The sequence below is a fragment of the Octopus sinensis genome, linkage group LG3 (genome assembly GCF_006345805.1).
Source record: "Octopus sinensis linkage group LG3, ASM634580v1, whole genome shotgun sequence".
Lineage (NCBI taxonomy): Eukaryota > Metazoa > Mollusca > Cephalopoda > Octopoda > Octopodidae > Octopus > Octopus sinensis.
Window position 1 is genome coordinate 4847252 of NC_042999.1, and position 144179 is coordinate 4991430.

General features: G+C 38.9%; 4 protein-coding genes and 1 long non-coding RNA gene across 7 annotated transcripts in view; 3 read left to right on the forward strand and 2 right to left on the reverse strand.

Moving 5' to 3' along the window:
• The window catches only part of LOC115209279 (sodium-dependent glucose transporter 1A), a 57494-nt gene extending 50449 nt beyond the window's left edge, over window positions 1-7045 (reverse strand). The window contains exon 1 of the mRNA XM_029777593.2: window positions 6946-7045. The gene's annotated coding sequence lies outside the window, so the exon portion shown is untranslated. The remainder of the gene's footprint in view (window positions 1-6945) is intronic.
• Window positions 7046-24629: 17584 nt separating this feature from the next.
• On the forward strand, window positions 24630-43192 carry LOC118762389. The gene is made up of 3 exons (XR_004998131.1): window positions 24630-24647; window positions 24905-24908; window positions 43104-43192. It is a non-coding gene; the product is annotated as an uncharacterized LOC118762389 (long non-coding RNA).
• A 17275-nt stretch (window positions 43193-60467) lies between these two features.
• On the reverse strand, window positions 60468-79356 carry LOC115209280 (glucocorticoid modulatory element-binding protein 1-like). Of its 2 annotated transcripts, XM_036500830.1 has the most exons (7): window positions 78603-79356; window positions 71805-72016; window positions 68842-69206; window positions 66069-66140; window positions 62822-62944; window positions 61584-61706; window positions 60468-61091 (listed from the first exon to the last, which is right to left on the reverse strand). In XM_036500830.1, the coding sequence occupies exons 2-7, from the start codon at window positions 72014-72016 to the stop codon at window positions 60733-60735; spliced, it is 1254 nt and encodes a 417-aa protein (XP_036356723.1). In that variant the 5' UTR covers window positions 78603-79356; the 3' UTR covers window positions 60468-60732. The 2 variants fall into 2 exon arrangements, with proteins under 2 accessions (XP_036356723.1, XP_029633455.1); XM_029777595.2 differs by lacking the exon at window positions 66069-66140.
• Window positions 79357-83380: 4024 nt separating this feature from the next.
• LOC115209925 (glucocorticoid modulatory element-binding protein 1) lies at window positions 83381-102868 on the forward strand. 2 transcript variants are annotated; one of them, XM_029778529.2, is made up of 7 exons: window positions 83381-84266; window positions 89544-89755; window positions 91290-91654; window positions 94352-94423; window positions 97543-97665; window positions 100350-100472; window positions 102494-102868. In XM_029778529.2, exons 2-7 carry the CDS (start codon window positions 89544-89546, stop codon window positions 102841-102843), a joined length of 1245 nt encoding a protein of 414 aa, XP_029634389.1. In that variant the 5' UTR covers window positions 83381-84266; the 3' UTR covers window positions 102844-102868. The 2 variants fall into 2 exon arrangements, with proteins under 2 accessions (XP_029634389.1, XP_029634390.1); XM_029778530.2 differs by lacking the exon at window positions 94352-94423 and having other exon boundaries at window positions 83385-84266.
• Window positions 102869-115913: 13045 nt separating this feature from the next.
• LOC115209159 (nucleoporin NUP35-like) lies at window positions 115914-142766 on the forward strand. Its single transcript, XM_029777385.2, has 12 exons — window positions 115914-116055; window positions 120966-121087; window positions 121886-122001; window positions 125540-125642; window positions 126764-126845; window positions 128326-128446; window positions 130607-130660; window positions 132921-132990; window positions 135498-135626; window positions 137801-138009; window positions 140435-141818; window positions 142425-142766. Exons 2-10 carry the CDS (start codon window positions 120992-120994, stop codon window positions 137921-137923), a joined length of 894 nt encoding a protein of 297 aa, XP_029633245.1. The 5' UTR covers window positions 115914-116055; window positions 120966-120991; the 3' UTR covers window positions 137924-138009; window positions 140435-141818; window positions 142425-142766.
• The last annotated feature ends 1413 nt before the right edge of the window (window positions 142767-144179 follow it).

Consider the following 144179-nt stretch of genomic DNA (forward strand, 5'->3'; position numbering starts at 1 on the left):
ATATTGTTAAACACACCTCTGCAAATGCCATGTACATAAGCAATTCTCTTCAAATACAACGAACAACCTGCAATGAAACTGTTTTTAGGATATCCCCAAATGGGGCCCATGGCAGGCAATGGGTTAATTAATTCCGCAGGCTCTCTTTTGTTCCTACTTTGAATAGCCCATCATTATTTCCAGAAGAAAACTTTGTCAAGCATCTAGTAACCACTCAAATACGGATGTCCCTGGCAAATAATTGTACGAATTACCAGTTTAACACACACCATTATTTTATGAGGAGAATTGTTTTATTTGAATGCAGGTTTTGTTTGTGATGTTAATTGTCTTTTTTCGTATCTCTAATTAATTTAATTCAGCAACTTGAATTCAGCAGCTAATTAGATTAGCCAAGCAAGATTTATTAATAACGAAAAAAAAGTGTGAGGGTGGGGATACTAAGATTCTGCACTTTAGTAGTCGACCCAAAAAACAGTTAGTGATTGTTAAGAATCAAATTATAAAATGATTTTATAAGCCGTAAACATCATTGCTACGATACGTACTTGTCTACAATAACAAGCACGTCTAACAACCGCTTCATCCATGAAACCGGGAAAGCCTTGTGTAAATGGCCCAAAGGACTTTATTGTTACAAATGATACACAAAAGACTGAGTCTAATAGAAGTAGGGAAAAAATTTTGAATCAAACAAATTTGAGTATTACAGTTATATTTTATATGGTTAATATAAAGCGTTACGCCTATCAGAAAATCAAAAACAAAATGTGTGTAATAGGTGTAAAACAACTTCCTATGAACGAATATGAAAAAAAAATGCCCGCACGCGAAAGGGGGGTGGGGGAGAGGCCTCGGAAAATTCACATCGGGAAGTTCCGAAAGCGTCTGAGGGGCTGACCCGGGCACCAAAACAAAAAAAATAGTGTAATATGTGTAAAACAACTTGCTCTAAACGAATATGACAAAAAAAATGCGCGCTCGCGAAAGGGGGGTGGGGGAGAGGCTTCGGAAATTTCCCATCTTCAGTCCACGGCCTTTAAACTAAGAAAAAATAGTGTAATTGGTGTAAAACTACTTGTTCTAAACGAGTATCAAGAACACACACTCACACATGAATCATAAACTCCGTATTTTTGTACATATTTCGCAAAAAAAAAAAAAATATATATATATATACACAAACACACACACACACATATATATATATATATATATATAATATACATACACACACACATATATATATTTCTTTACTACCCACAAGGGGCTAAACACAGATTAAGTCGATTACGTCGACCCCAGTGCGTAACTGGTACTTAATTTATCGACCCCGAAAGGATAAAAGGCAAAGTCGACCTCGGCGGAATTTGAACCCAGAACATAACGGCAGACGAAATACGGCTACGCATTTCACCCGGTGTGCTAACGTTTCTGCCAGCTCGCCGCCTTATATGATTAATATATATATATATATATATATATACATACATACATACATACATACATACATACATGACACACACACACACACACACATACATATATTATAGTCATGTTTTATATATATATAACGGGAAGTTTTACGAAAATAAACAAAAGACGAAGGTAGGTGGAGTACAAACAAACAATTGTATTAGTATGGCGCTCAGGAATAGAAATAAAACAAGTCTTTTACGTTTCGAGCATACGCTCTTCAACAGAAAGATACACAGAAAAGAAACAAGGAGAGAAAAAAATGCGTGCAGAAGCTAGCGATTCAACATGGCGATCTGATTCCGGCCAGAAGTCAGAGATCAGACGTTAGACGCTAGAGGGATGGGTGCGTGTGTGTATGAGAGAATATGTATGTGTGTATGAAAGGTCTGGACGTGTGTATGTATGTTGTGATGTGTAATGTCGTATGGTGTTGTGTGGTGTAGTGTGGTGTAGTGTGGTGTGGTGTGATGTTGTGGGGAGGTGGGGAAAGCCCATGTGGGGTGTGGATTCGGCTGGGGGTTGGGTAGAGTGGGGGCTGTGGGGAGAGTAGAAGGGAGAGAGAAGAGGGGAGGAGGAGGGAAGGGGAGTGAGGGAGCAGAGAGAAAGAGGGAAGAGGAGGGAAAGAGAGTAGGGGTGAAAAGACGAAGGACTGAAGAGAAATAGGAGTCGGGGGGAGGTTAGATGAGAGTTGAGACCAAATGGCGTAAAAGAGCGAAGAGAGAAGATTAATCATATATATATATACACACACACATATAAATATATAAACCAAAGTTTGAGGTATACTAAGGTTAAGGTTACAATTAGGGTTTTGGGGTTGAGTTTAGGTTTACAGTTGAGATTTAGGTTAGATTTAGGGTTAGTGTTGGCGTTTGGGGTCAGTCCAACCAGTGGATGGCTGGGGTTAATCAATTATAAACATCTTTAGTGAAGATTTTATCTAAAATTCTTTTGGAATAAGTGAATAACAAAATCAAATTCACCGTGAAAAATTATATGAAGCTATCAACTTTGTATAAAAAAAATTAATACAATTTTTGTAGCAAAAAATTTATAAACGAAAGTTCAGAATTATAGGTACAGAGTGGTTAAAGTTTTCAAGTTGACAACAGCCTTGTTTCTTACTCTGGGAACAGACACCAATGAGTTTGTGCCTTACGATTGGCTAAAATTACCCAAAATTTGCAAACTTTAAAAGCTATTAACTTTTCTTTTTTTTTTTATTTATGGCAAAGATGAATTTCATTTCCTTAATTAGCATACAAAACTACATTAATACATCAAATTTAAAATCAATTGGAACAAAATTAAAGGAATTGAAAATTGAAAGCCAAATAGAAAAGCTGTCTTTTGTTATTATGAATAGTTGTATGTCTGTATGTACGCATGGATGGATGGAGACAATCAATATTAAAGGATCGTTCAATACTTTTCAGTAGAGTATCAGATTTATTTTATTTTCGGAACGACATAGTTGACAGTGACTTGGAAATTTCGGATTAGTCGCCTTTATCAGACCATACACTCACTCGCACGTACACATGACTAATATTATCTTCACTGCATAATTATTTCAAATTAACTTTTTAAATACTCAGTGCATTAAGAAATGGCAACACTTAACGACTATTATTTTACATATGGCTAGAATCTCTCTCTCTCTCTCTCTCTCTATCTATCTATCTATCTATCTGTTACTCCCTCTCTCTCTCTCTATCTATCAATCACTCCCTCCCTCTCTCTCTCTTTCTATCTATCTCTCCCTCTTTCTCGCTTTTTCTCTCAGTAACTCTATTCTACAAAACATTTTCACACCAACTCTTATATATCCTACAATTATTTTGCTAATTTAATTTTCTTTGGTTATTTACGTACACCAACATGAATCACTGCTTGGTTTTAAATGAGATCAAATTAACATATTTTGACAGTCCCGAGCTGCACAGTTTTCGTCAAGCAAATTCACTCACAAAGCATTTGTCGACCCAGGGCTATATAGTAACAGACACTTGCCCAAGGTGTCGCGCAGTGGGACTGAACCCGAAACCACAAGATTACAAAGTGAGATTGTTAACAACACGGGCACACCTGCGCATATTGCCAAACAAAAGTTACGGTTAGAAAAGGCTGTTTATTTATGTGACTTTATATTCATGTATGTTATTTTACATATATATATATATATATATATTAAAATGTATTCGTGTAACTGACGTTCTTTGTCTGCTAGGAAAAACATTGGTTGATGTGTATGTCTTTTCGCTGCTTTGTACAAGGGGCAAAGATCTTCAGCACAATTGTGATAATCTATAGCGTAAAAGAAAAAGAAGGTAATTCAAATTATTTTTTAAAGCTGAAAGGACTGGGAAAACCACGCTCGCTCGAGGTGACCATTCTATTGGTTAAATATAAAAAGGCCGTGGCCTCAATTACGTCAGAGCATCTAACAATAAGTTCCTTGATTGGCAAAAATAACAAGGTATTAAGATGAGCCAACTTTTCTTCCAAAGGTTGTCCTGGTCTGTTGTGTATAAAAGTATAACTGTCTGATTATAAATGGTGTCAAGGATTAACATTGTACGTATTAAAAGAAAGATTTAAGCAAAGGAGTGGAGACCTACCCACCACTGTTTTCACACCGAATTGTGCTGTGAAACAAAACACCGTTTAATGCGTCAGTAAAGATTTTTTTTCTTTTTTCTTTTATTCTACAACTAGCAGTATCGCCCGGCGTTGCTCGGGTTTGTAAGGAAATAACTATATAAGCATTTTTAGAGATTTATAGCCCAAAAAATAGCAAAAAAATGCATTAAAAATGGGAAAAAAATGATGGTAATTTTTTTCTTTAATCGTTGACTCATCGTAGACATTTTTAGAGAGTTACTTCCCTTATATAATAGCGAAAAATGCATTAAAATGGAAAAAAATGATGGTAAATTATTTTTAAAATCGTAGACTCATCGTAGACGCGTGCTAATACCCAGAAGGGCTCGATACGAATCACGACTATAAGATACCCGGTTTTGGTTAAACTGCACCGCAAAATGTGGGAGTAATTAGGAATCTAAATCGTAGGAGACAGACACACAACCTCACTTTTATATATAAAGATTACATACCTTTTTGTCAAACTGTGTACACCCTACTTCCCTCTCTTCCTCTTTCTCTCTCAGATTGGTCAAGTGATACAGACACCTCTAACGAGATTGGGAAATCGATTAGAGCTCTTTTTCTTTCTTTCTTTTTTTTTCATATCTTTTACTTGTTTCAGTCATTTGACTGTGGCCATGCTGGAGCACCGCCTTTAGTCGAACAAATCGCCCCAGGACTTATTCTTTGTAAGCCTAGTACTTATTCTATCGGTTCTATTGCTGAACTGCTAAGTTTCGGGGACGTAAGCATGCCAGCATCGGTTGTCAAGCGATGTTGGGGTTGGGGGTGGGGGGAATACAAATACATACACACACACATATATATAAATGTATATATATATATATATATATATGATAGGCTTTTTTCAATTTCCGTCTACCAAATCCACTCACAAGGCGAGGGTGCCACGCAGTGGGACTGAACCTGGAACCATGTGGTTGGTAAGCAAAACTTGACTTTAAAAGGATTTAGATAATCCTATCAGGTGGTGCTATTAAGTTAGACATGGCCTGGACCAATCTTTGGTCGAAACATATCTAAGTTTATATAATATATATATATATATATAAGTTTAACAATTAAGGATAATCTCTTAATAAGGGATCTTAACAAGAAATTATCAGGTAGTTAGCGTGAAAACCTCATAAAAGAAAAGAATTCGAAAATAATTTTTTTCTTTTGAACAAATTAATTATATCTATATTGTATAGAGGGCATTATTACACATAAATGCCTCACACTAAGAGGGACAAAGTCATTACTACCAAAATTATACTAATCATACCTAAATGCAGTTTTTCAAAGCAAGACATTTAAAAATGAATTTAGTTCTGTATCACCGTGATTTCACATTCAACTTACGTCTTATGATCATCAGCAGAACTGATTCTGAACACATCATAAATAGGTGGTAGTTTATTTATGATGTGTTCAGAATCAGTTCTGCTGAAGATCATAAGACGTAAGTTGAATGTGAAATCACGGTGATACAGAACTAAATTCATTTTTTAAATGTCTTGCTTTGAAAAACTGCATTTAGGTATGATTAGTATAATTTTGGTAGTAATGACTTTGTCCCTCTTAGTGTGAGGCATTTATGTGTAATAATGCCCTCTATACAATATATATATATATATATATATATATATATATATACAAATTGAGATAGGGGTTGTAAATGCAACCCTCCATGGGATAACATATATCCAATATACTGCTAGTGAAGTACCCAACAAAGTTAATACATAAATGTTAAGGATTGCGATGCAACCAATTCATTTACTGTATTATATGGGCAAAGGTAAAATGATTTACCACAAATTACTAATACAAGATAAGAAAATGGAGAAATACATCTAAATCAAATATCAATTACCAGATAATACTCAATCACATATTTTATTAAACCACCACATAAGAGACTGTAGGGTTAAACATAAAAAAGCAGAACAAATCAGTGTACATAATCAGTGTATATATATATATATATATATATTATATATATATATATAGTTATATATTTGTGTGTTTGTGTTTGTCTCCCACCATCGCTTGACAACCGACGTTGGTGTGTTTACATCTCCGTCGCTTAGCAGTTCAGCAAAACACACCGATAGAGTAAGTACCAGGCTTACAAAGAATAAGGCGATTTCTCGGACTGAAAGGCGGTGCTTCAACATGGCCACAGTCAAATGACTGAAACAAATGAAAGAATTAAAAAATAATAAAAGAATATAGCATATATTTCACGAGGTGGTGCCATTAAGTTAGACATGCCTGGGCCTATTACTAGCCGAAACCTATCAAAGTTATATGTAGGCGCAGGAGTGGCTGTGTGGTAAGTAGCTTGCTAACCAACCAATGGTTCCGGGTTCAGTCCCACTGCGTGGCATCTTGGGCAAGTGTCTTCTGCTATAGGCCCGGACCGACCAATGCCTTGTGAGTGGATTTGGTAGACGGAAACTGAAAGAAGCCTGTCGTATATATGTGTGTGTGTATATGTTTGTGTGTCTGTGTTTGTCCCCCCAGCATTGCTTGACAACCGATGCTGGTGTGTTTACGTCCCCGTCACTTAGCGGTTCGGCAAAAGAGACCAATAGAATAAGTACTGGGCTGACAAAAGAATAAGTCCTGGAGTTACTCGATTAAAGGCGGTGCTCCAGCATGGCCGCAGTCATATGACTGAAACAAGTAAAAGAGTAAAAGAGTATATGTGCAGAGAGAGAGAGAGAGAGAGAGAGAGAGAAATGCCTGAATGCAGTTCCACTTTACATAATTTGATAACTCAGTATTAAATTAAATGAAGATTCTTACCTTTACAAATTAGGATTTGTTCTAATTAACAGGTAGCCAAAATTAAAAAGCAACGAAGCTCTCGTACGTCAAACAGGTGCAACCAGGTATTTTGCTGCCTAATCTAGTAAACCCTGGAATGAAACAACACTAATCCTCCTTCCTCTCCTTCTTTTCCTCCACATCTCCTCATCTCTCCCTCTCCCTCTCTCTCTCTCTCTTTCTTCCTCTCCTTCTTTTCCTCCACATCTCCTCATCTCTCCCTCTCTCTCTCTCTTTCTTCCTCTCCTTCTTTTCCTCCACATCTCCTCATCTCTCCCTCTCCCCCCCCCTCTCTCTCTCTTTCTTCCTCTCCTTCTTTTCCTCCACATCTCCTCATCTCTCCCTCTCCCTCTCTCTCTCTCTTCCTCTCTCTCTCTTTCTTCCTCTCCTTCTTTTCCTCCACATCTCCTCATCTCTCCCTCTCCTCTCTCTCTCTCTCTTTCTTCCTCTCCTTCTTTTCCTCCACATCTCCTCATCTCTCCCTCTCTCTCTCTCTCTTTCTTCCTCTCCTTCTTTTCCTCCACATCTCCCCATCTCTCCCTCTCCCCCCCCTCTCTCTCTTTCTTCCTCTCCTTCTTTTCCTCCTCCACATCTCCTCATCTCTCCTCTCTCTCTCTCCTCTCCCTCTCTCTCTCTTCTTTCTTCCTCTCTTCTTTTCCTCCACATCTCCTCATCTCTCCCTCTCCCTCTCTCTCTTTCTTCCTCTCCTTCTTTTCCTCCACATCTCCTCATCTCTCCCTCTCCCCTCTCTCTCTCTCTTTCTTCCTCTCCTTCTTTTCCTCCACATCTCCTCATCTCTCTCCTCTCTCTCTCTCTCTCTCTGTCTTCCTCTCCTTCTTTTCCTCCACATCTCTCCCTCTCTCTCTTTCTTCCTCTCCTTCTTTTTCTCCACATCTCTCCCTCTCCCTATCTCTCTCTCTTTCTTCCTCTCCTTCTTTTCCTCCACATCTCCTCATCTCTCCCTCTCCCTCTCTCTCTCCCCCCTCTCTCTCTCTTCCTCTCCTTCTTTTCCTCCACCAGTTGACTCCTCATCTCTCCCCCCTCTCTCTCTCCCTGTCTTATCTCTCTTTCTCTGGCGCTGGTAACTTTCTTTTCTCGTTTTTTAGTTCTTCAAAGCAAACAATAAAAAGAAGAAAAAGAAAGTTGCTCACACGAAATGTTATGTTAGTCCTTTAAAAACATCTTGTAGCCACTTATTAATCTGGTCATCGACAAAGCAAATAAAACTCTTTTTTTCTTCTTTCGTTTGCCCACCCCCATCAAATTACTATTTTTTTCTTACTTTGATGTTTATTTTGCAATCAATATTCACTTCAAAATGTATGAAAAACGAATAACGAGTCACATCTGGGAATTAAAGGTTTCTGAAAATGCTTCAAATGTAAAGTGGAATTATAATAAGTGTGTGAATACATACACACACACACACATGCATGCATACATACATATATGCATACATACATACATACATGCATACATACATATATTGCGCTGATTCACACCTGTTTAGTTACACAAAATTTCAACCTGCCAGTTTATGAGTTCCTTCATCTTACACACACACACACACACTCACACAGATACATATCCTTCATACTCACACATGTGTGTGTGTGTATTGTATGCATGTATCTATGTATGTATGTACCTATTCACTCGTGTATAAGTTGCACCTCTAATTTAGTATTAAATCTTGGTGGTCATGTCGCTGCCATCAATGATGAAGATGATGGTGATGTGGTCAAAATACAATAGTTTTGCTGCTTATCTGCTATGAACTAAAGTTTTACAAATAATAATGTCACAGTTTATGAAAATGAGACTGATGTTTATACTGTTTCTAACGAGCCTATTCACTTGCTAAATAGCATTTGCAATCATTAAAATGAAAATAGACTTTAATGAAGGAAGATTAATATCAAATGATGCGTCAAGCAGTACAGATAAAACAGATTTGTTCAATGTATTTTTGCCTCTCTACATGAGAATAGATACCTGGAATGGTTGTGAGGTTAAGTAAATCGCTTTGTAACCACATGGTATTGGGTTCAGTCCCTCTGCTCAGTACCTTGTGCAAACATTTTCTACGATATAGCCTTCGGCCAACCAAAGCCTTGCGAGTGAATGTGGTAGATGAAAATTGTAGATGCCCATTCTGTGTGTGTGTGTATTTAAAAGTGTTTACGAGTGACCCCTCAGTTTATGGCCACAGGGTATCTTTTTTCTCATAAATAACAGTGACAAATTCATATGACACCGCAAATAATTGTTGTTGACAAAGATTCGGAGAGATTGTATTCACCTCAATAGACGTCATTGATTGGTTGAAATTGCCGAAATGCAAGAAATTAAACAACAAATACCTTACAAACTACAGAATTTTATCAAGAAAGCCAAGAGAAAAAGATGTTTTATAAACACATTCTACCAGTATACGAAGTTTAAAAGTGTTTAGTTACAAAGAAATTATTTGAAAAATCTGCCGGTCAAACCGAAAAGATCCAAGGATTGTCCTCTACATGCCAACATACCATAGTATCGTTAAATGACAACGACAACATTACCAATATATTTTATTTATCTTTCGTTTATTTCCTTTTAATATATACATACATAGACAGATAAAGAGCTAGATTTCAATTAACAAAATGTGCTTTCGTCAATTCACAAAACAAACAGGCAAGGAAACTTGAAATAAAACTTGTAATAAAATTAATCCTAACATACGTCGTGGGGTGCCTCCGATGCTGGAATTCACTTAATCAACGAAGGCATATTTCATTGGCTGCGCGAACATTTAACTGCAATATTTATTGCCGAACATAAAGGCATTTGGTGTCGACTACTACAGTGAACGATATTAATAATTGCTGACTAGAAGAGAGAGATATATTGCTTAAAAATTTTTGAAAGCTATCTGTGTCACAACATACGATTGATTCAAAAATATGCGATGTCATCTCTGCAAATCTCAGTGGTGACAGAGGTCGTTGACCATCAGTGCCCTAATCTACAAGCCAAACGATTTTTATAGGCAATCTGAAGCAAAATTCTTGAACGTTCGAGAAAACCGTATCACGCTTATTTGTCGGTTTGCAGACTATTAACATGAAACTATAGTGGTTCGCTTGTGATGTTTGACTGCATATTTAGTGGCTAGGTTTTGAATTACTGCTACACACAGAAACAAAGACTCTAATTTTCAAGTAGGATTTTGGTCGATTCACTGCTTAACTTATTTTATTGTCCTCTGGATAGATGAAAGTCAAAGTAATCCGTGACAGGATTTGAACTCAGAAGTAAGCTACAAAATCATACAATGAAATGGAATAAAAGTAATTTGTCTGTCTCTCTCTGTCTGTGAGTCTATCTATCTATCTATCTATCTATCTATCTATCTATCTATCTATCTATCTATCTATCTATCTATCTATCTATCTATCTATCTATCTATCTATCTATCTATCTATCTATCTATCTATCTATCAATCAATCTATCTGTCATTGTTGTCATCATTACCATCATCCTTTAAAGTCTGTTAGCCATGGCAGCATGGGTTTGGTAGTCTTTCAGAGGACTGCGTTGAGATCCATTGTCTGTTTTTGCATGGTTTCTACAGCTTGATGCCCTTCCTAACACCAAGCACTCCACAGAATTATTCTAAGCTTTTTTTTGTGGCACCGACATTAGTGAGGTTGCCATATAACAAGCAAGACAAAGACAAGACACACACACTCAACTGAGTGGGAGTGTATTTTGAGAGAGGGAGGGTGGCTTTATGCTTAGTGTTGAACGGCTAAAATATGAGAGAGCAACAGGCTCAAGTGTCTTCCTGTAGAGGAGATAAAGATGGTGGTGGTGAGGAGACAGAGCCAACCCCCAACATAAGTACAAAGAGAGAATACAGACAGAGGTTCAGGGGGAAAGGAGAGGATGAGTAAGTTCTTATGAGTCTGAGTGGAGGGTGAGAGATGGTTAGAGATAGGGTGGAGGTGTGGTTGGTGTTAAACACTAATATGGAGGTAGGAGATACACTGTACAAAGTTGTCGTCCAACGGATACAATTGTCCAGTATTGTCCAGATTGGCTTCATCTATTAAAGTTTCTTGTCTTCATTTATACATGTAATCACTTTTTTTTAAATAGCCATTATCATGTGTGCGTGCGTGCCTGTCTGTATCTGTGTGCGTCTGTGCTTATGTCCACGCTAGTGTAAGAACCATTGTTGCTTATGTTATTTTATTTTATGCTCTGTAACTTTGTGGTTCAGCAAATAGCTTTCGATAAAATAAATACCTATTTCTTTACTACCCACAAGGGGCTAAACACAGAGAGGACAGACAAACGGATTAAGTCGATTATATCGACCCCAGGGCGTAACTGGTACTTATTTAATCAACCCCAAAAGGATGAAAGGCAAAGTCGACCTCAGTGGAATTTGAACTCAGAACGTAGCGGCAGAGGAAATACCTATTTCTTTACTACCCACAAGGGGCTAAACACAGAGAGGACAAACAAGGACAGACTTAATTTATCAGCCCCGAAAGGATGAAAGGCAAAGTCGACCTCGGCGGAATTTGAACTCAGAACATAACAGCAGATGAAATACGGCTACGCATTTCGCCCGGCGTGCTAACGTTTCTGCCAGCTCGCCGCCGTAAAATAAATATAAATACCAGCCTGAATTAAATGCTCTTGCAATTATCTTCTCACAACGCAGAATATTAATCATGGCACAGTGACCTGGTTTCCTTCCATATCAGTTATTATTTCGTTTTACACAAGTGTTTGGTTAAGTGGTAGAGTATTTTGTGGTCAGGACACTACTTTAACCTTGTGGTGTTCTCACTCACTAGGCGCAGGAGTGGCTGTGTAAACTGTGTGGTAAGTAGCTTACTTCCCAACCATATGGTTCTGGGTTCAGTCCCACTGCGTGGGACCTTGGGCAAGTGTCTTCTACTATAGCCTCGGGCTGACCAAAGCCTTGTGAGTGGATTTGTAGACGGAAACTGAAAGAAGCCCGTCATATATATGTATATATATATATATATGTGTGTCTATATATATATATATATATATATATATATCATCATCATCATCGTTTAGCGTCCACTTTCCATGCTAGCATGGGTTGGACGGTTCAACTGGGGTCTGGGAAGCCAGAAGGCTGCACCAGGCCCAGTTTGATCTGGCAATGTTTCTACGGCTGGATGCCCTTCCTAACGCCAATCACTCCATGAGTGTAGTGGGTGCTTTTTACGTACCACCGGCACAGGTACCAGACGAGTTTAGCAAACAGCCATGATCGGATGGTGCTTTTTATGTGCCACCGGCACAGGGGCCAGGCGAGGCTGGCAACGGCCACAAACAGATGGTGCTTTTTACGTGCCACCGGCACGAGGCCAGTCGGGGCGGCGCTGGCAACGGCCATGAACAGATGGTGCTTTTTACGTGCCACTGGCACGCGGCCAGTCGGGGTGGCGCTGGCAACGGCCACGTTCGGATGGTTCTCTTACGTGCCACCGGCACTGGTAACTCAGCTGCAATTCCCATTGAGCGATTTTGATTCTGATTCTCACTTGCCTCAACAGGTCTTCACAAGTAGAGTTTTGTGTCCCAAGAAGGGAAGGTATGCATAAGTGGGCTGGCTACATCCCATGTAGAAGGCCACGGGTTATGGTCTCACTTGTCCTGCCGGGTCTTCTCACGCACAGCATACTTCCAGAGGTCTCGGTCTCTCTCTCTCTCTCTCTCTCTATATATATATATATATATATATACATATGTGTGTGTGTATATGTTTTTGTGTGTCTGTGTTTTTCCCCCCAACATCGCTTGACAACCGATGCTGGTGTGTTTACGTCCCTGTAACTTAGCAGTTCGGTGAAAGAGATCGACAGAATAAGTACTAGGCTTACAAAGAATAAGTCCTGGGGTCGATTTGCTTGACTAAAAAAAGACTGTGCTCCAGCATGGCCACAGTCAAATAACTGAAACAAGCAAAAGAGTAAATGTCTGTTAAAGTAAGTTCCCTGGACATCACTGTCTTTGACTCCCAGGATTAGTAGGGCCGATAACCCGATCTCCATCATGTATAAGTGACTGATATCATAGCATACTGCCTGAATGGGATACTAGTTAATCTCAGGGTTCATTTACAGCTAAATGGACAAAAGCAAAGTAAAATGAAGTGTTTTGCTCAAGAACTCAATGTACCGCCCACCTCGGGAATCGGTGCCTTGATTTTGCGATCATGCGAGGAACACCCCCAACCATTAAACCACGCGCAGTCACAAGTATGTGATGCAGGTTTATTAATTCATAACACTCTAACATTTTTTTTTTTCTTTTGTCTTCGATCAGTAACAGTTATTTCTTATTTGTTTTGATCTGGAAATTAAAAGAAATGACTGCTATTCCCCCTCAAACTGCTTTTGTGACCTTGTCATCAATGTCTTGAAATCAACCTAATTTTCTTTACATTTCAGACAGATTCAGCGTTGAGTTGCTGAAACAGAAATATGATTATAGTAAACTAGCAGTATCGCCCGGCGTTGCTCGGGTTTGTAAGGGAAATAACTATATAAGCATTTTTAGAGATGTAAAGTATAATAGCCATCTCAATATGGCTAACCCCAAAGAGGGGCGGTTACTGTAGCTTTTTACGTTCTGAGATTTAATAATACATTTTTAGAGAGTTACTTCCCTTATATATGCCAAAAATGCATTAAAAATGGGAAAAAATGAAGGGCTCGATATGAATCACGACTATAAGATACCCGCTTTTGGTTAAACTGCCCCGCAAAATGTGGGAGTAGTTAGGAATCTAAATCGTAGGAGACAGACACCACACAACCTCACTTTTATATATATAGATATTCTGCACAATACCACAAATTTGTTTGTCAGTTGCTTGACTTTAACCACTTGAGCATGTCCCTTCGCAGCTAACTATATGTGCATCTCTGATGATGAGCAGGAGTAGTGGGGGAGCATCAGAGCCATGTGTTGAGAGGGATTCTTTGGGGCTTGAATAAATATCGTAAAAGCAAAGCTTGAAGGAAATATTAGCTATTTTTCGTACTTTTTAAGAGTAAGCAAACAGTAAATAACAATTGCTACCCAAAGACAAAAATTGTGTTACATAGTGTAAATCAATTTTGAAGTAAATATTTACGGAGATGTACTTGCGAAGCAAGTGACTTGATCTGAGATCGTGTGCTGGAACGAAAACAATTGCAGCGTGGATGGTGTTTATAAGCCATTTAAGAAACCCACAAAAACCGTTAGATTCACTTCAACATTTAAATTTAATTTGTCAAAATATTTTCGTCACTTTGAGACCGCGACCTATTCTCTGACAAAACTTTGTGCTGGTCAGTGAACAGGTCGCGGTCTCAAAGCGACGAAAATATTTTGACAAATTATATTTAAATGTTGAAGTGAATCTAACGATTTTTGAAGTAAATATTATTTTAAAGTAAAGACTATTTGCCAACATAATGTGGTTGTCCTGGATGGGACGCTTGTTACTGTTTTTTAGCCCCAGTAAACATCATTTCCAGCTGTTTATATGACACAATATCTGTGTCCTTATATTTTCGAACAGGGAGCTCAGCACTCCCATTCAGCATAAAGCAACAATCGTCCCACTGTTACTGAATATTTCTCTTTGAGAGATTTAGAAATAATGTTTATGTTTGAATATTTTCTTTTCTATAAATTTCAGTTCCAAGGACAGATTTTTGATAAAACCAGTTTTCAAACATAGCAGCAAGCTAATAACTGGGATGGTATTTTTTAGTCAATCCCCCTCATTGCACGTGAATTAAGCCATTAATTTACAACAGCTTCATGAAGCAATCACCTGATACATACTCTTACTCTTTTACTCTTTTACTTGTTTCAGTCATTTGACTGCGGCCATGCTGGAGCACCGCCTTTAGTCGAGCAAATCGACCCCGGGACTTATTCTTTGTAAGCCCAGTACTTATTCTATCGGTCTCTTTTGCCGAACCGCTAGGTGACTGGGACGTAAACACACCAGCATCGGTTGTCAAGCAATGCTAGGGGGACAAACACAGACACACAAACATATACACACACACTTATATATGTATACATATATACGACAGGCTTCTTTCAGTTTCCATCTACCAAATCCACTCACAAGGCATTGGTCGGCCCGGGGCTATAGCAGAAGACACTTGCCCAAGATGTCACGCAGTGGGACTGAACCTGGAACCATGTGGTTGGTTAGCAAGCTACTTACCACACAGCCACTCCTGCACCTATTTTCAGAAGGGTACATCATCATCATCATCATCATTTAACGTCTGTTTTCCATGCTAGCATGCGTTTGACAGTTTGACCAGGGTCTGGGAAGCCAGGTGGCTGCACCAAGCTCTAGTCTGATCTGGCAGTGTTTCTACAGCTGGATGCCCTTCCTAATGCCAACCACTCCGTGAGTGTAGTGGGTGCTTTTTACGTGCCACCGGCACAGGTACTAAGGGAGGCTGGCAACGACCACAATTGGTTGGTGCTTTTTACGTGCCACCGGCACAGGTACCAGGGGAGGCTGGCAACGACCACGATTGGTTGGTGCTTTTTAACGTGCCACCGGCATGGAAGCCAGTCACGGCGGCGCTGGCATTGACCACGTTCAGATGGTGCATTTTCCGTACCACCGGCCCAGGTATCACAACTACAATTTCCATTTGATTTTTTGATGTTGATGTACTTGACTCAATAGGTCTCCTCACTGGGGACCACTTTTCCTTTTCTTGATATAAAAGTTATAAATTCTGTTTTTGCATCTTTTAAAATGGATCGATTTCATCAACATTAAACAGTTTTTGTTTTTTAAGAATAGGAACTTCCTTCAATTGTTTTAGCTAATCGTAGCCCAAATTCTTCATCAGCTTACTTGCACTCAATCCACTTTCATACTGCAATCTGAGATTATGAATAAACCTTCAGTTTATAACTTTTTCAAGCTATCCTTTACTACCTGGATTGAGTTCTTTGCAAGGAGGTAAAACATTAAGTGTGAGTCCATTGATGGACTTCTGGGAGTATTGTTTCCACCATTGCTCATAATATTAGGGTCCAATAAAACAATGTCATGGATCTTTCAGTACCTTCAAAACTTCTTTCCGAAGCTGCCTGAGGCAAAGGTCAAAGGTGTTTGTTTGGACATCAAATAAATCCCTGAATTCCTCCAGATGCTATGTAGGGAGGAAAGAGCAGCTTCAAACAGTTTTGTTACTGCGATTGGGTGCTTTCTGGTCAGTCACAAGACAGGAAACCAAATGGAGCTGGTTGGGACCGTGGTGAAGAACTACAGCCAAAAGGGATGCAGGAAATCCTAGAAAATCCAGTCCATGATGTTTACTTTGATGAATTCAAGAACACGGGAGCATACTCAGAGGAGCAAGGCGTGCACTTCCACCGAGATACATTACACTTTGAATGTGAAGAGGCACAACAAAAACCTGATGAGGAACTCTTTTGGTTATTGGTGGAATGGTATGTTTCATTACAATCACAAATATCAAAAAATGACATTCTTCTCAACTTTTGGATAATCTAAGTACAAATACATATTAAATTTCTTTCCATGCCGGTGGCACGTAAAAAGCACCATCCGAATCGTGGCCGATGCCAGTGCCGCCTCAACTGGCTTCTGTGCCAGTGGCACGTAAAATGCACCAATCCGACCGTGGCCGTTGCCAGCCTCGCCTGGCACCTGTGCAGGTGGCACGTAAAAAGTACCCACTTCACTCATGGAGTGGTTGGCGTTAGGAAGGGCATCCAGCTGTAGAAACATTGCCAGATAAGACTGGAGCCTGGTGCAGCCTTCTGGCTTCCCAGATCCCTGGTCGAACCGTCCAACCCATGCTAGCATGGAGAACGGACGTTAAACGATGATGATGATGATGATGATGATGTTGTTTTTTCTGACCTTAGATGCATGAAAATGTGCTAATTCACTCATTTTCCCATAGAAAGGAAGTAAATTTCAAAATATCACACATGTACATGCATGCACACACACAGACATGCGCATGCACACACACACATACACTCAAACATCATTGTTTTGTTACGGCAGTAATTTTATTCAGCTGAATACACGTCATTGATTGGTTGAAATTACCGAAATACGACAACTTTAACAAGAAATAACTTTGAAAATATAAATTTTTCTCAACAACACTAAGAATAAAAGATGTTTTATATGACACATTCTACCAGTGTCTGAAGTTTGAAAGTGTTTAGTTACAAAAAATTAATTTCTCGATCTGCCAATCAAAATTTCGCCGTGAACATTTTTGCTGTAGGAAAATTCACCATTAGAAATTTTAAGTGACTTCATCACGTTTTTTTCATAAAGTGTGACGTTGAATAAAGACATTCCAATTTAGTACTTTTTTAAACTCTCTTATCATTCTTTTTATTTATTTAATTAATTTATTTATTTATCTAAAAATGCTGATATAGTATGTTTTATCTAATGGCGAAATGGCGAAGTTTCCAAACATCTCTGCTTAGTGTACCTCAAATTAAATACGTACACTGTTTTTTTTACCAGACTTATTGCACATTTAGTTTTTACCACGAAATATATGTAGATTGTCTTTTAAAGTGAAGAGATTTCCTAAAAAACGGAAAGAGAAAAAAATTTAAATGAAGAAAATAAACTTTTTCGAAATGACAACGGAAGTGAATTATTTGCTTGAATAAATTGTATCTCGTCTAACACAAAGATTTCTCTATTTTGTACGCTGTCATTTCAAGCAAAGTTTTTTTCTCTTTTTGGTTTGTAGTTTTCGTTTTTTTTTTCACTGTAAACATCAAAAAAGATTTATTTATTTATCTATTTATTTATTTATATTACAATAATAGTCTTCTTGGTCGTCTGTTGTGAATTCCATTACATCTAGGATGCATCATAGGAATATCAAATCGACACCAGTTCTTGACTGTTATTTTCGGTATCTAATTTAGGCATAAGCTAATGAAACTACAGCTCAGGTTCTCACCATTCATAAAGGTCTCAAGATAATTCTTTCTAGTTTCTTGTACAAGGCCAGCAATTGTTGAAGGATGTGGGGAAGTCTGTTACATCGACGCAAGAGCTCCACTGTACTTATTTTGTCGATCCTGAAAGAATGAAAAGTAAATTCTACCTTGGTGCTCGGCGGCATTTGAACTAAGTACATAAAACCGGAAGAAATCTGTCTTGCTAACAATTCTGCCAGTTCACTGCCTTAGGCCTCAAGATAAATAAAAAGTATATATTGTCAATTTTAAGGAGACTTTCTAGTGTAATTTGTTTTTAATTAGGGGTCTTCAAGCTTTAATTAACTTGAGGTACCACACCAAGTCTAAATCCAGCACTGGGTACTTTATTTCATCAACTCTGCAAAGACGAAAGGTGGGATTTGAACTCAGAACATGAAGGGCTTCAGTCAAATACCACGTGCATTTTGTCAGATGCTCTACAATTCCATCAATCTACCGTTAAGATATGTTCTTATTGTAACTACTACCATCGATGCTGAAAGTACTGCTGTTTTTGTATCAAGTATGAGACATAAAACTTTCAGTGTCGGGAAGATAACTTTTCTGTGGATATATTAAGCCAATGTCACATCCCACCCCCCCATGATTTCGTATCTATATTAGAGATATGTATCTGGTGGACGCATCTGAAATGATTGGAGACAAACACTTTCCTCTCTGGTCAATCTCTCATCAACTTCTTCAAGTATCACTTGAAAGGGAAAGTGGGAATAGAGAGGCAAGTTTTGTCTAGCGAATATTTAAAAAAAAGATGGGTGAATGTAGCAAGGATGGCACGTATGAATGACGAAGCCACCTTGAGCATAATCCTATGAACCCGGAAAAATTTTAAACAGGGTTATTTACTTGCAAACAAATGTGTTAACATCTGACATTATTGACCGAGGTTAGTGTGGTCTTTTCCGTAGGCTTTTCTTTCTACAGATAAACCTTATCTGCTTCCCCCTTTACACTTTACATCATGATATTTCTGTGATACACGATCCCTATTGATTGTTTTTTTTTTCCCTCCCTTTTACGATCTCTTTTGATTAAAAACCTACCCCACTTTTTTTTGTCTCCCCAAAAAGAAAAGTTCTACTTTGTAATCTGTTCCGTCTCTGTGCAGCCCTGTGTGGCTAATAAAGAAACATATATTAGAGATGTGTATCCATTCAGATGAGCAGACAACCAGATTACATTTTCCAAATGTATCACTTGAGAAAGCATAACCCTGCAATTAGGACTGAGGCTAGTTAGCTGTTATTTTATGCCAGTTGTACTCCATGGGACAGAAACTTGTACGATGTACTGAGCAAATGAAAAGAAGATAGATGCCTTTGAGATGTGGATCTTTTGTAGAATAAACTGGAAAGACATGGTAACAAACACTGCAGTACTAGAAAAGCTGAAAGTTCGAAGGCACCAATTGTCATCATCATCACCATCGTTTAACGTCCGCTTTCCATGCTAGCATGGGTTGGATGATTTTGACTGAGGACTGGCGAACCAGATGGCTGCACCAGGCTCCAATCTTGATTCGGCACAGTCTCTACAGCTGGATGTCCTTCCTAACGCCAGCCACTCCAAGAGTGTAGTGGGTGCTTTTTACGTGCCACTGGCACAGGGGCCAGTCAACAACTAACTAATCTCTCTCTATATAAAGCTGAAGTTGTCTGTGTATGGCAGGTTTGGTAGCCTTCAACTAACACTATCTCCTCCGAGACCCTGTGGCTCAAGTTGACCAAAATTGAGAGTATAATAGAAGGCTTGCTCTTCATTCCCTAGAAGATAAAATTCAAATCAGACCATGTTAACACCAAAAATCATTTACATCAAAAAGGTGCTTTTTTTCTATGAAAATCCCTATTTTTTACGATTTTTTGACTGCTGTGTCGCCATTTTTCGGTGTATTTCAACCAAAAAAATGTTCACTTAAAGAGAATAACAAGCTACATAATGCAACATTTTACTTTTCAAAAATTCCAATTCTAAAGGGTCGAAACAAACCCGAGCAACGCCGGGTGATACTGCTAGTATATATATAAATCTCTACTTTTTTTTATTGGCCTGTAAAAATAACTGTTTCTGCAAATACTAAAATATTCACTTCTTCCATAAAAATATTTCTAGCTTCTCTCAGATTACCGTTTACCTCTTACTTGTTCCAGTCATTAGACTGTGGCCATGCTGGGGCACTGCCTTGAAGAATTTTAGTCGAATGAGTCAACTGCAGTGTTTATTTTTTATGCCTGATACTTATTCTGTCGGTTCCTTTGTTGAACCACTAAGTTACAGGGACGTAAACCCACCAACAACGGTTGTCAAGTGGTGGTGGGACACAAAGAAACACAAGCATATATATATATATATTTATATACTCTTTACTCTTTACTCTTTTACTTGTTTCAGTCATTTGACTGTGGCCATGCTGGAGCACCACCTTTTAATCGACAACTCGACCCCGGGACTTACTCTTTTGTAAGCCCAGTACTTATTCTATCGATCTCTTTTGCCGAACCGCTAAGTAACGGGGACATAAACACACCAGCATCGGTTGTCAAGCAATGCTAGGGGACAAACACAGACACACAAACACACACACGCATATATATATATACATATATACGATGGGCTTCTTTCAGTTTCCGTCTACCAAATCCACTCACAAGGCTTTGGTCGGCCCGGGGCTATAGCAGAAGACACTTGCCCAAGATGCCACACAGTGGGACTGAACCCAGAACCATGTGGTTGGTAAGCAAGCTACTTACCACACAGCCACTCCTGCGCCTATATATATATATATATATAACCTTGACCTGAGGCTATAGTAGAAGACATTTGGCCATGGTGCCACCCAGTGGGACTGAACCCAGAATCATGTGGTTGGAAAGCAAACTTCTTACCACACAGCCATGCTTGAGCACGTACATTTTTTTCTGACATCAACTTGTCAACATTACTTGGTTTCTTCCCCAGGAACAGTAGTGTTCCTTGTAAAACCATTACAATAAAACACATAAACAGCTAAAACCGAAGATTATCATTCTCGTTCATCTAACGTTAATCCTTATTGTCACAGTTGCTAATATTTTCGTGAAAGAACCAATAATAATAATAATAATAATAATTAATAAAATGCCACATGTTTGTCTTCTATTACTTAAATGCCCTGTATTTTTATTTATTCTTAACATAGGCGCAGGAGTGGCTGTGTGGTAAGTAGCTTGCTAACCAACCACATGGTTCCGGGTTCAGTCCCACTGCGTGGCATCTTGGGCAAGTGTCTTCTGCTATAGCCCCGGGCTGACCAATGCCTTGTGAGTGGATTTGGTAGACAGAAACTGAAAGAAGCCTGTCGTATATATGTATATATATGTATGTATGTGTGTGTGTGTCTGTGTTTGTCCCCCTAGCATTGCTTGACAACCAATACTGGTGTGTTTACGTCCCTGACACTTAGCTGTTCGGCAAAAGAGACCGATAGAATAAGTACTGGGCTTACAAAGAATAAGTCCCGGGGTCGATTTGCTCGACTAAAAGGCGGTGCTCCAGCATGGCCGCAGTCAAATGACTGAAACAAGTAAAAGAGTAAAAGAGTAATGAAGCCACTGTTCTCTCAGTTTCTATTGTTTCAAATCAATATTTTTCACAGGTGAAAATCATGTAAATAATCCAAAGGCAAAGTCATCAGTTTTATTTTCATTCGGTTTCTTCAAATCAAACAATGAAGCTAGACGTTGTTCAGAAATATTTTTTTAATTACTTTTCACCTGTGCATCAGGTGTTCATACCACATCGATAAAATAGTGTCATATTGTATTTTAAAACATATGAGGACTTCGATAACGTCTTTATGGGAGACATAGCTGTCAGGCAACTATCATGTTCAGTCAACTTCAGAAATATGTTATTTGTGAAGCATTGTGCAAATGGGAAATTAGCTCAAGTGGTAGAGTGCTTGCTTAGCATGCAAGAAATACGAGGATTGAGGACTGGATTCTCCATGTCTTTCGAACATTGGATTTACCTGTAATTTACCTGTAATTAAAGTCACTTTGAGACAAAAGTTATGCAATAGAATTGATTAAGAACCCTTTCTTTAATTATGTTCCAAATATCACATTAATATGTTGATAAATAAAAAAGTTACAGTTATTTAATGAAACAAGCCTAGATTCATGATTATTTTAGAATTTAATTGAAACTCATGAGGGGTGTATTTTGGTCAGAAATATAGTAACAAAAGGGTTAAGGCAGTAAGCTGGCAGAATTGGTAGCACAATGAGCAAAATGCTTAGCGGCATTTTGCCTGTCTTTATATTCTGAGTTCAAATTCCGCCGAGGTCCACTTTGCCTTTTATTGTTTCCAGGTCAATAAAATAAATACCAGTCCCCGTCACTTAGCGGTTCGGCAAAAGAGACCGATAGAATAAGTACTGGGCTTACAAAGATTAAGTCCCGGGGTCGATTTGCTCGACTAAAGGCGGTGCTCCAGCATGGCTGCAGTCAAATGACTGAAACAAGTAAAAGAGTAAAAGAGTAAAGAGTATATCGAGAGCAGCGCTGGATTAACTGTTAAACAAAATAAGCACGTGCTTAGGGCACCAAAGGAAGAGGAGTACCACGGAATTGGTAAATGGTTGACAGCACAAAAGAAATCAATTTAAACTTGCTAAAATAGTTTTCGAAGTGGTTTATGCGATCGGAAATATAACTTCGAAGTGTTCAGGGTGTCATAGTGAGGATCGGGTCAAAGACTTAGCAATTAAAAAATGTAGGAAAAAGCTTTTTGAATATGAATAAAGTAGAAGTGCACAAAAACAAGAGCACTCAGAGAGCGCAAACCTCCGCCAAGGCAACACCAATGTCCTCTCGACGATTAGCTGGAGATGATTTTTAAAACGAGAATATATGAAATAAACTCAACTGCTCTCACAAATGAGAATAGAGATCGATGTATTGAATCATGTATATATGTAAGTACACTGTAAAATGTTAATGTGTATGTATAATCTTTATATATAAAAGAGAGGTTGTGTGCTGTCTGTATCCTACGATTTAGATTCCCAACTACTCCCACATTTTGTGGTGCAGTGTAACCAAAAGCGGGTATCTTTTAGTCGTGATTCATATCGAGCCCTTCTGAGTATTAGCACGCGTCTACGAAGAGTCTACGATTAAAAAAAAAATTTACCATCATTTTTTCCCATTTTTAATACATTTTTTTGCTTTTATATAAGGGAAGTAACTCTCTAAAAATGCTTATATAGTTATTTCCCTTACAAACCCAAGCAACGCCGGGCAATACTGCTAGTATATAATATAAGAGACATAATCAGAGAAAGACTTGAAAGTCAACATAAGATCGTAATACTTCATGTAAAGTAAATATAACAAATAATCCAGAATTCTTGTCTGGTACAGGATTGATCCCAAAATATAATCAGTTCGTGCCAGTTACAAGGCCAAACATCTCTGAAAGTTTCGTCCGAATCCATCCAGCGATTCTTGAAATATTTTGTCCCCGGACAAACAAACAAACAAACACAACTGAAAACAATACCCCCCCTTCGCGAAGATGGAAGTAATAAACATCATTTTCCATCTTACTGTTAGTTTTATTTCATTTTAAAAAATAAAAGTTTATTTTATGATTTATAATTGTTTATAATTTGAATTACATATATAGAGGAGCACCAAAATCTTTTAAGTGCTTAGGGCCTCTAAGGGCCCCGATTCGGCCCTGATCTCATGGACAACTATGTTTAGAGTGTTGTTCAAAGGGAAACTTATCGACATCTCCACAATGCCATAGCTTCATTGAAGGCTGCAGTTGCCCAGGCCCCTAATCTGTCAGGTGATGATGCTTAACCGCTATGAAATCCTCTCGAACTGTGAGTGTGGTTTGAGAAGGTCTCCCAGTTTAATTGTGGAACTCTATGACGTGTTTTCCATTCTGTAACAGCTTGACCTTCAATAATACATTTATGTAAACGGGTTATTTGGATTATTTTTCAATGGCATTAACCTTGTTTAACCCTTTAGCATTTAAACTGGCCATATCCGGCCCAAAGTAGTCTGCCTGTTTTATGTTCAAACTGGCCAGATCTGGTCTCTTACACCAACCCTACAATATCATCTTAAAAATTAACAGCTACCTCATCAAAATCTCATAGCTACAAGATAATGCCTGATTAGTTCAAAACAATGAGGATGTAAAAGCATTAATTTTGGCAGAATAATGTGAACACTAAAGGGTTAAATTTTGCAATAGTCAAATTATTAGGAGTGGCACAAATTCAAAATTATTTCTGAGAGCTCTGTTATTGTATTGGTCATCATCGCCACCACCACCACCACCACCATCATCATCATCATCGCATGAATCAATGGTTTTGCATATTGACTGATTCTCCATGAAATATGTTGATAATTTCTTCATTTATAGACTCAGCAACATTATTGGTTGTTGTTTGTTCCTTCTCGAGCCATGTCTGGCTCATAAGGGCCTGTTTCCAGGTTTCCTTGGCGTATAGGTTCCCCACCTGGACGGGACGCCAGTCCATCGCAGATACGCTGTTAGATGTCGGAGGAGAGAGAGAGTGAGAGAGTTGTGGCGAAAGAGTCAGCAGAAGTTCGCCATTACCTTCTGCCGGAGAAGCGTGAAGCTTAAGTGTTTTGCTCATAAACACACACACTGCCCAGTCTGAGAGTCGAACCCGCAATCCCTCAACCACAACTCCGCTACTCTAACCTCTAGGCCATGTGCCTCTACAACCTCATTGGTAGAGGTTAGTATTCCTCGGTATACTAGTGCAGAACCCAACGACATAAGTGATGGTCTGTACCAGCAAATATTAATCCTAGGAGAGTTTGTAGAAGAGTTCAGCTAATTGTTCTGATCTCTCCTAATATTTCTTCCAAATTTTGGTACAAGGCCAGCAATTTCAGGGTATGAAGTGAGTCAATTACATGGACCCCATTGTTCAACTGGTACTTGTTTTATCACTCCCGAAAGAGTAAAAGGTAAAATTGACCTTGTCAGTATTTGAACTCAGAATGAAAAGACAGACGAAATGCCACTAAGCATTTTGCCCGGCATGCCAACGGTTCTGCCAGCTCGTCTCCTAAATATAATACAAGCAAAACACCCCCCGTCCAATGGACGGTGCTGAGTTGTGAAACATTTAAACCAAATTTTCTCAAAACAACTTGTCTGACCGCCCCATAGGCCTCCCCTTTGACTGATTTAACCTAAATTTGAGACACCAGCAAAAGAAGAAATAAAGATAAACTTTTTTTCTATTCCAAAGAAAAACGATTTTATTCACACAAATATGCAACCGAAGAGTTTAAAGTACCAGTAATGATAAGGCTGTTGACTGGGAGAACACAAACATAGTTTAAACAGTAAGCTTATCAGGAAAGAAACTTGTCTTTAAGCAGTACAAAAACAACAAAAGATGGAAGGTGCAGTTAGGTACAGGTTGACGGCAGAAAAGCAGGACAAAATCGATGCATGCAAATGTGTTAGCTGGAGGTAAATCTAGATGGAAAAGCATAATGATTTTTTGCGCAAACTGCACGTGCATTTTTCTCACGTACGTTTAGTATCGATTGCAACAGCTGATGTACTTGCGCGTATAAATGCACTTTCCCACGGCTTTATTGATTGCATTCTCACCTGGAATCGATTTTTGTAATTTTTTCAAGACTTATACACGCCCTGTTACCATCGGTATCTACATATCGAATTTGAGCACAATCAGATGGAGGATGCCCGAGTTCCTAGAAAACACACACAGACAGATAGAACGGATTTTATATAATAGATTACTTGGTCTGTGGCGTTTGCAGGAACCGATGGGCTGCGAAAAAATTTATCATTTCACGTCCTTTCTGATACAACACCCTTTTGAAGCTCAGTTTTGCTAACAGTGTTCAGTTGTTCTCTTCCTTCATTGAGCTGAAACAGGACATTGAGCTCTGATCACAGTCCTCACCATTCTGTATTCATGTGTCCATGGTAGTTTCTGTTTTATCATGCTAGTCCAAAATAAAGAATGGTTCCTGTACAGCTTGTCTAGTAAATACCACAGCAAGAACTGGTTGATCCAGACATGATTCCGCATGCTTAATAAGTGTTTGATTGTTTTTATGTGGCTGCTAGTGCCGTCAACGAAGAAGACAACTGGACGATCTTTCGGTACAAGTACCATAACTGCCAAATCTGTTTGTTTACATTTGAAGAAGATCGTCACTTTCCGTAAAGTTTTTTTTTTAAATGTATGTGGGGTTAGGGTAAATTTTGGGTTAGGGGTGTGGGAAAAAGGTTTCTTTTTTTCTTCAGAAATGTAAATAAACTCACGTGGGTTTATAATTGGCAGTTATGGTACTTGTACCGAAAGATCGCCGACAACTCAACAGTTTCTAACGAACAGGGTAACCCTGTATTTTATCAGCATCGCTTTTCACAATAATCTTATTAACTAAGTCTTAAATATGATTTTATTCTACTAAGCAGATCAAGAACGTTATTATTCTATATCGAATGAAGGCACATGGCTTAGTGGTTAGGGTATCCAGCTCACGAGTGTAAGGTCGTGTGTTCAATACCTAGCAGCGCGTTGTATTCTTAGGCAAGACGTTTTATTTCACATTGCTCCTGTCCACCACCACCATCCACACATCGTCTGTGTTTGTGTGTCCACCACCACCATCCACACACACACCACCACTTGACAACCGGTGTTAATGTGTTTACGTTCCCGTAACTTAACGGTTTGGCCAAAGTGACTGATAGAAAAAGTACTAGGCTTTAAAAACATGAATATTGGGGCCGATTTATTCGGCTAATAACTTCTTCAAAGCAGTACTCCAGCATTGCCATAGTCTAATCACTGACACAAATAAAACAAGAAAATTTACTTGAGGTAGGAGTAGGGGTCGATAACTCATTGACGGTTCCATGAAGGGGTCTGGCGCAACGTTGTGAGTTCAAATTCCGCTGAGGTCGACTTTGCCTTTCATCCTTTCGGGGTCGATAAATTAAGTACCAGTTACGCTCTGGGGTTGATGTAATCGATTTAATACCTATGTCTGTCCTTGTTTGTCCCCTCTATGTTTAGCACCTTGTGGGTAATAAAGAAATAGGTTCCATGAAGGGGTCAATAATATAAGGAGTTTACTGATCCTTGCTCTAAACGTTTGCACACCTTGCAAGAAATAACAGCCAAAGCTTCCCCAATTCACACTGTACTGTCTGAAAGAATAAATGGAACGAAAAGACATTTGAGAAAGCAGTACTAAATACAAAAATACGCTATCCCTCTAAAAGTTAGACTGGATGGTCACTTCTAGAATACCTTTAGACATTCGCCTAATCTTCTCGATAAGAGATTACCTGTGGCTAAACAAAAAGAACAGCTTAGATCTTTCAACGAACCAAAATAAATCTTCTTTATATATAAAAGAGAGGTTGTGTGCTGTCTGTCTCCTACGATTTAGATTCCTAACTACTCCCACATTTTGCGGTGCAGTTCAACCAAAACCGGGTATCTTATAGTCGTGATTCATATCGAGCCCTTCTGGGTATTAGCGCGCTTCTACAATGAGTCAACGATTTAAAAAAAAATTTACCATCATTTTTTTCCATTTTAATGCATTTTTTCGCTATTATATAAGGGAAGTAACTCTCTAAAAATGTCTACGATGAGTCAATGATTTAAAAAAAAATTTACCATAATTTTTTTTCCATTTTAATGCATTTTTTCGCTATTATATAAGGGAAGTAACTCTCTAAAAATGTCTACGATGAGTCAACGATTTAAAAAAAATTTACCATCATTTTTTTTTCCATTTTTAATGCATTTTTTTGCTTATTTTTTGGCTATAAATCTCTAAAAATGCTTATATAGTTATTTCCCTTACAAATCCGAACAACGCCGGGCGATACTGCTAGTCTGTTTTATAAAACTGGAAAGAAAATTCCGACTGTCTCTCTCTACATGGAGATCTTCATACAATATTAAAGAGAAATACACGTTTATTTATTCGTTTTATTTATTTTAGTTTTAATCAACTCTGGTGAATAGATGGAATCTTGTCGTGGATGCAATAAGGAGAATACACAAAACCCGGTCATATCTGGTTTCTTTTCAGCTTTTCTTCTATTTAATGAAATCGATGAGAGAAGAAATAATAAACTTTTGCTTCGGCGAATAAAAGCAAAGACACGTCTCATCGTTTGCGTTGTTGTTCTCATTGATCTTAATGGAAGCAGCTTTAACACCAGAATTTACGTCACTGCAGAACCTCTCGCCCCCTGATATTGTTTATTGTGGTTGTTTTTTGGCCCTAGTTGAATAGAGCTATAACCAAAGACATTCCAGTAATGACTATCACCTAAGTCTCTATTCATCACGACTTCTCTTCCTGTTATGTGTTATTTTCTAAAACGGATCTTTTCGGTTTGAACGGCAGTTTTTAACATAATTTCTAGGTAACTAAAAAATTTTAAACTTCGTATACTGGTAGAATGTGTTTATAAAACATCTTTTTCTCTTGGCTTTATTGAGAAAATTCTATCGTTTGTAAGATATTTTTTTTTCTTCAATTTCTGCAATTTCAACCAATCAATGACGTGTATTGAGGTAAATACCATTCTGTGCCGTATGAATATGTCCCTCGTTTAAGAAACAGATTGGGTTTATTTACATTTGTGAAGAAAAAAAGATACCCTTCCCCCCAATCCTAACCCTAACCCTAAAACAGATTGAAATGCAATAGATCGATACTAGGGTCATAATTATGGGTGACAATTTCATATGATACCGCTAGAAAAAAACTGCCGTTCAAACCGAAAAGATCCTCTAAAACGATAGGATTTGGTTAGGACGGGAAATTGGCTGCTGCTGCTGTCGTTTAACCCCAGGTCGGACCTGATCAGGTGAACCTGTAGGAAATACGACTGTACGTAAGGAGTTGGTGACAAATGTCTCCTTTTGAACGCTGCACGGCCGCCCCTAACAAAATATAAAAGCCAAATACATGATATAAAGCACAGTTGCCAAAAGGAATAAATGAAGACGATAACCGTTCTACTGTTTGTGAGAGCTTTATTTACAAATGTGTATAAAGAGAGTGTGTGTGAGTGCTAGCAAAGTGTAGTGTCTGAATGCGTGTGCATAGGTGTTGGTGTGTTTACATCCCTGTAACTTAGCGGTTCAGCAAAACATTGATAAATTAAGTACTGGGGTCGATTCATTCGGCTAAAATTCTTCAAGGTGGTGCCCCAGCATGGCCGCAGTCTAATGCTTGAAACAAGTAAAAGATAAAAGATACATCCGAACAAAGCTAGATGCTTACACACACAAACAGAGGAAGAGAAAAACATATGAACGTCTGCTGTCAAATTAGTCAACATCGAAACAGCGATACCAAAATGTCTTATTTCTTTATTGCCCACAAGGGGCTAAACACAGAGGGGACAAACAAGGACAGACATAGGTATTAAGTCGATTACATCGACCTCAGTGTGTGACTGGTATTTATTTAATCGACCCTGAAAGGATGAAAGGCAAAGTTGACCTAAGCGGAATTTGAACTCAGAATGTAAAGACAGACGAAATACCTGGCATCGGCCACGTTCGGATGGTGCTTTTTATGTGCCACCGGCACAGGAGCCAGTTGAGGCAGCGCTGGCATCAGCCATGTTCGGATGGTGCTTTTTATGTGCCACCGACACAGAAGCCAGTCGAGGCAGCGCTGGCATCGGCCGAGACAATGACAGACAAAAGTCTCCTGCTTTGAGTTGGCAAATGTCTCCGAAAAGGAACTCCACAACCCCCACCAGGAACTTGCAGTGCAACTTTGAGATATCCTCTTCCCTTTCTACTAGGTTTCTTGAGTATTCTATCTGATAGAATACTTAAAATCCCTTTATCACATGTCCGTTCTTGGCCAATGCCTGGGCAAAAAGAGGACCCTCAAATTGCCTGCCTTCTTACTTGATATTTCGTTTTGGGATTTGGTTGACAAGATTCTTTATATGAGTTCGTGTGTTGAAGCATATTCTGTTGTGTCTGGGGAGAGTCATTTTCTTTTTGTGCCTTATAATGTAACACACTCACCGGTAAAAATTTCCACTTTTTTCTTATTTTTATTTCCCTAAAATTTTCTTTGCGTCTTCCAACCTTTTCAATAGTTTTGACTGTGATAGAAAAGGTTGCAAGATGCAACGAAAATTTTAGGGAAATAAAAATAAGAAAAAAGTGGAAATTTTACTGGTGAGTGTGTTACAATATAAGGCACAAAAAGAAAATGACTCTCGCCAGACACAACAGAATATTACTTGATATTATTTCCTCTCTCACTTCCAGCATATCACCCACTATGCCACATGTTATAATTAGTGGTTCTATAATATAAAATTGTTTTATTAGTGAGAAATTCCTTTGTTTTTTGACTCGTAAAGGATGCTCCCCGACTTGACTCCATTCCATGGAATGAATGTAAGCTGGTGCAGCCAAAATGGAAAACAGCTGGCAAAGATAATTAGCGATTGATGAAACAGGAATAAGAAAATATCGATTTTTGTTCCCACAAAAGAAGTCCTTTGAAGTCGATGTTCAAAAGACAGTTCAGAATTTTATGAAGCCGCTTTATGTGTTTAATCTGCAAAGTTAGATCTGGTTAATATACAAGAATCTCAGGATTTTTTTTTTTTTTCTTAAATGAAAGTAAATTCACTTCAAATCCCAGGATTTCATAAAGAGAACTGCTGAAATCCTTTAATCTTAACAGAATTCCCTCGTTATGGCGCCTACTTGTGGAGTACTTCTAGTGATGTCATATGTACTTCAGAAAGAGCAGCTGAGGTACACTATTCTAGCATACTATACACAACGTAAATGTAATTGTTTTCATTTTATTTAAAATATAAGTATTTTTATTCTTATCTTTATATATAAAAGTGAGGTTGTGCGCTGTCTGTCTCCTACGATTTAGATTCCTAACTACTCCCACATTTTGCGGTGCAGTTTAACCAAAACCAGGTATCTTATAGTCGTGATTCATATTGAGCCCTTCTGGGTATTAGCGCGCGTCTACGATGAGTCTACGATTTAAAAAAAAATTACCATAATTTTTCCGTATTTTTAATGCATTTTCGCTCGGTTTATATAAGAGAAGTAACTCTCTAAAAATTTATTATTAAATCCCAGAACGTAAAAGGCTACAGTAACCCCCCCCCACCTTTGTGGTTAGCCATATTGAGATGGCTATTATACTTTACATCTCTAAAAATGCTTATATAGTTATTTCCCTTACAAACCCGAGCAACGCCGGGCGATACTGCTAGTCTATATATATAAAACTGTAGTTGTGTGAGTGTCTGTCTCCTACGATTTAGATTCCTAACTACTCCCACATTTTGCGGTGCTGTTTAACCAAATTCGGTTATCTTATAGTCGTGATTAATATCGAGCCCGTCTGGCTATTAGCGCGCGTCTACGATGAGTCTACAATTTTAAAAATAATTTAACATAATTTTTTATTCCATTTTAATGCATAATTTTTCGTGTGTCGATGGCGGCGGAGTTGGCGTCCACGCTCAAACACCTGCACCTGTGTTTACTTCTCCCCCTTCTTCCCTCCCTCGTGAAGCTGTGGGGAAGGGAGTGTAAGGAAATCAACGTCGTAATGCGTTGTCAAGGAGACCAGCGTTCTTTTAGAACAACGACTTCATGGCTTGAAGACACCAAAACAGAAATGGCTAAGAAAGCCCGAATTGGCATCTATAAAGGAAGTAACTCTCTAAAAATGCTTATATAGTTATTTCCCTTACAAACCCGAGCAACGCCGGGCGATACTGCTAGTTCGAGATACGAGTGTGTGTGCGTGCAAACTTGTTGCATTTTTGTTTTACTTTCCCTCTTCTACAACAATAAAGATAGACAACCATTCGATCTAGGAATGTGTTTTGTGAGCATATTCCATAAAAATTTCCCTTGTTTGTTTATGTATTTATACACTGAATGACATATCAGGGAAATTATTTGAAAAACATGAATTACCTACATGACATGGTAATTGTTCTTATAATTTGTTCCAGAACTGCACGAAACACTCAGTCCTTGGTTTCTGTTGCTTCTGATAAATAGTATATGTGTGTGTGTGTATATATATATACATATATATATATATATATATATATATATATATATATATATATATATATATATATATATATATACCTCGCTTAGAGATTTATTATTGTTATATATATATATATATTATATATACATATATATATATGTGGAGGCGCAATGGCCCAGCGGTCATAGGATCGCGGTTTCGATTCCCAGACCGGGCGTTGTGAGTGTTTATTGAGCAAAAACACCTAAAAGCTCCACGAGGCTCCGGCAGGGGGTGGTGATCCCTGCTGCACTCTTTCACCACAACTTTCTCTCACTCTTTCTTCCTGTTTCTGTTGTACCTGTATTTCAAGGGAACGGCCTTGTCACTCTCTGTGTCACGCAGAATATCCCCGAGAACTACGTTGAGAGTACACGTGTCTGTGGAGTGCTCAGCCACTTACACGTTAATTTCACGAGCAGGCTGTTCCGTTGATTCGGATCAACCGGAACCCTCGTCGTCGTAACCGACGGAGTGCTTCCAATATATATATATATATATATATTATATATATATATATATATATATATATATATATATATATATAATATATATATATATGCATATATAGATGTATATATATATAATATATATATATATATAGGTGTATATATAAGTACAAAGTGAGATAGGTGTTATGAGTGTAACTCACTATGGGATATCAGTTATCCAATATACTGCCAGTGAAGTGCCCAAAAGGCTAATACATAAATGCTTACGATTGCAATGCAATTAATTCGTTTATTGTATTAGATGGGCGAAGGTAAAATGTTTTACCTCAAATTCATAATACAAAATAAGAAAATGGAGGAATAGATTCCTTTCAATCATCAACTTACAGATAATACCAATTCATATATTATATGAATTGGTATTATCTGTAAGTTGATGATTGAAAGGAATCTATTCCTCCAATATGAATTGGTATTATCTGTAAGTTGATGATTGAAAGGAATCTATTCCTCCATTTTCTTATTTTGTATAGGTGTATATATATATATAATATATATATATATATATATATATATACGCGTATAAATATAAACGCGTATAAATAAATATACACACTTGTGTCTAAATGTATTCGTGTATATTCACACACACACGTGTGTATATATATATATATATATACACACACACACACGTGTGTGTGTGTGTGAATATACACGAATACATTTAGACACAAGTGTGTATATTTATTTATACGCGTTTATGCTCATAATTGTGTATATACATTCATAATTTATATTTCACATATATATATATAGTTAGCCAATAAGCTGTCATGGCGCGTGCATTTAAATATACTTAATTGCCCTTCCAAATCGTAGGCGCGGGCATGGCTGTGTGGTTAGGGAGCTTGCTTCCTAGCTATGTGGTTTCGGGTTCAGTCCCACTGCGTGGCACTTTGGGTAGGTGCCTTTCACTATAGCCCCGAGCTCACCGGAGCTTTGTGATTGAATTCGGTAGGTGGAAGTTACTGCCGTGTGTGTATATGTGCGTGTAGGTGCTTGTGCCTCTCCGAAAGAGAGAGAGGGAAAAACTACCTCGCTTGGTAACAGGTGGGGGTTGGCGTCAGGAAGGGCATCCGGCCGTAGAAAGCTTGCCACACGCTTAGCGCTGCGTATATGTGCATACATTTTTTTTATTACACGTTTCTGTTATATATATTTTATATATATAGGATAATCCAGAGGTATGCAGTACGATCGTTTCATGCGATTCCATTTAATTGGACATCAATTTAAAACGTAGAGCAATCTTCAGCTGCACAAAGATATAGAATTTAATTAAATTAGAAGGACACATTAGTATAATTTTACCCACAATCACCAAGAGGTTGAGAAGATAGACAAAGAACATGTTTTACCAACATCATAGTTGCAACTATTGCTTATTTTGATTTTTATCGCCCTATTTTGAGATTTTATGGATACTAAATTCTGGTTCTTCAACTTAAGTACCATATTCATCTGAATCTAAATTTTTACTGAACTCATCATCCATACCTAGTATATCTATATATATAAAACTGTAGTTGTGTGAGTGTCTGTCCCCTTCGATTTAGATTCCTAACTACTCCCACATTTTGCGGTGCAGTTTAACCAAATTCGGTTATCTTATAGTCGTGGTTCATATCGAGCCCGTCTGGCTATTAGCGCGCGTCTACGATGAGTCTACGATTTTAAAAATAATTTAACATCATTTTTTATTCCATTTTAATGCATAATTTTTCGTGTGTCGATGGCGGCGGAGTTGGCGTCCACGCTCAAACACCTGCACCTGTGTTTGCTTCTCCCCCTTCTTCCCTCCCTCGTGAAGCTATGGGGAAGGGAGTGTAAGGAAATCAACGTCGTAATGCGTTGTCAAGGAGACCAGCGTTCTTTTAGAACAACGACTTCATGGCTTGAAGACACCAAAACAGAAATGGCTAAGAAAGCCCGAATTGGCATCTATAAGGGAAGTAACTCTCTAAAAATGCTTATATAGTTATTTCCCTTACAAACTCGAGCAACGCCGGGCGATACTGCTAGTTATATATAAAAGAGAAGTTGTGTGTCTGTCTCCTAAGATTTAGATTCCTAACTACTTCCACATTTTGCGGTGCAGTTTAACCATAACCAAAACCGGGTATCTTATAGTCGTGATTCATATCGAGCCCTTCTGGGTATTAGCGCGCATCTACGATGAGTCTACGATTTAAAAGATAATTTACCATCCATTTTCCCCATTTTTAATGCATTTTTGGCATATATAAGGGAAGTAACTCTCTACAATTATATTATTAAATCTCAGAACGTAAAAAGCTACAGTAACACCCCTCCCCTTTGTGGTTAGCCATATTGATTTGGCTATTATACTTTACATCTCTAAAAATGTTTATATAGTTATTTCCCTTACAAACCCGAGCAACGCCGGGCGATACTGCTAGTATATAATATATGTATGTTTTAAACATTGATTATTACACAGATTGCTTACATGAAATTATGGTATGGCATTGTTGTCCCTTCCACTCAATTCACATTCGTTTTTTAAAACCCTTAAATTGCATGTTTACTCTGAAATATTCGTTGGTACTACTTGAGAACAAGTGGTCACGGTGCGCGCACTCGCGTAGTCGTGCATCCGCGCTAGCTAGTCATGACTAGTCGATCCTTACTTTGTGTTTTCGTGAGATCTTTACGGTTTGACCGGCAGTTTTTTCTAGCGGTGTCATATGAAATTGTCACCCATAATTATGACCCTAGTATCGATCTATTGCATTTCTATGTTTTAGGGTTAGTGTTAAGGGTGGAGGGAAGGGTATCTTTTTTTCTTCACAAATGTAAATAAACCCAGTCTGTTTCTTAAACGAGGGACATATTCATACGGCACAATGTTTTTTTACCTCAATGGACGTCATTGATTGGTTGAAATTGCAGAAAAAAAAACAACAAATATCTTACAAACGATAGAATTTTCTCAATAAAGCCAAGAGAAAAAGATGTTTTATAAACACATTCTACCAGTATACGAAGTTTAAAATTTTTTAGTTACCTAGAAATTATGTTAAAAACTGCTGGTCAAACCGAAAAGATCCTTTTCGTGTGTTATTTACTTTGTGTTTTATTTACTTCGTTTAACAAAAATTATTTACTTTGTGTAAAAAAATTATTTATTTTGTGTTTTATTTACTTTGCTAGGTAGTCGTTGTAGGATCGACTAGTCACGACTAGCTAGCGCGGATGCGCGACTATGCGAGTGCGCGCACCGGGATCGCTGTTCTCAAGTAGTACCATATTCGTTTACATTCTACTTATATTGGGTTAGTGCATAATTATTGCGGCTTTTTTTTTAACAAAATTCATGCAAAAAATAACAATAACAATATTTAACCAAAACATCTTTAAATGACGGTCTGACCGTCTGCCAAGCAAATGGGAAGCAATAATTGAAGTAGATAGTGAATATGCTCCAGAACAATCATTTAAAGATGTTTTTGTTACATGTTATTGTTTTTGTTGAATAAAATTTGTTGAAAAAAAGCTGCAATAATTATGCACCAACCCAATCGTTTGTATGAGCCGGCTATCTGTTGGACATTCTGGGAAGAACGTGTTTTTATTTCACATTGCTGTGTGGCTAAGAAGCTCAGTTTGCAACCATGTGACATCTTGGCCAAATGTCTTCTACTACAGTCCCCAGTCCGACCAATGCCGTGTGTGTGTGTGTCTGTCTGTGTGCGTGCATGTGTTCTACGCTGTTTGACAATAGGTTTTGGGGTACTGCTAGCGAACAGTGGTCCCGGTGAGCGAATTCGCGTAGTCGCGCATTCGCGCTAGCTAGTCGTGACTAGTCGATCCTACAACGACTCTCCTAGCAAGGTAAATAAAACACAAAATTATAGCATATTTTTCTACTTTCACTTCTGACAGCTAATACCATGACAGTGCCAAATAATTTTTTTACACAAAGTAAATAATTTTTGTTAAACAAAGCAAATAACACACAAAAACACAAAGTAAGGATCGACTAGTCATGACTAGCTGGCGCGACTGCGCGTGTGCGTGCACCGGGACCACTGTTCGCCAGTAGTACCAGGTTTTGGCTTGTTTACGTCTCCGTAACTTGGCAGTTCGACAAAAATAAGTACTGGCGTTGATTTGTTTGACTAAAACCCTTTCAAGATGGTGCCCAAGCATAGCTGCAGTCCAATGACGACGAACGATGAACGTGTAACCAACAGAATGTTGATCAGTCTTTTTATTAAAATTGCCATTTGTTAAATGGTGACGCTTTAATAATAATAATTTGAGCCTCGTATTTGATCGCACCATGGTGGTTTATGATCCCTGAAATGTTCACGGAAAGAAGACTACTGGTCTTTCTGTTTTGGTTGAGAATAGCTGCAATGACCACACCAAATAAAAGTATATCTCTCTCAACTTCCAAGTAGTATGGCTCTTTCCCCCCTGGTTCTTTCCCCCTGGTTCTTCAGTATCCTGCCACTTGAAGGTGGCGAGCTGGCAGAAACGTTAGCACGCCGAGCGAAGTGCTTCGCTGTATTTTGTCTGTCTTTATGTTCTGAGTTCAAATCTGCCGAGGTCGACTTTGCCTTTCATCCTTTCGGGGTCGATTAAATAAGTACCAGTTACGCACTGGGGTCGATGTAATCGACTTAATCCATTTGTCTGTCCTTGTTTGTCCTCTCTGTGTTTAGCCTCTTGTGGGCAGTAAAGAAATAAGTATTTTGTCTGTCTTTACGTCCTGAGTTCAAATTCCGCCAAGGTCGACTTTGCCTTTCATCCTTTTGGGGTTGATAAATTAAGTACCAGTTGCATACTGGATCAATCTAATCGGGTTCCCATCCACCCCCAACCCGAAAAAAATTTCAGGTCTTGTGCCTAGAGTAGAAAAGAATATCCTGCCACTTGAATTTAAGAAATGCCGTTTCTATCTCTTTTGTTATAATCGGGGGATGAAACTTGCTTGAATGATCATACGCTAGCAGATTCTGAGGAAATTCCATGGTTATTTTGGAAATTGTGAGATGGAATTGTATTGTTTTTCTGAAGAATTTGATCATGTGGGCTGGTATAGTGCTTTCCATGCACACACTCTCTCTCTCTCTCTCTCTCTCTCTCTCTTCTCTCTCTCTCTCTCTCTCTCTCTCTCTCTCTTTCTGCCTCTCCTTTCAACTAAATAACATCCCCACTGCACTAAACATGGTCTCTTCTTCCCTCTCTCTCCCTTCAATTAATAAATCATATAACATTAACAGTCCCTTTTTATCAGGTCTCCCTACTAACCACTCTTCTCGTTCTCTCTCTTCGCTTCTTTCTCTCCAACTAATCACGTGACACTATTACACATTCGCCTCAGTGTTTGAACATTGAGATTCACTGAGAATGATAGGGGAAAATGCCAAGACTCCTACAAAACGATTTAATATTCCAAAAATCATATAAATCATGCATTGTCAGAATAATCATATATTCATTGAGAATAGCCAAGAATTCCACAAATTGATTTAATATTCCAGAAACATATAAACCATGCGATTGTTGGAACCATCCGGGATCTTGACACAGCTTTTTGTTTTCAACTAAACAACCAAGGTTGTTCAACCTTTGAGTTAAAAAGAGAAATTTACTCTCGTTGCCACAGACATTCATACTTTTAGCAGCTGTAAGGAATTAAAAAAAATTAACATTGTGATCTTCCTGTGTTAACCCTTTAGTGTTTAAACCGGCCATATCTGGCCCAGATATTCTAAATGTTTTATATTCAAACTGGCAATATCTAGCCCCTCACACCTAACCTACATTGAGATTCTAAAAATAAACAATCACGTCGCAGGAGTGGCTGTGTGGTAAGTAGCTTGCTAACCAGCCACATGGTTCCGGGTTCAGTCCCACTGCGTGGCATCTTGGGCAAGTGTCTTCTGCTATAGCCCCGGCCGACCAAAGCCTTGTGAGTGGATTTGGTAGAAGGAAACTGAAAGAAGCCTGTCGTATATATGTTTATATATATATATATATGTATGTGTGTGTGTTTGTGTTTATTCCCCTAGCATTGCTTGACAACCGATGCTGGTGTGTTTACGTCCCCGTCACTTAGCGGTTCGGCAAAAAGAGACCGATAGAATAAGTACTGGGCTTACAAAAAGAACAAGTCCCGGGGTCGAGTTGCTCGACTAAAGGCGGTGCTCCAGCATGGCCGCAGTCAAATGACTGAAACAAGTAAAAAGAGAAAAAGAGAGTACGTCATTGAAACCTCAAAGCTATGAGATAATGCATGATTAATTCAAAACAATTTGAGTGAAAAAGTATGACATTTAACAGAGTAATCTGAACACTAAAGGGTTAAACCACAGATGAGGTTTTCCAATAAGCTAAGGCTCCAACTAGTTTTTCGTCCTCGATAACCGAACCCATAATGAGCTGAAAGCAAAACAGTTTTTTGTCACTTTAAAAAGTAACTTGAGTGAACCAGCCACAGCTTCTTATTGCACCTTCGAATGCTTTATATTGTTTGCCCTCGTTCTTAATTGGAACTAGGTGCTAACCACTATAGAAAACATTGGCACTGAATTCTTGCCACTAAGCAATCTTGTTCCTCAGTGTCATCGTCATCATCATCATCGTTTAACGTCTGCTTTCCATGCTGGCATGGGTTGGACGATTTTGACTGAGGGTTGGCGAACCAGATGGCTGCACCAAGCTCCAATCTTGATCTGGCAGAGTTTCTACAGCTGGATGCCTTTCCTAACGCCAACCACTCCGAGAGTGCAGTGCTGCTTTAAATAAAGTATATACATATATATATATATATATATATATATATTAGAAGAAATGAGGTACTCAGAAGATCGGATGGTTTATATTTACAGATATTTATTTATATATTACGTTTTATATATATATATATCATATCACTTAGATCATTAGCGCTTTCTCCCATTCTAGTGGGGTTTTCAAATCAAACTATATATCATCCGAAAACATAAATCCGAAAAAAGAAGTTATAGAACAGTGTATATGTTGGCTAAAGGCCTCTCTAGAATGTAAAGAAGAAAATGAGCTCGTTACTCAATGTCAACAAACGGGATTGTCTCCCTTTGGCTATCGATTGCCGATGTCAACAAAAGGGGTTGTGTCCCTTTGACTATCGATTGCCGGTGGTCCTTACTCATGGGAGTGTCCTGTCAATTCGCCGTCATTTAATTTGTCCCCAGTCAATTCGTGGAGATCACAGGAAAAATGGAAGAACGGATATCTGAATTTAAAAAAACGTTTATTTTAAGGTTTGTTGTATTACATACTAGCAGTATCGCCCGGCGTTGCTCGGGTTTGATTCTATCTATTCACCAGAGTTGATTAAAACTAAAATAAATAAAACGAATAAATAAATGTGTATTTCTCTTTAATATTGTATGAAGATCTCCATGTAGAGAGAGAGGGTCGGTATTTTCTTTCCAGTTTTATAAAATAGACTAGCAGTATCGCCCGGCGTTGCTCGGGTTTGTAAGGGAAATAACTATATAAGCATTTTTAGGGAGTTATAGCCCAAAAAGTAGCAAAAAATGCCTTAAAAATGGGAAAAAAATTATGGTAATTTTTTTTTTAAATCGTTGACTCATCGTAGACATTTTTAGAGAGTTACTTCCCTTATATAATAGCGAAAAAATGCATTAAAATGGAAAAAAATGATGGTAAATTTTTTTTTAAATCGTAGACTCATCGTAGACGCGCGCTAATACCCAGAAGGGCTCGATATGAATCACGACTATAAGATACCCGGTTTTGGTTAAACTGCACCGCAAAATGTGGGAGTAGATAGGAATCTAAATCGTAGGAGACAGACACACAACTTCTCTTTTATATATAAAGATTTACTTTTTCTTAAAATTTAAGATTGTGTGCAATTGCTTTTAGAAATATAATTTTTTGGCTTGGATCATATTTTTCCATAACATTTTTTATACGCAGGTTCATATCTCTGTATTTTTTTCTATTTATTTGGTTCTTCTCCTTGCATAAACTTCTGCAATTTGGTTCTGGCAAACCTTTCCTCCCATTCAATCACATCAGTAAGTCTCCAAATATGTGGATGACTTATATTCACTGTGTTTTCCAGCACGCTGTTGTAGGCTTCTAAACTATTTGTAGTACGAGCAATCCCCGTCATACATCGATCCCAGACATTCCATACAGGCAATGGAAATGGAGGTTCATGGCATCGCCTCCTCTGTCCTCGGGTGGTCCTATATAATTATTTTCAAAATAGGATACAATTGACTGTGGAATATCATCATCACCTACAAATTGTTCATATCCGTCAACAACATCATCAATCGGCAGGAAGGCAAGGGCTACAAAACACTGCACTTTTAGACTAAAACTGTCATCTTTGAGATATCTGCATCTTAGTCCTTCTTGCACACATTTTGTCCGAAATGAAACAAGCAGCATGCCAAATTCGATCCAGGAAACCATTCCAGAAATCCGTTATGGGCTGCTTTTTCGAAATCTATAATTATATTATCAGGTCCCTCATTCTGCATTAATTTATTTATTTGGGCAAAAAGTCTATAATATGTGTCTTCACTTTGGTAAATATGAAGAATCTTTCCCATCGACAAATTAAAAAAAACACATTTTTCTAGGGTAAAACGGATGTGTTGTTTACGAAAAATGTATTAAAAATAGGGCATGGTAACCGTTTCAGAGATATTCGCATTTTAGGAAGGTTCTGAGTACAATTTGTGAAGGAAATTGTTTGGAGACCTGGGATGAGGTGTAAATACCTCAAGCAGTATATGGGGAGGTATTCTGTTCATTAAATCTATTCCAAATCATGCTGAACGTCTCCATCGCTTTCTTACGGAGAGCAGCAAACTGCATCTGGGACCCTCTTAAAAATGTGGATATATTTGAAACGGTAAGCTTGCTCTATTTTTTGTTCCTTTTTTTCATAATATACAAGTTTATTTTACCGTAGAACGTTAGACTAAGGTAAAGCATGTGCACATTGGTTAGGGTTAGTTTAAGCTTTGATTTTGGGTTAGCGTTAAGTGGTATGCATGCATTTTACCTATTTCTTTACTACCCACAAGGGGCTAAACATAGAGGGGACAAACAAGGACAGACATAGGTATTAAGTTGATACATCGACCCCAGTGCGTAAGTGGTACTTAATTTATCGACCACGAAAGGATGAAAGGCAAAGTCGACCTCGGCGGAATTTGAACTCAGAACGTAATGGCAGACGAAATACCGCTCAGCATTTCGCCTGACATGCCAACGTTTCTGCCAGCTCGCCGCCTTATGCATGCATTTTACCTTCGTCCGTAACCTTCATAAAAATGCGCATATCTCTGAAACAATTAGTTTGCCCTAATTTTTATTGCGTTTTTCATAATCTACATGTCCATTTTACTCTAGAAAACTGGGTTTTTTTTTTATATTTGTCATTGGGAAAGATTCTTCATATTTACCCGAAGTGTTTCATCACTTGTAAATATTAGCATTCTAAACTAAATCTTCCATCCCTGTTGTCAATCTGTAAAAACGTTTTATCCTTGTCAAGATAGGAGTCTTCACTTGGAATGGAAACCCCAACAGATGTAAGTGGGGTGGCAGGATAGTTGGAATCAACTTGCCTCCAATGTCTAATATTCCTATTAAGCTGTGCAAACGGAGGTATTTGCAACAATGTACAGTCATTTAAATTCTGAACTTCACCAGCTATAATTGAACGAGGGGCATCGCAAGATGAAATAGACTTTACTTTATTATTTGAAACTATTATCCTTGCATTTACCTCTGCAGCAGTTGAAGCGTGATTATGGATCCCAATCTTCTTAAGCTCTTTATAATTTTCATCTGTATGAAGTCTTGCCTTGCACACACGATTTTCACACCTCCAGTATATCTACAATCCATCTGCATTCTGCTTATTTCTTGTGTGTATATAATTTTTTTTGATCGACCAGTTGTTTTTCCTTTCTCTGAAGTTATGATCTTGCAGGTTGTCATGTTGATGGGAAGACGTTTTGAATAAATTTAATTCCTTTTTTTCTTTCTTCTTTACTACCCACAAGTTGCTAAACATAGAAGGGACAAACAAGGACAGACAAAGGGATAAAGTTGATTACATCGACTCCAGTACGAAACTGGTACTTAATTTATCGACCCCGAAAGGATGAAAGGCAAAGTCAACCTGGGCGGAATTTGAACTCAGAACATAACGGCAGACAAAGTACCGCTAAGCATTTTGCCCGGCGTGCTAATGTTTCTGCCAGCTCGCTGCCTTATAAATTTAATTCCATTTGCTTGGAAATCTTCGTTCATAAACTGTTCAGCACAGATACTTGAGAGGGGAGGGTGGGGAAGGTTAAAGAAAGGAAAAAAAAATATCTAAAACTGTCCAACGACAATTTTAATTCTAAAGTGATGGTTCTAAACTTTTCCTTGAAAATCACATTTCAAACATTTTGGGATGAATTGAGCAGCAACACTATTTATTTATATATTTATTATACCTTTTACATAACCCAAATTTATACATTACATCACACTAACTTTTAAAAGCATCCTTAGTTTTTAACAAGGGTATTATTTGTAATCATAGGGACTTATCTAGCAGTCACAAAAAGCGTTATATATTACAATTAACAACACTGGATATTACTACCAGGTATAACTCCTTTGACTAACATCGCTGGTCAACTAGTCATTTTCCCCACTTTTTGCTTCATTCATCTAATTGAAGAAACATACACATGTGTGGAGCCCAAAAGAATCACATGTAAGCCTAAAGACTTCAACTTTTTCCTTTTTCTTTTCATTTCCCCTTTTCTCCTATCTATATTCCTCTGATAAACTCTAAATCATTCTGACGATGTTTGTTAAATGGAATGAAATAAATGCAAATTTACTTCGAAAGAACAAACTGAAACAGCTGTAAATGTTCTTGAACTACAATTAAACTATGACCTTTTAATACCAGTGATCAACTTCTAATTGTTAAATGTTGATCCATTTCTTTTCTTATCTGAATATATATATATATATATATGTATATATATATATATATATATATATATATATATATATGTATGTATGTATGCGATGGGCTTCTTCAGTTTCTGTCTATCAAATCCACTCACAAGGCTTTGATCGGCCTGAGGCTATAGGAGGTGCCAACCTGGAACCATGTGGTTGGGAAGCAAGCTACTTACCACACAGCCACCCCTGCACCTATATATCATCATCATCATCATTTAATGTCTGTTTTTCATGCTGGCATGGGTTGGATGGCTTGACAGGAGCTGGCCTGGCAGAAGATTGTACCAGGTTTCAGTGTCTGTTTTGTCATGGTTCTTATGACTGGATGCCTTCCTGAAACCAGCTGCTCCACAGTGTGGGTTGAGGGCTTTCTATGTGCCAGGCAAGGTCAGTTTTGGCATGGGTTTTACAGCTAGATGCCCTTCCACACACCAACCACTTTACAGTTGACAGGGTCACCGAGTAACTTGCAAAAGAAAGAACCTTTGAGAGGGGAGGGGCCATTGGAGGAGGTGACCTTGTGCTAGAGGATGAAAGGTGTGACAGAGAGACAGAAATAGGTAACCAGATACATAGTTGCCTAGTCAGAGAATGAGGAATGTGGAATGAAACAGGTGTGTTGGTGTAGAGAAGGTACATGGATAACCAGTCAAAGGAGAGAACAAGACAGAGAAAGAGAGGAAGATGGAGAGAGAGAGAGGAAGAGGGAGAGAGAGAGAGGAAGAGGGAGAGAGAGAGAGAGAGTTGGGAAAAGGGTGTAGAGGAGAAGGGGGAAAGAAAGAAAGCAGGAAGAGGGAGTGGGAAAGAGGGGGAAAAGAGAGTGAGTGAGAGAAAGGAGGATGCTGGATGAGAAAAGGAGTGAGGACAAGAGAGGTGGGAGAAAGGGAAAGGAGAAAAGGAGAGGGAGAGAAAGGTACAAAGAGAGGGAGTTAGAGTCAGAGAAAGAGAGAGAGAGATTGTGTGAAAGGAAGAGAGCAAGAGAAAAAGGTGGGGGAAGTGAAAGGAAAGAGGAAAAGAAAGAGTGAGAGAGAAAGAGTAAGAGAGAGAGAGAGAGCAGTGTGAGTAGGCTGAAGTAATAAAGGAATTTATTGTGGAATTCTAATCCAAATCGTCTGACATATTTTTTTCCCCTTTTTTCCTTCCCAAAAGTGACCACCATTTTAATTTCCGATGTAATGTTTGCTAAGATCTCAAGATCTCATAATCTTCAGCCTTTTCTACTCAATGACGTCAAATGCAATCAATAGATTTACTTTTCACCTGCCAACTTCACTCATTTTTTTGTTTTGTTTTATTTTCCTAACCTTCTCTTTCCCCCATTTTCTTTTCTTTTTCTCATTCTCTCGTTTCTTCATATTTGTTCTTTCTTGTTCTCAGATCTGAAGACGTGATTCTTTCGTTTTTAGTTTATGTTTCTCTATTGACACAAATTCTTGAACAAACAGTCAAAAGAATTGATAAGTATATAAAAACATATAACTCGTGCAGGATCAGTTAAATAAATAAAACAATGATAAATAAAGTAAAATGATGATAATTACTGGTATTGTTTATTTTTAAAACAATTGTTATAGGTTCTAAGGAAATAAATTGTGATATACAAGGCATTCTCAAGAATTTTCCATTTTTTTGTGTCTCTCGTTGTTTACATATTTCATGTTGTTTGCACAGTTGGTGACATCCTGTACCCGTATATGCATATATATATATATATATATATATATATATATATATATATATATATATACACACACACACACATCATCACCATCATATATATTTATTATTGTGTGTGTGTGTATATATATCTGAGCATTAGGTTTGTCAGTTTCTATCCAGTCTCCTCAGCTGATGTTTGTGCCGGATGTGACTTTGCAGTCCAAGTCGGCGGCAAAAGAGTCATGGGCAGAATTCACACAGGATGGTCAGTGTGGGTCGAGGATGTTGAAGACGCTCCATTCTTCTCCTGTGCTTTACCTCCTCATTCTGTTGTCTGTTCTGCTCGAAGTAGCTGGCTCCATTGCAGATAGAAGTCCTCCAGGCTGTCCTATCCATGGCAATCTGTTCCCATGAGGATGGCTGGATGTTAGTTTGAGCAAGGGTCTGTTTGAGCTGATCTTTAAAATGGAATTTTAGACCTCCTCTGGGTCGTGTTCCAATTGCAAGTTCTCCATAGATATGTATACATGTATTTCTGTATACATATCTTGGAGCCTGGTGCAGACATTTGGTTCGCCAGTCCTCAGTCAAATCGTCCAACCCATGCTAGAATGGAAGGCGGACGTTAAATGAAGATGATGATGATAGTGGTGATGATGATGATAATGATGATGATGGTGATGATGATGATGATGGTGGTGATGATGATGATGATGATGATGATGGTGATGATGGTGGTGATGGTGGTGATGATGATGATGTGTGTCTCCACATCATTCCATCTATACATATCTCACTATTCACCAATCATGTTGACTAATTACTCTCCTTCACTGACTTAGTAATTAATTAATCCAAACAATGCCAGAAACTTAAAGGTTGTTTCCATATTGATTGTCATGGTTCAAATATCCTGTAGGATGTGATTCGTTTTCAATCATATTGCTGAGTTTTAATTATGTCCTCATCTTCTACGATTCTCTCAGCCGCTTGTCGTCTGACAGACTCGGCCATTTCTTCACCATATATAAATAATCATGAAATAAACTTCTAGACATTCCTCCCATTTCATCTTATTGTCAAATTGCAATCAACAGCTAATGCTGATTATTGCTGCTATCCTTCTTTCGCTTTCCACTTGCTTTAAACAGAAGATTACCAGAATCTTATATATTTATCTATTTTCATTCTCTTCACTATTTGGCTATCAATAAACAACCTCAAGCTTCGAAATCAATCTAATTTTTTCTATAAGACATATTGATCACTTGTAGGCAAGGTCAATGTAGCAGCAATACCCCCAGATGAAATAGAGCACTGGGTCCTGTAGTATTATATATTTATTTGTTGTTTTTTTTTTTGTCGAACAAATCAACCCTAGGACTTATTCTTTCTAAGCCTAGTATTTATTGCTAAGTTATGAGGACGTAAACACACCAACATCAGTTGATGGTGGAGGTACAAAACCACACACAAAAATATATATATATGACAGGCTTCTCTCAGTTTCCATCTGCCGAATCCTCTCACAAAGCTTTGGTCAGCCTGAAACTATAATAGAAGACACTTGCCCAAGGTGCCACACAGTGGGATTGAACCTGGAACCATGTGGCTGGGAAGCAAGCTTCTTACCACACAGCCACTCCTTTTTTTGTTAATACTTATCTGCAATAAACTGCTTAACTTCCTCAATACACCAAATATCTAAGTTTTTTTTCCATGCAATTCCTAATAATAGGATTTTTTAAACATTGAATGGCTAAGAGAGTCCAGTAGAGTAAAAGTGGAACCAAAGGGGATCATAGGTAAAAAATAATGTTTAAGAACCACTGATATAGATTATGGTTATACTGGAATTTGATCTGCAAGAAAAGAATTGTGCTGAGTGCAATGGATAATTCACATATCTTGACTTTGTTTCGTCATACATTTTGATGAGGTGTGTGAATTATTGTTATATTTATTTTTCCACATCAAATTCTGGCATAATTGCACCATATAAAAATGTATTTGTTGAAAAGCTCATTTTTCAGAAAGTTATGAGGAAACAAAGATGGTGTGGGGGTACATTTCTGTAGTTATATCACATAACCAAATGGTTAAGAATTTGGCTTTGCAACCTCATGGTTCTGTGTCCAATACCTCTGTGACATGCTGGACAAATGTCGTTGATTAAGGCGGCGAGCTGGCAGAAACGTTAGCATGCCGGGCGAAATGTCCAGCGGTATTTCGTCTGCCGTTACGTTCTGAGTTCAAATTCTGCTGAGGTCAACTTTGCCTTTCATCCTTTCGGGGTCAGTAAATTAAGTACCAGTTACGCACTGGGGTCGATGTAATCGACTTTATCCCCTTGTCTGTCCTTGTTTGTCCCTTCTATGTTTAGCAACTTGTGGGTAGTAAAGAAGAAAGAAAAAAAGGAATTAAATTTATTCAAAATGTCTTCATCATCAACATGACTACCTGCAAGATCATAACTTCAGAGAAAGTCACCCCTTGAGGGTAATAAAGAAATAAATGTCATTGTTTAGGCCTAGGGTTAACCCATACTTTCTGAGTGAAACTGGGTTGATGGGAGCCATATATAAGCTCATCAGCTAGATTGTACCTGTGATTTAAGTGGCACACCTTGTCACACAGTGTATTATGTTGATAACATTAATTGTACTTGTGTCTATCAAGGCCACTCTCCTGATGATGTGCTGATACATAGCTGCTGTTGCTGGGTTGTATTCATGTAATTATTTATATAATCATCATCATCATCATCATCATCGTTTAGCGTTCGTTTTCCATGCTAGCATGGGTTAAATATTCTATGTAATGAAATCAAAAATCAAAATCAAATTCGATGACTGGCATCCGTGCTAGCGGGGTGCAAAGAGCACCATACGAGTGTGATCATTGACAGAGTGGCTAACTGGCTTCCGTGCCAGTGGCACTTAAAAGACACCATTCCAGCGTGATCGTTACCAGCACCACCTTACTGGCACTCGAGCCCCATGCTAGTTGGGTATTAAGAGCACCATCCGAGTGTGATCATTGCCAGAGCGGCTATCTGGCCTCTGTGCCGGTGGCACGTAAAAGACACCATTCGAGTGTAATCATTATCAGCATCGCCTTACTGGCACCTGTGCCAGTGGCATGTGTAAAAGGTTCAAGCGAGGTCGTTGTCAGTGCCGCCTGACTGGCCCCATACCAGTGGCATGTAAAAGTACCCACTATGCTCTCGGAGTGGTTAGCGTTAGGAAGGGCATCCAGCTGTAGAAACTCTGCCAGATCAAGATTGAATCCTGGTGCAGCCATCTGGTTCGCCAGCCCTCAGTCAAAATCATCCAACCCATGCTAGCATGGAAAGCAGACATTAAATGATGATGATGATGTTGGTATGATATGGAAAACTCAGTAATTAACAGTTGTTACCATTGCACAGAAACAATTGTTGTGATTTGTGATTAAAGCCATCTTATTTTATAAATTTTTATACACACACACACTGTTTTGCTTGTGTATACATTGTACTTGTTTCCATGAAAATTCAATGTCAAAAGAAGTAGCATGTAATTATGTACTCATATAAAAATCCCCAATGCTATAGATATGGCATGTTGTTTTTGTTCTTTAACAAAATATCCTGATAATACACTTGAGTGATTCGTTTTATAATCAATAATCAGCATTTAATGATAATTTCTGAGTCTCGTAATTCACTGTCAATAAATAAACTCGTTGACTCTCTCATTGATCAGACAGGAAAGCAATTAAATATAATTAGCATGTATAATTACAATGGCGTGTGGAAGTAGAGCAGAACAACACAGCTCGTTGATTGCATACTCTTTTACTCTTTTACTTGTTTCAGTCATTTGACTGCGGCCATGCTGGAGCACCGCCTTTAGTCGAGCAAATCGATCCTGGGACTTATTCTTTGTAAGCCCAGTACTTATTCTATCGGTCTATTTTGCCGAACCGCTAAGTGACGGGGACGTAAACACACCAGCATCAGTTGTCAAGCAATGCTAGGGGGACAAACACAGACACACAAACGTACACACACACACATATACATATATACGACAGGCTTCTTTCAGTTTCCGTCTACCAAATCCACTCACAAGGCATTGGTCCGCCCGGGGCTATAGCAGAAGACGCTTGCCCAAGATGCCACGCAGTGGGACTGAACCCAGAACCATGTGGTTGGTTAGCAAGCTACTTACCACACAGCCACTCCTATTGATAAAATAATTAATTTGCTTTCTTTAAAAAACTGCCAAACATTTATTTTGTACCAGAAAATATATTTTGATTCTATTTAAAATGCAGAGCAGATGGTGTATACATTGCCGTAAAAGCTCGTATGTATTTCATAATTTATTACTTGTCATTGTCGTCATCATCATCATGTCCACTTTTCTATCATTCTCATGTGGGTCGGACAGGTTTGTTGAGGCAAGTTTTCTGTGACTGGATGCCCCTCCTGTCATTAACCCTCGTCTGTTTCCAAGCAAGGTGATATTTTTCTCTGGTCAGAAATATTTTTCCTGGAAGACTAAAAATGAGCGACATCACTTGTAGGATGGTTACATTCACTTACAAAAGGCGGCAAACTGGCAGAAACGTTAGCGCGCTGGGTGAAATGCTTAGCGGTATTTCATCTGTCGTTACGTTCTGAGTTCAAATTCCGCCCAGGTCGACTTTGCCTTTCATCCTTTCGGGGTCGGTAAATAAAGTACCAGTTACGCACTGGGGTCGATGTAATCGACTTAATCCCTTTGTCTGTCCTTGTTTGTCCCCTCTATGTTTAGCCCCTTGTGGGCAGTAAAGAAATATATATTCACTTACAAACATCACATGACATCAAGGCAAGGAACCACACACACGCATATACAACATATATATATCTTACAGAGTGTATTTCTATTTCTTTACTACCCACAAGGGGCTAAACAAAGAGGAGACAAACAAGGACGGACAGACAGACGGATTAAGTCGATTATATCAACCCCAGTGTGTAACTGGTACTTAATTTATCGACCCAGAAAGGATGAAAGGCAAAGTCGACCTCGGCGGAATTTGAAGTCAGAACGTAGTGGCAGACGAAATACTGCTAAACATTTCGCCCAGCGTGCTAACGTTTCTGCCAGCTCACTGCCTTTTACAGAGTGTATTGGATGCTTTCTTCTTTTTTTTAAGGCACCAGCACCAGTGAAGTAGCCTTGTATTTTACAAGACCAAGGTCGTCTTTGTTTGATTAGTGGTGCAGTAGAGAAAGGAAAGCATGTTTATGCTGTGAGACAATATTTATAAAAATATTATTGACTTCAAGGTTTTGTTTCTACCATTTATCTGTTATGTACTTCAAATGATTTCTGGAAAGTACCATGTCTTGTATTTGTAAAGAACCAGAGAAATAGAATTGTCTGATGTCTCTGTTGTTGCCATGGACATCAACAGCCTCATAAGTGAAGTAGAATAAATAGACACGACTGGGAATTGAAAATGTGGCTCCCCAAGAAGTATCATTATAAGACAACAATGGCTTCGTGGAACAAAAATTATAAAATAGCACTTAATGTAATGATAACTAAACATTGTTATGGAATATCAATATAACGACTTTGCCTGTTTTCTCACCAGTCACACTTAAAGGTTGAGGTGCCAGGCTGTAATCTCATGAACACAAAAATGGAAAACACACACACACAAAATCATACTCACTTTTTAACTCTTTTACTTGCTTCAGTCATTTGACTGTGGCCATGCTGGAGCATCGCCTTTTGTCAAGCAAATCGACCCCAGGACTTATTCTTTGTAAGCCTAGTACTTATTCTATCGGACTCTTTTACTGAACCGCTAGGTTATGGGGACGTAAACACACCAGCATCGGTTGTCAAGCGATGTTTAGGGGACAAACACAGACACAAAAACATATACACACACACATACATATATATATACACATATATACGACGGGCTTCTTTCAGTTTCCGTCTACCAAATCCACTCACAAGGCTTTGGTCGGCCCGAGGCTATAGTAGAAGACACTTGCCCAAGGTGCCACACAGTGGGACTGAACCTGGAACCATGTGGTTAGTAAGCAGGCTACTTACCACACAACCGTCCCCATCATTTAACTTTGTCTTTCATGCTGGCATGGATTGGACAATTTGACAGGAGCTGGCAAGCCGGTGGGGCTGCACCAGGCTCTAGTCGTCTTTTGGCATGGTTTCTATGGCTGAATGCCCTTCCTAATGCCAACCACTTTCCAGAATGTACTCAGTATGTTTATGTAGCAGCAACATGAGTGCATTTTATGTGCATTTGTCATGTGGTGCTGGCACATAACATGGCTGTTTTATAAGGCATCTGCATAGGTGCTTTTTACATGGTGCGGGCCCAGGTGCTTTTTACATGGTGCGGGCCCAGGTGCTTTTTACATGGTGCGGGCCCAGGTGCTTTTTACATGGTGCGGGCCCAGGTGCTTTTTACATGGTACGGGCCCAGGTGCTTTTTACATGGTGCAGGCCCAGGTGCTTTTTACATGGTGCGGGCCCAGGTGCTTTTTACATGGTGCGGGCCCAGGTGCTTTTTACATGGTGTGGGCCCAGGTGCTTTTTACATGGTGCGGGCCCAGGTGCTTTTTACATGGTGCAGGCCCAGGTGCTTTTTACATGGTGTGGGCCCAGGTGCTTTTTACATGGTGCGGGCCCAGGTGCTTTTTACATGGTGTGGGCCCAGGTGCTTTTTACATGGTGCGGGCCCAGGTGCTTTTTACATGGTGTGGGCCCAGGTGCTTTTTACATGGTGCGGGCCCAGGTGCTTTTTACATGGTGCAGGCCCAGGTGCTTTTTACATGGTGCGGGCCCAGGTGCTTTTTACATCGTGCCTGCCCAGGTGCTTTTTACATCGTGCCTGCCCAGGTGCTTTTTACATGGCATCTCATGGCAATATAGTGACATTACTCTGCTATGTTACTGCTAGAATTTGAAATCCTTTAGTATTTGTGAAACATTCATCATTTTAATGAACAGTCATAGAAAGGGAACCACTGTAAGATATTTAGTAACTTTAATTACTTACATCAATAACGTTGATTGATCTGTTGAGTGAAGTCTCGACTGGATTGCAGTTTGTGGATGTTAGAGAAGTAAAAGGGGAATTGATCAACAGATATAGGTTTAGTTTAGGGATCTCAACACGTCTATAGGGTGTCAGGAACCTCGCATGAATACTTGAAAAGAGTGAACTCCAACAAAGGTACCCATGGGGCAGAAGATAATAGTATTAAACTGAGGTACCCATGGGGCAGAAGATAGTAGTCAGCCACCTGGATTACTTCTCTCACCTATGGTCACCTAACAATGTAAAGTTAACAGCGGACCTTGAAGCAATCCAGTGAAGCTTCACAAAGAAGATTGTCTCTTTGCAACAGCTCAGCTACTAGGAAAGGCTGAAACAGCTAAGACTCTACTCTTCGGAGCAAAGGTAGGAGAGGTATGCAGTAATATACATCTGGAAGGAATTGTGCCAAATTTTGGTATTGAAAGCTACACCAATGCCAGAACAGGTTGACACTGCACGGTGCCAAAGATCCCAGCAATGCCATCGCGCAAAGGACCAGTTACTGCAACAGCCTGGGTTTCAGGGACCCACAGCTTTTTAATATTCTCCCAAAGAGTCTGAGGAACCTGCACAAAGCAGATGTAGGCATTTTTAAATCAAAGCTGGACCTCTTCCTGTTGAGATTCACAGATGAACCTACCTCACGGCAAGAGGTGCAAATGAGGCTATCTACCTCAAACTCCATTCTTCACCAAATGCCACATATTAGAGGAAGCTCTCAGTAATAACAGTGTAACAAAACGGTGGTGCTCCAGCATGGCCACAGCTCTGAGCTGAAACAACAAAGAAAAAATTATATTTAGGATCTCTTTAGTTTCACTCACACCTGTAAATCCATTTTTTAGGCAGAATGGTATACATATAAGATTCCAATACCTTGTAAGTTCCAATAGTGCTTAAAATTGGTCATTCCAAGTATAAGAGTTTGTATACAGTGTTATTGAATTGAGGGTTTTATTTAAATAAAACCCTCAATTCAATAACATTGTGTACAAACTCTATACTTGGAATGATCGATTTTTTTTTTAACTAAACAGTTTGAAACTTTGTATACTGGTGTAATTTCTCATGCTGAACACGGTTTACTTTCAACATTTTTGACAAAATTTCATATTTTAGAAGTTGTCATATTTGGGTAATTTTAACCAATCAACGACATGTATTCAGCTGAAGAATACTATTGCAAACAGCAGTAGTTATCAAAGAACAACACCTTGCAGGTCATCTCTACTAAATGTCACCACCTGTTTCCTGCCTGTGTTGCATATCACAACCTTTGTTTTTTTGCGATCGCCTCTTTGTACATTTGCCTGTTAATTTTGCGATTATTTTCACTATCTGTTGCATTTTATTTTTGTTTACTGCCTGTGTTGCATACTACACGCTTTGTTTGCTTTTCAATCGCCTCTTTGTACATTTGCATTTTCACCACACATAGAAAGAGGCAATCATCATCATCATCATCATCATCGTTTAACGTCCGCTTTCCATGCTAGCATGGGTTGGACGAAATCAAAAAGCAAAAAAAAAAGGCCTGTAATATGCAACACAGACAATAAACAAGAATAAAATAGAACAGAGTTGGTGACATTTAGTAGAGATGACTCAGAAGTTGTTCTTTGATTACTGTCACAAACAGCAGAGGTTTTCTTCAGCTGAATACATGTTGTTGATTGGCTAAAATAACCCAAATAAGACAACTTTAACACGAAATAACTTCTACAATATGAAATTTTGTCAAGAATGTTGAAAGCAAACCATGTTCAGTGTGAGAAATCAAACCAGAGTACAAAGTTTCAAACTCTTCAGTTAAAATAATATTTAATCTGTGAGATTTTAATCTGAAGAGATCCTATATTTGTAGTATATTTTATATATATATAGGTAAACATACACATCATATCCACATACAAAGATAAATACGAGGTCTGATCAATAAGTATCCAGACTGTTGCCATGGAAACAAAGCTAAAGCACACAGAGTGGATCCGCTTGGCAAAGATTGACCTTGCACTCTGTTGTGCATGCGCACACTAAGTTTTAATGTTCTAGCTCATTTCTTCTGTTTACAGCAGTGCTTTGAAGGAAGGTGTGTAGCGTTTGATCGTTGCATTGACCATGACAGAGAAAGTTGTCATGGCGATACGTGCTCAGAGGTCTGTACAAAGTTGCACACAAGTGTACGAGTGGTTTGGACATTTCCAAGAAGGCCGAAAAAATGTCAATATTGATGAACATTCTGGGAGACCCACAACCAGCAGAACAGAGAAAAACATCACAGATGTGCATGCAGTTATGAAGGGAAATTGTTGAATCACCATCCATGAGTCATCAGAGGATGTGCAGATTAGTGACGGTTCAGTTCAGTTCATTATCAATCAAGATTTAGGTATGAGACATGTGTTTGCCAAGTTTGTGCCAAAACTGCTTTCAGCTGACCAAAAAGACACCCGGGTTTCAGTTGGACAAGATCTCGATTGTGTCAAGAATGAGGAAAACTTTTTGAAAACTTTGCGTGGGACTCTGAGCAGATATTGTCAAGCTTTTGTCAGAATTTGATGCAGATTCTCTGCTCAACTTTCTGTCATGGTCAATTCAATGATCCCACGCTATACACCTTCCTTCCAAGCACTGCTGTAAACAGCAGAAGTGAGCTAGAATGTTAAAAGTTAGTGCACATGCACAGCAGAGTTGAAGGTCAATCTGTGCCAAGCGGCTTTAATCTGCGTTGCTATAGCTTCGTTACTACGGCAACAGTCTGAATACTTGTTGATCTGACCATGAATATACACCACGTGTGTATCTATTCTATTTATAAATGTTCTAAAATCTTCACAGCCTTGGTTTTTTATCTCATTCTGAAAAAAACAATTTTTATATACACACATGCTGATATATGACCTACGTTGGACCCCTTATTCGCACAAGGACCGAACCTGGAGCTTAACTATGGTCTGTCCATAGCCCTTACTCAGCATTACCTGACTCCTTTGGGTCTTATTGACACCATTACCTCTCTCTCTGTATATTACAGTATTGACTTATAAACCTTTAATATATTTGGTAGTATACTATGGTTGCAAAACAAAATACTGTGTCCCTACCAGCAGTAACACACACACACATATATGTAAAGGTGCATGGGTGCCTAGTGGTTAGAGTGTTGTGCTCACAATCACAAGATCATGGTTTCAGTTCCTAGACCAGGCGGTGTGTTGTGTTCACTTCGTCTCACTCTGCTCTGTGATTTCTTCAACACCTGGTGCGTGGTACACCGTGCACCTGTTCAGGCTAAATTGATTTGATGTAGGGAGTGAGCTGATGGACAGCTCATACATTTGACCACAATAAACAAACCCTTTTGTGCAAGTCATTCAGCACACAGCTGAACACTACACTCATAAGTCATCTTCAACAGGAAAATCCATTATATATATATATATAAATATATATACAAATTGAGATAGGGGTTGTAAAGTATGAGATTGGGATCTGGTAATTGATATTTGATTTGGATGTATTTCTCCATTTTCTTATTTTGTATATATATATATATATATATATATATATATATATATATATATTAAATTAGAGATAAAACCACTATTAGGCAAATCAAACAGTGAAAAACATAAACCAATACACAGAAATAAAAATAATTAATATAATATTCAAAATTTAAATTATTTAAAGTTAAAGTTAAAATTTTAAAAATTATTTAAATTATTAATTTATACTTATAAATTTATATATATATATTATTTTTTTTTAATAAATATAATTATCAAAAAGTATTAAAAAGTTTAATATAAGATAAAGAGTATATATATATATGTAAAGCATAATGTTATATGTATGTATATTATTGTAATTATCAGTTTAGTAAATAAATAAATAAATTGACATAATATAATGTCTAAAAGTTGATGAACCACCTATTGATCCCCTCCATTTTCTTATTGCTTTATAAATTAATGGTAAAATATCTCTTCACATTCACCCATTTAGTACACTCGGTAATGTAATTGCAATGCAATAAAAAACACTTGTGTATTAATAACTGGGTATTCTACCAGCAGTATATTGGATAGATATTATCCCTTAGTGGGTTGGATTCACAGCCTCTAACTTTCTTGGAGTTATATATATATATATATATAAATAAAAATAAATACAGGGTTGGCCAAAAGTAACCAGACAGTAAATCAAAATTCCATGAATACTTAACCCTGTTGAGATTCTCTGTGTTTCTTTTAATTAATTATAAATATAACAAATAATTTAGTTATCATTAAGCTAGTGCTAGGAACATAAATTGTGACTAAGGTTTTCTGGAAGATTTCAATTCAGAACTTATGAAAACAAGACATCTGTACTACAGAGCCAGAGCCGGTTTCAGCCAGGTTGGTATCAGAAGAGTTAATATTCAATCTTGTTTATTCGTTCCAATTATGAATGTTGTGAGTTAAAATCACTGTTTTTTCTTTTCCTCCAACATTTGTCTATTTCTTAGTCTCATATAAAATATTTTTTTGTTTTAATCTTAGAATTAAATGCTTTTAATTTACTGGCAGGTAACTTTTGGCCAACCCTGTATGTATGTATGTATGTGTGTGTGTGTGTGTTTGTGTGTTTATTGCTAGTAGGGACACAGTGTTTTGTTTTGAAACTATTGGATGCTAGCAAATACATTAAGGGTTTATAAGTCAATATCATGTCCTGCTTTTGTGTTAGCAGTGCATTGTCTTCATTTTTAATTTTCTCTCTCCAGATTTTGTATACAACCCAGAGCCAGCATTGAAAGTTACAACATTTTATATATGAATACATCTATGTAAACAATGTGATCAAAGACAGAAAAATGGGTTAAGGGCAGACATGCATGTTTCAAGAGTTATTGTTCCCTCCTCAGCACCAAATGCAACCCATGAATACATTGCTAAAATACCCACCAAGTTTAGCAGTATAACACTATTGGATAGAACAATTTACATATCAAACACTGAAGAAGGAGCAATAACTTCTGAAATGTGCATATACACCTAATACCTATTTTTCTAACTTCAATCACATTGCTCACATAGATGTATTTGTATACAAAACATCACAACTTTCAGTTCTGGCTCTAAATTCAATCAAAAATCTGTAACCTTTTAAATACACACACACACATATAATATAATATGTGACAAATATTCGGTAGCCAAGATAAAACTCTGAGTTTCGGATGCTGAGGTAGAAATCCACACCACCATCTCTTCAGTTATCCGGCCATCGGAAAAACGCTATGAAAAAAGACCGTTTTACATACACACACACATTTTAGTGAAGAAATAACCTAAAAGATGGTGGTTTTAAGTTGTGTTTATTGAAGAGCTTCCTGTAAGTATGGTTGACTGGAAAATGTCTATCTATCAGTGCTAGGAAATATTTGCCTATATTGAAGGTCACCTCGGGTGAGTAGGGAGGTGTGAACCAGATGATCTTTGGGCTAGTGACAGGTGTATAGGTTATTTCTTCGCTAAAACCACTATCTTTTAGGTTATTTCTTTGCTAAATATATATATATATATGTAATATATATGTATGTATATATTAATGACAGTGTGTCTAGTGACTAAAACAAGTAAAAAATGAATGATACAGTCCTTGGACACACTGGATCCTGTCAAACTGTCTAACCCATGCCAGCATGGAATACAGACGTTAAATGATGATTCATTTGCTCTATGTGAAGACATATTTTCAAAAAGTAACTCAGTCATTTTATATCTTTCCCTTGTTTCAGTCATTACAACTGTGGCCATGCTGGGGCAACCACCTTAAAGAATTTTAGTTAAGTGAATTGACCCTGGTACCTATTTTTTAAAAACTTGGTATTTATTCTATCAGTCTCTTTTGCCGAACTGTTAAGTTCTGGGATGCGTAAACACCCCAATACCAGTTGTCATGCAGGGGTGGGGGACAAACAGACACGCACGCACACATGATAAGCCTAGTACTTATTCTATGAACCTTTTTTCTGAATCACTAAGTTATGGGGATATAAACAAACCAACACTGGTTATCAAGTAGTGAGTGGAGGACAGACAGACACAAACACATAACTATATATATATGTGTGTACGTACCAGATATATTGTGTTTGTGTGTGTTTTTGTCGCCACTACCAATTGACAACTGATGTTGGTGTGTTTATGTCCCTGTAACTTAGTGGTTCAGCAAAAGAAAACAATAGAATAAGTACTAGGCTCTAAAACAAAATAAGTGGTGGGTCCAATTCATTTGACTGGAAAATTCTTCATGGCCAGACTTGGCTGAAACAAGTAAAAGATAAAAGATCTCACTGGGCTATTATTAAAAGAAAGTGAAATTGCTGAAAGAAATGCTATGAGTATTAACATAACATCTGAAATTTCCATGAAAATGTTATTTTTACTGAGTGCTGGAAAGATTAAATGGATAGCAAGTGATACTGAGATTCAATTTATTTCAGAAATTAAGTTATTTCATTTGTGTCAACAAACATTTGCCAGTCGTCTCTCTCTCTCTCTCTCTCTCTCTCACACACACACACACACACACACACACACACACACAAGTTCAAGTAAATGTCTCTCTTAAAATTAATAAATGATGTAATGAGTGAAGTGAATAGTGACTTCGAATGAAGTTACCCAATAATTTAGAAAGGGATGAAATATGAATCAATTTAGGAAATAATTTTTCTTTGAAATCCTGTCATCCTAAATTAACAAGTTCATTCGTTAAGGTGAACTGCTTAATTACATAAAAATTCTCAGAGGATACCAACTTAAAAATTCCAATTTATTAAGCCTACTTCATGTTTAATTAGAAAGAAAATTTAAATATCTATTTAATTAGATAAAAAATCTGCTAAAAATCAATACTTTGATTTATTTTAAATCATTGTCTCTGACATTCTGTCAAATATTCACTAGATTTTTAAATACTTTTATAAACATTGAAAATAAATGTTTATGGTACGGAGGCGCAGGAGCGGCTGTGTGGTAAGTGGCTTACTTACCAACCACATGGTTCCAGGTTCAGTCCCACTGCGTGGCACCTTGGACAAGTGTCTTTTACTATAGCCTTGGGCCGACCAAAGCCTTGTGAGTGGATTTGGTAGACGGAAACTGAAAGAAGCCCACTATATATATATATATATATTATATACATATATATATATATATATATATATATATATATATATATATATATGTTTGTCTCCCCACCAACATCGCTTGACAACCAATGCTGGTGTGTTTACATCCCTGTCACTTCACGGTTCGGCAAGAGAGACCAATAGAATAAGTACTGGGCTTAGAAAGAATAAGTCCTGGGGTCGATTCGCTCGACTAAAGGTGGTGCTCCAGCATGGCCACAGTCAAATGACTGAAACAAATAAGAGAATAAAAGAAAGGTACAAATCTTGATTTCTAATAAAATTCCTAGTATATTTTTCTATCCAGCTTTAAAAATCTGGTTTTGTTTGTTGGTTTTTGTTAAAAAAAAGTTGTTATTGTTTCCTGTTGTCTTTTTGGAAAGAGATAAAAAAATAAATAACTAATTTATGAATCGAGTGTAGAGCTTGAACATAGAAAAATAAATGCCTGATTTGTGAATCAATTAGGGGTCTTGGTGAACAGAAATATCGAAACGGTGGGTACCAAAAGCAGTGAAACAACACTTGTATTGGTGTTTGCATTGTAAGCTGTTTATATATTTTTAAAGTTTCCCTTCCAGGGACATCACAGCTGGTGAACAACTGTAATTGTAAATTCCATTACAATTGGTGTGGTTTCTGCAATGAATTAGCAAGAATTATGAGACACGCCTCCAAAATATTAATATCTAAAATTTGAGACGGTTTTAACAAATTTCACTTTGATTGTTTTATTTTGGGTCATTTTTCAAATTGCTGCCTTTTTTTTTTTAAAGTTTTTTACACAAAATAAACCCCCATCTTCCATGTGCCAATCAATTATTTTTGTCTTTTTCTGTGCTGTAATAATAATAATAATAATCATTAACTTTGAAGAAGCTTAAAAAATACATATTTACATAAGAATACAACCAGGGAATGCTTTGCATATAAAATAAGCCATTGTGAAGATAAGTTTTTTTTTTTTTTCTCAATAAAACTTAAGAAGTTGATCGAGCCTCTTCCACACTAACGGGGCTCCGAGTCCTACTCATAGATTGATTGTTAGAGGTTCCGTCTAAAATTGCAGGATGCATTGTAAAATGTCCTGATGAATTTGCAGATGAAGACGATGAAGATGCGCAGAGAGTTTTTACATGGACAGAGTTCATGTTGTCATGGTCTGTCAGCTGGCTGCTGTCCGGACTAGGAGATGCAGAATGCATATGCAAGCTATTATTGTATGCTAGAAGGCCTTGCCGTTTGGATTTACTAATCTCCAATAAATGGTCAAAGCACTGAGACTTCCTCTTTAGTAATTCCTTCTTGTGTTCCGCTTCTGCAACTCGACGTCGAAGTTCTAAGAAAGAAAAGATAAAGAAAATTCATATAAGCAGAGTAATTCTAATATCCTCTCTGTAAGAAAATTTATTTAATCACCTGGAACAGTGGTTCACAACCTATTTAATATCCAGGCTAGATCCAAAACCTAGAATGTAAAAAACACCATTTGAGCATGGCCATTGCCAGTACCGCCAGACTAGCCCTCGTGCTGGCGGCATGTAAAAGCACCCACTACACTCTCGGAGTGGTTGGCGTTAGGAAGGGCATCTAGCTGTAGAAACTCTGCCAGATCAGATTGGAGCCTGGTGCAGCCATCTGGTTTGCCAGTCCTCGGTCAAATCGTCCAACCCATGCCAGCATGGCCGGTTTAAACATTAAAGGGTTAAAGACAAACACATTTTTCTTTTTAATTACCACAATAACAGCTTGAATCAACCCCCCCCCCCCAACGAAAAACCTAAACTTACAAATTTCAAACCAATACCAACAAAGAATGTAGACACTTTACCTTCCATTTCTTTATCAAGTTTCTCTTTCTGTCGTTCCATGTCAGTTTTATGAGCTGCCAACCAGTGTTTCAGTTTTGATGTCAAACCCAGTTCACTGGCAACTCTTGAAACCTTCCGTACCTCTGCAATTCACAATAGAGCATATGGATTAACACTGGTTTCAAATTTTGGCACAAGGTCAGCAATTTGGGGGAAGGAGATAAGTCGATTACATCGATCCCAGGCGAGCTGGCAGAAACGTTAGCACGCCGGGCGAGATGCGTAGCCGTATTTCGTCTGCTGTTACGTTCTGAATTCAAATTCCGCCCAGGTCGACTTTGCCGTTCATCCTTTCGGGGTCGATAAATTAAGTACCAGTTGCGTACTGGGGTCGATATAATCGACTTAATCCGTTTGTCTGTCCTTGTTTGTTCCTTCTATGTTTAGCCCCTTGTGGGTAGTAAAGAAATAGATTACATCGACCCCAGTACACAACTGGTACTTACTTTATCGACCGCAAAAGGATGAAAGGCAAAGTCAGCTTTAGCCGAATTTGAACTCAGAACGTCAAGATGGACGAAATACTGTGAAGTATTTTGACACAAGGCCAGCAATTTCAGAGCAGTGGAAAGTGGATTACACCGACCCTGGTAGCATTTGAACTCAGAATCTACAAACATGAAATGCAGTTAAGCATTTTGCCCAGCATACTAACGGTCTTGCAATGATATGGAATGATATTACAATGTTATTATTATTCTTCAAATCAATTTTCAGTAATAAAACAGACTTGAAGGTTTTGATACCAGAAAAGAAATTCTTTCTCAATTTGTTTTATGTCTTTTTTTGTCTCTTCTTTTTCCAGGCTTTGACATCTTACATTAACTGAGGCAGTGCTCTGCAACCAGACAGCCTTCCTGTCATCAAGCCTTACCCGGTTTTCAAGTAGGAGTTCTTTTATTTCCCATCCAAGTCCTACGACTGGCACCCTGCAGTTGCCAGTGCCGCTGGACTGACTCCTGTGCAGGTGGCAAGTAAAGAAACACCGTTTCGACCCTGTGCTTGAGGAGACCTATTGAGTCAAGTACATCAACATAAAAAAATCAATGGAAATTGTAGTTGTGATCCCTGTACCGGTGGCACGTAAACAGCACCCTATTACACTCATGGAGTATTTAAGGGTTATGCAAGGGTAAAAATGTTGAGAAACACTGGTTTAGACTGATCTGACATTGATTTATAACAAAGTTAAACTTACCTTCAAGTGGACATTGGTTTCGAATGAGATTATGTTTTAGATTGTCCAAGGTGGTCTTGATTTCCCGAAATATTTCATCAGCAAGTCCGAGCTCAATTATTCCTTTCCAAAACAGTTGACTTTCTACAAGAGACAAAAAACAAGAACTTCATTTCTTCAAGGAGTAACAGTAAACAATTATACACTCAATGGAAAGTTTGATTCCTAAGATGTATATATATATATATATATATATATATATATATATATATATATATATATATATATAAATGAAAATGTAATAGAATTTAGAATGTAAAAATAAATTTAGAATAGAATATTAGAATCAACTGTAAGAGAATTCAAAAAATTCTTCTGGACTATTTCACTTGTTTATTTTTAATGGTTTAGCCCAGTGGTTTTCATATGACCCTTGGGGGTCTATATAAGAGTTTGTTATTTAAAATTTAACTGCAATAAGTTGGTTATAATTCTACAAGACACAAAATATTTTAATATTTTTATACAATCCCTAGTAATATTTAATTATAAAAATACAGTAAGATTTCTTAAAATAGGAATCAAAGGGGTCCATAGGTTAAAAAAATGGCTGAGGACCACTGATTTAGCCAGAGAAGAGTAGCACCCATGATCCTTTGCAAGACTGATAGGAGAAAGAAAGGAAGTTGTCATTTGAAAGATCTGGCCTGGGCACTGGCACAGAATGGACACAAACAAAGACACCCAAAAGCCAAGTGGTGGTAGTGCTAAACCAGAAGCTAAAGTCTACCCCGCAAGAACGAGATTAGTCCTTCCAAAGGATTTCATAGTTTACTCTCCGTGCTGGTGGCACGTAAAAGGCACCATTCGAGCGTGATCGTTACCAACGTCGCCTTACTGGCACCTGTGCCGGTGGCATGTGTAAAAAGATTCGAGCGAGGTCATTGCTAGTACTGACTGACTGGCCCTGTGCCGGTGGCACATAAAAAGCACCCACTTCACTCTCGGAGTGGTTGGCGTTAGGAAGGGCATCCAGCTGTCGAAACTCTGCCAGATCAAGATTGGAGCCTGGTGCGGCCATCTGGTTTGCCAGTCCTCGGTCAAAATCGTCCAACCCATGACAGCATGGAAGGCGGACGTTAAACGATGATGATGAAAGATTTGGTTGACGTAACTGGCTTTGCATCAGTTACAACAAGTAGAGATTCAGTTGATAGAATCAATGGAACGGCCTAATGGGGAAATTAATGTGCAAGTGGCTGAGTACTCCACAGACACACGCATCCTCAATGTAGTTTTCAAGGAGATTCAGTGTGTCACAGACTGTCACGACTGACCCCTTTGAATCACAGGTACAACTCATTTTCGTAAGCTGAATGGATTGGAGCAATGTGAAATAAAGTGTCTTGCCTAAGGATACAATGTGGTGCTGGATATTGAACTCATGACCTTACGATTGTCACCTGAAAACTTTAACCATGAAGCCACACACTTTCACTTCGTTGACCTGAGGCTGTGGTGGACGACAATTAAACTAAGGTGTTGTGCACTGGAATTGAACCTGAGATCACACACTTGCAAAGCACACTTCCTAACCACACAGACCTGCCTGGTGATTACAAAAAGAAAAAAAGAGATTGAATGTAATGAAATTATTTTGAGTATTCTAAGCGAAGAGTAAGGAATAAAGACATCTGAGGGCTTTAGATGAAGTTCACTGAGGCAGATTCTAAGGCTGGGTGCACTTCCTGTTGCCAACCCTAACCTGTTTCCAAGCAACATAATATTTCCCCATCAGTTAGTCCATATTACTCCGTCAGGAGCATAGGACTGGTTTCCCAGTTTCTCTGGCAAATATATTCCTCCTGGTCCACCACAGGATTGCTCATTCCTGCCAGCTGACCGGAGCAACGTAAAACGAAATATTTTGGTCAAGAACACAATGCATGGTCTGGTCCAGGAATCGAAACCACAATCTTACAATCATGAATCCCACACCCTAACCACGAAGCCATGCACCTCCCCATAGCCAGATATTTTTTCATGGAAAAACTGTACCAAAATGATGCTCATTTGCAACAGCACACAATGTCAAAACAATGACACAGACATAGACACGTCACAAAACAGACGTTAAAGTGATGATGACAATGATGGTGATGTTATATTAGTTTGTTTCCATCAATCCTCCCACACTTTGTAGATTATGTTTGTTGTTTGCTTTGTTGCACAAAATAAAGCAGAGAAATATGGAGAGGGAGAGAGAACTGAGATTTGCAACAGTTTTGCTGAGTAGAAGGTAACCTCACTGGTGCTGGTGCCATCATAAACTGTACCCCATTCACTCTGCAAAGAGGTCGGTAAACAAGCAGGGGTATCCTAAGGTTGAAAGGACCCTTTATTCTTACTGAGGACATAACAACCTGCCTAGAGCTGGCACCATGATAAAATGCACCCAGTACATTCGGTAAAATGATTGAAGTACATCCAACCATAGATACCTTGCCAGTACAAAATACAAGAACAAGGTGCTTTCCTGCAACTATGTCAAAGAGGGTAGTAATTCTGCAAACTGTGGCAACCCCTCTAACTCCTGACAGCATGGAAAGCAAACAATGATGGCAAAGATGACATTCTAATTTGTCTCCAATCAACTCAGTTGGTTCGTTTAGCTTTCATTAGTATTTTCCCTCAATACAAAAACCACTAAGATATCTTTAGCTTAGTCAATGCCAGTAAAACAGACTAACATAGAAAAGCAAACCTCCAGGTGTTCAAATGTCATTGCTTTTCATCATCATCATTGTTTAACGTCCGTTTTCCGTGCTAGCACGGGTTGGACGATTCGACCAGGGTCCAATCTGATCTGGCAGTGTTTCTACAGCTGGATGCCCTTACTAACACCAATCACTTTGTGAGTGAGGCGGGTGCTTTTTATGTGCCAGGGAAGGCTGGCAACGGCCACGATCGGTTGGTGCTTTTGTGCCACCGGCACAGAAGCCAGTCAAGGCGGCGCTGGCATCAGTCACGTTTGGAAGGTGCTTTTTACGTGCCACTGGCACAGGGATCACGACTACATGTGCCAAATGATGATGGTGATTAATAACAATCTCTGAATAATAGAGATACTAAGGAGTTTATTTATCAGTGTGAGAATGTGTCTTGGTAAGTATTTCATGAAACAAGAACAGTTGTTAGTCGATGAAGTACATTGGCTATGTGGTTAAGCTACTAGAGCGATGATCACAGTCGTGAGCTCAAATCTTACCAGAGCCACTGGGCTGTGCTCCAACATACACCATCACAACAGTAGTACTAGAACGAGGAAATGTCTGTAAAACTGCAAAAAGAAAGAAACAAAACAAAAAAAAACTCATTTTGACTTATTAAAACAAAAAGAGTTTTTGAGATAAGCACAGCACTGAAGTATAGAATATTTAATTTGGCACTTGACATGAAATGTCAAGTGTCCGCAACTGAAGTGTTCAAAATACATTCCACAGTAAACCTTTTTCAAAAGGATAAACCAAACAAACTAAGGAACCAAATATCTTCCTTTAAATGTTGTATTCAAGAAACAACTCAAGGCCCTGAAGATTGAGGCTTCAAGGGGCTGCAAAGAATTTTTAGAAATTGCTTTAATTAAGGACGTGAAATATGTAAAACAAGGAGAAGTAAAGAAAATAATCTTCATGGAAACTAGAAAGGAGTGGTTGTGTGAATAAGAAGCTTGCTTCCCAACTACATGGTTCTAGGTTCAGTTCCACTGTTGGGCACCTTGGGCAAGTGTCTTCTACTATAACACAGGGTTGACAAAAATGCTTTGTGAGTGGATTTGATAGGCAGACACAGAAAGAAGCTCATCGTGTGTGTGGTTGGTTCAACAGGATTTGGCAAGCCACAGGGCTGCATTGCCCTTCAATTGCAGCTTTGGCAAAGCTTCTTTGGCCAAATGCCCTTCCTAATGCCAACCACTTTACAGTGTGTACTGGTGTACTGAGTGCTGTTTTGTGCCTCCAACACTACTTGGCTGTTAATTCAATGAACAGTCAGGGAGAAGACCCATCTATCAAGTGGAAACCCATTCAAAGTGAAGGAGAAGAAATCCCATGGATCAAAAAATTGAATCACTGTTGTCAAAAATCAACAAACATCCAGTTAAAAAATGCTTCAAGCATTTGACAATTAGGACAGCCTTTCAACAGAAGGCGAAAACAATTCACTTTTGGAAAGATTGTAAGAAAATAATAAACCCCAGCAGGAAACCATTCTTGTGATAATATCTTTTATCTTTTGAGGCAGCACGCTGGCAGAAACGTGAGCACCCTGGGGGAAATGCTTAGCAGTTTTCATGTCTTTATGTTCTGAGTTCAAATTCCACCAAGGTCAACTTTGCCTTTCATCCTTTCGTGGTCAATAAATTAAATACCAGTTGTGTACTGAGGGTCAATCTTATCGACTGACCCCTTCCCCCAAAAAATTTCAGGCCTTGTGCCTAGAGTAGAAAAGAATATCTTTTATCTTTTATTTGTTTCAGTTATTAGACTGTGGCCATGCTGAAGCACCTCCTTGAAGAAATTTTAGTACTGGGGTCGATTTGTTTGACCCCAGTACTTTTCATCTTAAGCCTGGTACTTATTCCATCGGTTCTTTTGCTGAACTGCTAAGTTATGGAGACAAACAAATCAACACCAGTTGTCAAGTGATGGTGGGTGACAAACACACACACACATAGATACAACAGGCTTCTTTCAGTTTCCGTCTATTAAATCAGTCCATCCAGAGCAGGGTTTCAGTCAGGCTGAAGCTATAGTAGATGACATCTGTCCAAAGTACCACACAGTGGGAGTGAACCTGGAACCGTGTGATTGGAAAGCAAACTTCATACCACACAGCCACGCCTACACCCAGTCTAATATGTATTTCTTTATTGCCCACAAGGGGCTAAACATAGAGGGAACAAACAAGGACAAAGGGATTAAGTTGATTACATTGACCCCAGTGCGTAACTGGTACTTATTTAATCGACCCCGAAAGGATGAAAGGCAAAGTCGACCTCGGCGGAATTTGAACTCTCAACGTAACGGCAGACGAAATACCACTAAGAATTTCGTCCGGCGTGCCAACGTTTCTGCTAGCTCACTGCCTTAACTACACCCAGTGTAATATAGTAATTAAAATACATTATTTGATTGGCTCTACACAGTTTCCACCTACCGAAGTAGACTCACAAGGGGACCAAAGGTTTCCTGAAAAAAGTACTCTTCAAAATTTGCACCAAGAATAAGCACAAGGTAAAATTACTACCTGCTTTTATAGCAAGTTGATGCAGGTAGTTTATCCTGTCCTCCGACTTTTAGTTCATCCAATTGAAATAACTGTTATTTATGGGATGACCCAATATATATGTGTGTGTGTGTGTGCATCTTTGTGTTTGTCCCCTAGCACTCATTAAGAGCCAGTGTTGGTTTGTTAACATCCCTGTAAGTGGTTTGTCATGAGTCAATGATAGAATAAGTACAAGAGTTAAAGTACTGGGGTTAATTAGTTCAACTAAAAATACCCTTTAAGGTAGTAACCCTTGCATGGCCACAGTCCAATGACTGAAACAAGTAAAAGATTAAAAGATGTGAATTTCTAGAAGAAGCAGAGCTTAAACAAAACAAACAAAAAGAAAGAGGAAAGAGTTAGGTTCTATGGTAGATTGCCTAATAAAAAGGAACCAGAAGTGATCATCATCATCATCATCATTTAATGTCATTGTTCTATGCTGGAATGGGTTGGGCAGTTTGATAGGAGTTGGTAAGGCTGGAATTGCACCAGGCTCCATTGTCTGTTCTTGCATGGTTTCTACAGCTGGATGCCCTTCATGGCACCAACACCAACAGGGTCACCAAGCAATTTGCAAGGCAAAACTTCTTGGCTTGGAGGACACGGGAAATCGTATTGAAGCAGGAGTGGCTTTGTGCCAGTTGAGCGTTTGAAAGATTAAGAGGCACAAGGATAGATGTTCATTAGTTAATAAATAGCAAATTACATACCATCAGGTGGTTGTTGTTGTTGTTGCTGCTGTTGTTGTTGTTGTTCTTCAGTGTTTTCAGCTGTCACAGCTCTATGCAGAACCTGTACACTTGGTTTGACATCGGGGTCATCTTGGTTTTGAGATTGATTAACATACGTATACTGACTTCCTACTGCTTCAGCAATTTTGCCAGAAGTCTGTTCAGAAACATAGAGATAATTGTTTTCTTTAATGCTAATCCCAGTCTCTGCCAGCAGAGTTGAGATTGGGGCCAAAGTGCCATCATCAAATACCATTGTCTTCAAAGGTGCGTGCGGTACACAGCGACCTGTACACATCTCTTGGTGATTAGTAAAATCCAACTGTCCTGATTCAATGTACTTCCTGAAGGGAATGAAAGTGAAGACATTTAGAACAACTCTACACCACTTTATACATTTGTATTATCATCATCATTATTATGTAACATCTACTTTTCCAAGCCTGAATGGGCCACACAGAATTGGGTACTACTAGTGAACAGTGGTCCTGGTGCGTGCACACGTGCATCCGCGCTAGCTCTTCATAAGTAGTCGATCCAACAATGACTTTTTAACCCTAACCTTAGTTTGTTTATAAAAATAATTTATTTACTTAGTTTTAAAAATTATTTAAGATTGACTACTTACGACTAGCTACTGCGGATGCGCGTGTGCACACACCGGGACCACTGTTCGCTAATAGTACCCAGAATTTGTTGAGGCAGATTTTCTACAGCCCAAATGCTTTTCCTACAAACACCACATGATGTCAAGACTAGGATACACACACACACAAATACATACACACAATATAATAATGTGTAAGATGCTGAGCACTCCACAGACACAGGTACCTATTTCTTTACTACCCACAAGGGGCTAAACACAGAGAGGACAAGCAAGGACAGACAAACGGATTAAGTCGATTAGATAGACCCCAGTGCATAACTGGTACTTAATTTATCGACCCCGAGAGGATGAAAGGCAAAGTCGACCTCGGCGGAATTTGAACTCAGAACGTTGCGGCAGACAAAATACCGCTAAGGATTTCGCCCGGCGTGTTAATGATTCTGCCAGCTCGCCACAGACACAGGGACCCTTAATGTAGTTCTCTGGAAGATTCAGCCTGACATGGAACGAGACAAGGCTGGCCCTTTGAATTACAGCTGCAGCTCATTTTTGCCAGCTGAGTGGACTGGAGCAACGTGGAGTAAAGTGTCTTGCTCAAGGAAACACTATACTGCCAGGTATCAAACTCACAAGCTTACAATCGTAAGCTGAGCACCCTAACCACTTAGCTATGTGCAAGAGTAGAGATGGGGGTAGAAGTGAATGTAGTAAGTGAGGACCAGGAGTGGAGGGGCAGCTTGAGACATAAAAATGGTAAAAGTGATGTCTTGACTATTAAGTGTTGTTTGTATCAGCAAAGTATACAAATCAATAAATTCTATACAAAGAGATTCTTTAATTTCCCAAAACTTTGCTTGTTTATAAACATGAAGCATCACTGCATTGATATCATTAAATTTCTTAGAATAGATTAACATGTGGCTGTGTGATAAGAAGCTTGCTTCCCAACCACATGGTTCCGGGTTCAGTTCCACTGCATGGCAGCTTGCACAAGTGTCTTCTACTATAGCCTCAGGCAGGCCAAAGCTTTGTGAGTGGATTTGGTAGACAGAAACTGAAAGACCATTGTGTATGTGTTTGTGTTTATGGTCCTGTAACTTAGTGCTTCAGCAAAAGAGACTGATAGAATAAGTACCAGGCTTTGAAAAAAAAAAGTACTGGAATTGATTCGTTCATTCGACTAAAAATTCTTCAAGGTGGTGCCTCCATTCCAAATAAGGTAAAAACTGTGATAAAAAACTTTAACCCTTTCGTTACTATATTTCTGACCGAAATACACTCATGAGTTTCAATTAAATTCTAAAATAATCATGAATCTAGGCTTGTTTCATTAAATAACTGTAACTTTTTTACTTATCAACATATTAATGTGATATTTGGAACATAATTAAAGAAAGGGTTCTTAATCAATTCTATTGCATAACTTTTGTCTCAAAGTGACTTTAATTACAGGTAAATCCACGTAAATTGAGCAAAAAGGTAAAAATATTAAAATTTTTAATTGAGCAAAAGGTAAAAATATTAAAATTTTGTTTAAACATCACCATAGAAAATGAATCATCAGCTAATATTCAAATGGGTATGCAACAAAATTTTGATAAAGAAGAATTGTGCACATCACTATATCATCTGTTGAATTTAGTGCACAACAGGTGTACCATAAAGGTGGAATAAAGTGAAATACTGGAATCCACCGTAAATTTGACTGAACTAAAGAAATCGGTCAAAAAATAATATACGGCCCTGGTTATGGTATGGAAGTGATAAATTCCAGACCACATCGTTCCCTAGGCCATGCTGACTAACATTATTTTCCCTGTATAAAAACTAAATCCACGCAGTACTCAGTATTTGCTTCACAAATTTTCCGAAATCTGAACCCCCATTTTGTGTTTGTTTACATTCAGCGTAAGTTTGTTTCCGCATTGATCACTTCAAACAATAACGTCCAGACCACATCATACCCTAAGTCATGCTGACTAACATTAGTTTCCCTGTATAAAAACTAAATCCACAACAGTACCCAGTATTTGTTTCACAAATTTTCCAATTCGGAATCAATGCTTGATAACATGAAACTCCTATCCATTTTCAAAGTTGAAGAAAAATCGATGCCGAAAAAAATCTCCCAAAATTCAGGGAATTAAAATTACACGTCGATCGTTGTACAAAACTGTAGATTAACTGTTTACAAAGCATAATCACATGTTTTCACGAATGTACTAAAGAGATTTGCTCTGATATTCTCATTTAAATATGAATAGGTAAATTCGGGCGGGTTTGGGCGGTTTGGTAACGAAAAGGTTAATGAAACAGATCAAAGATGAAATACCTGAGTTGGATGCCATTCATTCGAACAGCATTCTTCCAGTCTTTCAGCTTTTCTTTCTCGCCCATGACAGAAAACAGTTTCGGAGAGATAAAACGACCTTCATACTCAATACATTCTCGGTGAATGCCAGGACAAATAAATTTCTCCATATGTAGTTTGCCAACCAAATTTCCACAGGTGACTGTTATCACCCCTGCACTATCTTCAGTCATCTGTAAGAGAGAATTGAGTTTTACTAAGATAACAAGTAGAAGCTGTTAGATAAATACATTTTCAATAGGCTGCAATGAAGCATTGCTATCAAGTTTTGGTACAGGGCCAGCAATTTGGTGGGACTGGGCAAGTCAATGACCACCCCTGTACTCATTTTATTGAAAGGAAGAAAGGCAAAGTTGATCGCAAAAGTTTAAAAGGCAAAACCTCAGCAAAATTTAAACTCAGCACATAAAGACAAACAAAATACCTATTTCTTTACTACCCACAAGAGGACAAACTAGGACAGACAGACGGATTAAGTTGATTACATCGACCCCAGTGCGTAACTGGTACTTAATTTATTGACCCCGAAAGGATGAAAGGCAAAGTCAACTTCAGCGGAATTTGAACTCAGAACGTAATGGCAGACGAAATACCGCTAAGTATTTAGCCAGGTGCGTTAACGTTTCTGCCAGCTCGCTGCTTTAATATACAAAATACCATTATACATTTTGCCTGCTGTGCTAACAATTCTGTCCGTTCGCCATTTTTGGCTGCAACGAAATATTGAATGCAATTTCAATCAAAAGGATCATCATCATCATCATTTAATGTCTGTCTTCTACAGGGTGTGCCAAAAAAATGTACTCGCATTTTGACTCTCCATAACTCACTGGATTTTTCATTTCTTTTTGGATCAAATTGATCCTAATAATGGCAGAAGTATGACAAAGATTTGAAGGAGAAAATTCATGAAAAAGTGCGACTTGGAAGCATTGAAACATCGTGGAAGTGCTAAGACAATTTGAAGTGATTTTCAGAAAGATCCACCAGTGCAATGCAACACTGCTCGCATCCAAGATAAGTTTGAATCAGATGGAACTGTGCATGACATCCATAAGGAACATCCAAGAAAGTAAGAGAAAAGGAATTGTCCTAAAGGAAAAAGAATTGCTGGAAACCCTTCACTGTTCCCCACAAGTTTTTGTATGACAAATGACTCATGAGAGCGGAATCCCTAAATCAAGCACCCGTCGCATTTTGAAGGGAGTCCGTTGGAAATGTTACATGTGAACATTAAACCATGCTCTAAATGAAGTTGATTTATCCTTTTATGCATTTAACCATCAATCTTGTTTCTAAGACAATCAACAATGCATTTATTGTCATTTAAAGAGTACATTGGGGGAGGGTGGATACCCTGGATATTGGCATGGATTGGATGGCTTGACAGGACCACCCAACTAGCCAGAGGACTGTGCTGTGTTCCAGTGTATGCTTCGGCATGATTTCTACAGCTGGATACCCTTCCACAACAAACAACCCATTAAATTCAGTTTCAAATTTTGACACAAGGGAGGGTCAGGTCGATCACATCAACCTCCCCAGTGCATAACTGCTATTTCTTTTTTCAACCAACTTCAACTTAGAATATAAAGACGAATGAAATGGTGCTAAGCATTTTGACCAGTGAGCTAATAATTCTGCCAGCTTGCTGTCTGAAACAACTCATTAACTTCAACCAATGAAGCTAATGAGTTCCCTAGTGAGAACAAGTCTCCTTTACGGCAGCGAGTCATGGCCGATGAGGGTGGAAGATATTAAGTAACTAGAATCCTTCGATCACCTCTGTCTACGCCGCATCTTTCATGTCCGATGGCATCACTTTGTCTCCAACAATTCGGTGCGACAACAGTGCAAAATCACCTCCCTCCAACAAGTCATTCTAACGAGACGTCTGCGTTGGCTGGGTCATGCCCTCCATCATCAACCAGGAGAATTCATCTACGAAGCAATTGCCCCAGCTCCCCTTCAGGGTTGGCGAAAGCGGTTGTGGTGGACAACGCAAAACCTGGCTGATGATAGTCAAGGCTGATCTGGAACCCAACCTAGACCCCATATCTACGGCATTCACCGCTGGAATAAGGAGTGGTTGGAGATCATATGGTCGTTAGCCCCAAATCGCTAGGTCTGGTCAGCGTTTGTGAGAGATGCAGCATTGAGGATAAATGAAGCCAGCTCATCACACCCCGGGTGAATGCAGTCTCAAGACAAGAAAAGACAATCGTGATGATGGCTTAACTGTCTTCATAGGGGTTATCCTAAGACATTAGTCCATGCTCTAAATGAAGACAATTTATTCTTTTATGCATTTAACTATCAAGCTTGTTTCTAAGACAATACTGAGATATTTAACCTTTGAGTTACCACATTTCTGTTGAAATACATTATTTCACTTTACACATTAACTTTCTTTTAAATAACAAAGAATTTAATGAATTAACTTTGTCATTTTTAAGTTGTTGTTTCCAACATAAATTAACATGAAATTTAAATGGAAAGTTTTAACTTAGATGATTTTAAAATGGGAAGTCTGTACCATAAAGCCAGGGGCAATGTCAGATGGTTTGGTATCATCATCATCGTTTAACATCCGTTTTCCACGCTAGCACGGGTTGGACGGTTCGACCGGGGTCTGGGAAGCCAGTGACTGCACGGAAGCCAGTCACGGCGGCGCTGGCATCGGCCACGTTTGGATGGTGCTTTTTATGTGCCACCGACACAGAAGCCAGTCAAGGCAGCGCTGGCATCAGCCATGTTTGGATGGTGCTTTTTACATGCCACCGGCACAGGTATCACAACTACTATTTCCATTGATATTTATTTCGATGTTCATGTACTTGACTCAATAGGTCTCAAGCACAGCGGGATGTTCTGGAATCCAAGGTACTTTGAATGGGCAGGGGCTATGTGGAACTGGTGCAGGAAGCAGCCCAGGTCTTTGCAGTCACAGCATATCTTCAGAGATCTCAGTCCTTCGCCATTGCCTCTATGAGGCCCAACGCTCTGAGGTCATGCTTGACTACCTCATCCCATGTCTTCCTGGGTCTACCTCTCCCCCTGATACCTTTAACTGTTTGGGAGCGGCACTTCTTCACACAACTTTCCTCGTCCATCCACAGTACATGACCATACCATTGCAAGCGTCGCTCTTGCACACCACATCTGATGCTCCTTATGTCCAGCATTTCTCTCACGGTGCTTACCCTCTGTCGTGTGCGCACACTGGCATTACACATCCAGCAGATCATGCTAACTTCATTTCTTTCAAGTCTACGCATGTCCTCTGCAGTCACGGCCCATGTTTCACTACCGTGAAGCATGGCAGTTCGCACACATGCATCATACAATCTACCTTTCACTCTGAGTGAGAGACCCTTTGTCGCCAGTAGGGGTAGGAGCTTTCTAAACTTAGCCCAGGCTATTCGTATTCTAGTGGTGACACTCTCTGAGCATCCACCTCCACTACTAACTTGGTCACCCAGGTAGCGGAAACTATCAAATACTTCTAGTTTCTTCCCCTGGAGTGTGATGGAATCTGTTTTCTGAGTATCTGTGGTGTCTATTGTCCCTGTGCATTGGCCGCACATGAAAGCTATCTTATCAGTTAATTTCCCTTTGATGTTGCTGCACCTCTTATGCGTCCATAGCTTACACTGGGTACATCTTATGGAGTTTCTACCTACACCTTTCCTACAGATCGAGCAGGGCCACCTGCCCGAGGGTGTGTGTGCTGAGTTCGCCATTCTGCTTAATATAACTTTGGTCTTTGCTACATTACTCTAAGGCCCTTTGATTCTAACCCTTGCTTCCACACCCGAAATTTCTTTTCTAGTTCTGGTAGTGATTCTGCTATGAGATCAGGTCATCAGCATAGAGGAGCTGCCAGGGGCAAAGTGTTTAAATAGAAACCGAATTACATGAGATTTCAATTGGTCAACACCAACATAATATATATACCAATACATAAATTTACAGGTTTTTCACTAAATACTTTGAAAATCTTGATTATATTGAAAATTTATAGGAATACATAGACAGGCTACTTGTTAAAATGCAGTTAAAGAAAGTGTGAAGCAAGAACCGTGCTGGACTACATGGCAATACAGGAATTACCATAATTGATGGTATAAAAGATGCACAGCATATTCAAGGGGAAAATGTTTAGGGCATTAAAGGAACATAGCATACAAGATCTGCCCATCCTTGTTTTGGGGTCGATAATAAGTACCAGTGAAGAACTTGGAGTCAATTTAATTGATTTATTCTCTATCTCTAAAATTCCTGGCCTTGTGCCAAAATTTAAAAATTATTATGACGATGAGAGCAATGCATGCCATCAAAGTGATGGTGGGGTACAAATATACGAAGCCCTATATACTATCTGATAAGGATACACCAGGCACATACATAAAAACCATGTGTGTGACATGGTGACCTCATATCAAGATGAGCAGCACATGACCTCACAGGTGGAACCCACTTATAATTTTCTTCAGGTCGAGTTCATCCTGCTTAAAACATCCCTGAATAAGGGTTAAGGATGATGGGTGAAACACTTCTCAACACATGGTTATGAGGCTTCCCCACTATTTCTGCTTGTGATAAGAGATGCACATAGCATCAGCCATTAAGTGACATGCACAACTGGTTACAGTTAAGCAGCTGACAAGCAAATCTGTGGTATTGAGCAGAATATTTGCTGTAGCCCATCTTTTACATCAAGATAAAACATGTACATGTTAACACTTCCAATCAATTATGATCAGAAGCCACGAGAACCACAGCCTGGTACTGCATCAGGGCATACAGTATTATTATTAATTGGCAAACTAGCAAAAAAATCTTTAGCATGTCAGACAAATTGCTTAGTGGCATTTCTTTTGGCTCTTTCCTGGTTCTTAGTTCAAATACTACCAAGGCTGGCTTTTTGCAGTCACCCTTCTAGGGTTTCATAAGATAAATATCTTTTCTAATCTAGGCAGAAGGACTGAAATTTTTGGAGAGGGGGCCAGTCGTTTAGATCGACTCCAGTGCGTAACTGGTACTTATCGACCCCAAAAGGATACAAGGCAAAGTCGACCACGGCGGAATTTGAACTCAGAACATAAAAGACAGACGAAATACTGCTAAGCATTTCGCCTTTCATAAAATAAATTCCAGCAAAGCACTGATATCAACATATTACCGTATTTTAACGTGTATAAGGAATCTATTTTTGTCAAAACTTAGTTTTAAAAAATATGGGAGTTTCTTACACACGGATAGTATTATAATCCTTTATTTTTTCCAAATTTTAAGAACCCCAAAATTAGGGGGTTCCTTATACACGTTAAAATACGGTCTTTTGTTGCCAGTTGAAATCATTATCACTTTTATAATTTTCTTTTTATAACGGGCTAAAAACGCTTTAGTTTGACCCTTACGGTTACTCTCCGGTAGTTTATTCTGCTTTTTTATGTTCAAATCCAGCCCATGTCTCAAAATTGTTTTTTTCCCTACTTTCTGGGTCAATAAAATAAAGTGCTATAAACAACTGCTACCCTTCCTGCAAAAGAAAAAAAAAGAAAAAAATCTGGCCTTCTGCCTGTGTTAGAAATAACAACTGTTATTTCTCATTCCTCGGTGAGGAAGCAGACGGGAAGAAAACACAACTCTAGGCAGAAGAAGAGTTGTTTAAATTCCATGATAGGTGTGAAGGTAACAAGTGCTTGCTTGCACATTTATTGTTGTTGTTGTTGTTCCACAACTCTGCCTTTCGTCCTTTCCGGGACGATAAAATGAAATAGCGGTCAAGTCCTGGGGTCGGTGTAACCAGCTGTCCCCATCTGTCCCCTTTTCTGGAAATTGTTGGATTTGTGCCAAGATCAGAACGAATTATTATTATTGTTGTTATAAAAATATATCTAGACAAAAGTTTTAAGAGCCAAATATAACCAAAAAATTCTCTAAATGTGTTTAGTAAAGAAAGATCACGTTCGCAAAGCACAGGTCGATGACATACGGGTGCGTTCGGGGTCACTACCTGCTACAAAAGAGTAGCTAAATCTCCCTCAAACGAAACTCTTACCGTAGGACACCGAATAACGTATTTTATTGTGAACTATTCAAGTATTTTGGTGGACTATACGAGTATAATTGCTGTCTTTACTTGACTTATTGCGGTTCTTTTGCTCCTACCATCACCTTTCATCCTTTTCCGACGAGTTGTGTTCTAAAGCCCCGGGGGTGGGGGAAAATGCTGAGCGATATTTGTTGCAGTTCTTTAGGTTCTCAGATCAAATCCCAGACTAACATTTTGTCTTCCATGGGTCGATTAAATAAGTAACAGTCAAGTACTGGGATCGATCTAATCCACTAACCACCTCCCCATAAAATGTCAGGCCTTGTCTATTCGTAGAAAGAATTATTGTTATTATTATTATTATTATGAAGGTGGCGAACCTGCAGAATCCGTTTAGAGCCTCGCAGTGTTACCTCCGGGTCTTTACGTTCCCAGTTCAAACTCCACCGACGTCGACATCAATCCCTCTCCCCCAGCATCCCTGAAAACTGAGGCCCTTGTCCTTAATCGGAAATTATTATTTGATATGCAACGACGAGAAGGTCATGGATGGAGAGACTTTTCGATTAAAGGCATGCTGTATCAATAAGAACATAACGGAAAATAATACAAACAATAAATAATAATAATAGTAATTGCATGTGTGTGTGTGTGTTATATGAAGAACAAAGAAAGAAAAAACTTGGTTTTATACCCACCTTTGATTAAAAGTATGACAGGTAGAGACCAGGTGAGCAGCAGGGACGGAGATTAGTGAGGATTCGTGGGGAAGACGGAAATAACGGATGAAACCAAATAGGGTGGTAACATATAATACAGAGAGGAGGAAGGAATATATATATGTGGGTACATCATTGATTCTATTGTCTTGCCTCCATAACTTCAATAACAACACTGACCAGAGAGAGAGAGAGAGGAATGCTGCAATGACCATATATATATATATATAGATATATGTATATATAAATGTGCCCACCCACACAGAGGAGAGGGGAAACTATTATCGTACAACAGTTGGGAGAGAGAGGAAAAGTTACGTTGTCATGAAAGAACTTAGCAAAGTTCGATCGATCGATTTTGCGGGAATTTAAGCGATTATATCATATATTTATTACTTTGTTAAGTGGTGTAGGTATATTTTGTGTGTGATTATAAAATAATGTCGTGAAATTCTAAGAGATTTGAGGGAGAATGGTGTCTTTTTTTGTTTGTTTGTGGAGTTTTTGTTGTTGATTTTTTTCTTTAAGGTCGACGTTTTTGAAAGAAATCGGGAGAAAAGAAAATATGGCGAGAAAAAAAAAGGGAAAGAGTGTTCTAAAGGAGAGGAAAAGTTTGATGAAAGCATGGTAAGAATTGTGGTTTGCGCCTGAAGACGGTAACGTGCCCCATTTTAACGTCGAGAAACAAATATGGACGTTGCTTTGAACGGAAACGGACACTGACGTCATTGACGTTTCCTTACGTCACGACTCGGTGTGACACGTGAGCGTTGCGTTCCGCCAACCCCGTCGCGAGTTCGTCGCCGCCTTCGCCGTCATCGTCGTCGTTTTAACGAAGTCGTTGGGTGACGTTGGTTTTGAAAAGGAAGAGGAAAAGTAAGAGGAGAGAACAACAGAGAATGGTTGACCTCCTGTACCTAGATCTCACCTATACAAACTACCTGTTGAAAACTTCTGCTTAGAATGGAATTAAAGAGTATTGCGAGCTGGCAGAATCGTTAGCATGCCGGGCGAAATGCGTAGCCGTATTTCGTCTGCCGTTACGTTCTGAGTTCAAATTCCGCCGGGTTCGACTTTGCCTTTCATCCTTTCGGGGTCGATAAATTAAGTACCAGTTATGCACTGAGGTCGATATAATCGACTTAATCCATTTGTCTGTCCTTGTTTGTCCTCTCTGTCTTTAGCCCCTTGTGGGTAGTAAAGAAATAGGTATTGAATTTTAAAAATCAAAAAAAGAATAACCAGGGGAGATAACCCGGACAAGTAATTTATAAAGATTAGTCTCCCCTGGAAGAAGTCTTTTTTTTTTTTAAGTACAAATTAGAAATTGTAGGGCTCAAAGTCGAACACTGAAATTATCCAAGTGATGGGAATTCATTCACTCTAGAGGAACTTTAAAATATAAAAAAACAAAAGAGTTAAGTCTAGATTAGCTTAAATTTGGTTCGGCAGATAGGGATGCTCCCAAAGTGTCCATTGAACGAATTGCTTGTACTATAATGTGCTTAAATGTATAGTTACAACCATATGCCCACGTCATTACTGGTTTTACATCGGAACCACGATTCATTTTAAGCAACGCTAACGTGCACACCTGTTAATCTGAAAATTTACCTCGTTTTCTACATCCCTCGCAATCCACATACCCTATAAGGACATACTCTATAATCTGTCCTGTTCCATAGTTTGCAGCGGAATTCCTCGACAGCAGATTGGTGCGTTTGTCCAGTATGTTGCCACGTACCGCTCACTATATTTCGCCACAACAAGACCTCGAAGCTAAATCGATTCTCTGACATAATTTTTGAATGTTATCACAAATGCTACAAAACTTTCTCCAACTACATGAAATCGTCATAATTTTTACTGTACAAACTAGCTTGTCCCTTTACTAACTGGTACTTATTTAATCGACCCCGAAAGAATGAAAGGCAAAGTCGACCTCGGCGGAATTTGAACTCAGAACGTAGCGGCAGTCGAAATGTTGTTAAGCATCTCGCCCGGCGTGCTAACGTTTCTGCCAGTTCGCCGTCTTTCTTCCTTTATAACCTGCTTTCTCCTTAATGACGTTTGCTACTGTTGCCTCTCCTTTTTTCTGTATTGTTTAACAAACTACCTAACAACTCTAAGGCGAGCACAATAGTCTTTACCTCTCCTCTCTCTGAGTTTCATTCTGCTAATTCCTCTTTAATTTCCCCGCCTCGTTAACCGTTTCTTATCTTCCCTCGAACATTTTCCTTAGTACCTCTATTATGTTTTCTATAAACCTTTACTTATGAAAATACGACCTTGGAATCTTCCTTCCAATGAAGGTGATCTGCTTAATAAATTAATTCGGACCTATGTTATTACACACCCCTAAGACATCATGCACCCTTGTTACATAAGAATGTGTCTACGGCATAAGCCGTGGTGCACATGAAACAGCTGTCGAGACAAAACGATTACATAACTTCTTCCGTTTACTTCATTCCGTACTCTGTATTTAATATTCCATGTAAATATACATTAAGCCTACTTTATCTGCCTTTACTGAAAGGAAATGGAAGCAGCGTTAATTCATATCTGAATTTATTTTTTCGTATGCATTGTCCGGGCACATCCACACATAGTTTGCACGTGAACTGATGAAATGATCCATCTCAGATCCTGTTCGGTTACGTGATGTTGATAAGCCACGAAAATGGCGAAGCATCAATGTCCATCACTCCTGGATGGTATTAGAGGGGAGTTATCTTGCCTGTCCATAACGTTCAGGTGTTTTAACACCCGGCACTTTGAGAGAGTCTTCTCCACCATGTCAAATCGCAGCCAACCGGTATATACGTTAAGTATGTGTGGTTGATAATGTTATTACACTAGCGCTGCTTCTATCTTATATTTGAAACACATGGTTCCGAGTTCAGTCCCACTGCATGATCGTAGCCTAATGAGTGAACAAGTATAAGATAAAAGAACACACATTTATTCATAGAACCCACTTACTTTCCATTCCCTCTGCCAGCGCATCACCTGACATACCCGGTTCTCCTAGAAGCCAAAGTATAGGTGTCTACATTGGACCGATTGCGCCCAGAAGAGGCTATCTTTTTACTTGTTTCAGTCATTGGCATGTGGCCATGATAGAGCACTGCCTTAAAGGGTTTAGTCGATTTAATTAATCTCAGTACTTATTTCTTTTTTCAGGTTTATGTTCATACAAAGGGCTTCTTTCAGTTTCCATCAACCCCACCCATTCACAAAGTTTTGGTTGGCCTGAGCCATATCAGAAGATTCTTGTTCAACTAGACGCTTACACTTCGAAATGAAATAATTTAAATAAATTAAATAAATGTAAAATATGATAAGAGTCGAGCGGTTGTCTGCCCTTGGTAAGTCCTGTGCATGTAAACTTTCTCCAGCACTCTCTATATGACCTGGGAGGGCCCTTACCCCACTTCCACCGTCAAGTAGATTACTTCCATGACTAGATTTGGGACTAATACTGGAACAGTTTCCTGTTTCCTTCTCCAGTCAGGTGGGATTAGAACCCAGAATGTAGGCAGCTGGAAGATAACTCATAAAGCATCTCTGCCGACACGCCAACGATTCTACCACTCTCTCACCTGCAGCCTGACATGCTATGAACTGTTTTGTTCAAGAACACAACGCGCTGCTCGGTCCGGGAACCGAATCCACTACCTGACGATTGTGATTGCAACACCCTAACTTACGATGCCATTTGTGCAATCTTTCACTGAAATATGTAAACATCAGCGAGTTTTCAAAAAAGATAAATAACAATAATAAATTGTGTAGTAAGAAACCTACTTCCCGACGACGAGCAAGTGTTTTTTACTATAGCCTCGGGCCGACTAAAGCCTTGTGAGTGGAGTTGATAAATGGAAAGTGAAAGAAGTCCGCTGTGTATATCTTACATGTTTGTTGAGGCGGCGAACTGGCAGAAACGTTAGCACGCCGGGCGAAATGCTTAGCGGTATTTCGTCTGCGTTACGTTGTGAGTTCAAATTCCGCCGAGGTCGACTTTGCCTTTCATCCTTTCGGCGTCGATAAATTAAGTACCAGTTACACACTGGGATCGATGTAATCGACTTAATCCGCCTATCTGTCCTTGTTTGTCTCCTCTGTGTTTAGCCCCTTGTGGGTAGTAAAGAAATAGGTATTTCGCCCGTTGCTACGTTCTGGGTTCAAATTTCGCCGAGGTCGACTTTCCCTTTCATCCTTTCGGGATCGATAAATTAAGTACCAGTTGGGTCCATGTAATCGACTCGCCTCTTCCCCACCCCCAAAAAACTTCAGGCCTTGTGCCTGTAGTAGAAAGGACGATTATATGTTTTGCGTGCGTGTGTGTGCGTGCATGTCTTTGTGTCTGCCTGTCTCCCACCGCTCTACAACCGGTGTTGGTTTTTTTGACATCCCCGTAACTTAGAGGTTCGCAAGAGACCGCTAGAATAAATATTAGGCTTTTAAAAAAATAATTACTGAGATTCATTTATTCGACTAAAAATGAAATGGATTCCGTTGTAAATCAGAATTGCGTGTGGGATGTTTACTTCTTTCGACGATAACTTTATTTTTATTATCTTTTATCAAACTCGCCGCAAATCAATCAATATTCCTTCAAAACCTCAACTTTCCGAAAGAGTTCAATACAGTTTCCACAACGAGGCTAGTCTAGCAAGCACATGACATAGCCGTGTGGTAGGAGGTCAACCATTCTCTGTTGTTCTCTCCTCTTACTTTTCCTCTTCCTTTTCAAAACCAACGTCACCCAACGACTTCGTTAAAACGACGACGATGACGGCGAAGGCGGCGACGAACTCGCGACGGGGTTGGCGGAACGCAACGCTCACGTGTCACACCGAGTCGTGACGTAAGGGAAACGTCAATGACGTCAGTGTCCGTTTCCGTTCAAAGCAACGTCCATATTTGTTTCTCGACGTTAAAATGGGGCACGTTACCGTCTTCAGGCGCAAACCACAATTCTTACCATGCTTTCATCAAACTTTTCCTCTCCTTTAGAACACTCTTTCCCTTTTTTTTCTCTCGCCATATTTTCTTTTCTCCCGATTTCTTTCAAAAACGTCGACCTTAAAGAAAAAAAATCAACAACAAAAACTCCACAAACAAACAAAAAAAGACACCATTCTCCCTCAAATCTCTTAGAATTTCACGACATTATTTTATAATCACACACAAAATATACCAACACCACTTAACAAAGTAATAAATATATGATATAATCGCTTAAATTCCCGCAAAATCGATCGATCGAACTTTGCTAAGTTCTTTCATGACAACGTAACTTTTCCTCTCTCTCCCAACTGTTGTACGATAATAGTTTCCCCTCTCCTCTGTGTGGGTGGGCACATTTATATATACATATATCTATATCTATATATATATATATGGTCATTGCAGCATTCCTCTCTCTCTCTCTCTCTGGTCAGTGTTATTGAAGTTATGGAGGCAAGACAATAGAATCAATGATGTACCCACATATATATATTCCTTCCTCCTCTCTATATTATATGTTACCACCCTATTTGGTTTCATCCGTTATTTCCGTCTTCCCCACGAATCCTCACTAATCTCCGTCCCTGCTGCTCACCTGGTTCCTACCTGTCATACTTTTAATCAAAGGTGGGTATAAAACCAAGTTTTTTCTTTCTTTGTTCTTCATACAACACACACACACACACGCAATTACTATTATTATTATTATTTATTGTTTGTATTATTTTCCGTTATGTTCTTCTTATTGATACAGCATGCCTTTAATCAAAAAGTCTCTCCATCCATGACCTTCTCGTCGTCGCATATCAAATAATAATAATTTCCGATTTAGGGACAAGGGCCTCAGTTTTCAGGGATGCTGGTGGGGGGGATTGATGTCGACGTCGGTGGAGTTCGAACTGGGAACGTAAAGACCCGGAGGTAACACTGCGAGGCTCTAAACGGATTCTGCAGGTTCGCCACCTTAGTAATAATAATAATAATAACAATAATTCTTTCTACGAATAGACAAGGCCTGAAATTTTATGGGGAGGTGGTTCGTGGATTAGATCGATCCCAGGACTTGACTGTTACTTATTTAATCGACCCATGGAAGACAAAATGTTAGTCTGGGATTTGATCTGGGAACGTAAAGAACTGCAACAAATATCGCTCAGCATTTTCCCCACCCCCCGGGGCTTTAGAACACAACTCGTCGGAAAAGGATGAAAGGTGATGGTAGGAGCAAAAGAACCGCAATAAGTCAAGTAAAGACAGCAATTATACTCGTATAGTCCACAAAAATACTTGAATAGTTCACAATAAAATACGTTATTCGGTGTCCTACGGTAAGTGTTTCGTTTGAGGGAGATTTAGCTACTCTTTTGTAGCAGGTAGTCACCCCGAACGCACCCGTATGTCATCGACCTGTGCTTTGCGAACGTGATCTTTCTTTACTAAACACATTTAGAGAATTTTTTGGTTATATTTGGCTCTTAAAACTTTTGTCTAGATATATTTTTATAACAACAATAATAATTCGTTCTGATCTTGGCACAAATCCAACAATTTCCAGAAAAGGGGACAGATGGGGACAGCTGGTTACACCGACCCCAGGACTTGACCGCTATTTCATTTTATCGTCCCGGAAAGGACGAAAGGCAGAGTTGTGGAACAACAACAACAACAATAAATGTGCAAGCAAGCACTTGTTACCTTCACACCTATCATGGAATTTAGAGAACTCTTCTTCTGCCTAGAGTTGTGTTTTCTTCCTGTCTGCTTCCTCACCGAGGAATGAGAAATAACAGTTGTTATTTCTAACACAGGCAGAAGGCCAGATTTTTTTCTTTTTTTTTTCTTTTGCAGCAAAGGTAGCAGTTGTTTATAGCACTTTATTTTATTGACCCAGAAAGTAGGGAAAAAAACAATTTTGAGACATGGGCTGGATTTGAACATAAAAAAGCAGAATAAACTACCGGAGAGTAACCGTAAGGGTCAAACTAAAGCTTTTGACCCGGTCATAAAAACAAAAAAAAGAAAATTATAAAAGTGATAATAATTTCAACTGGCAACAAAAGACCGTATTTTAACGTGTATAAGGAACCCCCTAATTTTGTGGTTCTTAAAATTTGGAGAAAAAAAAAGGATTATAATACTATCCATGTGTAAGAAACTCTCATATTTTTTTAAACCTAAGTTTTGACAAAAATATGTTCCTTATACACGTTAAAATACGGTAATATGTTGATATCAGTGCTTTGCTGGAATTTATTTTATGAAAGGCGAAATGCTTAGCAGTATTTCGTCTGTCTTTTATGTTCTGAGTTCAAATTCCGCCGTGGTCGACTTTGCCTTGTATCCTTTTGGGGTCGATAAGTACCAGTTACGCACTGGAGTCGATCTAAACGACTGGCCCCCTCTCCAAAAATTTCAGTCCTTCTGCCTAGATTAGAAAAGATATTTATCTTATGAAACCCTAGAAGGGTGACTGCAAAAAGCCAGCCTTGGTAGTATTTGAACTAAGAACCAGGGAAAGAGCCAAAAGAAATGCCACTAAGCAATTTGCCTGACATGCTAAAGATTTTTTTGCTAGGTTGCCAATTAAAATAGTACTGTATGCTCTGATGCAGTACCAGGCTGTGGTTCTCGTGGCTTCTGATCATAATTGATTGGAAGTGTTAACATGTACATGTTTTATCTTGATGTAAAAGATGGGCTACAGCAAATATTCTGCTCAATACCACAGATTTGCTTGTCAGCTGCTTAACTGTAACCAGTTGTGCATGTCACTTAATGGCTGATGCTATGTGCATCTCTTATCACAAGCAGAAATAGTGGGGAAGCCTCATAACCATGTGTTGAGAAGTGTTTCACCCATCATCCTTAACCCTTATTCAGGGATGTTTTAAGCAGGATGAACTCGACCTGAAGAAAATTATAACTGGGTTCCACCTGTGAGGTCATGTGCTGCTCATCTTGATATGAGGTCACCATGTCACACACATGGTTTTTATGTATGTGCCTGGTGTATCCTTATCAGATAGTATATAGGGCTTCGTATATTTGTACCTCACCATCACTTTGATGGCATGCATTGCTCTCATCGTCATAATAATTTTTAAATTTTGGCACAAGGCCAGGAATTTTAGAGATAGAGAATAAATCAATTAAATTGACTCCAAGTTCTTCACTGGTACTTATTATCGACCCCAAAACAAGGATGGGCAGATCTTGTATGCTATGTTCCTTTAATGCCCTAAACATTTTTCCCTTGGATATGCTGTGCATCTTTTATACCATCAATTACGGTAATTCCTGTATTGCCATGTAGTCCAGCACGGTTCTTGCTTCACACTTTCTTTAACTGCATTTTAACAAGTAGCCTGTCTATGTAGTCCTATAAATTTTCAATATAATCAAGATTTTCAAAGTATTTAGTGAAAAACCTGTAAATTTATGTATTGGTATATAATGTTGGTGTTGACCAATTGAAATTTCATGTAATTAGGTTTCTATTTAAACACTTTTGATACCAAACCATCTGACATTGCCCCTGGCTTTATGGTACAGACTTCCCATTTTAAAATCATCTTCATTAAAACTTTCCATCAAAATTTCTTGTTAATTTATGTTGGAAACATTAATTTAAAAATGACAAAGTTAATTCATTAAATTCTTCGTTATTTAAAAAAATTAATGTGTAAAGTGAAATAATGTATTTCAACAGAAATGTGGTAACTCAAGGGTCAAATACCTCAGTATTGTCTTAGAAACAAGATTGCTGATTAAATGCATAAAAGGATAAATTGTCTTCATTTAGAGCATGAACTAATGTCTTAGGATAACCTCTATGAAGACAGTTAAGCCATTATCATCATTGTCTTTTCTTGTCTTGAGACAGCATTCACCCGGGGTGGGTTCAGCTGGCTTCATTTATCCTCAATGCTGCATCTCTCACAAACGCTGACCAGACTTGGCGATTTGAGGCTAACGACCGCGTGATCTCCAACCACTCCTTATTCCAGCGGAGAATGCCGTAGGTTGGGTTCCAGATCAGCCTTGACTGTCATCAGCCAGGTTTTACGTTGTCCACCACATCACTTTCGCTAACCCTGAAGGGGAGCTCTGGGGCAATTGCTTTGTAGATGAATTCTCCTGGTTGACGATGACAGACATGACCCAGCCAACGTCTTATTAGAATGACTTGTCGGAGGGAGGTGATTTTGCACTGGTGTCGCACCGAATTGTTGGAGACAAAGTGATGCCATCGGACATGAAAGATGCGGCGTAGACAGAGGTGATCGAAGGATTCTAGTTACTTAATATCTTCCACCCTCATCGGCCATGACTCACTGCCGTAAAGGAGAATTGTTCGCACTAGGGAACTCATTAGCTTCATTGGTTGAAGTTAATGAGTTGTTTCAGACAGCAAGCTGGCAGAATTATTAGCTCACTGGTCAAAATGCTTAGCACCATTTCATTCGTCTTTATATTCTAAGTTGAAGTTGGTTGAAAAAAGAAATAGCAGTTATGCACTGGGGAGGTTGATGTGATCGACCTGACCCTCCCTTGTGTCAAAATTTGAAACTGAATTTAATGGGTTGTTTGTTGTGGAAGGGTATCCAGCTGTAGAAATCATGCCGAAGCATACACTGGAACACAGCACAGTCCTCTGGCTAGTTGGGTGGTCCTGTCAAGCCATCCAATCCATGCCAATATCCAGGGTATCCACCCTCCCCCAATGTACTCTTTAAATGACAATAAATGCATTGTTGATTGTCTTAGAAACAAGATTGATGGTTAAATGCATAAAAGGATAAATCAACTTCATTTAGAGCATGGTTTAATGTTCACATGTAACATTTCCAACGGACTCCCTTCAAAATGCGACGGGTGCTTGATTTAGGGATTCCGCTCTCATGAGTCATTTGTCATACAAAAACTTGTGGGGAACAGTGAAGGGTTTCCAGCAATTCTTTTTCCTTTAGGACAATTCCTTTTCTCTTACTTTCTTGGATGTTCCTTATGGATGTCATGCACAGTTCCATCTGATTCAAACTTATCTTGGATGCGAGCAGTGTTGCATTGCACTGGTGGATCTTTCTGAAAATCACTTCAAATTGTCTTAGCACTTCCACGATGTTTCAATGCTTCCAAGTCGCACTTTTTCATGAATTTTCTCTTTCAAATCTTTGTCATACTTCTGCCATTATTAGGATCAATTTGATCCAAAAAGAAATGAAAAATCCAGTGAGTTATGGAGAGTCAAAATGCAAGTACATTTTTTTGGCACACCCTGTAGAAGACAGACATTAAATGATGATGATGATGATCCATTTGATTGAAATCGCATTCAATATTTCATTGCAGCCTAAAATGGCGAGCTGACAGAATTGTTAGCACAGCAGGCAAAATGCATAATGGTATTTTGTATATTAAAGCAGCGAGCTGGCAGAAACGTTAACGCACCTGGCTAAATACTTAGCAGTATTTCGTCTGTCTTTACATTCTGAGTTCAAATTCCACCGAAGTTGACTTTGCCTTTCATCCTTTCGGGGTCAATAAATTAAGTACCAGTTACGCACTGGGGTCGATGTAATCAACTTAATCCGTCTGTCTGTCCTTGTTTGTCCTCTCTGTGTTTAGCCCCTTGTGGGTAGTAAAGAAATAGGTATTTTGTTTGTCTTTATGTGCTGAGTTTAAATTTTGCTGAGGTTTTGCCTTTTAAACTTTTGTGATTGACTTTGCCTTTCTTCCTTTCAATAAAATGAGTACAGGGGTTGTCATTGACTTGCCCAGTCCCACCAAATTGCTGGCCCTGTACCAAAATTTGACAGCAATGCTTCATTGCAGCCTATTGAAAATGTATTTATCTAACAGCTTCTACTTGTTATCTTAGTAAAATTCAATTCTCTCTTACAGATGACCGAAGATAGTGCAGGGGTGATAACAGTCACCTGTGGAAATTTGGTTGGCAAACTACATATGGAGAAATTTATTTGTCCTGGCATTCACCGAGAATGTATTGAGTTTGAAGGCCGTTTTATCTCTCCGAAACTGTTTTCTGTCATGGGCGAGAAAGAAAAGCTTAAAGACTGGAAGAATGCTGTTCGAATGAATGGCATCCAACTCAGGTATTTCATCTTTGATCTGTTTCATTAAAGTTTTTTATCACAGTTTTTACCTTATTTGGAATGGAGGCACCACCTTGAAGAATTTTTAGTCGAATGAACGAATCAATTCCAGTACTTTTTTTTTTCAAAGCCTGGTACTTATTCTATCAGTCTCTTTTGCTGAAGCACTAAGTTACAGGACCATAAACACAAACACATACACAATGGTCTTTCAGTTTCTGTCTACCAAATCCACTCACAAAGCTTTGGCCTGCCTGAGGCTATAGTAGAAGACACTTGTGCAAGCTGCCATGCAGTGGAACTGAACCCGGAACCATGTGGTTGGGAAGCAAGCTTCTTATCACACAGCCACATGTTAATCTATTCTAAGAAATTTAATGATATCAATGCAGTGATGCTTCATGTTTATAAACAAGCAAAGTTTTGGGAAATTAAAGAATCTCTTTGTATAGAATTTATTGATTTGTATACTTTGCTGATACAAGCAACACTTAATAGTCAAGACATCACTTTTACCATTTTTATGTCTCAAGCTGCCCCTCCACTCCTGGTCCTCACTTACTACATTCACTTCTACCCCCATCACTACTCTTGCACATAGCTAAGTGGTTAGGGTGCTCAGCTTACGATTGTAAGCTTGTGAGTTTGATACCTGGCAGTATAGTGTTTCCTTGAGCAAGACACTTTACTCCATGTTGCTCCAGTCCCCTCAGCTGGCAAAAATGAGCTGTAGCTGTGATTCAAAGGGCCAGCCTTGCCTCGTTCCATGTCGTGCTGAATCTTCCTGAGAACTACATTAAGGGTCCCTGTGTCTGTGGCGAGCTGGCAGAATCATTAACACGCCGGGCGAAATCCTTAGCGGTATTTTGTCTGCCGCAACGTTCTGAGTTCAAATTCCGCCGAGGTCGACTTTGCCTTTCATTCTCTCGGGGTCGATAAATTAAGTACCAGTTATGCACTGGGGTCTATCTAATCGACTTAATCCATTTGTCTGTCCTTGCTTGTCCTCTCTGTGTTTAGCCCCTTGTGGGTAGTAAAGAAATAGGTACCTGTGTCTGTGGAGTGCTCAGCATCTTACACATTATTATATTGTGTGTATGTATTTGTGTGTGTGTGTATCCTAGTCTTGACATCATGTGGTGTTTGTAGGAAAAGCATTTGGGCTGTAGAAAATCTGCCTCAACAAATTCTGGGTACTATTAGCGAACAGTGGTCCCGGTGTGTGCACACGCGCATCCGCAGTAGCTAGTCGTAAGTAGTCAATCTTAAATAATTTTTAAACTAAGTAAATAAATTATTTTTATAAACAAACTAAGGTTAGGGTTAAAAAGTCATTGTTGGATCGACTACTTATGAAGAGCTAGCGCGGATGCACGTGTGCACGCACCAGGACCACTGTTCACTAGTAGTACCCAATTCTGTGTGGCCCATTCAGGCTTGGAAAAGTAGATGTTACATAATAATGATGATGATAATACAAATGTATAAAGTGGTGTAGAGTTGTTCTAAATGTCTTCACTTTCATTCCCTTCAGGAAGTACATTGAATCAGGACAGTTGGATTTTACTAATCACCAAGAGATGTGTACAGGTCGCTGTGTACCGCACGCACCTTTGAAGACAATGGTATTTGATGATGGCACTTTGGCCCCAATCTCAACTCTGCTGGCAGAGACTGGGATTAGCATTAAAGAAAACAATTATCTCTATGTTTCTGAACAGACTTCTGGCAAAATTGCTGAAGCAGTAGGAAGTCAGTATACGTATGTTAATCAATCTCAAAACCAAGATGACCCCGATGTCAAACCAAGTGTACAGGTTCTGCATAGAGCTGTGACAGCTGAAAACACTGAAGAACAACAACAACAACAGCAGCAACAACAACAACAACCACCTGATGGTATGTAATTTGCTATTTATTAACTAATGAACATCTATCCTTGTGCCTCTTAATCTTTCAAACGCTCAACTGGCACAAAGCCACTCCTGCTTCAATACGATTTCCCGTGTCCTCCAAGCCAAGAAGTTTTGCCTTGCAAATTGCTTGGTGACCCTGTTGGTGTTGGTGCCATGAAGGGCATCCAGCTGTAGAAACCATGCAAGAACAGACAATGGAGCCTGGTGCAATTCCAGCCTTACCAACTCCTATCAAACTGCCCAACCCATTCCAGCATAGAACAATGACATTAAATGATGATGATGATGATGATCACTTCTGGTTCCTTTTTATTAGGCAATCTACCATAGAACCTAACTCTTTCCTCTTTCTTTTTGTTTGTTTTGTTTAAGCTCTGCTTCTTCTAGAAATTCACATCTTTTAATCTTTTACTTGTTTCAGTCATTGGACTGTGGCCATGCAAGGGTTACTACCTTAAAGGGTATTTTTAGTTGAACTAATTAACCCCAGTACTTTAACTCTTGTACTTATTCTATCATTGACTCATGACAAACCACTTACAGGGATGTTAACAAACCAACACTGGCTCTTAATGAGTGCTAGGGGACAAACACAAAGATGCACACACACACACACATATATATTGGGTCATCCCATAAATAACAGTTATTTCAATTGGATGAACTAAAAGTCGGAGGACAGGATAAACTACCTGCATCAACTTGCTATAAAAGCAGGTAGTAATTTTACCTTGTGCTTATTCTTGGTGCAAATTTTGAAGAGTACTTTTTTCAGGAAACCTTTGGTCCCCTTGTGAGTCTACTTCGGTAGGTGGAAACTGTGTAGAGCCAATCAAATAATGTATTTTAATTACTATATTACACTGGGTGTAGTTAAGGCAGTGAGCTAGCAGAAACGTTGGCACGCCGGACGAAATTCTTAGTGGTATTTCGTCTGCCGTTACGTTGAGAGTTCAAATTCCGCCGAGGTCGACTTTGCCTTTCATCCTTTCGGGGTCGATTAAATAAGTACCAGTTACGCACTGGGGTCAATGTAATCAACTTAATCCCTTTGTCCTTGTTTGTTCCCTCTATGTTTAGCCCCTTGTGGGCAATAAAGAAATACATATTAGACTGGGTGTAGGCGTGGCTGTGTGGTATGAAGTTTGCTTTCCAATCACACGGTTCCAGGTTCACTCCCACTGTGTGGTACTTTGGACAGATGTCATCTACTATAGCTTCAGCCTGACTGAAACCCTGCTCTGGATGGACTGATTTAATAGACGGAAACTGAAAGAAGCCTGTTGTATCTATGTGTGTGTGTGTTTGTCACCCACCATCACTTGACAACTGGTGTTGATTTGTTTGTCTCCATAACTTAGCAGTTCAGCAAAAGAACCGATGGAATAAGTACCAGGCTTAAGATGAAAAGTACTGGGGTCAAACAAATCGACCCCAGTACTAAAATTTCTTCAAGGAGGTGCTTCAGCATGGCCACAGTCTAATAACTGAAACAAATAAAAGATAAAAGATATTCTTTTCTACTCTAGGCACGAGGCCTGAAATTTTTTAGGGGAAGGGGTCAGTCGATAAGATTGACCCTCAGTACACAACTGGTATTTAATTTATTGACCACGAAAGGATGACAGGCAAAGTTGACCTTGGTGGAATTTGAACTCAGAACATAAAGACATGAAAACTGCTAAGCATTTCCCCCAGGGTGCTCACGTTTCTGCCAGCGTGCTGCCTTAAAAGATAAAAGATATTATCACAAGAATGGTTTCCTGCTGGGTTTTATTTATATTCTTACAATCTTTCCAAAAGTGAATTGTTTTCGCCTTCTGTTGAAAGGCTGTCCTAATTGTCAAATGCTTGAAGCATTTTTTAACTGGATGTTTGTTGATTTTTGACAACAATGATTCAATTTTTTGATCCATGCGATTTCTTCTCCTTCACTTTGAATGGGTTTCCACTTGATAGATGGGTCTTCTCCCTGACTGTTCATTGAATTAACAGCCAAGTAGTGTTGGAGGCACAAAACAGCACTCAGTACACCAGTACACACTGTAAAGTGGTTGGCATTAGGAAGGGCATTTGGCCAAAGAAGCTTTGCCAAAGCTGCAATTGAAGGGCAATGCAGCCCTGTGGCTTGCCAAATCCTGTTGAACAAACCACACACACGATGAGCTTCTTTCTGTGTCTGCCTATCAAATCCACTCACAAGGCACTTTTGTCAACCCTGGGTTATAGTAGAAGACACTTGCCCAAGGTGCCCAACAGTGGAACTGAACCTAGAACCATGTAGTTGGGAAGCAAGCTTCTTATTCACACAACCACTCCTTTCTAGTTTCCATGAAGATTATTTTCTTTACTTCTTGTTTTACATATTTCACGTCCTTAATTAAAGCAATTTCTAAAAATTCTTTGCAGCCCCTTGAAGCCTCAATCTTCAGGGCCTTGAGTTGTTTCTTGAATACAATATTTAAAGGAAGATATTTGGTCCTGTAGTTTTTGGTTTATCCTATTGAAAAAGGTTTACTGTGGAATGTATTTTGAACACTTCAGTTGCGGACACTTGACATTTCATGTCAAGTGCCAAATTAAATATTCTATACTTCAGTGCTGTGCTTATCTCGAAAACTCTTTTTGTTTTAATAAGTCAAAATGAGTCTTTTTTGGTTTTGTTTCTTTCTTTTTGCAGTTTTACAGACATTTCCTCGTGCTAGTTCTACTGGTGAGATGGCTTATGTTGGAGCACAGCCCGGTGGCTCTGGTAAGGTTTGAGCTCACGACTGTGATCATTGCTCTAGTAGCTTAACCACATAGCCATTGTACTTCATCAACTAACAACTGTTCTTGTTTCATGAAATACTTACCAAGACACATTCTCACACTGATAAATAAACTCCTTAGTATCTCTGTTATTAATCACCATCATCATTTGGCACATGTGGTCGTGATCCCTGTGCCAGTGGCACGTAGAAAGCACCTTCCAAACGTGACTGATGCCAGCGCCGCCTTGACTGGCTTCTGTGCCGGTGGCACAAAAGCACCAACCGATCGTGGCCGTTGCCAGCCTTCCCTGGCACATAAAAAGCACCCGCCTCACTCACAAAGTGATTGGTGTTAGTAAGGGCATCCAGCTGTAGAAACACTGCCAGATCAGATTGGACCCTGGTCGAATCGTCCAACCCGTGCTAGCACGGAAAACGGACGTTAAACAATGATGATGATGAAAAGCAATGACATTTGAACACCTGGAGGTTTGCTTTTCTATGTTAGTCTGTTTTACTGGCATTGACTAAGCTAAAGATATCTTAGTGGTTTTTGTATTGAGGGAAAATACTAATGAAAGCTAAACGAACCAACTGAGTTGATTGGAGACAAATTAGAATGTCATCTTTGCCATCATTGTTTGCTTTCCATGCTGTCAGGAGTTAGAGGGGTTGCCACAGTTTGCAGAATTACTACCCTCTTTGACATAGTTGCAGGAAAGCACCTTGTTCTTGTATTTTGTACTGGCAAGGTATCTATGGTTGGATGTACTTCAATCATTTTACCGAATGTACTGGGTGCATTTTATCATGGTGCCAGCTCTAGGCAGGTTGTTATGTCCTCAGTAAGAATAAAGGGTCCTTTCAACCTTAGGATACCCCTGCTTGTTTACCGACCTCTTTGCAGAGTGAATGGGGTACAGTTTATGATGGCACCAGCACCAGTGAGGTTACCTTCTACTCAGCAAAACTGTTGCAAATCTCAGTTCTCTCTCCCTCTCCATATTTCTCTGCTTTATTTTGTGCAACAAAGCAAACAACAAACATAATCTACAAAGTGTGGGAGGATTGATGGAAACAAACTAATATAACATCACCATCATTGTCGTCATCACTTTAACGTCTGTTTTGTGACGTGTCTGTGTCATTGTTTTGACATTGTGTGCTGTTGCAAATGAGCATCATTTATGTACAGTTTTTCCATGAAAAAATATCTGGCTATGGGGAGGTGCATGGCTTTGTGGTTAGGGTGTGGGATTCATGATTGTAAGATTGTGGTTTCAATTCCTGGACCAGACCATGCACTGTGTTCTTGACCAAAATATTTCATTTTACGTTGCTCCAGTCAGCTGGCAGGAATGAGCAATCCTGTGGTGGACCATGAGGAATATATTTTCCAGAGAAACTGGGAAACCAGTCCTATGCTCCTGACGGAGTAATATGGACTAACCGATGGGGAATATTATGTTGCTTGGAAACAGGTTAGGGTTGGCAACAGGAAGTGCACCCAGCCTTAGAATCTGCCTCAGTGAACTTCATCTAAAGCCCTCAGATGTCTTTATTCCTTACTCTTCGCTTAGAATACACTCAAAATAATTTCATTACATTCAATCTCTTTTTCTCTTTTTGTAATCACCAGGCAGGTCTGTGTGGTTAGGAAGTGTGCTTTGCAAGTGTGTGATCTCAGGTTCAATTCCAGTGCACAACACCTTAGTTTAATTGTCGTCCACCACAGCCTCAGGTCAACGAATTGAAAGTGCGTGGCTTCATAGTTAAAGTTTTCGGCTGACAATCGTAAGGTCATGAGTTCAATATCCAGCACCACATTGTATCCTTAGGCAAGACACTTTATTTCACATTGCTCCAATTCATTCAGCTTACGAAAATGAGTTGTACCTGTGATTCAAAGGGGTCAGTCATGACAGTCTGTGACACACTGCATCTCCTTGAGAACTACATTGAGGATACGTGTGTCTGTGGAGTACTCAGCCACTTGCACATTAATTTCCCCATTAGGCCGTTCTATTGATTCTATCAACTGAAACTCTCCTTGTTGTAACTGATGCAAAGCCAGTTACGTCAGCCAAATCTTTCATCATCATCATCGTTTAACGTCCGCCTTCCATGCTGTCATGGGTTGGACGATTTTGACTGAGGACTGGCAAACCAGATGGCCACACCAGGCTCCAATCTTGATCGGCAGAGTTTCTACAGCTGGATGCCCTTCCTAACACCAACCACTCCGAGAGTGTAGAGGGTGCTTTTTATGTGCCACCGGCATGGGGCCAGTCAGTCGGTACTAGCAATGACTTCGCTCGAATCTTTTTACACATGCCACTGGCACAGGTGCCAGTAAGGCGACGTTGGTAACGATCACGCTCGAATGGTGCCTTTTACGTGCCACCAGCACGGAGAGTAAACTATGAAATCCTTTGGAAGGACTAATCTCGTTCTTGGGGGGTAGACTTTAGCTTCTGGTTTAGCACTACCACCACTTGGCTTTTGGGTGTCTTTGTTAGTGTCCATTCTGTGCCAGTGCTCAGGCCAGATCTCTCAAATGACAACTTCCTTTCTTTCTCCTATCAGTCTTGCAAAGGATCATGGGTGCTACTCTTCTCTGGCTAAATCAGTGGTCCTCAGCCCTTTTTTTTTTACTATGGACCCTTTTGATTCCTATTTTATTCTACTGGACTTCAATAGCCATTCACTGCATATAAAAAAGAAATCCTACTGTATTTTTATAATTAAATATTACTAGGGATTGTATAAAAATATTAAAATATTTTGTGTATTGTAGAATTATAACCAACTTATTGCAGTTAAATTTTAAATAACAAACTCTTATATAGACCCCCAAGGGTCATATGAAAACCACTGGGCTAAACCACTAAAAATAAACAAGTGAAATAGTCCAGAAGAATTTTTTGAATTCTCTTACAGTTGATTCTAATATTCTATTCTAAATTAATTTTTACATTCTAAATTCTATTACATTTTCATTTATATATATATACATATATATATATATACATCTTAGGAGTCAAACTTTCCATTGAGTGTATAATTGTTTACTGTTATTCCTTGAAGAAATGATGTTCGTGTTTTTCGTCTCTTGTAGAAAGTCAGCTATTTTGGAAAGGAATCATTGAGCTCGGACTTGCTGATGAAATATTTCGGGAATTTAAGAACACCTTGGACAATATAAAATATAAGCTCATTCGAAACCAATGTCCACTTGAAGGTAAGTTTAACTTTGTTATAAATCAATGTCAGATCAGTCCTGAATGAGCGTACCTAGGCTCTAAACCAGGGTTTCTCAACATTTTTACCCTTGCATAACCATTAAAATAAATTACATGTCTCAAGGAACTCCTGCACAAAAAAATTATATACCATGTCTTTCTCATATTTTTTTCATCGTAGTTCACGTAGTAAATATCATATATATATATATATATATGGTTGTTATATTTTTTTGATAATATAATAGGTTAGATAGGATGATGTCTATATTACAATAACCAATAATATGTTGTACATTTATAGTAATATTAGCAGTATCGCCCGGCGTTGCTCGGGTTTGTTTTGACCCTTTAGAATTGGAATTTTTGAAAAGTAAAAATTTTGCATTATGTAGCTTGTTATTCTCTTTAAGTGAACATTTTTCTGTTTGAAATACATCAAAAAATGGCGACACAGCAGTAAAAAAAATCGTAAAAAATAGGGATTTTCATAGAAAAAAATCACATTTTTGGTGTTAACATAGTCCGATTTGAATTTTTTATTCTACGGAAGGAAGAGCAAGCCTTCTTCTATCATACTCTCAATTTTGGTCAATTTGCACCGCAGGGTCTTGGAGGAGATAGTGTTAGTTGAAGGCTACCCAAACCTGCCATACACAGACAACTTCAGCTTTATATATAGAGATTATGATCATGAAATTAGCATTGGCTTATTTCTTTCTCATGGAACCCCAGTTGAGAAACACTGCTCTAACCTATTGCAGCCATGACTGTCCTGTCTTTTATTGAACATTGTGTATTTAGGACTACATTATTCAGTGTGTCTCTCCCTTTTTAAGGTGATAGTGTGTAATTTCAATGCAATAGTTGTAAACGAGTATCACTGTTGTACAAGCAGTGTCCTTTATTTCCAATCTTCCATGAAAACATGTCTGGCGGTGGAAAAATATTGTCTTGCTTAGAAACAGGTGTGTGTGGGTGACACAAAGGACATTTGGTAATAGAAAAATCTGCTTTGACAAATTCTGTCTTATATTCATGCAAAATATTTTTTGAAAGTCGTGAGCTACAAACTGTGGTGTTGTAGTCAGTTGCCTTGTCAACAAATCATTGCTCACTTTATGCTTTCAATGACATCATCATCACCATTTAATGTCGGTTTTCCAGCACGGGTTGGATGGTTTGACCGGTGTCTGGGAAGCCAGGAGGCTGCACCAGGCTCCAGTCTGATCTGGCAGTGTTTCTACAGCTGGATGCCCTTCCTAACACCAACCACTCTGTGAGTGTAGTGGGTGCTTTTTCCGTGCCACCGGCACAGGGGCCAGAGGAGGCTGGCAACGGCCACGGTCGGTTGGTGCTTTTTACGTGCCACTGGCACTGAAGCCAGTCAAGGCGGCACTGGCATTGGCCACGTTCGGATGGTGCTTTTTACATGCCACCGGCACTGGTATCACAACTACAATTTCCATTGATTTTTGATGTTGATGTACTTGACTCAATAGGTTTCCTCAAGCACAGGGTCGAAACGGTGTTTCTTTACTTGCCACCTGCACAGGAGTCAGTCCAGTGGCACTGGCAACTGCAGGGTGCCAGTCGTAGGACTTGGATGGGAAATAAAAGAACTCTTACTTGAAAACCGGGTAAGGCTTGATGACAGGAAGGCCGTCTGATTGCAGAGCACTGCCTCAGTTAATGTAAGATGTCAAAGCCTGGAAAAAGAAGAGACAAAAAAAGACATAAAACAAATTGAGAAAGAATTTCTTTTCTGGTATCAAAACCTTCAAGTCTGTTTTATTACTGAAAATTGATTTGAAGAATAATAATAACATTGTAATATCATTCCATATCATTGCAAGACCGTTAGTATGCTGGGCAAAATGCTTAACTGCATTTCATGTTTGTAGATTCTGAGTTCAAATGCTACCAGGGTCGGTGTAATCCACTTTCCACTGCTCTGAAATTGCTGGCCTTGTGTCAAAATACTTCACAGTATTTCGTCCATCCTTAAATCCTTAAAAATGTTTTAGCCCGAAGGCCACGGCCATGCTGGGGCACCACCACTGAATGAGATACACTAATATGTAAATCCACCTCTGATACATGGCACTTGATCAACAAGGGATTTCGATGCTGCTGCCCGCATCTGCGTCTCCTGTCGTGAGGTAGGTTCATCTGGGACTCCCGACAAGAAGAGATCCAGTTTAGTTGTAAAGAAACCCACATCCACACCATGTAAGTCTCTCAGGCATTTAGGGAGGATGTTAAAGAGCTGTGGTCCTCTGAAACCCAAGCTGTTGCAGTATCTGGACCTGTATTTTGATGGTGATGTTGGAATCTTTGGCACCATGCAGTGGCGCCCTGTTCTGCGGTTGGGGTAACTTTGAATGCCAAAGTTTGGGACAAGACCCTCCAGGATTTTCCAGATGTATATCACCGCATATCTCTCCCGCCTCCGCTCTAGGGAGAAGAGGTTTAATACTTTCAGTCTTTCCCAGTAGCTTGATGTTCTGAGTTCAAATTCGGCTAAAGCTGACTTTGCCTTTCATCTTTTTGCGGTCGATAAAGTAAGTACCAATTGTGTACTGGGCTCGATGTAATTGACTTATCTCCTTCCCCCAAATTGCAGGCCTTGTGCCAAAATTTGAAATTAGTGTTATTCCATATGCTTAATTATGAATTGCAGAAGTGCGGAAGGTTTCTAGAGTTGTCAGTGAACTGGGTTTGACATCGAAACTGAAATACAGGTTGGCAGCTCACAAGACTGACATGGAACGGCAGAAAGATAAACTTGATAAAGAAATGGAAGGTAAAGTGTCTACATTCTTTCGTTTTATTTTCTTTGGTGGTATTGGTTTGAAATTTGTAAGTTTAGGTTTTTCGTTGAGGGGGGGGGGGTGATTCAAGCTGTTATTGTGGTAATTAAAAAGAAAAATTTGTTTGTCTTTAAATAAAACCTCTTTAACAACCACTTTGAGCGTCTTTTTGAGCTCCATGTGTCTAACACATGTAGGCATGTCTACAAAGTCAGTAAACAGCTCAGCTCCCACGACTTTTGAAAACATTTTTTCACACTCAGAGTTGCTGAAGAATGAAACAAACTACCTGCTTCAGTTGTTAGTTGCTGAGACATTGCATCCTTTATTATGGATGTAAAACAAATGGACGGGGACACACACACACACACATACATAATATATTTAGATCAAATTTACAGAAAACAAAAGACAAAGACAGGTAAAGGAACAATAAGCAGGTATATTAGTTTAATGCTCAGAACGAATGGAAAAGTTGTTGACATTTCGAGCCTATGCTCTTTGACAGAAAGGATTAAGAGGAGAAAAAATATGTAGGGATTAACGGTTCAACATGATGAAATGGCTGGAAGAAAGGGCCTGAAAAAAAATATACATACACACACACACACACACATATATATATATATAAGTTTCTTTAATAGCAGCTACATTGTCTGGTGTCAGGTAAAAAGAACCCAGTATACTCTGTAAAGTGGTTGGCATTAGGAAGGGCCTCTGGCCGTAGAACCCTCACCTAACAGACAATTTGAGCCTGGTGCAGCTCTCTGGCTTGCCAGTCCCTGTCAAACCATCCAACCCATGCCAGCATAGAAAACAGACGTTAAATGATAATGATGATATATGATTCACATCTCATCATTAAGTCTGTTTCTTTTTTGATTCATATTGGTGCTTATGATGTCAAAACACCCCTACCCTATCTCTAACCATCCCTCACTCTCTCTGTACATCCTTGCAACCTCTGCCCACCCAGCCTCCACCTATTCTTATATAATACAAGTAGCCATGTATCTCCTTTGCAGCAAGACACTGTTCCAGGCTCTTCCTAGCTTTAAAGTTGCCTCCCCAGCTATTCTAGTCTCATTCAGTTCATGGAGAGCTTAGTCCTGTGAGTGACATGGTGACCTCATTGATGTTGGTGCCACAAAAATGTATGCTGCATATTCTGTAAAGTGTTTGGTGTTAGAAAAGGGCATCCCGCTGTAAAAAGCATGCCAAAGTCGACATTGGGGCATGGCACAGTTCTCTGACCTGTTTAGACTATAGTAGAAGACACTTGCCCAAAGTCTTTTGAAATAGGACAGTACCTGGAACCATATGGTTGCAAAGCAAATTTCTTAACAGTACTGCCCCATGCCAGTCTGTAAAGAAAATGTTTTTGGTTTTTATTTGTTATTTTTTCAATTAATATTCAAAGAATAATAATTTTTTTTAATGTAATGAAAAGAAGGGAATGCACCTAAAATATAGTCCTCGTTCCTTGATATATATCTGAATATCTATACTAGCGGTCGTTCTCAACTGCGGACCCCAGGGCCACATGTGACCTTCAAATATCCTTCTAATGGACTCTGACAGTCTTCCCACTATGATTATAATAAATTTTTCTTCAATTCATTTGTGTTTTACATTTTTTGCTGTAAACCCCTTAAAAAATATTATAGGTTTTGGATCTAGCCTGGATATTAAAAAGGTTGTGAACCACTGTTCCAGATGATTAACCCTTTCGTTACTGTATTTCTGTTGAGATGCTCTGTGTTTCTTTCAATTACTTTAGATATGACAAAGAATTTAGTAAAATAACTTCGTTTTCATTCAGCTAGTGCTAGGAACATAAACTGTGATTAAGGTTTGGTGGAAGATTTTAATTCAAAACGTATAAAAACAAGACATTTGTACGCAGAGTCAGATTCAGCCGTGTTGGTAATGAAAGGGTTAAATAAATTTTCTTACAGAGAGGATATTAGAATTACTCTGCTTATATGAATTTTCTTTATCTTTTCTTTCTTAGAACTTCGACGTCGAGTTGCCGAAGCGGAACACAAGAAGGAATTACTAAAGAGGAAGTCTCAGTGCTTTGACCATTTATTGGAGATTAGTAAATCCAAACGACAAGGCCTTCTAGCAGACAGTAGTAGTTTGCTTATGCATTCTACGTCTCCTAGTCCGGACAGCAGCCAGCTGACTTACCATGAGAACATGAACTCTGTCCATGTAAAAACTCTCTGCGCATCTTCATCTTCAAATTCATCAGGACATTTTACAATGCATCCTGCAATTTTAGACGGAACCTCTAACAATCAATCTACGAGTAGGACTCGGAGCCCCGTTAGTGTGGAAGAGGCTCGATCAACTTCTTAAGTTTTATTGAGAAAAAAAAAAAAACTTATCTTCACAATGGCTTATTTTATATGCAAAGCATTCCCTGGTTGTATTCTTATGTAAATATGTATTTTTTAAGCTTCTTCAAAGTTAATGATTATTATTATTATTATTATTACAGCACAGAAAAAGACAAAAATAATTGATTGGCACATGGAAAATGGGGGTTTATTTTGTGTAAAAAACTTTAAAAAAAAAAGGCAGCAATTTGAAAAATGACCCAAAATAAAACAATCAAAGTGAAATTTGTTAAAACCGTCTCTAATTTTAGATATTAATATTTTGGAGGCGTGTCTCATAGTTCTTGCTAATTCATTGCAGAAACCACACCAATTGTAATGGAATTTACAATTACAGTTGTTCACCAGCTGTGATGTCCCTGGAAGGGAACTTTAAAAATATATAAACAGCTTACAATGCAAACACCAATACAAGTGTTGTTTCACTGCTTTTGGTACCCACCGTTTCGATATTTCTGTTCACCAAGACCCCTAATTGATCCACAAATCAGGCATTTATTTTTCTATGTTCAAGCTCTACACTCGATTCATAAATTAGTTATTTATTTTTTTATCTCTTTCCAAAAAGACAACAGGAAACAATAACAACTTTTTTTTAACAAAAACCAACAAACAAAACCAGATTTTTAAAGCTGGATAGAAAAATATACTAGGAATTTTATTAGAAATCAAGATTTGTACCTTTCTTTTATTCTTTTATTTGTTTCAGTCATTTGACTGTGGCCATGCTGAAGCACCACCTTTAGTCGAGCGAATCGACCCCAGGACTTATTCTTTCTAAGCCCAGTACTTATTCTATTGGTCTCTCTTGCCGAACCGTGAAGTGACGGGGACGTAAACACACCAGCATTGGTTGTCAAGCGATGTTGGTGGGAGACAAACATATATATATATTATATATATATATATATTATATATATATGTATATATATATATATATATGTATTATATATATATATATGTATATATATGTATATATATATATATATATGGTATATATATATATATATATATATATATATATATGTATATATATATATATATATATGTATATATATATATATATATGTATATATATATATAATATATATGTATATATATATATATATATATATGTGTATATATATATATAATATATATATGTGTATATATATATATATATATGTGTATATATATATATATATATATGTATATATATATATATATATATAGTATATATATATATATATATGTATATATATATATAGTGGGCTTCTTTCAGTTTCCGTCTACCAAATCCACTCACAAGGCTTTGGTCGGCCCAAGGCTATAGTAAAAGACACTTGTCCAAGGTGCCACGCAGTGGGACTGAACCTGGAACCATGTGGTTGGTAAGTAAGCCACTTACCACACAGCCGCTCCTGCGCCTCCGTACCATAAACATTTATTTTCAATGTTTATAAAAGTATTTAAAAATCTAGTGAATATTTGACAGAATGTCAGAGACAATGATTTAAAATAAATCAAAGTATTGATTTTTAGCAGATTTTTTATCTATTTAAATAGATATTTAAATTTTCTTTCTAATTAAACATGAAGTAGGCTTAATAAATTGGAATTTTTAAGTTGGTATCCTCTGAGAATTTTTATGTAATTAAGCAGTTCACCTTAACGAATGAACTTGTTAATTTAGGATGACAGGATTTCAAAGAAAAATTATTTCCTAAATTGATTCATATTTCATCCCTTTCTAAATTATTGGGTAACTTCATTCGAAGTCACTATTCACTTCACTCATTACATCATTTATTAATTTTAAGAGAGACATTTACTTGAACTTGTGTGTGTGTGTGTGTGTGTGAGAGAGAGAGAGAGAGACGACTGGCAAATGTTTGTTGACACAAATGAAATAACTTAATTTCTGAAATAAATTGAATCTCAGTATCACTTGCTATCCATTTAATCTTTCCAGCACTCAGTAAAAATAACATTTTCATGGAAATTTCAGATGTTATGTTAATACTCATAGCATTTCTTTCAGCAATTTCACTTTCTTTTAATAATAGCCCAGTGAGATCTTTTATCTTTTACTTGTTTCAGTCAAGTCTGGCCATGAAGAATTTTCCAGTCAAATGAATTGGACCCACCACTTATTTTGTTTTAGAGCCTAGTACTTATTCTATTGTTCTCTTTTGCTGAACCACTAAGTTACAGGGACATAAACACACCAACATCAGTTGTCAATTGGTAGTGGCGACAAAAACACACACAAACACAATATATCTGGTACGTACACACATATATATATAGTTATGTGTTTGTGTCTGTCTGTCCTCCACTCACTACTTGATAACCAGTGTTGGTTTGTTTATATCCCCATAACTTAGTGATTCAGAAAAAAGGTTCATAGAATAAGTACTAGGCTTATCATGTGTGCGTGCGTGTCTGTTTGTCCCCCACCCCTGCATGACAACTGGTATTGGGGTGTTTACGCATCCCAGAACTTAACAGTTCGGCAAAAGAGACTGATAGAATAAATACCAAGTTTTTAAAAAATAGGTACCAGGGTCAATTCACTTAACTAAAATTCTTTAAGGTGGTTGCCCCAGCATGGCCACAGTTGTAATGACTGAAACAAGGGAAAGATATAAAATGACTGAGTTACTTTTTGAAAATATGTCTTCACATAGAGCAAATGAATCATCATTTAACGTCTGTATTCCATGCTGGCATGGGTTAGACAGTTTGACAGGATCCAGTGTGTCCAAGGACTGTATCATTCATTTTTTACTTGTTTTAGTCACTAGACACACTGTCATTAATATATACATACATATATATATATATATATATATTTAGCAAAGAAATAACCTAAAAGATAGTGGTTTTAGCAAAGAAATAACCTATACACCTGTCACTAGCCCAAAGATCATCTGGTTCACACCTCCCTACTCACCCGAGGTGACCTTCAATATAGGCAAATATTTCTTAGCACTGATAGATAGACATTTTCCAGTCAACCATACTTACAGGAAGCTCTTCAGTAAACACAACTTTAAACCACCATCTTTTAGGTTATTTCTTCACTAAAACCTGTATGCGGGTATGTATGTAAAACGGTCTTTTTCCATAGCTTTTTGCCGATGGCCGGATAACTGAAGAGATGGTGGTGTGGATTTCCACCTCAGCATCCGAAACTCAGAGTTTTATCTTGGCTACCGAATATTTGTCACATATTATATTATATGTGTGTGTGTGTGTGTGTACTTAAAAGTTTACAGATTTTTGATTGAATTTAGAGCCAGAACTGAAAGTTATGATGTTTTGTATACAAATACATCTATGTGAGCAATGTGATTGAAGTTAGAAAAATAGGTATTGGGTGTAGATGCACATTTCAGAAGTTATTGCTCCTTCTTCAGTGTTTAATATATAAATTGTTCTATCCAATAGTGTTATACCGCTAAACTTGGTGGGTATTTTAGCAATGTATTCATGGATAGTTAATGGGTTGCATGTGGTGCTGACGAGGGAACAATAACTCTTGAAACATGCATGTCTGCCCTTAACCCATTTTTCTGTCTTTGATCACATTGTTTACATAGATGTCTTCATATATAAAATGTTGTAACTTTCAATGCTGGCTCTGGGTTGTATACAAAATCTGGAGAGAGAAAATTAAAAATGAAAACAATGCACTGCTAACACAAAAGCAGGACATAATATTGACTTATAAACCCTTAATGTATTTGCTAGCATCCAATAGTTGCAAAACAAAACACTGTGTCCTTACTAGCAATAAACACACAAACACACACACACACACATATATATATACATATATATACAGGGTTGGCCAAAAGTTACCTGACAGTAAACTAAAAGCATTTAATTCCAAGATTAAAACAAAAAAAATATTTTATATGAGACTAAGAAATAGACAAATGTTGGAGGAAAAGAAAAAACAGTGATTTTAACTCACAGCATTCATAATTGGAATGAATAAATAAGATTGAATATTAACTCTTCTGATACCAACCTGGCTGAAACTGGCTCTGGCTCTGTAGTACAGATGTCTTGTTTTCATAAGTTCTGAATTAAAATCTTCCACCAAACCTTAGTCACAATTTATGTTCCTAGCACTAGCTGAATGATAACTAAATTATTTGTTATCATCATCATCGTTTAGCATCCGCTTTCCATGCTAGCATGGGTTGGATGGTTCAACTGGGGTCTGGGAAACCAGAAGGCTGCACCAGGCCCAGTTTGATCTGGCAATGTTTCTACGGCTGGATGCCCTTCCTAACACCAACCACTTCGTGAGTGTAGTGGGTGCTTTTTACGTGCCACCGGCGCAGGTGCCAGACGAGTCTGGCAAACGGCCATGATCGGATGGTGCTTTTTATGTGCCACCAGCACGGGGGCCAGGCGAGGCTGGCAATGGCCACGAACGGATGGTGCTTTTTACGTGCCACCGGCACAAGGACAGTCAGGGCGGCGCTGGCAACGGCCACGAACGGATGGTGCTTTTTACGTGCCAGTCGGGGCGGCGCTGGCAATGGCCACGTTCGGATGGTTCTCTTACGTGCCACCGGCACTGGTAACTCAGCTGCAATTTCCATTGATCGATTTCGATTCTGATTCTCACTTGCCTCAACAGGTCTTCACAAGTAGAGTTTTGTGTCCCAAGAAGGGAAGGTATGCATTGTTATATTTATAATTAATTAAAAGAAACACAGAGAATCTCAACAGGGTTAAGTATTCATGGAATTTTGATTTACTGTCTGGTTACTTTTGGCCAACCCTGTATTTATTTTTATTTATATATATATATATATATAACTCCAAGAAAGTTAGAGGCTGTGAATCCAACCCACTAAGGGATAATATCTATCCAATATACTGCTGGTAGAATACCCAGTTATTAATACACAAGTGTTTTTTATTGCATTGCAATTACATTACCGAGTGTACTAAATGGGTGAAGATAAAGAGATATTTTACCATTAATTTATAAAGCAATAAGAAAATGGAGGGGATCAATAGGTGGTTCATCAACTTTTAGACATTATATTATGTCAATTTATTTATTTATTTACTAAACTGATAATTACAATAATATACATACATATAACATTATGCTTTACATATATATATATACTCTTTATCTTATATTAAACTTTTTAATACTTTTTGATAATTATATTTATTAAAAAAAAATAAAATTAAAAAAATAATAATAATAAAAATAATATATATATATATATATAAGTATAAATCAATAATTTAAATAATTTTTAAAACTTTAACTTTAAATAATTTAAATTTTGAACATTATATTAATTATTTTTATTTCTGTGTATTGGTTTATGTTTTTCACTGTTTGATTTGCCTAATAGTGGTTTTATCTCTAACTAGCAGTATCGCCTGGCGTTGCTCGGGTTTGTAAGGGAAATAACTATAAAGCACTTTTAGAGAGTTATAGCCAAAAAATAGCAAAAAAAATTGGGAAAAAAATTATGGTAAATTTTTTTTTGATAGTTAAAAAGGCCGAGTTGCGTCCCCTACACCATCTGCGGTTTGCGTTTCTGATTGTCGACCCCATGTCGAATTTATCGATCTTTTTCTGAACTGGGGGAACTTTTCAAAATTTTCGCTGCGTTAGTTTTGAATTATGACATTGGGCTATGTGTGTGTCAAGTTTCATCAGAATCGGTTGAAAGCCGTGGTCAGAGTGAGGGTACAAACAAACAGACACACAGAAACACGCACAGACAAACTGCCGTTTATATAGAGAGAGATTTAAAATATATATATATCTATATATATATATAATGGATTTTCCTGTTGAAGATGACTTATGAGTGTAGTGTTCAGCTGTGTGCTGAATGACCTGCACCAAAGGGTTTGTTTATTGTGGTCAAATGTATGAGCTGTCCATCAGCTCACTCCCTACATCAAATCAATTTAGCCTGAACAGGTGCATGGTGTACCACGCACCAGGTGTTGAAGTGATCACAGAGCAGAGTGAGACGAAGTGAACACAACCCACCGCCTGGTCTAGGAACTGAAACCATGATCTTGAGATTGTGAGCACAACACTCTAACCACTAGGCACCCATGCACCTTTACATATATGTGTGTGTGTGTGTGTGTTACTGCTGGTAGGGACACAGTATTTTGTTTTGCAACCATAATATACAACCAAATATATTAAAGGTTTATCAGTCAATACTGTAATTTACAGAGAGAGAGAGAGAGAGGTAATGGTGTCAGTAAGACCCAAAGGGGTCAGGTAATGCTGAGTAAGGGCTATGGACAGACCATAGTTAGGCTCCAGGTTTGGTCATTGTGCGAATAAGGAGTCCAACGTAGGTCATATATCAGCATGTGTGTATATAAAAATCGTTTTTTTCAGAATGAGATAAAAAACCAAGGCTGTGAAGATTTTAGAACATTTATAAATAGGATAGATACACACATATATATTCATGGTCAGATCAATAAGTATTCAGACTGTTGCCATAGTAACGAAGCTAAAGCACCGCAGAATGAAGCCGTTTGGCACAGATTGACCTTCGACTCTGCTGGTGCATGTGCACTAACTTTTAACATTCTAGCTCACTTCTGCTGTTTACAGCAGTGCTTGGAAGGAAGGTGTGTAGCGTGGGATCATTGAATTGACCATGACAGAAAGTTGAGCAGAGAATCTGCATCAAATTCTGACAAAAGCTTGACAATATCTGCTCAGAGGTCTGTGCAAAGTTTTCAAAAAGTTTTCCTCATTCTTGACACAATCGAGATCTTGTCCAACTGAAACCCGAGTGTCTTTTTGGTCAGCTGAAAGCAGTTTTGGCACAAACTTTGCAAACACATGTCTCATACCTAAATCTTGATTGATAATGAACTGAACTGAACCGTCACTAATCTGCACATCCTCTGATGACTCATGGATGGTGATTCAACAATTTCCCCTCACAACTGCATTCACATCTGTGATGTTTTTCTCTGTTCTGCTGGTTGTGGGTCTCCCAGAATGTTCATCAATATTGACATTTTTTCGGCCTTCTTGGAAATGTCCAAACCACTCGTACACTTGTGTGCAACTTTGTACAGACCTCTGAGCACGTATCGCCATGACAACTTTCTCTGTCATGGTCAATGCAACGATCAAACGCTACACACCTTCCTTCAAAGCACTGCTGTAAACAGAAGAAATGAGCTAGAACATTAAAACTTAGTGTGCGCATGCACAACAGAGTGCAAGGTCAATCTTTGCCAAGCAGATCCACTCTGTGTGCTTTAGCTTTGTTTCCATGGCAACAGTCTGGATACTTATTGATCAGACCTCGTATTTATCTTTGTATGTGGATATGATGTGTATGTTTACCTATATATATATAAAATATACTACAAATATAGGATCTCTTCAGATTAAAATCTCACAGATTAAAAATTTTTTTAACTAAACAGTTTTAAGCTTTGTATGCTGGTTTGATTTCTCACACTGAACATGGTTTGCTTTCAACATTTGTGACAAAATTTCACATTGTAGAAGTTATTTCGTGTTAAAGTTGTCTTATTTGGGTTATTTTAACCAATCAACAACTGAAGAAAACCTCTGCTGTTTGTGACTGTAATCAAAGAACAACAACTTTTGAGTCGTCTCTACTAAATGTCACCAACTCTGTTCTATTTTATTCTTGTTTATTGTTTGTGTTGCATATTACAGGCCTTTTTTTTTTTTGCTTTTTGATTTTGTCCAACCCATGGAAAGCGGACGTTAAACAATGATGATGATGATTGCCTCTTTCTATGTGTGGTGAAAATGTAAATGTACAAAGAGGCGATTGAAAAGCAAACAAAACGTGTAGTATGCAACACAGGCAGTAAACAAAAATAAAATGCAACAGATGGTGAAAATAATCGCAAAATTAACTGGCAAATGTACAAGGAGGCGATCGCAAAAAAACACAAAGGGTGTGATATGCAACACAGGCAGGAAACAAGTGGTGACATTTAGTAGAGATGACCTGCAAGGTGTTGTTCTTTGATTACTATTGCAAACAGCAGTAGTTTTCTTCAGCTGAATACATGTCGTTGATTGGTTAAAATTACCCAAATATGACAACTTCTAAAATATGAAATTTTGTCAAAAATGTTGAAAGTAAACCGTGTTCAGCATGAGAAATTACACCAGTATACAAAGTTTCAAACCGTTTAGTTAAAAAAAAAAAAAATCGATCACTCCAAGTATAGAGTTTGTACACAGTGTTATTGAATTGAGGATTTTATTTAAATAAAACCCTCAATTCAATAACATTGTATACAAACTCTTATACTTGGAATGACCAATTTTAAATACTATTGGAACTTACAAGGTATTGGAATCTTATATGTATACCATTCTGCCTAAAAAATGGATTTACAGGTGTGAGTGAAACTAAAGAGATCCTAAATATAATTTTTTCTTTGTTGTTTCAGCTCAGAGCTGTGGCCATGCTGGAGCACCACCGTTTTATTACACTGTTATTACTGAGAGCTTTCTCTAATATTTGGCATTTGGTGAAGAATGGAGTTTGATGTAGATAGCCTCATTTGCACCTCTTGCCGTGAGGTAGGTTCATCTGGGACTCTCGACAGGAAGAGGTCCAGCTTTGATTTTAAAATGCCTACATCTGCTTTGTGCAGGTTCCTCAGACTCTTTGGGAGAATATTAAAAAGCTGTGGGTCCCTGAAACCCAGGCTGTTGCAGTAACTGGTCCTGAAGCGCGATGGCATTGCTGGGATCTTTGGCACCGTGCAGTGTCAACCTGTTCTGGCATTGGTGTAACTTTCAATACCAAAATTTGGCACAAATCCTTCCAGATGTATATTACTGCATACCTCTCCTACCTTTGCTCCGAAGAGTAGAGTCTTAGCTGTTTCAGCCTTTCCTAGTAGCTGAGCTGTTGCAAAGAGACAATCTTTTTTGTGAAGCTTCACTGGATTGCTTCAAGGTCCGCTGTTAACTTTACATTGTTAGGTGACCATAGGTGGGAGAAATAATCCAGGTGGCTGATGACGAATGTCCTCCAGAGGACCATCATGGTTTCCTTATTTCTGGTTCTGAATGTAATATAAGATAAGATAATATAACCAATTTTCACAAATTTAACCAGATAAAGCCAATAATTTGTTTTGACTTATATACATTATTTGATTTATAAACAATTCATATCTATGTATACATGTTTCTTCAGACCCTTGGTTCCAAAAGACAGACGAAATTCCATGTAAAAGGACTGCTAAATTGTAAAATAATACTGATTCAAAATACCTATGTTTAGGGGCGTGAGTGTTAACAATTCTAAACATAAATACAACAAAAAAACAAAATTCAAATGGATAAATTAATTCTTTCATTCATTTACTTGTTTCAGTCATTTGACTGTGACCATGCTGGAGCACCGCCTTTAGTCAAGCAAATCAACCCCAGAGCTTATTCTTTGTAAGCTTAGTACTTATTCTATTGGTCTCTTTTGCCAAATTGCTAAGTTACGGGGACATAAACATACCATCGGTTGTTAAGCAATGTTGGGGAGACAAACACAGACACAAACATATACACACTCACACATATATATACACATATACAACTGGCTTCTTCCAGATTCCATCTACCAAATCCACTCACAAGGCTTTGGTAGACCCGATGCCATAGTAGAAGACACCTGCCCGAGGTGCCATACAGTGGGGCTATGACCATGTGGTTGGTAAGCAAGCTACTTACCACACAGCCACTCCTGCATCTAACTGAGTAAAGAAAATTTATAACAGTCAAAAATGTTATAGATCTCCAATAAATGTATTTAAATCGAAAGGCATCACAGCCATTTTAATGATATATAATAATAATATGTAAACATATTAGCAAATAAAGTATCAATGTTTTACTTAGTTTTATTGATGGATTAATCGTGTAGATCCATCATCATCATTGTTTAATGTCCGCTTTCCATGCTAGCATGAGTTGGATGAATTGACTGAGGACTGGCGAACCAGATGGCTGCACCTGGCTCCTATCTGATCTGGTAGATGGATGCCCTTCCTAACGCCAACCACTCCGAGAATGTAGTGGGTGCTTTTACATGCCACTGGCACAAGGGCCAGTCAGGTGGTACTGGCAATGGCCATGCTCAAATGGTGTTTTTTTATGTGCCACCTGCACAGGAGCCAGTCCAGCGGCACATTATCTAGGATGCAGTGTTTTTTTTTTTATTCATTTATTTTCCAAATTTGAATGTGATGCAGTCACAGCCCTGTTGTTAAGAAGTTTGGTCCACAATCACAAAGTTCTGGGTTTAGTCTCATCAGTTGGTACATTGGACAAATACTTTTTTCAGGAAACCTTGGGTCAGTCCCTTGTGAGTCTACTTCGGTGGGTGGAAACTGTGTAGAGCCAATCAAATAATGTATTTTAATTACTATATTACAATGGGTGTAGTTAAGGCAGTGAGCTAGCAGAAATGTTAGCACACCGGACGAAATGCGTAACCGTATTTCGTCTGCCGTTATGTTGTGAGTTCAAATTCCGCCAAGGTCGACTTTGCCTTTCATCCTTTCGGGGTTGATTAAATAAGTACCAGTTACGCACTGGGGTCAATATAATCGACTTTATCCGTTTGTCTGTCCTTGTTTGTCCTCTCTGTGTTTAACCCCTTGTGGGTAGTAAAGAAATAGGTATTTCATCTGCCTTTACGTTCTGAGTTCAAATTCCGCCGAGGTTGACTTTGCCTTTCATCCTTTCGGGGTTGATTAAATAAGTACCAGTTACGCACTGGGGTCGATGTAATCGACTTAATCCGTTTGTCCTCTCTGGGTTTAACCCCTTGTGGGTAGTAAAAGAAATGGGTTATAAAGGAAGATAGATAAAAGTAAATAAAGCCGCGGCTGAAGGAGGCGCGTCGGTAAGAGAGAAGGTGAGTGTTAGAGAATTACGATTAGTAAAGGTGGAAGCTAGTTTGTGCAGTAAAAATTATGACGATTTCATGGAGTTGGAGAAAGTTTCGTAGCATTTGCGATAACATTCAAAAATTATGTCAGAGAATCGATTTAGCTTAGAGGTCTTGTGGCGAAATATAGTGAGCGGTACGTGGCAACATACTGGACAAACGCACCAATCTGCTGTCCGAGGAATTCCGCTGCAAACTATGGAACGGGACAGATTATAGAGTATGTCCTTATAGGGTATGTGGATTGCGATGGATGTAGAAAACGAGGTAAATTTTCAGATTAACAGGTGTGCACGTTAGCGTTGCTTAAAATGAATCGTGGTTCCGATGTAAAACCTGTAATGACGTGGGCATATGGTTGTAACTATACATTTAAGCACATTATGGTACAAGCAATTCGTTCAATGGACACTTTTGGAGCATCGCTATCTGCCGAATCAAATTTAAGCTAATCTAGACTTAACTCTTTGTTTTTTTAGACTTTTAAGCTCCTCTAGAGTGAATGAATTCCCATCTCTTGGATAATTTCAGCGTTCGACTTTGAGCCCTACAATTTCTAATTTGTACTTAAAAAAAGACTTCTTCCAGGGGAGACTAATCTTTATAAACTACTTGTCCGGGTTATCTCCCTTGCTCATTCTTTTTTTTTCTTTGCTTAATTCGATAATTTTTTATTTAATTCTAAGCAGAAGTTTTCAACAGGTAGGTTGTATAGGTAAGATCTAGGTTACAGGGTATTTACGTACAAATATTGCCACCAAACCCAGCTGTATGAAACTCAAAATAACTGTAGTTGATTCTGGAACAATGAAACTTAAAATACCTTGAGGTATCGGGTCCACACACACACACGCACACACATAGGTAATCGTTCCGTAAGTCAGGGATGATATTGAAATAAACATGGGAGAAGCCTTTGAAGACAGAAGACAGTGATAAGGATGAATAACACGGCAGGGAAATTGAATTGAGCTCAAAACAGAGAATACGATTGGTTAAAATTCGAAGAATTAAACTACGTAAAAGTTACAAAATACATTTTTCTCAAAAAAACTAATTGAAATTAATGTTTTCTTTTGACACATTCTACCAGTATACGAAGTTTCAAATTATTTAGTTAAGTAGAAAATTCTGTCCATCTTTTAGAAAAGATCCCAAGCTACAATACTTATTTACACAAATAGTTACGTAACCAAAGTTTACTCTTGAAATTACGTTGTCTGCTAATGAATTAGGAGCCGCTCCCCCCTCCTAAAACGAAACATCTTGTCTAAACCACAGCGCTCCGCTGATAAAGTGCTTGTTTGCAGCTATTGCAATCACGTGGTTCCAGGTTTAGTCCCACAGCGCGGCACCGAAGGCACGTTTTTTCCTTTCGCCCTAGGAGACTAGTACCTTATGGGTGAAGATGGTAGGCAGAAACCGGGTGGAAGTCTGTTGTATGTATATTTGTTCTCTACTGCTTGAGAACCTGTTTATGTTTGTTTACGTCCCCCGTAACTTAGCTATTCGACAAGAAACCGATAAAGTAGGTACTAGTGCAGTGGTTTTCAACCAGGGTTCCGCAAGAAGTTACAAAACTGCTAAAATCGGCAGTAATTTTTAATTCTCCTGTGCAGATATGTGTGCATAAGGCTATTAAATTATTGCACAGGGGTTCCTCGAGCCAGTAGAATGTTTCCTTGGGGTTCCGCTCCAGCAAAAAGTTTGAAAAGCACTGTACTAGAGATTAAAGAAAAAAAATCAGTACTGAGTTTATTTGTTTGACTAAACCCTCCAAGGCGGTGCCTCAGAATGGCTACCGTCCAATAACCGAAACAAACAAAGCGTAAAATTACAATCTTAAATGTTTGTCCCTCGCTAAATCCGAATCTGTGCCCCTTTTTTACCTTTCCCCAACTGATAATGAGTTATTATTTCAAAATAACGTATTTTAATATATGCCTAACTATAAAAGTAAAACAGGAAACAATTAAAGTCCTTAATTTACAAATAGAAATATTAATTCCAAGTAAACAGAGTTCTTAATTCAGTCACAAAGTTTTATTTCTTTCAACGACATTTCAGCATTTAAAAAAAGCCGCTCTTCCAAAACGAGGCTTACATATTACTTCCGGTTCATAACCTCTTCTTCCGGTAGTTTCTTTCATTCAAATCTTGAAATCTCCACCGTTCGAAGTCGTAACGGATTCTACGAGGTAGGTTCTAGTTTATTCACTATCCTCGCTTTTCCTAGTCCTTAATTCAAACTGATCTTTAAGCTGCTCTTACATTTACAGTCCTAAAATATAAAAAAGAAAGGTCCCTTAAATACTGATGTCTATTTCGTTGTTGCCCAGTTCCCTAGAAAATGAGATTTCGCTTAATTAGCTTCATTTATTAGTTTTTCAAGGCAAATACTTTAATGTAACACACACACGTGTAATAAAACTGTATTAAAAGACTGGTTCTTGAATTTAGTGCCATAAAATTGAGGATATTCATTTTATTAGTTTAAATATTCGCCTTGATAGGCGTGTTTCCCGGAATAGTCTTTCACTATCTCGTGGACACGGAATTGCGTGGTTGTTCACTTTTCTTGAAGCATTTTTTTGTCAAAAAAAAGTAGGAAAACAAAAAACAAGCTGGAATGTCTTTGATTATAGGTCTGCTCAGATAGGGAGGATAAAGACAAAAAAAAAAAATCTTTTTACACCCTTATTCAAATTCCGAAACTCTCTGCGACGGACTTTCGGAAACGGCTATCACTGCCACTTGGGAAAGGGAAAGTAATGTGTGTGGTTGCTTTCTTCTGTTAAAGAATTACTTTGGTATCCCCAAAGTTTCATTTTTAACATTTTTGCCCCTAACTTCACGCTCTCTTGCTGCCGACTCATCAGACGAGTGTAACAATAAAAAAAGAAAGAAGAAAACCCCAAAGGCGATCTTTCGTCTCTAGTAGACCTTTCCGTCGATTTCCGTAAAAAAATTTTTTTCTTTTACATATGGGCTTGCGGTAACTTTTGAAGTAATATACATACATATACACATACACCGAGTAAAAAATTTCAGTTATCTCTCTCTTTCACACATTACTCTGTCTCTTCACACACACTAACAGAAGCACTTCACTTACACAACATACTGTCTGTCTCCCCACCCCCTCAACACACACACCACACACATGTACATCAATGCTTCACATGCACGGTAACTTCAAAAGAACTTCCCTCGTCATACAATCGCTTTCTCTTAGTCTCTTTCGCTCTCATTACTTCAAAGTTCCCGCAAGCCATATGTAAAAAGAAAAAATTTGTTTACGGAAATCGACGGAAAGGTCTGCTAGAGACGAAAGATTGTCAACCCCAAATATTTGAAAAAGTTTGCGAACTGTTAAGAATTTCCAACTTAACTACGCTGTGTTATATTATATCCTTTTATCCGTTAGTAAATGAAGTTAGGAATGATTTAACCTAACATGATGGAGGGCGAAGTTTCGTATGTCGTAGATCAGATTTCCGTCGATTTCCGTAAAACTTTATTTTTTACATAGTAATGAGAGCGAAAGAGACTAAGAGGAAGCGATTTTACGACGAGAAGGTTCACTTTGAAATCGCCTGTGTGCGTTTGATGGGGTGTGGGAGACAGACAGTATGTTGTTGTAAGTGAAGTGCTTCTGTTAGTGTGTGCGAAGAGACGAGAGAGTAATGTTGAAAGAGAGAGATAACTGATTTTTTTACTCGGTGTATGTGTATATGTATGTATGCATGTATGTGTGTGTGTGTGTGTATGTATCTATGTATGTGTGTGTGTTTATGTATGTATGTATGTATGTATGGCGGCATAGACTTTTCACACAGAACATTACCAATCGGATTTTGTCACTTTTCCTTACACATTTTGTACTGTTCGTTCCTTTTGCGCACAACACAATGTTACACATGCATATATATGCATGCTTGCACCCAGTTTCTGTGCACCTCTATAGACTATTAACTTTTTTTTTCCTTTGAATGCAACTCTTTCTCATGAGAAGAATATCTCCTCATTTTATAACTCCCCATCTTTTCTTACCATTTCACCATCGTCACATCACAGAGACATTAAGGCTGCACAGTAGCAGTCGACAAGGCATGTATAACGATTAAATAAAAAAATTTTGTCTATATCTTCGATCACTGTCATTATTCCATTGAGTCACCTCATTATTTTCTACATAGCAGACTGTTACATAAACAGGCGCCGCAAGGTAATCTTTCGTTTTAATTCGAAATAATTAAACACTGAATCGGCATACATACATACATACATACATACACACACACACACACACGTACTTACACACACACACATACATGCAGACATACATATTCACATACACCGTAAAAAATACGATGAATCGGCCATACATACATACATACATACATAAACACACACACATACATAGATACATACACCACACATACATGCATACATACATATACACATACACCGAGTAAAAAAATCAGTTATCTCTCTCTTTCACACATTACTCTCTCTGTCTCTTCGCACACACTAACAGAAGCAATTCACTTACACAACATACTGTCTGTCTCCACACCCCCTCAAACGCACACAGGCGATTTCAAAGTGAAACCTTCTCGTCGTAAAATCGCTTCCTCTTAGTCTCTTTCGCTCTCATTACTTATGTAAAAAATAAAAGTTTTTTACGAAATCGACGAAATCTGTGCTACTACACGAACTATGCCTGATGGAGTTTTGGGGTGGAGATTGATTTATTTTGAGAAAGTAAAACAATAATAAAAAACTTATTTAAAATTTACTTCTTGAAATGGTCAAACTAAAGCGTTTGACCCGGTCATAAAACATTAAAAAATATAGTGTAATAGGTGTAAAACAACTTGCTCTAAACGAAGATGACAAAAAAAAATGCGCGCTTGCGAAAAGGGGGTGGGGGAGAGGACTCGGAATATTCACATCGTGAATGTTCCGGGTCTGATCCGGACACAAAAACAAAAAAAAATTCACATCTTCAGTCCATGGCCTTTAAATTATAGTGTTTGACCCGGGCCAGAATAAAATAGTGTAATTGGTGTAAAACTACTTGTTCTAAACGATTATCAAGAACACACACACACACAAAGAGAAATGGTTGGTTCAAGGCAAGTGTGCATTGAACTGAATTTAAATAAGCAAGAAAGATATTATCAAAGAAAAGGCCATAGCACCATCTTTAGTATCTGTTGTTATTATTATTGTGGAGTTGAATGTGTGTGTGTGGTGAAGTTATCAATATCAATAGATTAACCAACACCATTGAAGTGAAATAATAGTTTCTATACTTTTTGGTTTGGCGCTGCTGAACTGAGTCAAAGACTTTGTAATACAAGTCAGAAGAAAACAAGAAAAAGAAAGAAAAATGCGATAGCCATAACAGTAAAGAATTAAGACCTCCCCCCCCCCCAAACAGTAACCCTTGTGTTTAAAATCTCCCTAACAAAAAGAAGAGACGTTGTTTGGCTATGGACTACATTGGTCTTTCCATGTTGTGCTTTAGCCACAATTTACACTTTTTTTATTACTTTTGTGCCCAGGGTCAGAATATTCCAGCCTTACAATGGATTTAGAAGAGCTAGCAAAACCTCTGAGTAGCTCCTGCAGTCTCAGCATAGGGAAAAGCATCTCTGATGTTTATTTCACCTATATATATATATATATATATATATATATATATATATATATATATATATATATATATATATATATACTCTTTTACTCTTTTTCTTGTTTCAGTCATTTGACTGTGGCCATGCTGGCGCACTGCCTTTAGTCGAGCAAATCGACCCCAGGACTTATTGTTTGTGAGCCCAGTACTTATTCTATCGGTCTCTTTTGCCGAACCGCTAAGTGACGGCGACGTAAACACACCAGCATCGGTTGTCAAGCAATGCTAGGGGGACAAACACAGACACACAAACATACACACACACACATATATATATATACATATATACGACAGGCTTCTTTCAGTTTCCGTCTACCAAATCCACTCACAAGGCTTTGGTCGGCCCGAGGCTATAGTAGAAGACACTTGCCCAACATGCCATGCAGTGGGACTGAACCCGGAACCATGTGGTTGGTTAGCAAGCTACTTACCACACAGCCACTCCTATGTACACTTGCGTCAGAAATTAATTAGCACTTCTCAAATTTCTACATTAAATAGGTTAAATCAATTAACCTATGAGCTGTTCAAAACGTCTTACGCGATGAGAAAACTTAGTATGGTGTGATTTCGGTCCTTGCGAGGCGCTACCTATATCTATTAAACAAAGGAAGATTTGTCTGCATCCACACTCCAAGTTGTTGTTGCACTGCTATGTCAACATCATAAGGCTGTAGACTCTCAAACTGCTCTGCAAACAAAGTTACGTCATCGTTCTGCGCAACAGTGAACTCGCAACAAAGCAATAGTTCGAGATATGGCCACTAGGTGACAGCACATACCTTGAGTGAAGAGCAAATCAAGGGTGCTAATTAATTTCTGACGGTAGTGTATATATATATAAAATAGATGATATAAATGATGGTTGGTTGATTAATTTTTCCAATCATACTTTGTGTAGAGAGGTGACAGAAAAGGTAACAACAGGTACAGAGTGAGACAGTACCTTGGAGCCAGGCAGTAAGTAATGGTATACAATACAGAGGATGAGGAAGAGAGAGTAAATGACAGTTAGGGGAAGAGTGATACAAAACCTCTTTTAAAGTGTTCATATATAAATTAAAATCTTCCATCATAATTCTATAGAAAGATCTCGGTCTCAATTAAGTTACAAACATCAACTACATGACGAAATGAAATTCTTGATTATTTCTTAATTGAAACATGTAGGTAGCATAATTAGTCACAAATATGATAATGAAAGGATTAAAGTTACGTATTTCTTTTACAAATTTATTTAAATTCTGGGAAAACATTGAGAATGATTTCAATATATCCATTAAAATTTGGGATTTCTGACTGCAGAAACTACTTTAAAGGCTCTGATTCATTTTTATTTTTCTTAGCAACAAAACTGTCAAAGTCTTTAATAATGGAATTCTTTTTTTATCCATGTTTCTGTAGCTACCAACACATTCTGACTTTAGAGAATGACATCCAGTGCTGCTTCTCCAAATATTCATACTCCTCCTAACCAATATCTACCCGGTTATCTCTTGGGAGACGTTACACCACATGGCAGAACGGTGAGATTTTTTTTCTTTTTTTTAGCCATCAACAAATGCCAATCTTATAATAGGATCCATTTATCAAAATCAAAATCTCATTCGATGACTGGCATCCGTACTAGCAGGTTGCAAAGAGCACCATACGAGCGTGATCATTGACAGAGCGGCTAACCGGCTGTCTTGCCAGTGGCACATAAAAGGCACCATTTGAGTGTGAGCGTTACCAGCGTCGCCTTACTGGCACTTGTTCCCCTGCTAGTAGGGTGTTCTCGAAGTTAAAGTTAGGCCATGGGTTTCCCAGATTGTCTCCGTCAACCGAGGATAGATCCTGGACCTGATTATCATCATCATCATGGTTTAACATCCGCTTTCCATGCTAGCATGGGTTGGACGATTGACTGAGAGCTGGCAAACCAGATGGCTGCACCAGGCTTCAAGCTTGATCTGGCAGAGTTTCTACTACTGGATGCCCTTCCTAATGCCAACCACTCTGAGAGTGTAGTGGGTGCTTTTACGTGCCACCGGCACGGAAGCCAGTTAGCCACTCTGGCAATGATCATGCTCGGATGGTTCTCTTAACATCCTACTAGCATATAAGGACTGGTGCAAATTTGGGCCTCCTATAGGCCAATTTTTGTCCCTAGCACTCTTTTCCTGAACAGCACTGCTGAAATTTCATTGCATCTTTGTATGCCATCAAATGCAGTATTTCTTTTTTCCTGTGGATTTGAGGACTTTTGCTGATGTAAGAAAAAATTGTAGTTTATTGTTGTTGTAAACTTGACAGTAACATTTATTAATTTTTTTATCCTTTAGCAAACTCCACTCCGTTGGCCTTCAGGTCATGCTCAGACCACACCCATCTCTGCCAGACGTCAACAAGGAACCAAAGTATCCCCAGCATCCAGTATGGTAACGACCCCACCATCAAGGTGAGTGTTTCAGTTATTTGAAATTTTTTACTTATTGGATTATGAGATGAATTTGCAAGAAAGTTTGAAGTTGTTTAGAAGGCAACTAGAATTAACCCTTTTAGCACCAACTTCATTCTACAGTATAAACTTCATGTTTTAGAGTGCATTTAAACCAGCCTTATCTGGCCCAAATATTCAGTGCTAGTATAGGATGCAGTCTAACACTTTGTCAAACAGTATAGCCAGGGTTATCTACCTTAATCGTTCAGTTAATAAAGGAAACCAATTTTCCCATGATACGGACATTAACAACAGATTAAACTGAAGTTGAGCCAGAGTGAGATTTTAGAACTTACTGGCACTTGTGCCCGTGCTAGTAGGGTGCCAAGAGCACCATCCGAGCGTGATCGTTGCTATTGCCAGAGCAGCCATCCGGCTTCCGTGCCGGTGGCACGTAAGAGAGCACCATTCGACCGCGATCATTACCAACGTCGCCTTACTGGCACCTGTACCGGTGGCATGTGTAAAAAGATTTGTGCAAGGTCATTGCCAGTACCGCCTGACTGGCCCCCATGCCTGTGGCACATAAAAAGCACCCACTACACTCTCAGAGTGGTTGGCATTAGGAAGGGTATCCAGCTGTAGAAATTCTGCCAGATCAAGATTGGAGCTTGGTGCAGCCATCTGGTTCGCCAGTCCTCAGTCAATATCGTCGAACCCATGCTAGCATGGAAAGCGGACGTTAAACGATGATGATGATTTTTCTTTGTCATGGATATACCCATGACCACAGCAGTGACTCTAACAAGAAAATCTAAAAATACAATAACTGACTGGTATAATATGTGTCGCAAGGTGCGTGGAGCCATAGTTAATCATGAACGGTGAGGGAAGATGGTTGGAACAAACGATAACCCCATTGAGATCGATGAAGCAAAATTTGCTGGTCGACGAAAATGCAATCGTGGAAGAAAACTGGATGGTGACAACGCTCCTCTCTTAATGACAGTGATGCAGAACAACAGGAACCATGGATGTAGAATTGATAGGCTGTGGGTCTCAAACAATGCTCAGACTGTTGATACTTTTGTGTGGAATGGTGTGACGGGAACACTCTGATCCCAATTATTGAAAGTGAATGTGAAAAAGATGATTGGTCCACTTATAATAATTTAAATGCCATAGTTTATCACCATCTTACAGTGAACCATCAATGACATTTATGGATCCAGTGAGTGGAGCACACACTCAGGCCATTGAGTGATCTTGGTTAAATGCTAAAACCATGATTCTGAAATATTTGAAGTTTTTTAATTGCTGAAATCTCTGGAAAAATCTGAGAGATCAGGTAGACAACCCTGTTTGACACCATGTTAGACTGTGTACTAGACTAGCACCAAATATTCTTGTTTTATCCTCAAACTGGCCGGATCTAGCTTCATCATCATCATCATCGTTTAACGTCCGTTTTCCGCGCTAGCACGGGTTGGATGGTTAGACCGGGGTCTGGGAAGCCAGGGGCTGCTCCAGGCTCCAGTCTGATCTGGCAGAGTTTCTACGGCTGGATGCCCTTCCTAACGCCAACCACTCCGCGAGTGTAGTGGGTGCTTTTTACGTGCCATCGGCCACGTTCAGATGGTGCTTTTTATGTGCCACCGGCACGGTGCTGGCATCAGCCACGTTTGGATGGTGCTTTTTATGTACCACCGGCCCAGAAGCCAGTCGGTGCGGCGCTGGCATCGGCCACATTCGGATGGTGCTTTTTATGTGCCACCGGCACAGAAGCCAGTCGAGTCGGCGCTGGCTACGGCCACGTTCGGATGGTGCTTAGCCTGCAGTATTATTTTAGAAATAAACACACATCATTGAAATTCCAAAGCTACAAGACAATAGATGTCCAATTCCAATTGATGTGAATAAATGTACCAGCGTCGCTGGTGGCACGTAAAAAGCACCCACTACACTCTCAGAGTGGTTGACGTTAGGAAGGGCACCAGCACCAATAGAGTCACTAAGCAACTTGCAAGAAGAGATCTCTCAGCTGAGTGGGTAGAGCAGTAATATATAATAGATATGTTAATAGTATATTATAGATCAGCACTTCATAAATTATGGGTTGTGACCCCAAATGGGATTGCGAAAGTTAAATTCAAACACTTGAATTTCTGACACTTGGTCATTGCCAGTACCGCCTGACTGGTCCCTGTGCTGGTGGCACATAAAAAGCACCCACTACACTCTTGGAGTGGTTGGCGTTAGGAAGGGCATCCAGCTGTAGAAACTCTGCCAGATCAAGATTGGAGCCTGGTGCAGCCATCTGGTTCGCCAGTCCTCAGTCAAAATCGTCCAAGCCATGCTAGCATGGAAAGCGGACGTTAAACAATGATGATGACGACACATGACAGAGTGATCTGAATGCTAAATGGTTGAACTGGTAAAGATGACAGGGTTGTGTACCTCTTGAGCTTTTGCAAATAAGTGGTTTCAGGGAACATGTATGCAGGGAGGAATTCTTGAGAGCCAACAGTCGAGGAAGGAAGGTCTAAATATAGGGGTTACAGTGGCACCTGGAGTTGGTGGGTATGGGTGACAGGAGGAGATGAATTACAGTGTCCCCTGAAGGAGGAGCTGAATGAATCAGCACAACCCAGGCAGAGATGGCAGGTGACCATCCATATCTGGAGGGCATCTGACCGTGTAATGGTGGTGGTCATGGTTGAAAGGCCTGGGAGAGGAGACAGATGCCTGTTGGACTGAAGTTGGAGTGTGGTGATGAGTGACTTAATACCTATTTCTTTATTACCCACAAGGGGCTAAACACAGAGGGGACAAACAAGGACAGACATAGGTATTAAGTCGATTACATCGACCCCAGTGCATAACTGGTACTTAATTTATCGACCCCAAAAGGATGAAAGGCAAAGTCGACCTCGGCGGAATTTGAACTCACAACGTAACTTAATACCATTCAATCTGGGTTTTCTGTGTGTGTGCTCGGTCTAAGAATTTCATACTTTATTAGATATGAAGTGAAATTAGATCCAACCGTATGGCCTTGGGTTCAATCCCACTTCACAGCACTTTGAGCAAATGTTTTCTATTAAAGCCTTGCTTTGACCAAAGCCTTATGAGTGGATTTGGTAGGTGGAAACTAAGCGAAACCCATTTTATATGTATTTGTCTCCCCCTATAGTTTGATGACCAGTGATTATTTGTTTACATCCCTGTAACTTAGCAGTTCAGTTAAAAGAGACAGAATAAGTACTGGGGTTGATTTGTTCAACTAAATCCATCAAGGAGTGTCCCAGCATGAGTGCAATCCAATGACAGACCCTCACCCAAAATTGCTGGCCTTGTGCTAAAATTTGAAACTATTAATTAAGCTGTTGTTTGGAACATAAATTGACATGGAATTTTGATGGAAGATTTTGAGATCACTGCCAACAGTTTGTCTCCTGGAACCAGGGTCAGTTTTGGATGAATTTGTATCGAAAGAGTTAATCACCCGTCTGTTATTGTTTCTACCATTGCTGAAAGTAAAATTAATATTTTTCAGAAGCGAGATTCTTCGCAGTAAAGATCGGAGTGCTGCACCGCCTGTCCAGAGTTTATTCGAATCTCCAATGTCTTCATCAATGGTAGAGACTTCTTTCCGCCAAGTAAGTTAAGCTTGATTCTCATTAAACAAAATACGATGAAAGTAACTTTGTTTGTCTTAATTTGTTTATTGTATTTGATAACATAAAAAACACGTATGCATATTAGATATGCCCCAGTTTTAGCAGCATATGTTCACGGAGGAAAATGGTTGTAGTGCATTACATTAAAGCAGTGACCCCCCCAACCAGGAGTCCACGGACCCCTAGTGGTCCACAAAGGTAGTACAGGGGGTCCATGAACTAAATTCAAAATTTCATATATACATATGTATGAGAGGGTTTGGTGTCTGGAAGACCCAAAAGGCAGGTAAGGCTATGTAAGTACTACAGAAGGACTGCTGTTAGACTCCTGGTTCAATAATAGTATGAGTGAAGAGTCTAACGCAAGTCGTGTGTGAACGTGTATATGGTAAATAAAATGAGACAACAAAGCCAAGCCAGTGTGAAATTTCTAGGACGTTTATAAAGAGAAAGGTAGTCTTAACAGCTGTTTCAGGGATATAAAAGCTATATATAGAGACAATACGAGAGAGTTAAATAGAAGGAAATAGTAGAGTTCAATATAAGTTATTTTGGAAAGGGAGAGATGTAGGAAGTATAAAGCTAAATATGAGAATAAAAATAAATTGTATGTATTATATATTTTTATTCTTATCCTCATACTTCCCTTTGTACTTATATCTCTCTCTTTCCAAAATAACTTCCTATATTGAACTCAACTATTTCCTTCTAGTTAACTTTCTCATATCATCTCTAATGATGAGATATCTTTTATTTCCCTGAAACAGCTGTTAAGACTACTTTACTCTTTATAAAATGTCCTAGAAATTTCACATTGCCTTGGCTTTGTTGTTTCATTTTATCTAACACACACACACACACTTCAAAAAGAATTTAGTAAAATATTTTTGTTATTATTAAGCTGATGTTTAAAATATAAATTAACGTGAAATTTTGATTAACGGTTTTAATTTAAATCACTTGAAAATAGGAAGTTTGTATCTTAGAATCAGAAGCGGTCTTGGACAGGTTGCTTTCAAAAGAATCAAACGGCTAATTTCTAATCTCACTTATTTTATTTCTCCTGTTGACATTACTTTCACATTTTCACATTTTTGTAGACTCCTTACTCCTCCTTCACTCAACAACACACATCCCCAGCTGTATCGCGGCCCATCTCTGAACCTGAAATGATGCAAATTGGTAAGAGCAAATTTAATTATTCACAATTCATTCATGGATGGGGTTGGTCGGTCTGGGTTATAACTGGAAAAGAAAAAAAAAACACTTCCTTGTATTGTCATGCAATGGGACTGATCTTAAAACCATTTGGTTGCAGAACAAACTTTTCACCCGGATCGTAGAGTGACCTGCTGTTCTTGAGAAGACCTATTGAGTCAAGTACGTTAACACCAACATCAAATGAAAATTGAATGGAAATAGTAGTTAAGACACCCGTGCCAGTCACATGTTAAAAGAAAAGCACCGTCCGAACGTGGCAGCGCCGCCTGACTGGCGTCCGTGTCGGTGACACGTAAAAGCACCATCCGTTCGTGGCCGTTTGCCAGTCTCCTCTGGCGCCTGTGCTGGTGGCATGTAAAAAGCACCCACTACACTCACAGAGTGGTTGGTGTTAGGAAGGGCATCCAGCTGTAGAAACACTGCCAGATCAGACTGGGCCTGGTGCAGCCTTCTGGCTTCCCAGACCCGATAGAACCGTCCAACCCATGCTAGCATGGAAAACGGATGTTAAACGATGATGAAAGGCAATGAATAAATTCTCAGCAAATAACAAAACCAAACAGTCGTTAAGAGAAATGAAAGCAGCTGAACCTGGTTTAGTGTGAAGGCTGCATGGAACTGCATAACCCCAAGATATGATCATTATAAACAGCGCTGGCCTAACCACTAAGCCCTTATGAGCATGTGCTTAAGGCATCAAGGGAAGAGGACACCACAGAAATGGTAAGGGGTTTACGGCACAAAAGAAACCCCTTTCGTCATCATTTAACGTCCGCTTAACCGGGGTCTGGGAAGCCAGGAGGCTGCACCAGGCCTTGTCTGATCTGGCAGTGTTTCTACAGCTGGTGCTCTTCCTAACGCCAACCACTCCATGAGTGTAATGGGTGCTTTTTACATGCTACCGGCACAGGTGCCAGGCGAGGCTGGCAACGGCCACGGTTGGTGCTTTTTACATGCCACCGGCACAGAGGCTAGTTGAGGCAGCACTGGCATTGGCCACGTTCGGATGTTTCTTTTACGTGCCACTGGCACTGGTATGACAACTACAGTTTCCATTGACTTTTGATCGATTTCGATTTCACTTGCCTCAACAGGTCTTCGCAAGCAGAGTTTAGTGTCCCAAGAAGGAAAGGTGTGCATAAGTGGACTGGCTACATCCCAGGTAAAGGCCACGGGTTATGGTCTCACTTGTCCTGTTGCTAAAATAATGTTCTTGATGCCTTATCTTTATTAAGTATAGAAGCAGGTGTGTTACGCAAGAGTAATTTTGAGGATCTGATCAAAGACTTTCCAATTAAAAAAGAATAGAAAACTTTTCAAATTTTGAATTCCATTTATATGTGGGGGCAGCAAATTCTTTTAAGTGCTTGGGGCCTTTATGGGTCTTAATCTGGCCCTGATTATAAGACATAAAATGATTGTTTTACTTTTATATTTCCAGGTGGATCATCACCATTATCGAATACAAGCCCACTAAATGTCTCTAATATTAATCAAAGTTTCCAGCAGGTCTCCAAAATACACACATCTCCAACACAAATGGATCCCTTTTATACTCAAGGGTATGTATTTAATTTCTACAAACATGTTAAGGGGGTGGGGGTCTTGTCCTGCAGATACCTGGTGACTTCACTAATGCTGGTGCTGTGGATAAAAGCACCAAGTACACTCTGTGAAGTAGCTGGCATGAAAAAGGACATCCAATGTTGAAACCATGCCAAACAAAAAAATAAAGAACATTGGAGTTCAGTGCAGGCCTCTGGCGCGTCGGTTCCTGTCAAACTGTCCAACCCATGCTAGCATGGAAAAAGGGGTTTCAAATGATGATGCCATACACATTTTTCAACACGATGCCAGCGCTGCCTCGACTGGCTTCCATGCCAGTAGCACGTAAAAAGCACCAACCGAATCGTGGCCGATGCCAGTGCCACCTCGACTGGCTTCCGTGCCGGTGGCACATAAAATACACTTATCCGATTGTGGCCATTGCCAGCCTCGCCTGGCACCTGTGCAGGTGGCACGTAAAAAGCACCCACTACACTCACGGAGTGGTTGGCGTTTGGAAGGGCATCCAGCTGTAGAAACATTGCCAGATAAGACTGGAGACTGGTGCAGCCTTCTGGCTTCCCAGACCCCAGTTGCACTGTCAAACCCATGCCAGTATGGAGAACGGACGTTAAACGATGATGATGATGATGATTCCTGCACACATGAAAGGTGTTCACTGTGGGATTTTGTCTCAAAAAAATTTATCTCAACAGACTTTGTGTATGGAAATATATCATTCCAAGCTGCAAGTTAACTCTTTGGCATTCAGATTACTCTTATTTATTTGCATGGCTTTGAATTAATCCTGCATTATCTCGTGGCCTTCAGATTTCAACGACGAGACTGTTTAGTTTTAGGATGTCGTTGTTGGATAGATGTGAGGGGCCAGATCTCGCTGGTTTCACAGAGAATATCTGTGCTGGTGGCACGTAAAACGCACCATCCGATCGTGGCCGTTGCCAGCCTAGCCTGGCACGTAAAAAGCACCCACTACACTCACGGAGTGGTTGGCATTAGGAAAGGCATCCAGCTGTAGAAACATTGCCAGATCAGACTGGGCCTGGTGCAGCCTTCTGGCTTCCCAGATCCCCGGTCAAACCACCCAACCTGTGCTAGCAATTAATTAGGAATTAATTTAGTACAAAGTCACAGGTGTTAAAATCCATTACTTGTGTCGGTTATTAGACTGCGGTCATACCAGGGCACCACCTTGAATTTTTAGTCAAATGATTTGACCCCAGTTTTTATATTCAAACCTAGTATTTCTATCGGTCTCTTTTCTTGAACCGCTAAGTTATGGGGACACCAACACTGATTGTCAAGCAGTGGGTACAAACACAGACACAAAGATGCACACACGTAAAAAGCACCCACTACACTCACGGAGTGGTTGGCGTTAGGAAGGGCATCCAGCTGTAGAAACCTTGCCAGATCAGACTGGAGCCTGGTGCAATCTTCTTGCTTCCCAGATCCCCGGTCGAACCGTCCAACCCATGCTAGTATGGAAAGCGGACGTTAAACGATGATGATGATGATATATGAGCGTGATTGTTACCTGCGTCACCTTACTAGCACTTGTGCTGGTGACACATGAAAAAAAACATTGGAGCAGGGTCGTTGCCAGTGCCGCTGGACTGGCTCCTGTACAGGTGGCACATAAAAAGCACCATTTGAGTGTGGCCATTGCCAGTACCGCCTGACTGGCCTTCGTGCCGGTGGCACATAAAAGCATCCACTACTCTCGGAGTGGTTGGTTTTATGAAGGGCATCCAGCTGTAGAAACTCTGCCAGATCAGACTGGAGTCTGGTGCAGCCATCTGGTTTGCCAGACCTCAGTCAAATCGTCCAACTCATGCTTGCATGGAAAGCAGACGTTAAACGGTGATGATGATATGATGGGCTTCTTTCAGGTTTTGTCTACTAAATTCACTCGCAAGGCTTTGATTGGCCTGAGGCTGTAAGTAGAAGAAACTTGCCCAAGGTGCCATGCAGTGGGACTGAACCCGGAACCATGTTGTTGAGAAGCAGGCTTCTTTTGCCACTCTTCCACATCTGAAGTTTCTATTGAAAAGTCTTTGGATTTGTATCTTGGACCAAATCCCTAATTCTTTTGGCAAGAAAGTCAAAAATTGTAACTTTGCGACTTTTAACTAATGAAATTCTTTTTCTTGCAGAGAATCTTTATTGGTTACTGACCAACTTGATGAAACTTGGGTTACTATTTTCGGGTAAGTCTCTCTTTTGATATCTTGCCTTTGTCTTGGAATAGTTTTTGTCTACATTTTTGCACATTATTTGTTGATGAAGAAACCAACAAGGGAGCCTCTACATCAGGGATTCTAAATCTTTTTTTTTTTTTTGTCCTACACCCAACTTCAATTTTAACCCCTAAAAAACATGCACCTCCAACATGAAGAAAAGTACACACGCACACACAAATTATGCAATAGGTGTACAAACGGGGTAAATTTACCTATTTCTCCATTGATTGAAAACATGCCAGACAGCCCTTTCGTTACCAACCCAGCTAAAATTGCCTTTCGCTCTGTAGTACAAATGTCTTGTTTCCATAAGTTTTGAATTAAAATCTTCCCCCAAACCTTAGTCCCAATTTATGTTCCTAACACCAGCATAATGATAACTAAGTTATTTTACTAAATTCTTTGATTTAAGATTAATTTTTTAAATTTAAATTTAAGATTAATTGCAAGAAACACAGAGCATCTCAACAGAAATATGGTAGCAAAAGGGTTAAAGTTACCATGATATTTTAAACTCTTTTGATACCAACCTGGCTGAAACCACCTCTGGCTCTGTAGTACAAATGTCTTGTTTTCATAAGTTTTGAATTAAAATCTTCCACCAAACCTTAGTCACGATTTATGTTGCTAACACTAGCTTAATGATAACTAAGTTATTTTACTAAATTCTTTGTTACATTTAAAATTAATTGGAAGAAACACAGAGCATCTTAAAATAAATAGAGTAACGAAAGGGTTAATTGATTTTCAAACTTTGTGTTCTCATCAGAGGTGTTGACATCACTTGACCAGTTCCACAAAAACAAGCAACCAGTCTGTTTATATGCACACACACACACACACACACACACACACATATATATATATATATATATATTTCTTTCTTTATTGCCCACAAGGGGTTAGACATAGAGGGGACAAACAAGGACAAACTAAGGGATTAAGTTGATTACATCGACCCCAGTGCGAAACTGGTACTTTATTTATTGACCCCGAAAGGATGAAAGGCAAAGTTGACTTCGGCGGAATTTGAACTCAGAACGTAACGATATATATGCGCTTGTTTAGAGCCAATGCCTCTCAATGCCCTCGTAGAAGCTCCTATGTTTCTTGTCAGCTGCCATCTGTTGTTCCTGTCTTCCAGAGTCATCCTGTAGAACGGTTATCTTTGCAGAATTCCTTACAACTTGGGATCAATATAGTAACAACAAAAATGGCTTGGGGGTGGGAACCATAGGATATCATTAGACATTATTTATAATATCTATAAATCTTGAGCATACCCATGGAATAGAGGCATGCTCAAGATTCATAGATATTATAAATATTTAATAATATCCTCACAAATGAATATGTGGTATATAGTAACATATTGCAATAAAATGCAAAAATTTCCTTCCACAAGTCATTTTCATTATTACTATATGTATCATCATCATTTAATGACCACCTTCCATGCTAACGTAGGCAGGACGTGTGTACATATATACATATATATAGATGCCATGATAGATCGTTAGCTACTACACACATTTTTTCTCTCCTTGTTTTTTCTGTGTCTCTTTCTGTCGAAGAGCGTAGGCTCGAAACGTAAAAGACTTTTTCTATTCCTGAACATTATACTAATACATCTGTTTGTTTTATACACCACCTGTCTTTATCTTTGTTTTTTTCGTAATCTCTCCCTATATATATATATAATAGAAATATTAAAATTACTAAGTCTCTCTAAAGGAGATTACGGCAGCGTTACTGGATATTAATAGTTATCGCCATACTAATATGGCAGTCTAAATATAAGACTAAAGCTGTTGCTGATTAGCTCCAAGAGGCCACCGCCTCTAGCTAGCTATATGACACAAACCTGCGTCCACTACAACCTTCGAACAGGGGAAGTCAGCCGCTTCACCTTGCTAATCAGATATCTGCAGACATGTTTGAGGGTTGTTGCCCTTTATCAATGCAGCGTAGTCAGGTTCGTGTGTCATATAGCTAGCTAGAGGCGATGGCCTCTTGGAGCTAATCAGCGACAGCTTTAGTCTTATATTTATAGACTGCCATATTAGTATGGCGATAACTATTAATATATATATATATATATATATATATAATAAATGATAATGGGTTATGGGTTCCTTCTGACATGGATTCAGCTGTGAAGAAGAGACTCACATTTAAAAATGATTTCTTTCCGTCTGGTTATTTAGAATTTTCCTTTTCTCCTCAGCTTCAATTCAGCTGCTGCATCTTATATCCTTGACCAGTTCTCACAATATGGAAACATTTTACAACATGTGGTATGTACTCCATTCTTGCTTTCTCTGTCAGATTGTGTGTGTGTATGTGTGTGTGAGGAGGATATTTTGTAAATAAAAATAACCCTGAGATCTTCCCTGGGATAATTTCAATATAGAGGGGCGAGCATGGCTGTTTTAAGAGGTTTACATCTTAACGACACAGCTATTTCAGTTTTTAGTTTTGTCCGACAGTGTGGCTCTTTTTGCCAAGTGTCTTCTGTTGTAGCTCTGGACTAACCAAAGCCTTGGGAGTGGATTTGATAGGTGCAATCTAAAAGAAGCCCATCATATATATATATATATATATATATATATATATATATATATATATATAGGCGCAGGAGTGGCTGTGTGGTAAGTAGCTTGCTAACCAACCACATGTTTCCGGGTTCAGTCCCACTGCGTGGCACCTTGGGCAAGTGTCTTCTACTATAGCCTCGAGCCGACCAAAGCCTTGTGAGTGGATTTGGTAGACGGAAACTGAAAGAAGCCTATCGTATATATGTATATGTGTGCGTGTGTCTGTGTTCGTCCCCCTAGCATTGCTTGACAACCGATGCTGGTGTGTTTACGTCTCCGTCACTTAGCGGTGCGGCAAAAAGAAACCGATAGAATAAGTACTGGGCTTACAAAAGAATAAGTCCCGGGGTTGATTTTCTCGATTAAAGGCGGTGCTCCAGCATAGCCGCAGTCAAATGACTGAAACAAGTAAAAGAGTATATATATTATATATATATATATATCATCGTTTAACGTCCGTTTTCCATGCTAGCATAGGTTGGACGGTTCAACTGGGGTCTGGGAAACCAGGAGGCTACACCAGGCTCCAGTCTGATCTGGCAGTGTTTCTACAGCTGGATGCCCTTCCTAATGCCAACCACTCCTTGAGTGTGGTGGGTGCTTTTTATGTGTCACCGCCGTCCTGGCATGTAAGAATGTATATAAAATATAATGTGGGTGTATGTTTGTCTCATTGTGTTGATGTCACACATGCTGTGATAATTATGAACAAATGTTGCTATCCAACCTTCCATGGAAGGCATGTCCAACCATGGAGAAATATTACCTTTCTAGTAACAGAAAGGGCATCTGGCTATAGAAAATCTGCCTTAGTGAATTCTGTCTGGTCTGTGCAGGAATGGGGAAATGGATGTGAAACAAATGATAGTGTTTTGACATTGTTTAAATGCTTAATATAAAACCATGTCACAACTTAAGCCATGATGTCGTTTGTGCTTTGTATGAGACATGTCAAGTCATTCAGAAGTTTGTTAGATGAAAGACCAGGGAGATAATAAATACATGGTTATCACCATTTAATGCCCACTTTTCCTTGTCTGCATGCACGAGATGGAATTTAATGAGGCAGGTTAACAGGAAAGGCATCCTGCTGTACAAGATGTGCCTCAACAAAATGAACATTAAATGACTCTATTTACTTGCTCAGCGATGGTGGGATTCCAGATGAGATGAACGTGTGCGGCAAGCCTCACTTCATATCCCATTGTCACTCTTTGTTTCTTCTCTGCTGGCAGGGGAAGACTATACCTGACAGGTGGAAACACTCCAATACTGTCACAGACTACAAGCACGAGGGAAACCATACAGAGTTTGGCAACAGCAGAGGAATCTCTCATCCAGATAATACCGGAAAGATCATCATCATCGTTTAACCTTCGCTTTCCATGCTAGCATGGGTTGAACGATTTGACTGAGGACTGGCAAACCAGATGGCTGCACCAGGCTCCAATCTGATCTGGCAGAGTTTCTACAGCTGGATGCCCTTCCTAACGCCAACCACTCCGAGAATGTAGTGGGTGCTTATAAAGTGCCACCGGCACGAGGGCTAGTCTGGCGGTACTGGCAATGGCCACACTCGAAAATGGTGTTTTTTACGTGCCACCTGCACAGGAGTCAGTCCAGCAGCACTGGCAACAACCTCGCTCGAATGTTTTGTTCACGTGTCACCGGCACAAGTGCCAGTGAGGTGACGCTGACAACGATTCCCCTCAGTCTTCCACTGTTGTCAACCTGGTCATGCCTTAAGTCCCTGGTGGATTTTGACCAGAAAGAAGTATTTCTCACCTGATATTTGTGACCCATCTTCTTGAAAAGTGTCATGAACTGCTGAGAGGGACATAGGTTACACCTTCATCAATTTAACAAAGACATTTGACACAGTCCACCATCCTATGTTGTGGTGATTCACAAGTTGGCTGTCCACCAACATTACTCTCAAAATGACTATGTTGATGATGATGATGATAACTGTACAGAATATGTGTTGTGTAATTAAAGATTGATGTTGATTACTTTATGTTTTGATAATGAATTTGGTCAGAAAGTTCTTCTAACAATTTTCAGCGTAGAGAATCCGTAATGTTATTGAAGTGGAGAAAAGATATGTTCTTTACCAGCTGCTGTTTTAGTTATTATCTCCCCCCCCCATTGCTGTTTATTTCTAAATTTATATCTTTATTTATTTTTTTTTTCTTGTTTTGTTGCAGATATCTTCAGATGGCAATTGGATGCATATACAATATCAATCCAAATTACAAGCTAAAAAGGCTCTCAGCAAGAATGGCAAAATATTTGGTGATAGTATTATGTTGGGAGTTACACCTTGCATTGATAAGGTAATCCCCCACTTCTCTTACTTATATCTTGACTTTAAAACCAGGGTGTTACTTGTCACATGATGGGTAAATTAGGAAGTATGCTTTTACCCCATAGCTTATATCAAGAAATTTGGCAAACATACCTTTACTCTCTCTCTCTTTTACTCTTTTACTTGTTTCAGTCATTTGACTGCGGCCATGCTGGAGCACCGCCTTTAGTCGAGCAAATCGACCCCGGGACTTATTCTATCGGTCTCTTTGCCGAACCGCTAAGTGACGGGGACGTAAATACACCAGCATCGGTGTCAGGCAATGCTAGGGGGACAAACCAGACACACAAACACACACACATATATATATATACATATATACGACAGGCTTCTTCAGTTTCCGTCTACCAATCCACTCACAAGGCATTGGTCGGCCCGGGCTATAGCAGAAGACACTTGCCCAAGATGCACGCAGTGGGACTGACCCAGAACCATGTGTTGGTTAGCAAGCTACTTACCACACAGCCACTCCTGCGCCTAATACAATGATTATAATTTAACTTTGTTTTTGTTTTTGGTTTGTAAGATTCTCGATTTGAATTTGTAGCCCTTGAGGCGAAAGGGCAGTTATTGAGAAGGTTGCAAACAGCACTGAGAGGTCTTTCATTAACAAACCAACCAACCAAGCAGCACATTAAACGAATGATTGATTAGTTAATCTGTTAGATGTTTAACCAAATGACTAACAGTAAAGAAGTGATATAGAACCAGTGCATGTGTTATTATTGGTGAAATGACCTTCTCAGACGCAAGATATGATTTAACTATTATCTGATTTCGTGGTGCTTATACAAAATAACATCAATGGAAATCGTAGCTGTGATACCAGTGCCGGTGGCACATAAGAGAACCTTCCGAACGTGACCGTTCCCAGTGCCACCCCGACTGGCCTCCTTGCCAGTGGCACGTAAAAAGCACCGTCCAATTGTGGCCGTTGCCAGCCTCGCCTAGCCTCCGTGCTGGTGGCCGTTTGTCAGCCTCGTCTGGCACGTAAAAAGCACCCACTACACTCATGGAGTGGTTGGCATTAGGAAGGGCATCCAGCCGTAGAAACATTGCCAGATCAGACTGGCCTGGTGCAGCCTCCTGGCTTCCCAGACCCCAGTTGAACCGTCCAACCCATGCCAACATGGAATGCGGACGCTAAACGATGATGATGATGAAATGAAAACTAATTTAGAAAGGAAAACATTACCTTCAGATAAAATTAAATAAAAATTTCTCATTTGCATAACTGTCATTTACTCCAATTCACCCTTCTCCTCCTCCTCCTCCTCCTCTGTGAGTCTTTCTTTCTTGTGTGTTGTGCCCTTCACTTTGCCTACCAGGGCTGTGGAGTCAAAACAAAAAAATTTCGATCTGACCCTGACTCATCTTTATGTAATCTTTATATATAAAAGTGAAGTTGTGTGTCTGTCTCCTACGATTTAGATTCCTAACTATCCCACATTTTGCAGTGCAGTTTAACCAAAACGGGTATCTTATAGTCGTGATTCATATTGAGCCCTTCTGGGTATTAGCGCGCATCTACGATGAGTCTACGAGATTAAAAAGAAATTTACCATCATTTTTTTTCCATTTTAATGCATTTTTCGCTATTTATAAGGAAGTAACTCTCTAAAATGTCTAGAATGAGTCAACGATAAAAAAAAATTTACCATCATTTTTTTCCCATTTTTTTGCTATTTTTTGGCTATAACTCCTAAAAATGCTCTATAGTTATTTCCTTACAAACCCCAGCAACGCCGGGCGATACTGCTAGTTATCTCATAAAGCATATGCATACGCTTGTACTTTGAGAAGGCCTATATGTTATAACTAGTTTATATTAAAGAATAAAGATGTTGTGAGTCGGAATCAGAGTCAGTATAGTTTCACCCTCTCTGACTCCAGCTACCCCTTAATTGTTTCTGACTCCACGACTGCCACCAAGCTTATGTATGAGACGAAGACAGGAGAATAGAATCTCATTTGAATGATTCATTGGTCAGGCATTAGAAAAAATCTCAAGTTGTTAAAACACACCAAAATATTTTCAGATTTGCAAAATCCTCTCTCTTGAAGCAGAATAGCAATTTTTTTTTAATGTAATTGGTTTTTGCAGTAATTATTTTCTAATTATTTATTTTACTTTGTTCACAGAATCTCATGGAATCTAACAAAGAAAATATACATATCCATAGCATTCTATCGGCGCCATCCAATATCTACCATTCCACACCGATGTCTTCCAAGATCCAAAGCCATTCTCTATTACCCACGTGATTGGAACCCCTAACTCTCTCTCAACAGGTGTAAGACCAATTAATACACCAAAGTCTTTGCAAAAAAGACCATTGAATGAAAGCGAGGTAACTTTGTTCTCCATTCTAAATTTGTTTGATTTCAAGCAGAGGTTCTCAGCCTTTTTTTTTGCTATTGACCCCATCGGTTCTTTTTTGTATTCAGTTGGACCCTCATAACCATTCAATGCTTTAAAAATCCTATAATATTTTCATAATTGAATATTTATCAGGAATCGTATAAAAAGATTAAAATATTTTGTGTATTGCAGAAATATAAGCAAATTCTTGCACATAAATTTATGACAGCAAAATCTTATAGTGACCTCAAAAGGGTCGTATGGGTCCTGGTAGAGAGCCACTTCACTGGATTTAGTTTCCAACCATGTAGTTTTGAGTTCAGTCCCACTGCTTGGCACTTTGAGCGAATGTCTTCTACTATAGTCCAGAGCGGCATTTCTCAACTATTTTACTCTTGCGTAATGCTTAAAATAAATTATGTCTCAAGGAACCTCTGCACACAAAAAAAAATTATATACAATATTTTTCCATTGTAGTTCATGTAGTAAATATTTTGTGTGTGTGTGTGTGTATGTATATATATATATATATATATATATATCATTTAACATCCGTTTTCCATGCTGGCATGGCTTGGATGGTTTGACTGAGGTCTGGAGAGCCAGCAACTGCACCAGGCTTCAACCTGATCTGACAATGTTTCTACAGCTGGATGCCCTTCCTAATGCTAACCACTCTAGTGGGTGTTTTTTACATGCCACCGCCACAGGAGCCAATCAGGGGACATTGGCATTGGCCACATTCGGATGTTACATTTTATGTTGCACTGGCACAGGAGCCAGTCAGCAGACTTGGTCGCCTAGGTAGCGGAAGCTATCAACTACTTCTAGTTTTTTCCCCTGACATGTGATGGAATCCGTTTTCAGTGTTTATTGCCCCAGTGCATCTCCCACACGCAAAAACTATCTTCCCAGTTAACCTTCCTTTGATATTGCTGCACCTTTTATGTGTCCATAGCTTACACTGAGTACATCGTATGGAGTTTCTACTCACACCTTTTCTACTGCTCAAGCAGGGCCATCTACCTGAAGGGGCTTGATTTGTCAGCCATCCTACTTACTAAGACTTTGGTTTTTGCTAGGTTAACCCATTAGATCCTTCAATTCTAGACCTTGCTTCCACACCCTAAACTTTGTCTCTAGTTCTGGCGGTGACTCGGCTATTAGAGGAGCTCTCAGGGGCAGCCTGTCTTGAATTCCTCTGTTATTACCTGGAGATGATTGTTATATTTTTTTGATAACATAATAGGTTAGAAAGGATGAGATCTATAAGTGCAAGTATTCCCTCATCTATGTGTGTATTCATTTGCTGGTTGTGTACACTGTGGAAAGCGTGTCTTAAGTTTTTTTGAATGTTGCATTGGGGCAGGCATGGCTGTTCCCAACTACATAGTTCTAGGCTCAATCCCATTGTGTGGCATCTCGAGCAAGTGTCTTGTACTATATCCTCAGATCAACCAAAGCCTTGTGTGTGGATTTTGTAGATGGAAACCAAAACTATTTGTATGTGTGGGGCCGTTCGCCAGCTTCGTCTGGCACCTGTGTCGGTGGCACATAAAAAACACCATCCGAGCGTGGCCGTTCGCCAGCCTCGTCTGGCACCTGTGTCAGTGGCACATAAAAAGCACCCACTACACTCACGGAGTGGTTGGCGTTAGGAAGGGCATCCAGCTGTAGAAACTTTGCCAGATCGGACTGGAGCCTGGTGCAGCCTTTGGGCTTCCCAGACCCCAGTTGAACCGTCCAACCCATGCTAGCATGGAAAACGGACGTTATACGACGATGATGTACATGAACCCTTGATACACATATCTTTTATGTCAGTCATTTAACTGTAAACTGATTTGAATGTTACTTGTCAAACTTGGTAGATTAAAATGGGTAATGCCTTGTGGAAATGAGCTAACTTCCTGATATTTGTATTATTTAAAATAATTAATTGCAACTGCTTTGCATGTGAAAGAGTTCATGTTTTCAGTGCAGGTGTGGCTTGTGTGGTTTAGAAGCTTGCTTCCCAACCATGTGGTCTCAGGTTCAGTTCCATTGTGTGGCACCTTGGGCAGATGTCTTTTACTGTAGCCCCGGGTCTACCCAGTGCCTTGTGAGTTGATTTGGTAAACAGAAACTGAAGGAAGCCCATATGTGTATGGACCCTTGTCTTGATATCATGAGATGATTGTGAACAAGTGGCTTTATCATAAAAGCAGTGTTACTTGTTTCCAATGTTTGGCCTTACTTGGAAACAGGTGAGGGTTGGCAACAGGAAAGGCATCCAGCTGTAGAATATCTGCCTCAGCAAATTCTGTTTGACCCAAGCAAGTATGGAAGAGGGTGTTAAATGATGATTGATTTAATTTTTTTTTTTTTATTTTAGTTTGCTGAAATCTCCATGATTTTTTTTTCTCCCTGTTTAGGTGTTCCAGACAGCACGGACTCCACAGAAAAGCAATGATTTTTTCTCTAAAGCCATGGAATATGTTTTTGGCTGGTAGATTACATCAATATTTTAAGTCCGTATATCATTTTAGGATTAAAGAAGAAGAAAAATTCAAAAATGTTTAAACTAGGGGATTTAATGTTTATATTTTTTGGTATATAATTAATCCATCTCCGAAAGTTTCTGCTTTATTTTTGTATAAGTCACCTTTGTACAAAGCTGTCGTTAATAATTAAATAATAAATTAAAAGCAACTCTAAGTAATGTAACCATTATCAATCACCTGTGGAATGGCATCCAGGAAAAGCTCCCAATTAAAGAACACCTGAATGTCACACGTAGCTTGGTCTGTGATGTTCAGGGGTTCTTTAACCCTCAGCATTGTTCAGGGAGCTTTCCCCAGACGCTATCCCGCAGCAAATTTGGTGTATAAACAAAGCACATTACACTATGTATGCGTGACTGATAATAATACCATTGTTAATAACTTACATATTAGATACTGCTCTGACGAGCCATTCATCAACACCTTGTTACCTTAGCGACCACCCAATCTGGTACCCTGCCCAATTGACAGTACCATCCACATGTAATCTGGTGGTAACTAAGGAAACTAGAGATTAACAAATGGCTTTTGAGAGGTAAAAAGAAGGGCAGAGAACTGATGTATAACAATTTCTATAAGTTAGATTCAATCAGTTTAGATAAAATTATTTTTTTAATGCTGCTTTTTGGATTTGGATTAGTTGTTGCTTTGGCATATCAGTTTAATTACCCAATTATTAATCTTAATTACGAGAGATTTTAGCCTCTGTTTAATTTACATATATTTTAATCCATAACTTTTAAGATCTGTCGCTAACATTTTAGACTTTGGTTGAAGTTTGCTTTTCACTGAAACCCCCCCCCCCCCGCTTAATATTTTCCCCAATGCCTTTTGTGATTGTAAAGATATTTTGTTTACCTGTGTAAATTTTGTAAATATATACATATGTATATAACTATGTCGAACTTTTAAACGAGTAAACAGGAGAAATTAATAATTATGAATGACACTATACAGCAAATAATTTATAATTTTTGTATATAGACACAGATTTAAAGGAAGATAGGCTCCTGAACCCAAAGTGAATGAGAGAGAGAAAGCAATGTATCCCATAACCAGACGATCATTTCATATATAAGGAACTGAACTCAGGAGGTACTCAAGCCTGGGGTTGCATGTTCCCTCTCGTTCACTTATAAATTGTACATTTATTTGCTATACAGTTTTCCCATAATTATTTAAAGACTGCAAGTTGAAAGGTTCGTCCTTGACCCTGTTTATACCAACTTGCTTGAAACTGCTCTTGATCCACTTGGTACAATGTTCCCGTTTAAGGCGGCGAGCTGGCAGAAACGTTAGCACGCCGGGTGAAATGCTTAGCAGTATTTCGTCTGCCATTACGTTATAAGTTCAAATTCCGCCGAGGTCAACTTTACCTTTCATCCTTTCGGAGTCAATAAATTAAGTACCAGTTACGCACTGGGGTTGATATAATCGACTTAATCCGTTTGTCTGTCCTTGTTTGTCCCCTCTGTGTTTAGCCCTTTGTGGGTAGTAAAGAAATAAGTATTTCGTCTGCCGTTACATTCTGAGTTCAAATTCTGCCGAGGTCGACTTTGCCTTTCATCCTTTTGGGGTCGATTAAATAAGTACCAGTTACGCACTGGGGTTGATATAATCGACTTAATCCGTTTGTCCTCTCTCTGTTTAGCCCCTTGTGGGTAGTAAAGAAATAGGTATTTCGTTTGCCGTTACGTCCTGAGTTCAAATTCCGCCGAGGTCGACTTTGCCTTTCATCCTTTCATGGTCGATAAATTAAGTACCAGTTACGCACTGGGGTCAATATAATCGGCTTAATCCGTTTGTCTGTCCTTGTTTGTCCTCTCTGTGTTTAGCCCCTTGTGGGTAGTAAAGAAATAAGTACAATGTTCCCGTTTTAAACTGGTCTAGACTAAAAACCTTCCATCAAAATTTCCTGTTAATTTGTATTCGAGTCCCCTGATTAATAATGAGTTATTTTTTTTAACCCTTTAGCATTCAAACTAAAAATAATCACATTGAAATCTCAAACTTATGGGATAATGCAAGATTAATTCAAAGGAATGTGAATAAGTAAGCTTTAATTATGACAGTAATCTGAATAAGCACTAACGAGTTAAATTATTTTCAAATTTAATTGAAAAAAGAGGCAGAGTATTTTAACAGAAATATATAGACAAAAGGGTTAAACTTTGTTTTAATCCTAAAATTTCCTGCATGGCATGAATATGTGATATCTATATATGAAACAGACAGGTGGTTGTGTGTGTGCATGGAGGCGCAATGGCCCAGTGGTTAGGTAAGCGGACTTGCGGTCATAGGATTGCAGTTTCGATTCCCAGACCGGGCGTTGTGAGTGTTTATTGAGCGAAAACAACTAAAAGATCCACGAGGCTCCGGCAGGGATGGTGGTGATCCCTGCTGTACTCTTTCACCACAACTTTCTCTCACTCTTACTTCCTGTTTCTGTTGTACCTGTATTTCAAGGGGCCAGCCTTGTCACTCTCTGTGTCACGCTGAATATCCCCGAGAACTACGTTAAGGGTGCACGTGTCTGTGGAGTGCTCAGCCACTTACACGTTAATTTCACGAGCAGGCTGTTCCGTTGATTCGGATCAACCGGAATCCTCATCGTCGTAACCGACAGAGTGCTTCCATCCATCCATGTGTGTGTGTGTGTGCACATGTGAAAGGATTTATCTGTGATGATGTAAGACGGAGTCTGGATCTTAAAATTGTCAATGCCACATGGAAGTTTTATACATCTGTAATTTGTATCCTGTAAAAGATTAAGTTTGAATCACAATTAAAATTTTACAGCTTTTTTCTTTTTTTCCTTTTCTTTGTGTTACATGAATGAAATTTTTTCTTTTTTGCAGAGGAATATTTGTAAAACTTACAACTGGCCAAGTGTCTTCTCTATAATAAGACAAATATCTTTGTCCCTCTATCGTTCTCTTACCTCGTAAAGGCGTGTGGCTCTTGAAAAGTGATACTAACCTAAGAGGGATGCTAAACACTAAACAGTGCGGTACCCAGCTTCAGATATTTACATTGTGTGAAGGTGCATGGCTTTGAGGTAAGGGGTACTTATCTCATGATCATAAGGTTGGGAGTTTGGTTTCCTCCGGTGCTTTGTGTCCCTGCACAAGACACATTATTTCGCATTGCTCCAGTTTGCTCAGCTGGCAACAAAAGAGGTGTGCCTATATTTCAAAGGGCCAGCCTTGTCACATTGTATGTCCCACCAAATCTCTGAGAATTACGTTTTAAGGGTATACATGTCTGTGGAGTGCTCAGCCACTTGTATGTGAATTTCATGAGCAGGCTGTTCCACTGATTGGATCAACTGGAACGCTCATCCTTATAACCGATGGAGTGCCAGTTAGCCCCTTCTTGCCTTGCACACAGCCACTTCACCCTTGGGTTCCACTCCTTCTCTCACCTAAGAGGACTTTGTCTTCAAAGTTACTTGGCAACCCCTGCTGGTACTAGACCCATGTGAAAAGCACCCAGTCCACATTCTGTAAAGTGGTTGGCATTGGGAAGGGCATCCAGCTGTAGAAACCTTGCCAAAACAAACAATTGGAGCCTGGTGCTGCCCTCTGGCTTGCCAGCTCCTGTCAAACCGTCCAAC

Bases quoted from the DNA above. Each gene is read 5' to 3' on its own strand.
- LOC115209280 (XM_036500830.1), bottom strand. From the start codon at position 72,016: ATGACTGAAGATAGTGCAGGGGTGATAACAGTCACCTGTGGAAATTTG. The intron at 69,207-71,804 runs GTATTTCATCTT...CATTCCCTTCAG, and splicing joins ATGAATGGCATCCAACTCAG to GAAGTACATTGAATCAGGAC. The intron at 62,945-66,068 runs GTAAGATTTGAG...TGTCTCTTGTAG, and splicing joins AGCACAGCCCAGTGGCTCTG to AAAGTCAACTGTTTTGGAAA.
- LOC115209925 (XM_029778529.2), top strand. From the start codon at position 89,544: ATGACCGAAGATAGTGCAGGGGTGATAACAGTCACCTGTGGAAATTTG. The intron at 91,655-94,351 runs GTATGTAATTTG...TTCTTTTTGCAG, and splicing joins ACAACAACAACCACCTGATG to TTTTACAGACATTTCCTCGT. The intron at 100,473-102,493 runs GTAAAGTGTCTA...TTTCTTTCTTAG, and splicing joins ACTTGATAAAGAAATGGAAG to AACTTCGACGTCGAGTTGCC.
- LOC115209159 (XM_029777385.2), top strand. From the start codon at position 120,992: ATGACATCCAGTGCTGCTTCTCCAAATATTCATACTCCTCCTAACCAA. The intron at 121,088-121,885 runs GTGAGATTTTTT...TTTATCCTTTAG, and splicing joins TTACACCACATGGCAGAACG to CAAACTCCACTCCGTTGGCC. The intron at 135,627-137,800 runs GTAATCCCCCAC...CTTTGTTCACAG, and splicing joins TTACACCTTGCATTGATAAG to AATCTCATGGAATCTAACAA.